Source organism: Ornithorhynchus anatinus, chromosome 13, assembly GCF_004115215.2.
Source record: "Ornithorhynchus anatinus isolate Pmale09 chromosome 13, mOrnAna1.pri.v4, whole genome shotgun sequence".
In the NCBI taxonomy this organism is placed as follows: Eukaryota; Metazoa; Chordata; class Mammalia; order Monotremata; family Ornithorhynchidae; genus Ornithorhynchus; species Ornithorhynchus anatinus.
The window spans coordinates 3,587,358-3,728,880 of record NC_041740.1 but is presented as its reverse complement, the minus strand read 5'-3'; the positions used below and the strand labels follow the sequence as shown (position 1 = coordinate 3,728,880).

Sequence of the window (141,523 nt, the reverse complement as noted above, 5' to 3'; positions counted from 1 at the left end):
GGGAAAAGATCATTTCAGTATCCTACTTTAAGGACAGCAACTTTATAAAGTGCTAGAGTGTTCATTTGCAGAACTGACCAACAGGGAGACGGATAGAGAGCTCCTCTCCCCACCCCTCACCCCCTTCACTCTCAACTTGGACACAGAGCAGTGAGGCAGGAGAAAATAGGGAAACAGCTGGGACTCACAGCTCCCTAGATTTCCTGCCATCTTTAAATTATATATCATAATTTACTTACATTAATGTCTACCCCTCCTTCTAGACTGTAAGCACATCATGGGCAGGGAACATGTCCGCTAATTCTGTTGTATTATACTCTTCCAAGCACTTGGTACAGTGTTTCTGCACTGTAGTGAGCACTCAGTAAATACCACCGATTGATTGGAACTCCCCATCAATCCAGCAGTGATGATGTCCAAGGCTGGAGCTCTCATTTCATTTTCCTTAATAATAATCATAATTAATAATTTTGTATTTTGTTAAGCACTGTACTGAGCACGGGGGCAGGCGCGAGATAATCTGATCGGCCACAGTCCCTGACCCACACCAACTCCCAGTCTAAGTAGGAGGGCGAGCGGGTGTTGAATTCCCATTTTACAGAGGTGGAAACTGAGGTGCCAAGCAGTGAAGTGTCTTGCCCAAGGCCATCTGACAGCCAAGTGGCAGTGCCAGGATTAGAATTCAGGTCCTCTGACTCTCAAGGCTGTGGGCTTTCTACTAGGGCATGGTGCTTCTCCAGTCACTACTGCCCCATTCCATACAGAAGCTTTGTGTGTATGTGTTCGTGTGTATTTGCACGCACGCGCGCACGCTTGGTGGATTGAAGGCACATCTCCTCCAGGAGGCCTTCCCTGACTAATCCCTCCTTTTCCTCTTCTCCCACTCCCTTCTGCATCGCCGTGACTTGCTCCCTTTATTCACGCCACCCGCCCCCCTCCCCCCGGCCCAACCCCACAGCACTTATGTCCATATCTGTCATTTATTTATATTAATGTCTGTCCCCCCGCTAGACTGTGAGCTTATTGCGGGTAGGGAACATGTCTTTTTATCATTACATTGTTCTCTCCCAAGCACTTAGTACACTGCTCTGCGCACAGTCAGCGCTTAGTAAATACGACTGACTCGTGAAGCGTCATTAGTGTGTCAGAATTGACCAGAATAATTTACCTTTCTGCAAGCAGCCCTGGAAACCAATTGGTTTCAAGTCTGGGGGTGTCCCAGTCCTCGTAGAAGAATGAGTCCTTCGGAAATCCTCACCTGTCCTGGGATCAGAGTTCCTGGCCAGCTCAGGAGCAGCCCGGTTGGACTGGGATGGGTACATTGTCTAGCTGTTGGACACCAGCATTTCAGAGCCCCAGACTGCAGAATGGCATTAGAGCAGGCCCCGGGGGACTCTAGTTATTTAAGGATTGGCAGGGGGAGGGCTGGGGGGACTTTTTCAGGGGGCAGGATCAATCAGTGCTATTGAACACTTATTATGTGCAGAGCACTGTACTAAGCACTTGGGAGAGTACAACAGAACTGGCAGACATGATCCCTGCCTATAAGGAGATCACAGTCTAGGGGGCAGACGGGCATTAGTATGAGTAAATAAGTATGGTCTTGATGAGTTCCCAGGGCCGCTCCAGTTATCGCCAGGAAGCCATAGAAGCCCTGGTTCCCATCCAGAAGCCGGTCCAAACTTCCCTCAGAGGCCCAGAACTCCGTGCAGCCCTGGCCAGACCCTTCCCAGGAGCCCTGGGTCCCACCCGAGCCCTCAGGGTGCCAGGGCCTTCTGAAGACCCGGTTGCAGAACCCCACGTAAATCTGGGTCACCCCCTCGCCCCGTCCCCTCCCTGGATGTTAGTGTGTTTCTTGGGACAAGGGATACATGTGGCCAGAGCATTGCCGAACCTTTGGGAAACCACTTCTGGAGAGTTCCAGGAAAGAACTACTGAACTTTGCCATCGGGGCTCTGCCGCAGTGGCCACCCATGACGGGGGAATCGTGTGGCTCTAGTGGATCAGGGACCTCCATTGCTGCGGTAGAAGTCTCACCTGTTTTAAACACGACTGCTCATCTTCAGAGAGAAGTGATTGACTTGGAAACAGACTGCCCTGACTATTGTTGTTAATGATATTTGTTAAGCGCTTTTTATGTACCAGGCACTGTTCTAAGCGCTAGTGCACATACAAGGTAATCAGATTGGACATAGTCCCTGCACCACATGGGGCTCAGAGTCTGAATCCCAATTTGACAGATGAGGGAACTGAGGGACAGAGAAGTGAATGACTAGCCCAAGGTCACGAAGCAGACAAGTGGTGGAGCCAGGATTAGAACCCAGGCCCTCCTAACTCCCAGGCCCGGGATCTATTCATTAGTCCACACTGCTTCCCGCTTCTTCCATGCTGCTTCTGGGGTGCCACAGATACCTGGCATGGCTAGCACACGTTGGGCAAAATTTACCATCATTGTGTTTAGGACCAATTGCTTGTGTAAAAACAGCATTTTGGGCGTTTGGATCCTCTTCCCATCCACAGAGAAACCGTTTCCGACCCATTTAAATCGGCATGGGTATTCTTTACTTCTTTTTTTTTTGTTCTTTTTTGCCACATCAAGGATGGTGATGCTCGGGAAAAATCTCTCAACTCCCACGCCGTCAAAGTGCGCTAACTGCTTTTAATGGTTTTTCCTCAGCCTCTTCGATGCTGTATATTCATTGATCAAAAATAAAATCCACAGATTGCCGGTTATCGACCCCGTCAGTGGGAATGCACTTTATATCCTTACCCACAAAAGAATCCTCAAGTTTCTCCAGCTTTTTGTAAGTAGTCCTGGGTGCTTCCACCTGACCCGCTTACGTTCGTTTCCCTTAATTTTACTTAGGCTCAATAGGAGCCCGTTGTCATGTACAAGACAAATGATTCCATTCTTAAAGGTGGTTTCCCAGTGTGCTTCTGGGATTCAGTATTTCGACCATTTTAAGTCCAAGTCCTAAGTGGATGAGTCCCTGTCTTGCCAGTTCTGGCAGTGGGGGAAGAAGAGCGAGATTGCATTTGAAACGTTTTTATGAGTTGCTGTTTTTTAATGGCATTTAAGTGCTTACTATGTGCCAGGCACTGTACTAAGTGCTGGGGTAGATCTAAACTGATCAGGTTGAACACAGTCCATGTCCCACATGGGGCTCACAGTCTTCATTCCTGTTAGAAAGATGAGGGAACTGAGGCACACAGAAGTGAAGTGACTTGTCCAAGGTCACATAGCAGACAAGTGGTGAAACTGGAATTAGAATCCAGGTGCTTCTGACCCCAGGTTTGTGCTCTGCCCACTAGGTCACACTGCTATTTGCTGAGAGCCTGTACTGAGGGCTTGGAAGGGTTCATTAGAGTGAGTAGAAATGATCCCTGCCTCTTAGGTGCTTCCAGTATTTTTAGAAATGAGCTCATCTTGGTCCCGGGGAAATGTGTCGTGTGCAGAATCACTCACTTCATCACGAACAGCACTCACTGGTGTTTTGTGGGTGGGGAGTGAGACTTTTCCTGAGACAGAGCTTTATGAGTTCCCTTGGAGTCGCTCGAACCACCTGGTCTCAGATGTGAGAATCTGAGACATTAGTTGGTTACGCCAACCCAGCAGCATTTGATAATCAGCAGAATCTCCGGTAACTATGTATAATCTCATATCGTGGTTTGAGGATATCAGGTTTGGCACAGACAGATGAATCAGATCAGAGAAACAGCATGGCTTTGTGAATAGAGCAAGGGCCAGGGAGTCAGAAAGACCTGGATTCTAATCCCGGCTCCGCCATTTGTCTGCTGTATGTGACCTTGGGCAAGTCATTTCACTTCTTAGGGCCTCATCTGTAAAATGGGAATTAAAACTCTGAGCCCCATGAGGGACAGGGACTGTCTCCAACCCGATTAGCTTGGATATACCCCAGCACTTAGTACAGTGATGGCACTTAACAAATACCATAAAAATAAAGAAGTCATTTAGAGCTTGTTCTAATGGATCAAACCGAATGGACTCTGTCAGATCTGCTATTCTCTAGCAGAGCCAGCCAGACGGCCTGACAGATCTCTCTGTTTCGTCCTCTAAATCTCTAGAATTCTCGTGCTTTGCATATTGATGAGCTTTTTGACTTGAACATTTTGTTTCTTCTAACTGTTCATCTTTTTCCGATGATTATAAAGCAACCACGGAGTTTGGGATCAACGATGCCCTTTCTGAAAGGTGTTGAAGCTTTCTTTTTCTGCCCTGTCCCACCGCCCAGTATGGCATTTCAGATGGCCCACTGGGGGAAAAGGGGGAATCAGTCTCTCACCCAAAATATATACCTGTAGCGTTTGGTTCAGGTGTTTTATTCCTGTTTTGCTAATGGTTAGAGCCAGAGATGAGATGATGGGAAGATTGGGTATCTTCAGGATAATCAAGCAATCAGGGGTATTTATCGAGCACTTACTGCGTTCACAGCGCTATACTGAGCACTTGGGAGAGGACATTATATCAGGCGGTCAGTCGGCCATATTTATTGAGCGCTTCCTGTGTGCAGAGCAATGTACTAAGCACTTGGCAGATCAACAACAGATCCACTGGGCCGACAGTAGTGGTGGGGTTGGAGAGAGACAGGCAGGTTTCGAAGAGTTAGGTCAGGGAGACCCTGTTTGGAGCTCTCAGCTCTGATAGGTGAGCGAGGCTGGGGTTATCCTTGGAGGTGAAGAGAGTTCCTCATCGGGGAAAGGAAGGGCAAGAGGCGTGAAACATTGGAGCAGAAGGATAAGCAGGATCGGAGGCAGACTGAACGTGGGAGGCGAATAACAGGATGAAGGCAAAAATACAGGAGGGATGCCAGCAGGTGGGTCAGGGAAGATGGTCACGATAAAAGGGACGTTAGGAAATGGGTAATGGGGAGGAGGGGTTCCGTACACGTCAGGTTTAATAAATAAGCTGCCACCGTGTCACCCCGACGGAGACGTGCGGAAGGCGGAAAGCGTAAAATGGTGGAACTACGGAGGACTCCCCGTTCTCTCCCCTCTTTTTCAAAGGCCAGGAAGAGTGTACTTCCTTTGTTAAAAAATGAAATAAACATTCCCCATGTACAGAAGTGATTAAGGAAGATGAATAGTACCGATTTATTAAATAACTTTGATTTCCTTATGCCTGCATCTCTCCAGTCTAGGCACGGGAAGACAGATGCCCGTCGGTTCTTTCCCACATCTGCCTTTATTGTTTTCTTGTGTCTAGGTGTCTGAAATGCCAAAGCCTGCCTTCATGAAGCAGAACCTGGACGAGCTTGGAATAGGAACGTATCACAACATTGCCTTCATCCATCCAGACACTCCTATCATTAAAGCCCTGAATATATTTGTAGAAAGACGGATATCAGCTTTGCCCGTGGTGGATGAGTCAGGTCAGTGGTCATCCGGTCCTATTGATTGAGCGCTTACCATGTGCAAAGCATGTACTAGACACTGAGGTAGATAGGACGTTGGACACAGTCCTTGCCCCACATGGGGCTCACAGTCTAAGTAGGCGGGAGTAAGATTTAATCCCCATTTTACAGTTGGGGAAAATGAGGCCCAAAGAAGTGAAGTGACTTGCCCAAGGTCCCCCAGCAAGCAAGTGACAAATTAGAACCCAGGTCCTCTGATCTCAGTCCTGGGCTCTTTCCACTAGGCCATGCTGCTGCTCTACCCTCCTTGCACTGTAGCCTCTGATGTTCTCTCTCGGTCCGCGTTCAACACTAAAAACCGTAAATCCTGCTGGGATTGTGATGAAAATGTACTTCCACTGTATTTAAGCCCTTTTACTAACGCTGTATTTCTCTTTCAGGAAAAGTTGTTGATATTTATTCCAAGTTTGATGTAATTGTAAGTATGTTTTTTAATATTTTGCAAATGCTATTCTCCACAGTGCACTGAAAGACCTGGCAGTTTCATCAACCTTCCCGTTTTCTGTAAAATCAGATCTTCTCTTATCGGACACCAATTGGACCCTCATCTCAAATTCCTGCAGTGAGAACAGATTGAGCATCTCTCGCTCCAAGGCTGCAGTGTCTTTCCCATCCTTCCTCCCCCACAGCCCCCTCACCCGCAGAAAGGAAGAGCGCACAGCTTCTATCTCTCAATTCGAGAGACCCTGTGTCTTTTTGAGGCAGCCTGGGGGTGGGACATTGTGCTCTGGTACAAACAGCTGGAACCGAGCCCTCACTTCCTCTTCTCCCTCTCCTTTCTGGGTCATCCTTCCACTTGATTTGCACCCTTTATTCACCCCTCCCTCATTCCCACAGCACTTCCATACCTATCCATAAGTTATTTATTTATATTAATGTCAGTCCCCTCCTCTAGATTGTAAGCTCATTGTGGGAAGGGAATGTGTCTACCAGCTCAGACTGTACTCTCCCAAGCGCTCAGTACAGTGCTCTGCACAATAAGGGCGCAATAATTACCATTGATAGGGAACGTGCTTCCGTCATTCTGAAATGCTCTCTTTTCAACACTCAGTCATACTTATTGGGAGTTTACTGTGTGCAGAGCACTGTACTAAGCACTTGGAAGAGTACAGTATGACAGAGTTGGTAGACACATTTCTTGCCCCCAAGAAGCGTACAGTCTAGAGGGGAGGACAGACATCAATATATACAAATAAATCACAGATATGGATATCAGTGTTGTGGCGTTGGCGGGAAGAGGTGAACCAAGGGAGCTAAAACAAGGGCGACACTGAAGGGAGTGGGAGAAGAGGAAATGAGCAAAAGAGCACCAACCCGAACAGTCCCCCGGCACCAATTGTCTCGACTCCGTCCTCATACCTCACTCTGCAAATTACAGAACAAAGCTTTTTTGATTTATTTTTCAATCATTTAGTGAATGGTATTTATTGAGCGCTTCCTGTGTGCAGAGCACTGTACTCAGTGCTTGGGAGAATGCTTATTGTTATATTTTACTCTCCCAAGCGCTGAGTACAGCTCTCTGCACCCAGTATGTGCTCAATAACTATGATTGAATATATGAGTACAATATAATAACATTCCCTGACAACAGCATACTTAAGGTCTAGAGGGTGATACATTCCCTACCCACAATAACCTTACGGTCCAGAGGATGATACCGTCTCCTTGTGTCCTTGGCTTTCAGAACCTCGCTGCTGAAAAAACGTATAATAACTTAGATATCACCGTGACACAAGCCCTCCAACACCGCTCCCAGTACTTCGAAGGTGTGGTGAAGTGCAGTAAGCTGGAAACACTGGAGACCATCGTGGACAGGATAGTCAAAGCCGAGGTGAGGCCCATGTGTTTTCTTCCCGCTCTGGGGCTTGGGGCATCTCAGGAGGCAGTGTGTCGGGGTCCCTCCTTTTGCAACCCCCATTCCGACATTGTGGATTACGGCCAGGGCTTAGGTAACGGAATACCTCTTGATATCCCTGTGGCAGCCCTTGTGGAAAATTTCAAGTTATTGGTATTATTATTATTTGTGTCAGTTAAGCGCTTACTGAACATCTTAAGCTCTGGGGTAGATACAAGATCAGCAGGGCGGATGTGGGGCCCATGGTCTAAGCAGGAGGGAGAACAGGCAGGTCCCAACCGATCTGAGTTCTAATCCCAACTCCACCACTTGTCTGCGATGCGACCTTGGACTAAATCATTCGATTTCTCCATGCCTCATCTGTAAAATGGGGATGAAGACTGAGCCCTATTTGGACAGGGACTGTGTCCAACTTGATTATCTTGTCTCTACCCCAGCACTTAGTACAGTGGCTGTCACAAAGCAAGTGCTTAATAAATATCCTTTTTGAGAAAAGGTATCTTTAAAATTATTATTATTATTATTATGGTACTTGTTAAGCGCTTACTAAGTTAAAGACGTTTATCAATCACAGAACAAACAGTACATATCAGACTAATAACATGACAGATGATCCAGTCGATCAATAGTATTTACTGGGTGCTTACTGTGTGCAGATTGATTTTTAGACTATTTTACCAAGTGCTTAGGAGAGGACAGTAGAGGTAGCAGATACTATCCTCACCCACAAGGAGCTTATGATCCAGTACATTTTTTATGGTATTTGTTAAGTTAATTTATCGTATGTGCCAGGCACCGTGTTAAGCACTGGGGTAGATATTAGGATAATCAGGTTGGGGGACAGTCCCTGCCTCACATGGGGCTCACAGTCATAATCCCCATTTTATTAATAATAATAATAATAATAATAATGGTACAGATGAGGGAACTGAAGATCAGAGAAGTTAAAGCGATTTGCCCAAGGTCACACAGCAGACAAGTGCCATGCTGGGATTAGAACCAGGGTCCTAAGGCTCCCAAGCCCGGGCTCTTTCCACTAGACCGCACTGCTTCTCATGTGGCCATTCTAGAATGGCAGCTGTCAAATCAGTTTAACCAGAAGTCTGTCCTGGTCCTCCAACTTCCCGCCGGCTCCCCCGATGGACCCCTTTTCCTGGGACGCCCACCATCTCCCACCACCGACTGCCAGCTGAGGGGCCGGGGGGCAGTCAATCAGTCGGTTGTATTGATTGAGCGTATACTGTGTGCAGAGCACTGTACTAAGAGCTTGGGAGAGTACAATAGAGCAGACACATTCCCTGCCTACAATGGGCTTGCAGTCTAGAGGGGGAGACAGTAATAGAAATCAATAAATTACAGATGTGTACATAAGTGCTGTGGGGCTGGGAGGGGGATGAATAAAGGGAGCTGGTCAGGATGACGCAGAAGGGAGTGGGAGAAGAGGAAAGGAGGGCTTAGTCAGGGAAGGTCTGTGGGAGGAGATGGGCCTTCAGTAAGGCTTTGAAGACGGGAAGAGTAACTGCCTGTCGGTTATGAGGAGGGAGAGTGTTCCAGGCCAGAGGCAGGATGTGGGTGAGAGGTCGGTGGCGAGATAGGACAGGCTCAGAGTCCCCTGTATCCTTCTGTCAGGGAAGAATTCCTTCCCCGAAAGAGCGAGGCTGTTTTCTGTCATGTTCAGATGTGCCTGTCAGGAAACAGAACAGTGACACTTTGAGAAACTTATTCTCTTTTTGAGGGGCCCTTTGGGGACAGGCCATCCCCCTTCAATGAGCCATTCCTGCTTGTTGCGGGCAGGAAATGTGTCTGCTTATTATTGTATTGACTCTTCCAAGTGCTTAGTACAATGCTCTGCACACAGTAAGTGCTCAGTAAATACGATTGAATGAATGAATGAGTGAGTGAATGAAAGCAGACCACCCTCCGGCAGGTTGGGTGGCAACCCCAGGGCTTCAGCGGCGTGGCTTAGGGGAAGGAGCCCGGGCTTGGGAGTCAGAGGTCGTAGGTTCCAATCCCGGTTCCACCACTTATCAGCTGTGTGACTTTGGGCAAGTCACTTCTCTGTGCCTCAGTAACCTCACCTGTAAAATGGGGATTAAGACTGTGAGCCCCAAATGGGACAACCAGATTACCGTGTATCTACGCCAGCCCTTAGAACAGTGCTTGGCACATAGTAAGCACTTAACAAATACCATTATTATTATTATTATTATTATTCTCCGATCGGCACCCCCTGCAGAGAGAAGCAGCATGGCTCAGTGGAAAGAGCCCGGGCTTGGGAGTCAGAGGTCATGGGTTCAAATCCCAGCCCTGCCACTTGTCAGCTGTGTGACTGTGGGCAAGTCACTTCACTTCTCTGTGCCTCAGTTACCTCATCTGTAAAATGGGGATTAACTGTGAGCCTCATGTGGAACAACCTGATTACCCTGTATCTACCTCAGCGCTTAGAACAGTGCTGTGCACATAGTAAGCACTTAACAATACCAACATTATTATTATTATCGGGGATTAGAACCCAGACCCCCTTGCTCCCAGGCCTGCCCTCTTTCCACTGGGCCACAGCTTCTTCTCAGCAGTGTCATAGTTTTTCACCAGGGCTCATTCCTCTGACTAGCCTCGAGGATCGTTTTGGAAAATCCCTTGAAGAAAATTTAAGATCATGGCATGGGGAATGGGGAAAAGGGGTCTGACCCAGAAGTACAAGAGGAGAGTCAAGCAGACTAAAACATCCTTTGTTTCGCACTTGCTCCATGGAGCCCGGGGCCCTTTTTCATAGCTGGGAAATGAGAACCACTGCTCTGTGGCAAGTTGGCTGGAAGGTCCAAAAATTGAATGCAAAAGACCCCAGGGTCTTGGATGCAAGGTGTAGGTAAAGAATCGAATCCGCACCACTACGTTAAATCAGAGGGGTTTGGAGGGGTTTGGGCTGAACTCCTAAAAGATCTTGGTTGTCCAGAATGAGAAAAGAGGACCGAGTGTTTCAAATGCGTGTTCTAGCAAACCAACCAAGAGCAGCATTGAACACATCGCCCCACACGGTCGCTAGAAAACGGGAAAAAAGTAAAAACAGAATCTCCCCCTTTTTCTTTCCATCTCTCTCCTGGATACCTCATTCGCATCAGGTGGGTATATGACTGTTCAAATACAAGAGAAGAGGAGCCCTAAGGTCCCTTGACTGGTATGTAGTTACCCCGGCCCTTGAGCAGTTTCCAATTCTGCGCCTCGATTTTTCCCCCGCCTCCCAAGTGGGGTTCCGCCCCTAGAGGAATCGGGAGGGTTTTTCAGGCAGGCTGATGGAGCATTTTCCATCTCTCTGCTCCTTGTTCCTCTTCTGGAAAAACCAACCTGAAAAAGCGGCTCGTTCCTGCTAAACTACTAAGAAAGTTAGCTCTCGAGAGGAAGTGCGGGCAGGGAATGTGTCCACCAACTCTGTTATATTTTTCTCTCCCAAGGGCTTAGTACAGTGCTCTATGCTCAATAAATACCATTGATTGATTGATTGATTGATTAAATAATGCAGGCTCTCACAGTTGTCTTTCTTTGTTCCCCGGGCGAAAGAGGTAGAGAAGCAGTGTGGCCTCATGGCATGGGAGTCAGAAGGACCTGGGTTCTAGTTTCACTTCCGCCACCTGTCTGCTGTGTGACCTGGGGCAAGTCACTTCACTCCTCTGTACCTCACTTTGCCTCACCTATAAAATGGGGATTAAGCCTGTGAGGCCTAAGTGGGAAAGGGACTGTGTCGAACCTGACTAACTTGTGTCTACCCTGGTGCTTACCCAAAACATAGTAAGTGCTTAATGAGTACCATTAAAAAAAAAGAAAAAGAAAGGTGGGACCAGGCACTTTGGAAGAGATTATGAGTGGTTTTAGCTTTTGAAATGCTGTGGAATCTCTAAGAAAATTGTGCATCGCCACTTAGTCAGTTATACCATCACAGTGAATGATATACCTCTTCTGATGAATGATCTTCTCTAGACTGTAAACTCATCAAGGGCGGGGAACATGTTGCTAATTCTGTTGTATTGTACTCTCCCAAGTGTTTAGTACAGTGCTCTGCGCACATAGTAAATGTGCAGTAGTACCACTGATTGATTTATCTGCTTGGCCAAATGCAGGCCACTCAAATTAAAGTGAAAACCCTAAACTTTTTCAGGACAGGGTGTCTTTGGGCAAAGGAACACCAACAGATCATGCCTTTCAGCCCATTATACTCGGGGATCCTTTTGAGCTCTTGTAAAGGAATTAGTTTCCCATCATCTGAAGAAGCAGTGTGGCCTAGTGGAAAGAGCCTGAGCCTGGGAGTCAGAGGGCCTGGGTTCTAATTCCGGCCCTGCCACGTGCCTGCTGGGTGACCTTGGGTGAATCACCTCACTTCTCTGCACCTCAGTTTCTTCATTGTAAAATGGGAATTAAACCCCATTCCCTCCTACCTAGTGGGTGAGCCCCAAGTGAGACAGGGACTGTGTCCAACCCGATAACCTTGTATCTACCCCAGTGTTTAGAACAGTGATTGGCACAGAGACAGCACTTAAATACCATGAAAAATCAAAAAAGAATCTGGGGAAATGCCTTTGACTCGCTGCTTCTCTCCCAAACCACTAGAGTATCTATCCCCTCTAGACTGTAAGCTCATTGTGGGCAGGGAACCTATCTACTGACTCTTGTTAGATCATACTCTCCCAAGCGCTCAGTACAGTGCCGAGCACACAGTAAGCACTCGGTAAATACCAACCGAAATGAGGAAACGCCTATCACACCCGACCAACTCCTCTGCTTGTTCACAGGTTCATCGGCTGGTAGTAGTGAGCGAAGCCGACAGCATCGTGGGTATCATCTCCCTCTCTGACATCTTACAAGCCCTGGTCCTCACGCCAGCAGGTAGGGATGTTGCCTTCTGACCTTTCCCCTGAAGGTTCCGGGTCCAGGCATGTGGGGAAAAAGCCCAGCCTAGTGACCTGTTTGTGGCGAACAGCCATTTCCAAAATCAAATCCACACCCAGCCGATGCTCCTGCGGCCTTTGATTCCACCACGGTTTCTTTAGTTTTCACCGTGAGGGGCTTACACCTGGCGGGCAGAGGAAGCAAAGGCTATTAACCGCTGACATTCTCCGGACGGATCAGAGTCTTCCTCCTGCGGTGCCAAAATCATCCAAAAATTGGGTGCCCATTTATAGTGTTTGTCCCAAGTTGGGGGGTGGCGAGGGAGCCGGCCATCGTGAAAGGGAGACCGAGCCGCTGCCCCACCACCGAGATGGCGGCCTGAGAGTCCGCCGGAGGAACTGGTCGCAGGGTTGGCGGTGTGGGCAGCGCCACCCTCACCCTTCGCCTTTGCCAGGGGTGTTCCTGCTGGGTAGTGAGTTCAATGAGCTGAGTAGGCAGGTTTTTCAGGGGGTCCCATTGTGAAGGGTGGGCAAGAATCCTAGGGCCAAAACCCGTTTGCAGCTGGAGCGACTGCAGCATAGTGCCAACATTGGGTCATAGCACCCTAGACTACTAGCAGCGTGGACTAGTGGCTAGAGCCCAGGCCGGGCTTCTAATCCCGGCTCTACCACTTGTCTGCTGGGTGACGTTGGGCAAGTCACCTCACTTCTCCATGCTTCATTCACCTCATCTGTAAAATGGGTTAAGACGGCGAGCTCCATGTAGGATGGGGACTGTGTCCAACCTGACAACTCTGTATCTACAGTACAGTGCCTGGCCCACAGTGAGCACTTAACAAATACCATAAAAACGCAATGTGGCCTAGTGGAAAGCGCACTGGCCTGGGAGTCTGAGGACTCCCAGCTCTACCACTCGTCTGCTGTGTGATCTCGGGCAGGTCACCTCCCTTCTCGGTGCCTGTTTCCTCATCTGTAAAACAGGGGTGAAGACTGTGAGCCCCCGGTGGGACAGGGACTGGGTTCAACGTGATCAGCTTGTATCTACCCAGTGCCTAGTGCGGTGCCTGGCACATGATGATAAGGAGTTTCTGTTTGGTGCCAAGATAGACAGATAACCTCTAGAGATTCTCAAGGAGTGGGGAGATGTGGACAGAACGCTGCAGAAAGCAGAAAACGTTGCAGAAGAATGATCCGGGCAGCAGAATGATGAGTGGAGTGGAAAGAGGCAGGAGGCAGGGAGGTCGTCAAGGAGGCTGATGGAGTAGTCAAGACGGGATAGGAGAGGTGCTTGGATCAATGTGGTAACAGTTTGGATGGAAAGGAAAGGGTGGATTTTAGCAGTGTTATGAAAGTGGAACGTCAGGATTTTATCAGTCAGTGGCATTTATTGAGCACTTACTGTGTGCAGAACACTGTACTAAGCACTTGCCATCCTGGGTAATGGGCTAGAGACACTCTTTGATCACAGTGTGTGCATTATAGTTGGGCTTTTTTTAAAAAAATAGCATTTATTAAAGCACTCACTATGTGCCAGGCACTGTACTAAGCACTGGGATGGATACAAGTTAATCCGGTTGGACACAGCCCTTGTCCCGTATTGGGCTTCCAGGCTTTTAGTACATTTTACAGATGAGGAACCTGGGACATGGAAAAGTGAAGTGACTTGGACATGGTCACACAGCAGGCAAATGGCAGAACTGGAATTAGAACCCAGGTCTCCTGGTTCCCAGCTCCTGGGCTCCATCCGCCAGCCCTCACTTCTTCTCATCCCCTCGATTGCAGTTATTTTCACATCTCCTATACCCTCATTCCTTTGTACTGGTTGTAATTTATTTTAATGTCTGCCTCCTCCTCCTCCTCCCCCACTAGATTGTCAGTTCCTTGCTCATTCATTCATTCAGTCGCTTCTATTAAGCGCTTACTGTGTGCAGAGCACAGTCCTGTGCGGTTGGGAGAATACAGTGTAACAATAAGCAGACACATTCCCCGCCCACAACACCGTGCTCTTCCCGAGTGCTTAGTACAGAGCTTTGCAGACAGTAGACGCTCAATAAATCTCGATTGTCAGGCTGTCTTTCCATTGCTTATAGCTGGACTTTCTCTCTCCACCCCCAAACAGGTGCCAAACAAAAGGAAGGTGAAGCCGAGTGACCGCTGTGAATGTAGGAACCTTTGTAGGAGAACTTGAACAAAGTTTCCGGGGTCAGGGTTTTGCCTCATGAACACCGACTGCGATAGAAAAGGGTGAAAACGGTTCCGAGAATGCGTATCGGGATTTAGTGATGAGTACCGAGCCTATTCCCCCCCAAGTGATAACTGCAAAAAAAAAAAAAAAGTCAAAAAAAAAAGCATGACCGAGAGCTTTCTTTGTTTAAAGATTCAGTCTTGCATTGAAAATGTTTTCCAACCTTTCCCCAGAAGACTTCACATGCTGTGTTCATGAAAGTGCAGTGTGTCCTGAAATTCTTTTCTTTTCTACGTGTGAGACAAACCGCCGATCGGGAAACAGGCAGAGGAGACGTAAGGTGAGCGGATGGCAGTTCCGTGTCCTAGTGCCTTATGTCTGAGCCCAACGACCCGTCTTCACCGTTGCCCGGCCCTTCTGGAGGAAAGATCCGGGTGAGAGACGCCGTCTTGGAAGGGGGGAGTCTTGAGCCCCGTTACCAGATCCGTTTCGGTCCTCGTTAGATGCGGCGTCAAAAGCCAGCATTTGAACACCCCGTAGATGACATTAAACCCGTGATGACCGTTTCGTGTTTCCGCGTGGCGTTCCGAACCCAGATGTAAAACAAGACCGGTTTTAAAAACAGCTTTATTTATTTTTACTTTCATGGCGATTTTTTACACATCTTTTGGTGGATAGTTAAACTTCACCATACCCATTAATAAACTGTTGATTGTTATACAAAAAAAACCAACCGGGCAGATTTCTCATTATTTAAATTGAATCCTGGATGGGGCCCAGGTTTCTAGGGTCACCTAGCATCTGAAGGCCTGCATTGAGACCGGTTACCAGGAGCTGAAGTGCCTAAGAGGAGTCCCTTTTTTCCAGTTTTTCGAAACGTACGATCATGATGTTTGAATGACTGCTGGGCCTTATTTTTTCATACGTTGTGGCATAAAAACAATATTCTTTTCCTAGAATTGCCAGGAGACAAAGTGCCTGGGGGTCAACACTCTGACACTAACTGGGTTTTTTTGTTTTGTGGGGGTTTTTTGCTTGGTTTTTCTCTGTTTGTTTTTGCGGACTGAAGAAATTCAAACCAAACCTTCTCCTCCCTTTTGGTCCTAACCCTTCTTCCAAACACTGTCACCTTGCGTGTATCAAGTAACATCCTACATGCACCTCTCCATTATCCTCGAGCAGAAATTGAGTATCTCTTTCTTCCCTCCTTCCCACCAGCTGCACCTTTTATTGACTCTTAATTCATAGTCTCTCTTTCATCCTCCATTATAAAACCGGAGCCTGCCAAATTAAAAACTGCCAAGCAGGTTTTCTCATGCTAAGGTGTCCGTCTTTTTCTTTCGTTGACAAGGGCCGTTGTGTTGGGGCCTTCTCTCTCGCGAAAAGAGTCAGAACCTCTAACCGCAGCGTGGCCCAGTGGAAAGAGGCCAGGCCTGGGAGACGGGGGGAGCTGGGTTTTAATCTCGGCTCTGTCACTCGTTTGCTTTTTGTGACCTTGGGCAAGTCACTTCACTTCACCTCCCTGGGCCTCAGTTACCTCATCTGCAAAATGGGGATTAAGCCGGTGAGCCCTGTGTCCAACCCGATTATCTTGTTTCTGCCCCAGCGCTTAGTACAGTACCTGGCGTTTCATTCAATCGTATTTAACGACCGCTTACTGTGTGCAGAGCACTGAACTAAGCGCATGTAGTAAGTGCTTAACAAATTACCATTCATTTCAAAAATAATTAAAAAAAATTAAAAGCACCTTCCCAAGCCTGAGGAAAAAAATTGACCCCACAGGCAGGACTTGTTCCGTTTGGAAAGTGGCAGACTTCTGCTTCCCAAGTGTGAGGGCCACAGATTGGTTTTGAGAGTGATAACTTCCGGACCTAAGAGGGAAGGCCATGGGAAAAAGGGGATTCATCTCTTTGCCCCATCATAACCGAGTTGTTGGCAGCCAAACCGGGATCGTGGGGTTCACGCCTGGGGAGCCCCTTCTCAGGATCATCCGTCTAAACTGTGTGTTGGGGTACAGAAAGCACATTCTTTGCTGGACACTCAATTAGAGGAGCTGCGTTCTAGATTAGAGTTGGGATTCTATTGGTCATCTCACCAGGAAAATGTAGTTTGATTTAATACTGGTTTAATCCTGGTTTAATTCTTTTGGTTCCACACTAACAAATCCCCTTCTGGGAGGCCCGAACTAGTTTTGAAGGGGTGTTTTCCATGGGCACATTGGGTTCACAGCCTCAAGGTGGCTGAAAGAATGAGTGTCCCCTCCTCTACCCACCACCAACTCTGGAACCGCAGTGAGGGTCTTAGCCAATGGGGAGCGGACGCTATTGGGAAATCAAATCACAGAGATCGAGTGATAAGGTGTTGGTCGAGATGATCGTATTCTGAGTTCTGCTGGCCGCTTCAGAAATGACACTGCCCGATACCCAGTTTCCTCTCGACCAGATAATCACTGAAAACATTAACTGGGCTTATCTGCTGATGTCCGGTGGGAAAAGAAGGATCCGTGCAGCCCGTCTGTTCCGTTCGTTATCGGCAGAGAATGAGGTCCAAAATGCAACTGTCAATGGTTTTGCAAGTACGAATGTCTCCCTCTAGGGTAACGTACAATGCCCCTGGGCCTCCCAGCTTACCTTGTTCCACTCTATCGGATGAGAGCGCGGGAACCGTGAGGTAGGTGGCCATTCATTCAGTCAGTCATTCATTCATTCATTCAATAGTATTTATTGAGCGCTTACTATGTGCAGAGCACTGTACTAAGCACTTGGAATGTACAATTAGGCAACAGAATGTACAATTTGACAACGCGGCAACAGACCGTGGGTCGGGTTGGTATATTTATCTCTATTAATGTCTAAACTGTGAGCTCCTTGTGGGCAAGGAACATGTCTACTAACTCCGTTATGTTGTAGTCCTTAATAATATTGGTATTTGTTAAGCGCTTACTATGTGCAGAGCACTGTTCTAAGCGCTGGGATTGATAGAGGGTAATCAGGTTGTCCCACGTGAGGGTCATAGTTAATCCCCATTTTACAGATGAGGTAACTGAGGCACAGAGAAGTTAAGTGACTTCCCCACGGTCACACAGCTGCCAAGTGGCAGAGCTGGGATTCGAACTCAGATCCCTGACTCCCAAGCCCCGGCTCTTTCCACTGAGCCACACTGTTTCTCATAAGTCCTTAGTGGATAGAACCCGGGCCTCAGAGTCAGAAGGACTTGGGTTCTAATCCCGGCTCCGCCACACGTCTGTTGTGTGACCTCGGGCAAGTCACTTCACTTCTCTGGGCCTTAGTTACCTCATCTGTACGGATTAAGAGCGCAAGCCCCTTGTGGGACAGAGATTGTGTCCAACCTGATTAACTTGTATCTACCCCAGCTCTTAGAACAGTGCTTAGCACATAGTAAGCACTCAATAAATACCATCGACCGATTAATCCCTTAGACGTTTGGGTCCTCAGACATGTGACCCAAAAACAACCCTTAACTCCCTTGCGGGACAGGCGGGCAAACTCTTCTTGAAACACTTCCATGCGTCAAGTGCAGTCGAAACAGAAACACCCAAGGGTTGGCATCACCTGTGGTCCCAGTCAGTCGGTCAATCGTATTTATTGAGCACTTACTCTGTGCAGAGCACTGGACTAGGCCTTTGGCAGAGTACAGTGTAACAATAAACAGACACATTCCCCATCCACAGTGAGTTTACGGTCTAGAGGTGGGGTGTGGGCATTTAAAAGCCAAAGAGGAAAATCACGGGCAAAAGAGGCCCTGATGCCACCAAATCTAAAATGACTCGGCAAAGAGTGGAGGCTGCTGTTCCTTTGGCGTGAAGCAGTGAAAGGACCCGGCACTCCCAGAAGCACTGCTCTCTGGCCAGTTGGTAAAAATCCTAAACTGCCTTTCACTCGGCGGACCATCCTGTGTGTTTTTTTCATTTCCTCCCTAATATCCCACTTCCCCTCCACATTTGAATCTGTCCGGGTGTGGGCAGGAAATGTGTCTGTTATATATTTGTACTCTCCCAAGCGCTTAGTACAGTGCTCTGCACATAGAACGCGCCCAATAGATACCATCGATTGACCGATTGTTCCCACCCAACTTTCGTCAGAAGCTTTCTACAGGCCTCTGGCCCTATGCCTTCAGGCCCGATTGTCCGATAACCCCGGATCCGTTTCTCTCATCCAGTCCCCCCGGTGACCCTCTGCCGACTGACTCCTATTCCCTTCGTGACACAGTGGTTCCCGTCGAGGAGGTCACCTTAATATGTGCCAAGCACTATACTAAGCAATGGGATAGATACAATATCAGAGAGACGGGGCACAGTCGCTGGCCCACATAGAGCTCACCATCAAAGGGGGAGGAAGAACAGGTGTTTACTTCCCATTTTACAAAGGAGGCAGCTGAGAAATGGATAAGTGACTTACCCAAGATCACACGGCAGGCAAGTGGTGAGCTGGGATTTACAATCCAGTTCTCCCAACTGACCATCCTGTGTCCTATCCAATAGGCCGTGCAGTCTTCCAAAGATACTAGGAAGCTTCCCATTCCTAATCCAGACAGGCCTCAAGCTCTCATTTATGCTTACGGGGCTCCTTTCGGCAAGCATCTATAGGTGTTTCACAGTCAGCTGTACACCTGTCAGTGAGGAAGGAAAGGAGAAGGAAAGTGGGGTCTAAATAATAATAGAGTTTTTGTTAAGCACCTGTGTGCACTAACCACTAGGGTAGATAAGCAGATTGGACCCATCCCTGTCCCAGCCCTTTTACAGATGAGGAAACGGAGGCATAGAGAAGCTAAGTGATTTGCCCGAGTTCACACAGCAGGCAGAAGGCCAAGGCAGGATTAGAACCCAGGTCCTCTGACTCTCAGACTCAAGCTCTTTCCACTAGGCCACATTGCTTCTAAATGATGCCAGAGCTTGACCCTTATAACCCCAGGCTTTAAGCATTTAACGGCTCCTCCTCCTTGAAGAAGCGAATGTCTTCTGCCTGGAACGCTACAAAAACTAAACTATGATCATTACGAAGGTACCAGTCCCTAAAGACTGCCAGGCTAAGGTGGGCTTTTTCTAATGCACTGCAGATTTGATTAGTGGTTTCTCGGGCTCGATGGGCTGAGATGGAGTGTGCTTTTGTGTGGTTTTAGTGGATGGGAGCGTAGCTCTTAGATGACAAAGGAATTCCGACAAGCTCAGTCCAGCCTCTCTGCATTTCCTAATCAGAGGAGCCATTCTGCTCTCTCACCCGATAGTCTTCCCGAACCTTTATTTCTGGACGGGTTATTTAAAAATCTCTACAGTTCATTAAAAATTCAGTCCACTCAGCCTTTCTGAGGGCAGCTTGATCCACTGTTGCCTTCCTTCTGCTAACGCACACTGGGTCTTTTGACAGAAATATTAACAGCTTCCTGCCTACTTCCTCAGCATTTTGGGCTCTGCTGGTTCTGATTCAATCTGGTGAAAGGCTAAATAAGGGAGCAGAAAATATTCTAATCCAGATCACCATTCTGAGGGGCAAATGTACCACACAAGGAGTTTGAAATAAACCCAAGTACTGTACTGGCTTGAATTCTAACCCTCTTTCTTAATAATAATAATAGTAATAATGATGATGATGATGGTATTTGTTAAGTGCTTACTATGTGCCAAGCACTGTTCTAAGCACTGGGGTAGATACAAGGTAATCAGGTTGTCCCACATGGGACTCATAGTTTTAATTCCCATTTTACAGATGAGGTAACTGAGACACAGGGAAGTTAAATGACTTGCCCAAGGTCACACAGCAGACAAGTGGCAGAGGCGGGATTAGAACCCACATCCTGTGACTCCCAAGCCCGTGCTCTTGCCACAAAGCCATTGGCCCCTATCAATAGAAGCTTCAACAGTGACTCTCCACTGGCCATTATTTTTTATGCACTTACTAAAGCACTTACTATGTGCCGGGCATTGTATTAAGCGCTGGGGTAGATCCAAGCTAAGCAGGTTGGACACAGTCCCTGTCCCAACATTTTACAGATGAGGGAACTGAGGCCTGGCGAAGTGAAGTGATTTGCCCAAGGACACAGAGCAAACAAGTAGTGGAGCGGGGATGAGAACTCAGGTCCTTCTGACTTCAATATAATGGGGGAGGCAGAAGACAATTTGATTAATAGACTTTGGCTGAGTGAAAAAAAGAAAACCAAATAATGGGCTTAGGTGAATAAATCACCAAAAGGTAACTGCTATGAGACAAATGTTGGGTTGGTGGTCGGGGGCAGGTAGCCTGGCTGAGAAGCCCAGGGGGAAATTCATCGGGGAAACAATCTTGCTGAGTAGCAGCCTGGCCTAATAACAATAATAATGTTGGTATTTGTTAAGCGCTTACTATGTGCAGTGCACTGTTCTAAGCGCTGGGGGAGATACAGGGTAATCAGGTTGTCCCACAGGAGGCTCACAGTCTTCATCCCCATTTTACAGATGAGGTAACTGAGGCACCGAGAAGTTAAGTGACTTGCCCACAGTCACACAGCTGACAAGTGGCAGAGCTGGGAGACGAACCCATGACCTCTGACTCCAAAGCCCGGGCTCTTTCCACTAAGCCAAGTGACCCAAGCGCTTAGCACAGTCCTCTGCACACAGTAAGTGCTCAATAAATCCGATTAGTTGATTTATAATAATAACTGTGCTACATGTATGGCGCTTACTATGTGCCAAGCACACTGTACTAAGCCCTGGGGTAGATACAAGGTAATCAGGTCCCACGTGGGGCTCACAGTCTAAATAGGAGGGAGAACAGTCCATCATATTTATGGAGCACTCATGGGGGGAAGGCACCGTACTAGGCACTCGGAAGATGCAACAGGACAATAAGACACTTTTCCTGACCAGAGACGGCTTCCACTCTAATGGGGGAGACGGACATAGAAATACCGATGTTTAGTATCCAACCCAATACTTCAGCTACTTCCACTTTTGTCAAAATGTTCTTTTCAAGTGGCCAAAATGGCCCCTGCCATCAATTCTCTGTGTCCTCGTTTGAGCACCGGAGTGGTTAATTCTGTCAATTTTTCTAGCTGGATGAGAAAATCGCCTATAATACCATGGGGCGGATATGTTTTATGGGGATTCATAAGCTATTTCATTGCCCAACAGAGGATCAAAGTTTAGTACCCAAATCTCTTGTTCGATTGTTTTTACTGCCCAATAAATTTTAGAGACAGTTATATGGTCTTTTGCCCAAGAGGTTTTCTTGAACTATGGACTCGGCAAACATTAGGCCCAATGCAAACCTTAAAAGTGGAATTCTTTGGGGAATTAATAACCAAAATGTCCTTTAAGTAATAAATAGGTGTAGTCTCTATATCTTGATCAAACCACATATGTGTGCTATAACATTAGCTATTGATAGATCTATATTCTGGACATTTCAATTTAGTCTGACTTCTCAAGTATTTCAGATGAGGGGCCTGGGGTCACTATCAAATCAGGAGGTATTAATATTTATTCATATTAGTGCCCTTCCCGGGTCAAAAACAGGTCGGCTAGCCTCTCACTAAATACTTTTAATTGAATGATTGATCTCAGGTGAATGAAGTGACCATCCTCTAAAGGAAAAGAGAAGTGTGTAAAACCAGGCGCCCCTTTCTCACACTTCGCTGCAAGTGACCCTCACAGTGCTCTTCTCCTCAAATGGGGAGAAACAGTGTGACGTAGGGGACCGAGCCCAGGCTAGAAGTCAGGAGGACCTGGGTTCTAATCCTGGCTCTGCCACTTGTCTGCCGCATGACTTTAGGCAAGCCATTTCACTTCTCTGTGCCTCAGTCCCTTCTTCTGGAAAATGGGGATTAAGGCTGTGAGCCCCTAGTGGGACATGGACTGTGTCCAACCTAAGAAGCATTTAGTACAGTGTTTGGCACATAGTAAATGCTTAAGAAATACCATAAAAAAATGGAAGCCCACCAGTGCTCTTTCCCCTAAAACAACCACCACCACCCCAGGAACTCCTTACCTCAGTTTGGGCCTACGATAGCAAAGATGCTGTCAGCAGAAGGAATTGGTTCTGTTGGAAGAAGGCGCTCCATCTGCAAGTACCAAAGTAAACAGTCAGTGGAAGACAGCCAATGAGAAGCAGTCAGTAAGTCATATTTACTGAGTGCTTAATGTGTGCAGAGCACTGTACTAAGCGTTTAGGAGAGTGGGCGGACATGTTCTCTGCGCACGCGTTCCCTAACCACAAGGAGTTTACAGTCCAGAGGGTATTCATTTTTCTTACTGACTTGCTCTCAGATTCCCACTAAGAGAAGAGTTTCTGCGTATTCTTTTAACGCGTGGGATACTTGTTAAGCACAATCTATGTGCCAAGCACTGTACTATTCATTCATTCATTCGTTCAGTCGTGTTTATTGAGCGCTTACTGTGTGCTTAGCACTGTACTAAGCGCTTGGAAAGTACAATTCAGCAATAAAGAGAGACGATCCCTGCCTACAACGGGCTTACAGTCTAGAAGGGGGGAGACAGACATCAAAACAAACAGGCATCAGTATCATCAATATAAACAAATAGAATTATGAGATATATACACATCAAAACAAGTAAACAGCTTAGTGGAAAGAGCACAGGCTTGGGAGTTAGAGGTCGTGGGTTCGAATCACAGCTCTGGCACTTGTCAACTGTGTGACTTTGGGCAAGTCGCTTAACTTCTCTGGCCCTCAGTAACCTCACCTGTATAATGGGGACTAAGACTGTGAGCCCCACGTGGGACAACCTGATAACCTTGTATCTCCCCCAGTGCTTAGAACAGTACTTGGCACACAATATGCGCTTAACAAATACCATCATTACTATTACTAAGCACTGGGGTCAATGAAAGATAATCAGGTCAGGCCCAGTCCCTGTCCCACCTGGGGCTCACAGTCCTAAGAAGCAGGGAGAATGGACATTTAATCTCCTTTTTACAGATGAAGAAATTGAGGCCCAGATCCAGGCCCGTGGACAGATGCCCATGAAGACCACTGGGTGGGGAAATGTTTCGTTGCCTCAGGGCTGCTTAATCCGATTCTAAGAAAACGGAAATGTGTTTGTGGACCAGTTCCACAAGTCTAGCTGCAAACGGAGCGTAAAGACTGAGGAGTATTTGTCCAGACTAGAAAAGGGGGAAACCAATGATTGGAAAGGACTGAATGCTAAGAAAGCTACCCTAGGGACGAAGGAACAACAGTCATTGCGAGGGGGAAACCGCTGAGGACCGGGGGTCTTTGCAGCTGAACTGTGAGACCCCCGGCATGATTGTGGAACAATATTCAACATGCATCGAAGTGATTTAGATGGGATATTTTAGAATTAGGTGTGGGGTGGAAAGCACGTGATTTTTAAACCCCCAGAACAGCTTTATATTTCAGAGACTTGGTGCGGACAGGGGTTCTGGTTATAAACAGTACTTAGCACTTCCCTTCTCTGGGTAAAATACTGTACTGGGTGTTGAGAGAAATAATAAGAATAATGGTACTTGTTAGACTGTAAGTTTCTTATGGGCAGGGAATGTTCCACTAATTCTGTTGTACTCTCCAAAGAGCTAAGTGCTCGGCACAGAGTATTAAGTGCTCAGTAAATACCATTGATGGCTCAGGGCTTTCTGTGTGCCAAATGCATTACTAAGCAACAGGGCAGATTCCAAATAATCAGGTTGGTTGCCATCCCTAAAACAGTATTCACGGTCCAAGTGGGAGAATGTTTTACAGATGAAGGAACTGAGGCTCAGAGAAGTGAGATGACTTGCCCAAGGTCACACAGCAAGCAAATCACTTTGTTTCCCTGTACCTCAATTCCCTCATCTGTAATATGGGGTTATCCCAGCTCTGCCACTTGGCAGCTCTGTGACTGTGGGCAAGTCACTTAACTTCTCTGTGCCTGTTACCTCATCTGTAAAATGGGGATTAAGACTGTGAGCCTCATGCGGGACAACCTGATTACCCTGTATACCCCAGCACTTTGAACAGTGCTCTGCACATAGTAAGCACTTAACAAATACCAACATTATTATTATTAAAGACTTTGAGCTCTTTGTGGTTCCTGAACTGTGTCCAACTTGAGTGCTTATTATAGTACATATCTGTAATTTATTTGTATATATAAATGTCTGACTACCCCTCTCGACTGCAGGCTTATTGTGGTGAGGGAATGTCGGGTATATTGTAATAATAAATTATGGTACTTGTTAAGCACTTACTGTGTGCCAAGTACTGTTCTAAGCAATGGAGTAGATACAAGGCAATGAGGTTGGCCACAGTCCCTGTCCCACATGGGGCCCCATTTTACAGTCGAGGTAACCGAAGCCCAGTGGAGTGAAGTGAAAAATGGGAGTTAAAAAATGTGAGCCCCACGTGGGACAATCTGATTATCCTGTATCTACCCCAGCACTTAGAACAGTGCTTGGCACATAGCGCTTAACAAATACCAAAATTATTATTATATATAATGATATGGTGTTGAGCGCTTACTATGGGCCAAGAGTAATAATACTGTTGGTAATTGCTAAGTGCTTCCTATGTGACGAGCACTGTTCTAAGCGCTGAGGTGGCTACAGGGTCATCAGATTGCCCCACATGAGGCTCACAGTCTTCATCTCCATTTGACAGATGAAGGAACTGAGGCACAGGAAAGTGAAGTGACTGGCCCACAGTCGGCAAGTGGCAGGGGCGGGTATGAGGAGAAAGTCGGGGGGAAACAGGCCAGAGGCAGAATGTGGGGAAGAGATGTAAAGAAGCAGCATGGCTCAGTGGACAGCGCCCAGGCTTGGGAGTCAGAGGTCATAATAATAATGTTGGTATTTGTTAGGCGCTTACTATGTGCAGAGCACTGTTATAAGCACTGGGGTAGACACAAGGGAATCAGGTTGTCCCACGTGGGGCTCACAGTCTTAATCCCCATTTTAGAGATGAGGTCACTGAGGCACAGAGAAGTGACTTGCCCAAAGTCACACAGCTGACAGGTGAGAGAGCTGGGATTCAAACCCATGATCTCTGACTCCAAAGCCCATGCTCTTTCCACTGAGCCACGCTGCTTCTCCAAGTTCAAATCCCAGCTCTGCCACTTGTCAGCTGTGTGACCGTGGGCAAGTCACTTCACTTCTCTGTGCCTCAGTGACCTCATCTGTCAAATGGGGATGAAGACTGTGAGCCTCACATGGGCCAAACTGATGACCTTGTATCTCCCCCAGCGCTTAGAACGGTGCTCTGCACATAGTAAGCGCTTAACAAATACCAACATTATTATTACTACTTCACTTCTCTGGGCCTGTTCCCTCATCTGTCAAATGGGGATGAAGACTATGAGCCTCACGTGGGCCAACCTGATGACCCTCTATCTCCCCCAGCGCTTAGAACGGTGCTCTGCACAGAGTAAGCACTTAAATACCAACATTCTTCTTCTTCTTCTTCTCTGGGCCTCAGTTCCCTCATCTGTCAAATGGGGGTGAAGACTGTGAGCCTCACATAATAATAATAATGTTGGTATTTGTTAAGCACTTACTATGTGCAGAGCACTGTTCTAAGCGCTGGGGTAAACACAGGGGAATCAGGTTGTCCCACGTGGGGCTCACAGTCTTAATCCCCATTTGACAGATGAGGGAACTGAGGCACAGAGAAGTTAAGTGACTTGCCCACAGTCACACAGCTGACAAGTGGCAGAGCTGGGATTCAAACTCATGAGCCCTGACTCCAAAGCCCGTGCTCTTTCCACTGCGCCATGCTGCTTCTCACGTGGGCCAACCTGATGACCCTCTATCACCCCAGCGCTTAGAATGGTGCTCTGCACAGAGTAAACGCTTACAAAATACCCACAGTATTATTATTACTTCACTTCTCTGGGCCTCAGTTCCCTCATCTGTCAAATGGGGATGAAGACTGTGAACCTCACGTGGGCCAACCTGATGACCCTGTATCTCTCCCAGCGCTTAGAACGGTGCTCTGCACAGAGTAAGCGCTTAAAAAATACCAACAGTATTATTATTTAAGAGATGGGCGTCGAAAGCGACAAGAAGGAGAGGATTCGGGGCCTTCCCGCCCTTGGGCCAACGTCTTCCAAAATGGCGGCGTCTCGTGCCTTTCAGGGGCTGCCCGGGCGCGAGACGACCAACGGCTCCCGCATTGCGCGCGCGCCCCGGCTTTCCCGCCCTTCGCCGGCCTTAGCCAATCACCGCGCGCCGCCTCCCCCCCGGCCCCGCCCCTTCCCCCTCAGGGCCTCGCCACCCCGCAGGCGCCCTTCCGCGCGGCCGCGGCCGGGAATTTATTTTTAGGTCGGAGGAGAACGGGCCAAATCACCTCCCCCCCCCGCCCCTTCTCCGACTCCCTTCGCCCAATGAGGGCGGGGGTTTCCGCCGCGTCATTGTCGGGGCCGCCCAATCGGCGCCCCGAAGGGAAGGAGCGTAATTAGGCGGCCGGGGGCGGGGAAGGGTAATGACGCAGCGACTTTTAGTCGTGACTTTTCCGGGAGGAAATTGAAGCGTTTAAAAAAAAAAAAAAAGGCCATTTGAATTGGAAAGAGGGTGGGGAAGGGGGGGAAAAAAAAACGGACAGGCGGGGAGCGGCGTCACGAGGGGGGAAGGGAGCGCGGGAGGGGGTCACGTGGAGGGGAGGGTCGGTGGCTCGCGGTCGGTTCCGGGCGGTTGGGCTCGGGGGGGGGAGGGGGACTGCGAGCGGGGGAGAGGACCAGCCCGCCGCCACCGCTCTGCATGTCGTTCTCCTGCCCCGCCGTCGTCGTCTCCAGCAGCAGCAGGAGAGGAGGAAGCGCCGCCGCGGCGGTTGATGCGGTTGGGGCCGGGGCTGTGGAGGGCTAGAAGATGCCGCAGTCCAAATCCCGGAAGATCGCGATCCTGGGCTACCGGTCTGTGGGTGAGTCCTGTTCCCGCTGCCCAAGAGGCCGGTCGCGGGGGTCGCCCTCGCCGGGGTGGGCCCCTCCATTTTGAGCGGGGGATGAGGGGTCGCTCCTGAGGCGATTTGGCCCCCCCCCCCAAGGCGCATGCGCCGTGGGGCCGCGGACCCCGCGCGCGCGACCGCGCGCGCGGGAGGGGCGGCTCCGGAGCGCCCCCCCTCGGCCAGGACGGGTGGCGACGGTTGGCAGGGCGCCCCCCCCACCCCGTGCCAGCCTGGCTCCCCAAAACCCACTCGTCCGGTTCCCCCCCCCCCCCTCCGGGTGACCTTGGCCAAGTCACTTCCCCGCTCTGGGCCTCGGTTTCCCTCCCCGCGAGCCCCACGCGGTGGCCCAAGCCCCATGGGGTTGGCTAATAACGATGGGATTTGCTAAGCGCTTACTATGTGCAGAGCACCGTTCTAAGCGCGGGGGGAGATACAGGGTCGTCGGGTTGTCCCACGTGGGGCTCACGGTTAATCCCCATTTGACAGATGAGGGAACTGAGGCCCAGAGAAGTGAAGTAATAATAATAATGTTGGTATTTGTTCAGCGGTTGCTATGGGCAGAGCACTGTTTTTAGCGTGGGGGGGATACGGGGTCATCGGGTTGTCCCACGTGGGGCTCACGGTTAATCCCCATTTGACAGATGAGGGAACTGAGGCCCAGAGAAGTGAAGTAATAATAATGTTGGTATTTGTTCAGCGCTTGCTATGGGCAGAGCACTGTTCTAAGCGCGGGGGGGGATACGGGGTCATCAGGTTGTCCCACGTGGGGCTCACTGTTAATCCCCATTTGACAGATGAGGGAACTGAGGTCCAGAGAAGTGAGGTAATAATAATGTTGGTATTTGTTCAGCGCTTGCTATGGGCAGAGCACTGTTCTAAGCGCTGGGGTAGATACGGGGTCATCAGGTTGTCCCACGTGAGGCTCACAGTTAATCCCCTTTTTTCAGATGAGGGAACTGAGGCCCAGTGAAGTGACTTGCCCATAGTCACACCGCTGATAAGTGGTCGAGTGGGGATTCGAACCCATGACCTCTGACTCCCAAGCCCGGGCTCTTGTCACTGAGCCACGCTGCTTCTCTTGGATCCACCCCCGCAGCGCGGTAAGGGCCCCCCCTCCCCCCCGCACAGAGTAAGGGCTAACAAGTGCCGTTAAATTAAACAGGAAAAGCGGGAGGGCCCCGGGGAGACAAGCCCGAAGGCCTGCAATTGTAGAATTTGGGTGGGAGGAGGGGACGGGCTCACCCCAGTTGTCAAGGACGCGACCCCGTTGTGGGGAGAAGCAGGGTCGTCTTATTGCTTTAAAAAAAAAACTCTTTTGGAGCAGGGAACATGTCCCTCAGCTCTGTCCTCTCCCCACATTTAGCCCAGCACACTGGAAGAGTTCAACCGGTATCACTGATTGATCAAGTGATAGAAAACCCCCTTCCCCTTGCCCCGGTCTTGTGGCCCGTTAGCACATTTCCAGGTTTGAACCCAAGGCCTTCCAAGCACCAGGTGGAAAAAGAGCATTGAGGCTTGAGAGCCCTTCTTGAGTCTGCCCCCAGCAGAGTGGATAAAACCCAGGGGCTGGCGGGTCTTAAACTAGAAGGTAATGATTCATTTTTTTTTTTTGCAATAATCCACTGAACGAAACTTCCCCGTCTTCCTGGAAGCAGTTTGGAAAGAACAGATTCTCGTCCTCGGAAACAGGTTATGAAATGACTTTAAAAATAGAGGCTGATGTGTGAATTCGGGGCTGGCTAACTGGCTGCCGTTTGCTGAAAAGAAGTATTTTGTGCGGAGTGTCGCTGTCCTTCCCATTATGTCTTGATAACAGGTCTAATGCAAATGTTATCAACCCCATTTTTCAAAAGGGGTACATGACACAAATCATGCCTTGTTTTCTCTCACCTTTGTGTTTTCACAAGACAGTCATCTCCTGGAAACACCTGGTCGCGTTAGGAAAAAAAAAAAAATTCACTCGAATCACAGTCTAGGGATTTGGGGCCTTTACAGTGATTAAGTGGCAGCAATCTCATTAGCACAGGAAATACTTAATTGTCCCAGTGCTTGCTGCATGCACTGCACAGAACTTGTTTCGGAAAGAACGTCTTTCATTTACGAATTAGTCTTCCCTCTCCTTCCTCGCTCTTCTCTCCCTGCCATCAGGACTTCTCGGCGGCTCCGCCCTGAGCCGAATCGCATTTATTGCTTTCTCTCTCATCCGTTTCCGTTAGGGTGCGGGGCCGAGAGAGATGGCGGCGGTTGTTCGGAGCAACGCAAGGTCGGGTGGGTCGTGGGGGTTGTGATGAGGGGAAGGGATCGGCCTGCCTTTTGGGGGGACCTCCAGAAATGGGGTGTCATCCAGTAACGAGCGACACCTCCCTCCCTCCCAGGGCCTCTGGGCTGGTTGGAGTACTCTCTCACGTTCCCTATTTCTCCGCACCTCCGGACTGCTATCCTGGGAAAGTTCCAGGGCAGTGGGAGATGGCCTCTTTCCGCCCATTCTCCATCCATCCTTTCTCCCTTCCCCATGAACTCATTGTGGGCCGGGAACACATCTACCAACTCTGTTGTATTGTCCTCTCCCATGCACTTAATCCAGTGATCGGCACCCGGTAAACGCTCAATAAATACTGTTGATTGTTTGATTGCTGGGTGGGGAGGAGCCTCTTTGTAATCGCATCTTGGTTTCCGGTCCCTTTCATTTGGGCATAAACTGGGTAGGAGGACAGATTTCCCAGGCCGGTCCTTGGAGGTCTGACCGTGAACACCTGACACATGTCCAACGAGGCCAGGGGCGGTTTATCGTTGACAAGCTCACTCGGAGGTGGTCCCGAACAGGAAAATCTCAGAGTTAATCAATCCAGTGGTATTTACTGAGCACTTGTTGCAGAGCGCTGGACTAAGTTCTTGAGAGAGGACAAACAGTAAAGTTGATAGACACAGTCCCTGCCCACAAGAAGCATGCCGACATGAAAATGAGTTCACTCATTTCTGCACTGTTGTATTGTGCTAGTTGGGGTATAAAGTTCTGGAAGCAAAGCCCGACAAAGGAGAACAGATAAACCTTTTCTTTCAGGTGTGTTTTCAGTTACATGGCTTCTGGCAGTTGTCTTGGGGTCCTCTTGCCTTTAGCTAATGTCCTTTTAACTTTAATTTGACTTTTAAAGCACTTCAAGCAATGGAACTGAAAGCCATGACTGACCAGCCTGGCACTAGGGTTCAAAAATTCTATCTTAATAAGTAGCTTGATTAAACTATGATTTACCAGCGACGCTTTTAACTGAACCACCCCTTTTTCCAAGACACTCTCCTGGCACCCGTAAAGTTGAGACTTCCAAGAACACATCACCCAAAAGTCACTCTGGCTTGAAAATTGCACTTTGTTTTAATTCCTTGGTCGTTGCCAAAATGTACCGGCCACCGTACGTTTCACTGTCTCCGAGGCAGCCAAGTAGTTCAAAAGTGATGGAGGGCCATCAGCTGGTTTTGGCGAGGGGAAAGGAGCTCAATGTAGTTCTTAATTAGCCTCCATTAGAGTGCCAGTTTAAAAAATCTCATGCCCCTTTCATCCAATATGGATTTCTGTCCGAGAGTCTGAGCCGTGAGACTTTTACGATTCAACACAGTCTTGGAGGAGAGCGATCCCTTTCGGCTGGACCGAGAGCCCCGTGGCAGGGCCTGAAAGAGTCCCACTTTGGTTTGACTGGGGGAAATCAGTCAGTCATTCGGTGGTATTTATTGAGCACTTAGTCTATGCAGAGCTTTTGGGAGAGGACAAGGCAACAATGAGCAGACGCATTTCCTTCCCACAATGAGCTTCCAGTCCAGAAAAAGACAGAAATGTGAAAAGTAGGGTTGATCTCTTGTGGTTTGCTAAAAGGCCAGCAGTGTCATCTTGTGTTGTTTTGTCAGTCATTCACTGTGGCTGCTCTTCCTATTGTTTTTTAGAGTGATTATAGGCAATCTCTTCAGAATATAAGAATATGTAGTTATTGATTAGGAATTTATATCCACTGGGCCATTAAAGAACATGTAGGCTTAGACTCCTGAATGTTTTTTGGGTGGGGTGGGAGTACCGATTTTCAATTTAGCTGGTAGAGTGGAGGAAGAATACGTTTGGTCTTGGATACTGTCTGGATGATGTTTCAAAGTGGATAGACTGACCTAAGTTGCAAATATCAGAAAATGACTTTTGTTTCTTTGCCTTTCACTGTCTTGCTGGGACACTCTGGACACTAGCCTAAATTTTAGCATGTCAGTGCGCTCTCCATTTTTAAAGGGGAGCATCGAACCTCGAGACCAAGGCCGTGCTGGCTGTGAAGAAAATAACTGAAGATACCTTATGTTTCCAAGCACGATGGTTTGAGAACAGACAGGGAGGTGGGTTGAGGCGAGAAAACACCTCAGCTCTCAGCTGCCGTTGGCCATACCGGCCCTAAACGGATTACTGATGACTGGCTCTTGTCTCTTTCCCACAGTCAATCTGTGGCACATACTGAACGCTTTACTGTGCACAGACCGAGGAGCGTGCAATCAAACGGGAACTCACGTAGGCACGACCCACCAAGTTATTTTTTCCCAGGTGTCCGTTGACTAGCCCAACTTGAGATGTTCAAATGCTTATCTCCCATCATATAGTGGTAAGATGAGAGAATGCTTTAAAGGTGCTCATTTGCTTCTGGGACCTTCAGTCTTCCTGTAACCCGGGGCTTCTGTTCCCAACAGAAAACCCGTGTCCCATTAAGTGAACCATGATTGCAAGCTCTCTGAGGGCAGGGATCGGGTCGATCACCTCTGGTGTTTGGTGCTGTTCCCAAGTGCTTCCCGCACGTGATAAGCCGTTGGTCGATCGGCGCCTCCCAACTTAGCAGTTGCTTCCGATGTGGCGGCGGGTTTTCTCCGGGGAAGGGACACATTGTCAGAAGTACGTTTCTCCAATCTCACCATAGCGCCTAGGGAAAATGTGCGCTATGGAGGAGCCGGCTATGTCTTCCAGAAGGTGTGAGTTGGGCTCTCATTTCTTTGGGCCACTTGCTGGCAGATCTTTGTGTGACAAGTGGATTTGTCTTTTTTTTTTTTTCCTTATGCTGTGTTCAGTCTTGCTGGGACACGCTGGTTACTATCCTAAATTTAAGCATGTTGTTGCACTGTGAGTCTTGAGGCGCATCAATCTATTTTCTCTTTTGAGTGCTTACTTTGTGCAGAGCACTGTACTAAGTGCTTGGAAGACTACCACAGAGTTGGTAGATGCGTTTCCCCGCCCACAACAAGCTAGCGGTCTAGAGGGGGAGAAGGACATAAATGTAAAGGAATTAAGACTTGGAGACCAAGGCCATGCTGGCTCTGAAGCAGGTGTAAAAGCTGCTTTTTTCAACTTGATTTAGAAAAGTTCTCCTTAGCAGTCGTTTTTGGGTTGGGATGCTATTTAAGGTGGTTGTCAGGGCATGCTTGGGAGAGCTGGGAATGGCGATGTATATAAGGTGTTTGGGGGAAATTGAATGGCCTTTTACTGCTCTCCTAGATTAATTTTCTAAATTAAATGAAGCAATCTTGTTAAATCTGGCTGGGTAAATCTTTTGGTTGAAGCAGATTTTTAAAGTGAAGGAGAGTGAAACACTCCATCACTGAAAGCGGGGTTCAGTTGTCCATAAGGGCCCAACGCAGTGAGCTCTGTCTCCTGATGAGCATTTCAATAAATAGAATCCCGGAAGAAGTCCTGCCCTTAAATCTCTTCCGTTCCTTCCCCAGATAAAAGTAGTAATCACAGTGGCATCTAAGTGCTTACTGTGTGGTGAGCACTCACTGAACACTGGGGTAGATAGAAGCCCATTGGGTCAGACGCAGTCCCTGCCCTCTGACGCTCCCAATCTAAGCAGGAGGGAGAACAGGTGTTGACCCCCCACCATTTTCCAGAAGAGGAAGCTGAGGCCCTGGGAAGTTGTGACTTGCCCAGGGTCACGCAGCAGGCAAATGGCAGAGCTGGACCCATTCATTCATCCAATAGTATTTATTGAGCGCTTACTATGTGCAGAGCACTGTACTAAGCGCTTGGAATGTACAAATTGGTAACAGAGACAGTCCCTGCCCTTTGACGGGCTTACAGACTCCTACCCCAAAAGGCTCTGTGTAGTCCAGGGACCCCGCTCCGGCCAGCAAATGGGGCTCAAGAGAACGGCCACTGGATGGGCGTGGGGGAAGGGGGAGAAGGGAGTTTGAGGGGGGTGGGACCTGGAGGCCCGCTGGCCGCAGAGTACCACAATCAATCTGGTATTTATTGAGCATTTACTGCGTGCAAAACACTGTACTAAACACTTGGGAAAGTGCATTCCAGCAGAGTCAGCGGACACATTCCTCGCTCAAGGCAGCGATCTCATTTGGTTTCACTGACCTGTGGCTGAATCTCAAATCTGTGCTCCCCCCACCCCACACACCACCCCCCATGCCCAAGTCTTTAGTTAGCTCAGTTGCAGAGGCTCTCCACTTTCAGTGCCCTTGGGGAAATTGTTTGGGGGCCATGTGGGGGTACAGAACTAGCCATTGGATAGCTCTGCCAGGAGACCACCCTGTGTGGAGTACTCGGGGGGCTGCTTCGCTCAGCGGCATAGTCCCAACTCTCAGCTGCTTGCTGTTTTTGACCCTCGGACGGTTAATGTTTCCAGAACTCCTGTCTCTGCCAGATCACCCCCGACAACCCTGGGCGGGAACTGGCGGTTGGTGAAGCCAAAAGAATTGGGTTTTCGAGTAAAATGGCCACCCAGCCCAAGAGTCCCCAGAATGAAGATCGTAACGACTGGCTCTTTTGGGGCTGTGTGTCCGGTGGCCCACTAGTAAAAACCCGCTGCCATGTAGGGCATTAGAATTTGAAATGGAAGCGGACGCCAGCGGGAGCGGGGAGCACTAGTGACCCACGTGATCAGCTGTACTGTACCAGCCAGCGCCAGCGGGGTGATCTGAGGACGCTCATGGAATTAACTCCTAAAACCCACAACCGTCTGTTTCATGTCAGTTTGTCTCAGCCGGGGCTCGAAACGACATTGGGCTTTCCTCTCAATTTTCGCGTTCTCGCTCATGCAGGCACAGCTGAGGCACGCACATCCTACGGACCCTGCCGTCACAACAGGGCTTTTGGTGGAACGGGATTGATTTGGCCTATAGCTCCTGGACCGTTGAGGATAATGATTTGGAACGTGAACTGGTGCTGTGGCACAGCAAGTGATGGTAGATGTAGGAGATGAGGGAATAAAATGTAGCTTCTGCCATGAATGATTTCTTAGTAAAAAAAAAAAAGTTAGTATTTTTCTTTGGCTTGTTCACATATTGTTAATCTGTCACTTTGCCACGATGTTGTCCTGGAGTTTCTTTGTTGTTTGTTTTTTCTTTAATCAGCTCTATTTTCTGGATTTCCTCTAAATGTGACTCTTATGTCCATATCCTTTTTTCACATATGGAAATTTGCGAGAAAAATCATCCAGAACCCTCAGCCAACTGATTGTGCCCCCCTGCCCTTTTGGGGTGTTTTTTGTTGGGGGGGGGTGGTTTGTTTATTTGGACCCATTATTCTGTAATAGATGAAATTCTAAATGCCAAGAATTCCTCATGGCAAACTCGAACTCTGGAACTTGTAGCAGAGCTATGTAGTCTCTCAGTGTGGATGGTCAGACCTTTTCAGCTTCTCAATGTGGGGGGAGGGCCTTTCTGGACAGATAGCACGCGTCCCTAACCAAGGCCTCTTCGTAGCCTTGAGCCCGCTGAGGCTAATTCACTTTCTCCCGTTGCTATGGAGAGATTGGTGTATGTGTGTAAGCGGGCGTGCGAGAGTGTCCCCATACCCAGGACTGATGGTGGCCTTGTGTGACCGGGCCGGGGAGAGGGGCAAGAGCAGCCGGGGTGTCGGGAGCTAGGGTTTAACGACAGCCGCCAGGGCTGCAGGGGTAGGGAGGAGGACCCAGCAGAGGTCCGTGCTCCGCTCTGGAGCTCTCAAAGCTACCCAGGAGAGGGACGGTGAATACGAGGACGGTGGTGATATCTATCGTGTACTTACTAGGCTACAAGTACTGTCCTAAGAGCTGGGCAGACACAAGATACTTAGGTCAGCACTCCCGGTCTAAGCAGGAGGGAGAACAGGTATCATACTCTCCCGAATGGTGAGCCTGATGGTGCTCTGCAAACAGTAACTGCCCACTAAATAGCACTGACTGATTGAATCGCCACGGTACAGGCCCAGAGAAGTGAAGTGACTCGCCCAAGATCCCACAGCAGGCAGGTGGCGGAGCTGGGATTAGAAACCGGGTCCCCTGACTCTTAGGCCCGGGATCTATCCGTTAGGCCACAGAGAGAGGGGATGGTCAGGGGTTTCCACCCCCGCTAACTAATCGGTATTCTTTGGTCGATTTAGCTCACGGAGGGGCGAGTGGGGAGAGTGACTAGTTTTTGTGTAGAAGGTGTTGTTGGCCCAGAGCCTAAAGTGGGCAATACTCTTAACATTAACATTCAGCGGAGGAGCAAGCCCGCTTCGGGGAGCGCCCCCTGTGGGAACCCTTTAGTTAGGGGGAGGAGCTGTCGTATGATTTCCGTGCTGCCCACCCAGGGAGCCACAAGTTGGCAAAAACGGCAGGTCCTCCTAATCACCCCGGAGCAGTTTTCAGAGACATCCTGTCCTGAGCACCCCTTCTCATTTGTCTTCCCCGGAGCTGACTTTGTTCACACAGCCTTCCCCTTCTTCCCTTCCCCCTTTCTCTCCCCACCCAGCCTCACTATTCCCAACACAACCCTGGGAACCGGGGGGCCGGAAGCTTGCCCCTTACGGTCGTTTCCCTGGAATCCAGAGCCTTTCCCGTGCCTCGCCACCGTCGGGCTCCCTCTGACTCCCAGGCCCGTGCTCTTTCCACCAGGCCACGCTGCTTCCTTTCCTGGAGTGATGGATTGATTTTTTCCAGAGAAGGAAACAGGTTCAGAGAGGTCAAGTGACTTGCTTACGGTCACACAACAGACCGGTGGCAGAGCCGAGGCCGGAACCCGGGGCTCTGGATGCCTGGCCCTGTGTCCTTTCACTACGTCCACCTCTGAAATCGGCCTTGACCCTTCCTCTCCAATTCCCTTGGTGCCTAGAGGTCCCTGGTGCGTGCAAATATTGATTCTAATGTGGGTTACGGGCGAGGTTAAAAGTCTGCGAATGAAGGTCATAAGGAAGCAGTGTGGCTCGGTGGAAAGAGCCTGGGCTTGGGAGTCAGAGGTTGTGGGTTCTAATCCCCCCCTCCGCCACTTGTCTACTGTGTGACTTTGGGCAAGGCACTTAACATCTCTGTGCCTCTATGACCTCATCTGTAAAGCGAGGACAAGACTGAACCTCATAAGAGTCAACCCGATTACCTTGTATCTAACCTGATTACCTTGTATCTACTCCAGTGCTTAGAACAGTGCTTGGCACATAGTAAGCGCCTAATAACTACCATTATTATTATGGGATGCACAGGGCTGTTTTTGTTTTTAGGGAAGTATGATCTGTAGCTGTCCCTCAAACTAAGCAGGGATGTTCAGTACCTACAAGCACCCAGTCAATCAGTCATGTTTATTGATCGCTGATTGTGTGCAGAGCAGGGTATTAACTATCATTTGGGCAGTCGCTGGCTAATCCGTCAGAATTGCCTCCAGTAGCTCCTACCGTCCCAGCCTATTACGCTTCCTTCTCTGAACCGTTTACTAAAACAGCGGGGCCCAAGTCAGTTCTGTGCAAGGGAAGTAGTTCAGTAGGAGGAACAGCGGGGCCTAGTGGAAGGAGCTTGGGCTTTGGAGTCAGAAGAACCTGGGTTCTAATCCTGGCTCCTCCACTTGTCTGCCGTGTGACTCTGGGCAAGTCACTTCACTTCTCTGTGCCTGCATTACCGTATCTGTAAAATGGGATTAAGATTGAGCCCCATGTAGGACCTGAACAGCATCCAACTTGATTAGTGTATATCTACCTCAGCGCTTAGTACACTGCCTGACACATAGTAAGTGCTTAACAAATACCATAAAAAATGTTCCTCACGATTTTGGGAAGGGAGAACAAAGAAAACACTTCTCAGCTGAAGTTGAGTAATGACTTCGACAAGTTGCAGAACGGATTTCTGCCCCGAGATGATAATTATGGAATCTGTTCAGTGCTTATTATGGGCCAAGCTCAGTACTAAGCGCTGGGGTAGCTACAAGCTCATCATCTGGAAAAGTTAAAAGTCCATATCTTTTGTATCGGTCAGCACTAAATCGTTCTCTCTCGTGGCCCTTAGTACCACACACTGCACACAATAAGCAGACAGTAAATCACCTTGTTGCAGTCACCTCATTTAGAAAGTCATTAAGGCCCTATATGCATCCCAGCATTCTTGGCGTTTTCAGTTTGACCGCTCTCACGGATGACTGTTCGGGCTCTTGTCACGTATATCCCCAAGGCCACATCATTCACCGTCTTATCCACGGGCAGGAAGGGGGTTCAGGCAACATTTGTGAGGCCACGTGTCCATCCAGCACGTCGCCTTTCGTCTCGAAAGTCGTCGCTGCTAGTCTTAGTGTTGTTGCACGCATGGGAGTGGTTGAGAAAGCGACATCCCTGTGACACTCTGCGCGTCTTTCAGTTGGCAGCTGAAACCCCAGCTGTGCTCCTTCCTCTTACAGCCGCCCCACATTCTCCCCTCCCCCGCCCCGAGGCGGCTCCCGTAGCCCGACTTCCAGGCGCGGCGGCGTATCCGCTGGAGCTTCCTGTCACGCCTCGTGGCTTCGAGTGGAGCTTCGGGGGTCCCGGGGAGGGCCTCAGAAAGCCGGCAGGCCAGCCTCTGGCACACACGAAGCCTGGGTGTCCGCCCGTCCCACAGCTCCGGGCAACGGTGACCCACGTGAGCTGGACCACACAGGCCTCCCTCTGGACCGCTTCGGCCTCGGCCTCTGCTGGCTCCCCGGGAGGCGAGATGGCAGGAAGTCCCCAGGGGCCCCAGGCATTTCTGGCAACCCAGCAGCTGTCTTGGTACCAATGTAACAGAGCAGGGAAATGCAGGCGCAGTTTCAATTTCGGTTTCACCCTGGCCACAACAGTCCTGCCTCCTGAGCTCTTCCTATTTTTTAGATCCTTAATGGGGTCACAAGTTGTCCAAGACCTTGCAGTTACCTTGGCCCAGATAGTTCCTTAGGCTGTGTTGTGTTTGTTTTTGATGGTATTAAGCGCTCACTGTGCGCCAGACACTGTCGTAAGCCCTAGGATAGATACACGGTAATCAGGTTGGACAAGGTCCCTGTCACACATGGGGCTCACAGTCTTTAGCCCCATTTTTCAGATGAGGGAACAGAGACACAGAGGGAGTGAAGTGACTTGCCCCACATCGCACAGCAGATAAGTGGCGAAGCTGGGACTAGAACCCTGGTCCTTCCGACTCTCTGACCAGGGCTCTCTCTGCTAGGCCATGCTGCTTCTTTTCCACCGTTCTATCGTGTGGTATAAAAATGGCCTTGGAAGCAGCTCGGCCTAGTGGATGGAACTCAGGCCTGGGAGTCAAAAGGACGTGGCTTCTACTCCTGGCTCTGCCCCTTGTCTGCTGGGGGACCCTGGGCAAGTGACTTCATTTCTATGGGCCTCAGTTCCCTCATCTGTCAAATGGGGATTATGATGGTGCAACTCTAAGGATTCTGCCTGGGCAGCAACCGTCTCTCCAGGAGGAAGAAATACAACTGGTAATGACCCGATAAATGGGCCTGTTTTTAATCTGCATAATAATTAGTCAGCCCCAATGCTGTGCAACTTTAGAAAAAGAGAGTATGCCTCATGGAGAATAATAATAATAATAATGTTGGTATTTGTTAAGCGCTTACTACGTGCAGAGCACTGTTCTAAGCGCTGGGGTAGATACAGGGGAATGAGGTTGTCCCACGTGAGGCTCACAGTCTTCATCCCCATTTTACAGATGAGGGAACTGAGGCACAGAGAAGTGAAGTGACTTGCCCACAGTCACACAGCTGACAAGGGGCAGAGTCGGCATTCGAACCCATGACCTCTGACTCCCAAGCCCGGGCTCTTCCCACTGAGCCACGCTGCTTCTCTAAGAATAACCATAAAGACCTCCAATCAATCAGCGGGATTTTTTTTTTTTAGTTGTTTTTGTTTTATTTTCCCCTCAGTTGCTTTCCTTGGTTAAGAAAAGTGGGGGAAGGCTTCCTGGAAAAAGGGACTTCTCTTGAGGGGAGATTTTTTTTCCGCGAGCAAATGGGCAGGGCATGCTTCATTTCCCATGAGGACGGGACTGCTGGTTGTGTTTAGGTTCAGCTACTTTGGCACACGTGGCTCAAGTTCACAGCCAGGGGCATCTCTGAACATCGATGATCTCGGGGTGTGTGAGGAGGGGTGGGTGCGTGCGTGCATGTGTGTGTGAACGCTTGTATTTGTACATTGTATGTAAGATCGGTAGCTTGAATCCCAACCAGGAATATGGACATGATGGCTCTGTACTCCAGACATTCTTCCTTCTGCTGGGGACCTAATTTTATCTTGTTTAGTCTGAGGACAGGTGGGAAATCTAGTGGGTGAGCATTTTTCTTTTTTTTTTTTTTTTACCAAATCCTATTTCAGGCAAGCAGACTGTGTCGCGAGCAGAAGCATTCAAGAAACGGAGACGTATCGGCAAAAAACGCTCCCAGCCTGGCAGAATTTTTCACCAGCCTTGCTCGCATGCCTCCTGCTCTTATGAATTTTCTAAGAGGAAGAAAACAGGAGCTTTAGCCTCCAGCCAGGGCCCGCAGGCCTGGACGTCCGAGGCCGTGCAGTGGCCCATCTAGAGATGGTAGTGGCCACTGGGCCGTTTCCTCAAGAACAGCGTGTTGCATTAACAGTTCAGAGAAAGCTTATGTAACTCGGTGGATTCGTGGTCATTTGTAATAACGGTGAAGCTGTCACACTCATCGGTGAGGAAAGCCACCCTGCCCTCCCCCGTCCCTTTTTGTGATTTTCCTTAAGCGCTTCTTATGTGCCAGGCACTGTACTAAGCTCTGGGATAGATACAAGCTAATTGGGTTGGACACAATCCATGCCCAACACTAGGCTCACAATCTTCATCCCCGTTTGACAGATGAAGGAACTGAGGTCCATTGAAGTGACTGGCCCAAAGTCTCGCAGCAGAGAAGTGATGGAGCTGAGTTAAAAACCCAGCTGCAGCCCAGGCTCTCTCCTCCCCGTTCTGAGCTCATTTTTCTTAGAGAGTGTTGTTTTAATGGGTGGGGTTGGTCCTTGAGAATACCAGTGGCCCCTGTGGATGTGAATGGCCAGATTTCTCGTAGCATTTCTTGGTTCTGCTAGTAGCCCTGAAGCAGAGATCTTTCAGGTTTTCTGCTTTACTTGGAATTGACGGGAGAAATCCATTAGATTGCTGAGCCAAGAAACTGAGCGCTTTTTTGTTTTTAAATGTTATTTAAGCATTTACTACAGGCCAGGCATTGTACTAATCACTGGGTTAGATCAAAGAGAAGCAGCACGACCTAATGGAGAAGGCCTGGGAGTCAGCAGGACCTGGTTCCTAATCCCAGCTTGTCTGCTCTATGTGACCTTGGGCAAGACACTTCACTTCCCTGTGCCTCAGTTTCCTCAACTGTGAAATGGGGGATTCAGTACATATTCTCCCTCCGAAGACTGAGAGCCCCAAGTGGGACAGGAACCACCTCTGACCTGATTAACTGGTATCTACCCCAGTGCCTAGAACAGTGCTTGACAGGTAGTAAGCGCTCAACGAATACTATAATGGTTATTATTCTTACTGCTACTAAGCCTCCCCCAGGAGCCCCAAACTGTCCTTTAACCCCTCCACTTTGGGGTGCCCCTACCAGCTCCCCTTGACCTCCGGAGGTGCCAGCTGGTCGGGCTGGACGTTTCTTTGACTTCATCTCTAGGGGTGAGAGTACTAAATAGGGGAGAGTTTTTCATTGAGCAGTTAATGTGGAAAATATTCAACAGGCTTAACTGTAAGATTCTTTACCTCCTAACACTAAGGACCCCTTCTCTGAACAAGTGACACTGTAATTCAGTGTAAATTCAGTTGTTTGTGCCTATGGGTACAGTCCAAAGGTTAACTGTAGTCTATCACTTCTTCGTTTAACTCAGAGTAGGCTAATTCCCAGGCGTAGAAATGCCGGTGACAGTCTTGGGAGGAAAAACTGGGTCAGAGGCCCAGGATAGTGTTTGTGCATGAACACATGGAAAATAATAATAATAATAATAATGATATTTGTTAGCACTTAACTACGTTCCAGGCACTGTACTAAGCGCTGGGGTGGCTATAAGCAAATCAGTTTGGATACAGTCCTTGTCCCATGTGGGGCTCACAATCTCAATCCCCATTTTACAGATGAGGTAACAGAGGCCCAGAGGAGTGAAGAGACTTGCCCAAGGTCACCCAGCAGACAAGTGGCCAGGCTGGGATTAGAACCCATGACCTTCTGACTACCAGGCCATGCTGCTTCTCCCCTCTCACTGCTATTCATTGGCCTCTTGTCGCTGGCCTCTTTTCCAGGGATTTTTACTGGCAAGCTGAGGGGCTCAGACGGCCAGTAGAATTGGGGTGTTTGGGGATTCGAGGCCTCATTTCACCCTTCCGCCAGCCCCGTGGCCACCATGGCACCATCTAAACACCGTCTCTACACGGAAGCCGAGGGCACAGGTGACGGGGAGTATGGCTCTGGCAGAGATCGAAGACATTTGGGGTTTTTTGGGGACTGAGCCGAGGCGGGCAGGGGGGAGATGAAGCCCAGAGGGACCGACTATCGTGTCTCCACATTCACGGCAACCTCAGCTTCTTTCCCCTTGGACCGTCAACTCCTTGCGGCCGGGAATTTCCATCTGTTTAGCCCTCCCCTGTATGTTTCCCAAGCACCTAGCACAGGGCCGTGCAGAGAGCGGGCACTCACTGAAGGTTGTGTCAATTGTCCGATTCAAGCCACCACTGCTCCCCCCCAAGCGTGGAAGACGAGCCCTCTTTCCCGCGGTTGACGCTGAATGAGCCCTTTGTCCCCAAAGCTGGGAATCTATCCCATCTGGGCGGTTGGCCCAATAGGGGTGCCCTCCGCCTCTGGGCGGCCTCATCGGCCCACGCCGAACGGGAAGCCCGGGCAGGGATCGGAAACGGGAGCGGGAGACGGCACTTCCTTGCAGAGCACGTCTTCTGCAGGATCTCGATTCGGGGCGAATCGAAGGCAGTCCCCACTTGCCACACAAATCCAAAAGTGACGAGCAAACAGATACTGGGAGATGCTCTATCTTGATCCCAGGCTCCGGGTCATTTTTCCTCTTTTTAATGGTTTTGTAAGCGCTATCTATATGCCAGGCACTACACTAAGCGCTGGGGTAGATCCAAGCTATTTAGGTTGGACACAGTCTACGTCCCACTTGGGGTTCACAGTCTTCCTCCCCATTTTGCAGATTCGTCAACAGAGGCCCAGAGAAATGAAGTGCTGTGAGCTTGTGATGGGCAGGGAATGTGTCTACCAACACTGTTTTATTGTACTCTCCCAAGCGCTTAGTACAGTGCTCTGCACGTGCAGTTGATTGATTGACTTGCCCAAGGTCACACAGCAGACAAGTGGCGGGGCAGGATTAGAACCAAGGTTCTTCTGATTCCCAGGCCCTGCGCTGTGTAACGAGCGTTGAGACAGCCGGCAGCCCCGACCCCCACCAGCTCACTAGCTCTCAGGAACCTGAGGCTCGTTTACATCAGCTCTTAGCCATGTCCTTACTTCACCTTTCTCCGGAGCTTGTTGAAATGTAACCCAGTGCAATTTTCAGATGCTGATAGTCTCCTCGAGCACTGACTCACTTTCCAGAGAGTCTAGCGGATTGCAGCGTAAGTGTTCTTTAAAACTGAATAAGGAGTAAAACTTGTAGTTGTTTTTTTTTTGGAACGGGGGGGCGGTTGTGAGTGCCGGATATACATAGGGAAATATGGAGAGCAAGCGGCAGCTTTTCTCAAGCCGGCAATGCCGAATTGGAGAAGCCACCAAGGAATGCCAGCCCTTTCTGCCAAAACGATGCAGCCAGAGGCTCTTAGCTCTGTCTAGCGAGCACCTCCCTCTCCCCTCCCCCCACCACACCCCCCCAACATATATGGGTGTGAATGCTTTAACTTGAAGGGAATGGCTTTGAAAGCACAGCTTTCGTAGCCAGAACCTTTTTTTAAAAAATGACTTTCTATGGATCCTTTTCAGGCCTCTTAGCAGTCTACTCCCTCCAGTGGGTGAGTTGGTCGCTGGATTCCGAGGGCCCACCCGGTGAAACGGGGTAATTGTTTCCAAAATGATGGCAAAGGTGGGCTGGTAAAGTTGTGAACAACACAGCTGTCGTCAGTGCCCACTTCTCCCACGTCGGAAGTGTTGACGTCAAGCAGTGGTCCATTTCTGCGGACCAAAGCTGCCACCATTCCAGCAGAACCGAATCAGCCCCTCGAAAATCCCAGCGCTTTATCGACTCTCGGCCCTTTTTGGACTTGAGTCTGATCTCTTTATAGGGTCACATATCTAAAGCACGTCTGCAAAGACTGAATGGGGAAGCAGCCTCTCTACTGTTCATTTTTTCTCCTCCTTTTTACAAATCAGTAGTATGTTCAGTCAGTCACTCGGTGGAACTTAAGTGCTTACCTTGTGCCAGACACTGTACCCAGCGCTGGGGGTAGGTTGAAGGTAATCAGATTGACTCCGACCCCTGTCCCACGTGGGAGCAGACATTTGGACATTTTAAGATGGAGTCAAGCTAGTTCCCCAGTAGGGCTCAGAAAAAAGAGCTTGTCCAGAGCTGGACTGGGGCCGGGAGGTGGGGTGGGGGAGCATGCATGCGTTTTTCTGCAATAGGTTTAATCTTTTGAACATGAGTGCTAATGCCTAAGGATTATCAGAAAGCAGATGTTCACTTTCTTCCCCTTAACTAGGAAGTGTTGCCCTTTTTGTCATCTGAAATGAGATGTATGGCCGTCTCGGTAGATTCTTGGGGGGCTTTGATAATTAAGTCCCCCGAGAGACGGATCTGTTCCTGAAGCATATCAAGGAAATGACAGGAAAGGGTTTCAAAACTTTGATCCCTCAAAGACCAAAGGGAATGTTTAATGTTCATCAGAGTGGCCAGCATGTTTACCAGGTGCCCTTCTTTGAGATGGAAACATTCTGGCCTTCTGGTGATCCTTAACCATGTAGCGTTAAAGCATAAAGGAGGATGGACGCAGCTTGGCCTAGTGGATGGAGCCCGGGGCTGGAAGTCAGAAGGACTCATCAAGGCTCCGCTACTGGTCTGCTGTGTGACCTTGGGCAAGTGACTTCACTTTCTGCGCCTCAATTCCTTCATCCGCAAAATGGGGATTAAGACTTCATGGGTTCTAATTCCGCTTCTGCCACTTGCCCGTGCTGAGTGACTTTGGGCAAGTCACGTAATGTCTCCGTGCCTTAGTTTTCTCATCTGTAAAATGAGGATAAAAATCCCTATTACCCACCCCCCAACCACACACACTCACTTTGAGGTCCTGATGAGTCAGGGATTATGTCCCACCTGGCAGTCTTGTATCTACCCCAGCACTGAGGACGGTGTTTGGCATAGAGTAAGGGCTTTAACAAATGCCTCCATGCCTCCTATTTTGTCTCCTCACCTTGCTCCTCCATCATCCCTTCCTCCCCCTCCCCCTCTATCTTCCATGGTTTGGCTCCCGCCCCTGCCCCCTGCCCCCCTTCTGTTTGCACTTTCTGCAGTCCTTGATGTTGTGTGGATAGAAGCAGCTGGATTTGGAGGTGGGGGTGGAGGCACACAAGTAGCAGGAAGCGGTGGTGGCGGGGGGGGGGGGGATCCACGGGAACCAGCTGTAGTACCAGCTTCTGGAAGTCTCTCTCCTCAAATGACTCACTCGCTGGACAGCACTCTGTCCGTCCCACATAGGGAGAGCCTGTGATGTCACAAGGTTTGGCCTCAGTGGAGTTTGGATGTTGTCACGCAGGATGCTCTGAGGTAAAAGCTTAAAGAAATTCGTCACCCAGTTCTTGGATGCTTCATCTGGAGGGAGATCCTAATTGAGGCCATTATTAGCAAGTAAACCAGTAGACTTGTGTCATATTGTGGGGTGTGGCGTTAAAAAATCTTTCCCTCCCCCGCCCAACTCCTCATAGTATAGCTATCCTGTTAAAGAAAAGGTCCTGGGGATCCCCAGGGAGGGCAAAGAGCAGCAGGAGTCTCAGTCCCTCAGATCTTGGAGCGGGGTTTTTAGCGTATTTGTTGAGGGCTTACCATGTACCAGGCACTGTACTACATGCTGGGGTAGATACAGGTTGATCAGGTTGGACAGAGTCCCTGTCTCATATGGGGCTCCCAGTCTTAATCCCCATTTTACAGATAAGGTAGCTAAGGCCCAGCAAACTACTTCAGCCAGTTTCAGCCAACTAGGCTGTATACCGGACCTTGAGGAAGCCACCTTGGGATTTGTGCCATGTGCTCACTAAATTGGAGGGAGTCGGATTTAATCCCCATTTTTACAGATGAAGTACCTGAGGCCCAGAGAAGTGAAATGTCTTGCCCAAAGTCACACAGCAGGCAAGAAGCAGAGCCAGAATTACAACCCAGGTCCTCTGACTCCCAGGCCCATGCCCGTTCCACTAAGCCCCGCTGCTTGTGTTTTTCCAAGAGAGTTAAAAACAAGTTTTAAAATCCCCAGAGTGTGAACGTTGACGAGATTTAGATGGAAAAGTTCACTTTTGTTTCAAGTAGTAATTACAGGGCCAAGCCTGGGTATCAGCATTCCCAGACAAACAGCAGCCCTACTGAAGAAAGCTTTACTGTACTTGGAGAAACGAAGCCTAAACAAAACGTTTTCACGAATGAGTTGTTCTCTGAATATGAATAGTCCGCTTTCTAGCGGCTCTGTCGTCCCCTTCTCTGGCTTCAGAGAATTTACTTAACGCAGCCCAGGAGTTTACTACTTTCTCTTCCTGCTTGAATGCGCGAAGTCTTTCCTCCTTCCCTAACGATTGTGTTCCCTTCCTTTCTAGGGAAATCCTCGTTGACGATTCAGTTTGTCGAAGGCCAGTTTGTGGACTCCTACGATCCAACCATAGAAAACAGTAAGTCGTGCTGGTTGTTGAAAGCGGCTCATCCAAAGTGCTTATCTCTAAACGGAGAAGCGTTTCTCCTTGTGCCGGAGCCTAAAAATAGCCATTGTGTCGAGAGGATGCTTTGACTGAATGGGGTATTCATTTAGACCCCCTGATTCTGTGCCTCTCCCTTTCTCTCTCTTGGTCTCTCTCTCTCAGACTCTGTCTCTCTTTGTCTTCCTCTCTGTTTCTATCTCCGGGTCTGGACCTTAAAACCACGTCAGCCCCGAGATCAGTGATGGAGAATGCTGCTCTTCACCTGGTCTCTCCTCCCTCCCCCCCCATCCCCCCACCCCCCCCCTCCCCCGAGGCTTGAAAGCCTTCTGGGCTGGGGCTGCATGTTGCACAAGGTGTGGGAGATAATGAAGGCCGATACTCTGTCTTGGCCCTCTCCCCACCTTCCCCTCCAAAACCCAGAAAACTCAGAGATGCCAAACTCGGAAGGTGAGAGGCAGTTGGAGGGATATTAATGTCCCGCCTGTTTCTTCCCCAAGCTAATCAGGTTGGACCCAGTCCATGTCCCACATGGGGCTCACAGTCTTAATCCCCATTTTACAGAAGAGGGAACTGAAGCCCAGAGAAGCAAAGTGACTTGCCCAAGGTCATACCGCAGAAAGCTGAAGGATTAGATTAGAACCTAGTTCCTTTGGATTCCCAGGTCCGGCCTCCACTAGGCCATGCTACTTCTCATTCAGAGATGCAGAGGAATACTCAGCAGTTAGCAGGGGTAGTGGGGTTAATAGGGAAGGTTGGGTAATCCGTGAAAGTCAGAATAGAACGCCTGGATTCCCTTTTGGCAAATGTGTCAAGCTGCATGGCGGAAAGTAAGGGACAGGTTTCCCAACGAGAAGCGGTGAGATGAAAAGTGGAAGGTGCTTAGGCGGGAATTTAGTTTCTTAGATGGAGCCTACGATAGTCATTTGTTTACTCAGTGACTAACCTGGATGCATTCACCAGGTGCCAGTTTAAAAAAAAAAAAAAGCTTGCTTAATGTTTTTAAAAACACTCGATCCTGAAGCAAAAAATTGTCTTTTTATTGTCCTTTAATTGGGTCGACCACAGGGGTTTGAGAGCACGTTTAGATATCATTGGCACATGATGAAAGTGAGCGGCATGTGCCTGGGGCCCAAGAGAACTCAGTGTGGGACAAGTAGAAATCAGGCAACGGACAGAAAACAGGCACAGCACAATTGTCCCTCTCTTTGGATTTCCCTTTTTATTTGGTGTAAGAAGAATATGAGATGGCTGGAAGCACAGCCTGATAAAATGTTGGGATAAGGGAAACTGTGTGGGGCCAGGGAGGGGAAATGTCTTCCTCGGTTGGTGTAGTGGTGATGATTGGTTTTATGGTTTTAAATTTTAAGACCCCTTACAGGGTTTATCAGGGCTGTTTGGAGGGAAAGGAGGCACATGTAGAGGCAAAACCCAAGTGGCCACGCTAGGTCAGTTTGGCAGGAACTTGAGCCAGAATGTCTCCAGGAAGGAGCAAACTGGCTGAGTGCCGGTGTTCTTCCCCTCCTCCTTCTATCTCTTGGTGGCTGTGACCCCAGAATAGAGCCCAAAACTTGGCCCCATAAACTGAAGATGGAAATAAAGTGAAATAGTCATTGGAAACTGGAGGAAGGGACCTGGAATTTGTGCCGTGCCCAGCCCAGCCCCCCTTCAGTCCTCCTTCAGGCCACCCGTGGTTCAGATTACCGGGGGCCCCCCAGCAGATTGGTGCCGTCGACTCGACATAAATTGCCCTGGATCTTGACTGTTTTTCAGTCCATTTACCATCTTGTAGCAAGAAGCATTTGCAGCTTTGAAGATTGACCGGAGAAGATAGTCTCCAATCTCTTCTTCCAACCACGAAAACTAAGCAGATCCAGTTGTTCATTCCGATATTCACTATCTTTTCTTTCCCCCCATGGTATTTAAACACTTATTATTACGATGGCATTTGTTAAGCGCTTGCTATGTGCAAAGCACTGTTCTGAGCGCTTTTTCTGTGTCAGTCACTGTATTAAGGGCTCGGGTAGATACAGCTAATGGGTTTGAACATGGTCCATGTCCAATATGGGGCTCACAGTCTTAATCCCCATTTTACAGGTGAGGGAACTGAGGCACAGTGACACACAGCAGACAAGTGGCAAAGGCCACTATCCAGCTGAAGGCTGTGAGATCTACCTTTATGGGTTTTTTTGTGTGTGGCCAGCTTCTTCGTTCTTTGAAGCAGCCACAAAGACTTCATTGGAAAAATGAATTAATATTCATGATTTGACACGCAGTTGGCTTTCTCAGGTAGGGAAGTCAGAACGTAACCATTAAAGGGCTCGGGTATTTCCCAGTTCTTAATACTTAGCCTCTACTGAGAATTTTTGAATTGTTACACAGAAAAGGATCATTTGGGAGTCTTTATTGCAGAAGAGAAGAATCCAGCTTTCATAGTAAAAATCTGTCCTTTAAGAAGCTTTATAATTGCATACATGTGGTACGCAGTTGAAAATTGAGTCAGATGGAGAGGTGGAATGGATGTGTAATTAGACGTCGCTAAAGGAAAATGATGGGTCAAAAGCAAGGGAAAGAAGGGAAAATGTTAGTTATGACAGGCACTGAGGTTAATTTATGTCTAAATTACATACTTTACCGTCTACTCAAAAGGTAAAGACTGTGGAGGCTTTATTTTACATCATTCCCCAGTTATGACACACCAATATGCTATTTGATCATATTCCCCCAACCCCCCCTTTACTTGTGTATTTCTACATAGCATTTGGCAGAACAGTATGACAATGGTCGAAGATTTGTCCAGAAAATCCCCCAGTTGCTAGTTGCGTGATTTTCTTTGGCCTTTTTCTGCTGAATTTGCAGTATTCAACCAATCAGTGGTATTTACTGAGTACATACTATGTGCAGAGCACTGTACCAAGTGCTTGGTAGAGTACAAGGCCTCAGAATTTACTTGTGAGACTATCCCAAGTAAGAAACTCAGAAGGACAAGGAGAATCAAAAACAGCAAGATCCATTGTGATCCAGTTTATGCTAAAATTTTGCTGCTCTTTCTTCCATCAGCCTCTTCCCCTACCTCGCCAACTGTCTTCTAACTCCACTTCTTCCCTCCTGTGTATCTCGGAGCCCTGCCAAAGTACTCTGCCGCTTGCCCTGATCATATCCCATCAGCAATTTTTAGGGCAGTGGTTTAAGCCCTGCTCAGTTCTAACTCACTGTGGGCAGCCAACGTAATTCCCAATTTGGTTATATTGCGCTCTCCCAAGCGCTTAGCACTCAGCACACAGTAAGCGCTCAGTAAATATCATTGAGTGGTTGATTCTGATTACTGGAGAAACTATGTGGATTCAATGGAAGAGGCGGCCTGTTTGAGCTGGGGGAGGGAGGTAGAGGCCTGGGGGACCAGGAGGTTGAGGGACGTGGAGATCAGTCCGTCCATCAGTCACATTATGGACCGCTTACTGTGCACAGAGCACTTTACTAAGCGCTTGCCGGAGTAGGATGTAACCGAGTTGGTGGTCATGTTCCTCGCCCACAGTGAACTTAAGGTCTAGCTTACACACGTGCAATATGTACTGAATGCTTACTATGTGTAGAGCACTTCCCAGTCGTGCCATCCAGGCCATTTTGAATAGGGAACAGTCAATCAATCAGTGGTATTTATGGAGTGCTTACTGTATGCAGGGCACTATACTAAGCACTCTGGAGAATACAATATAACAGAATTGGGAGACATGTTTCCTGCCCACAGTGAGCTTCCAGTCTAGATGGGGAGGCAGACATTAATATCAGTCAGTGGTATTTATTGAGCACTTATGTGCAGAGCACCGTACTGAACGCTTGGGAGAATACGATACAGCAGAATTAGCAGACCCGTTCCCTGCCCATAACGAGCTTACAGTCTAGAGGGACGTAAGATAGGGATTCAGATATGTACGGAAGTGCTGCGGGTCTCAGGCAAGGGTGGATAAAGGGAGCAAACCCAAGCACTAGGATGGCTCACAAGGTTGCGGGAGAAGAAGAAATGAGGTATTATTTGAGGAAGGCCTTTTGGAGGAGCTTTGGACAGGTCCTGGCTTCCAGAACCTGCCCAGGCTGTTAGCAGGTTCTCCTGGTCACCCAGAGAAAGGCTTGCAGGTTTTCCCTGAAGCACGGCTTCAGCCCATCCCTCTGCAGTACAGTTGACTGCTCGAGAAATCCAGGCCGCTTCCTGCAGACACTAGCACGATTCAAAATGGAGCACGAGAACCCAGCCAGCCTGTCTGCTTGGCTGAAAGAAGCAGGTGTTCCCCGACAGCTGAGACCACCTGCATTTTTAATGTTCTGCGCAAAGGTTCTCCCTTCCCCCTTCCAGCAGACCAGTTAAATGAATATGTCCTCCAATTTTTTTTTATGGTATTTGTTAGGCACATATTATGTGCCAGGCACTGTACCAAACACTAAGCGAATTAGGGTGGACTTAGTTCATGTCCCACATGGGGCTCCAAGTCTCAATCCCCCTTTTGCACATGAGGGAACCGAGGCCCAGAGAAGTGAAGTGCCTTGTCCAAAGTAACCCAGAAAACAAGTGGTGGAGCTTGGATTAGAACCCAGGTTCTTCTGACTCCCCAGCCTGTGCCGTAGCCGCTAGGCCATTCTGTTCCCTCCTGCCCAGACTGTGAGTCCCATGTGGGGCAGAGACTGTGTCCAACCTTGTATTTAAACCAGCGCTTAGAACAGTGCCTGGCACAAAGTTAAGCACTTAACAAATGCCGTAATAATACTGTAAGCCCATTATTGGGCAGGGATTGTCTTTATCTGTTGCCCAATTGTACATTCCAAGCGCTTAGTACAGTGCTCTGCACATAGTAAGTGCTCAATAAATATGATTGAATGAATCAGGTCCTTCCTAGGAAGACCACACAGCTTCTTCTGGAGCCCTTTAAAGTAGTTTAAAATAAACACAAACAAACCCAGCAATAGGACGATTCTGCTTTGAGGGAACAGAAACAGTGTAGCCTAATGGATAGAGCCTGGGAGTCAAAATGTCCCCTGTCTCCTCTGTGACCACGGGTAAATCACTTCACTTCTCTGGGCTTCAGTTCCCTCATCTGTAAAAGGGAGATTGACTGAGTCCCATATAGGACGAGGTCTGCGTCCAACCTGATTCTCCCCTATCAACCCCAGCATTTAGTACAGTGACTGATGACCTCAAGCTTAAAGGAATTGGTTAAGTGCTTACTATGCTTGAACGGGAAACAATCAATTAATCAATGGGATTTATGGAGCACTTACAGTGTACAGAGTACTGTGGTGAATGTTTGCGAGAGTAATAATAATAATTGTATTTGTTAAGCGTACGATATAACAAAGTTGGTAGACATGTTCCCTGCCTACAAGCATTGGCTACTTCTGTTTTGTTCTTAAACTGGGGGTTTTCCTGGTGGTGGTTTTTATTGAACACCTGCTGAATGCAAGGTCTGTAGTAAACTCTCCAATTGCAGCAGAAGACAAGTAATGTGGCCTAGTAGAAAGAGTTTGGGCCTGGGAGCCAGAGGACCTGGATTCTAATGTTGGCTCTATCATTTGCTTGCTTGTGTGATCTCGGGCAAGTCACTTAACTTTCTGTGACTCAGTTTCCTCAACTGTAAAATGGGGCTTAAATCCTAATCCCTTCTACTTAGACTGTGGGCCCCACGTGGGACAGAGACTCTGTCCAACCTGACAAACTTGCATCTACCCCAGCGCTTAGAAGAGTGCTTGACACACAGCGCTTAACAAATACCATTTAAAAAAAAAATCTCAAGTCCAAGGCACATTCCCTGCCCCTTCAGTCAATAAATAATTTGGTGGTGGATTTGACTCATCCATTCCCTCTGCTTCTGTGTCCATCTCTCTGCCTTTTGGAGAGACAGATATCCTGGCTAGAAACTGATTTTAAAAAAAGTAGAAGCGTGAAGCCAGTGGGATGAAAATGAGGCTTCACTCTGGACGCACAGTGAGAGCTCCAAAACCATTGATCTATAACCGAGAGCGGACAAGGAACTGGTAATAAGTGTGGTTCATTTTCTTGGATGTTCTACCGTTGTGTAAGAGACCCTCTCGTTTTTTGCCTCTCACTTTAAGGTGGTCATAGAGGGGCAGTTTCAAGGCTGGGTAGCAAGTTCTCAAACAGATGCCTAGTTCTCTGGTAATAAACAGAAATTGCTGGCTGACTCGGTTTAGCTGGTCCTCCCACAGTGTCTGAAGGGCTTAGTACTGGATCAAAGTAAGATTGGGTGGAAATTGTCTGATGCTTTTAATAGAAAATTTTGCTAACCTCAATGGGGTTTTGTTAGGTTCATAAAAATCTTGATTCGCTGCTGGTTTCAGTTGTGAAACTTGTTGGTTCTTACCAGTCTGTGCGCTTGAATTCATTAAAATCTTGTGTGGGATGCATTTTCATTTTTGAAGGTACATCTTGGCATGTGGGGGTGCTTAAACACATCAGTGCAGTCAGCTAAGGAATATTAAACCTGCAAGCAGCCACAGAAAAACCCAATAGATGGAGACTGCTATAATTATTTTCACCTGGCTCTGTCAGGGTCGTGAACGAAGTTGGGTGTGGACTTGAAAGCGGTGTATGTGAGAAGCAATGTGGCCTAGTGGAAAGAGCCTGGGCTGGGGACTCAGAAGGACATGGGTTCTAATCCTGGCTCCGCCACTTATCTGTTCTGTGACTTTGGGCAAGTCACTTCACTTCTTTGGGCCTCAGTTTCCTGTAAAATGGGAATTTAAGACTGCGAGCCCCAGTGAGACAAGGACTATGTTCAACCTGAATAGCTCATGTCTTCCTCAGCGCTTAGTATGGTGCCTGGCAACATGATAAGTACTTAGCAAATACCATTTAAAAGAAATAAAAAAGAAGTGTCACCTGGACTCATTCTTTTGAAGTGACGGTGCAGATTGGGATATTTTAGGTTGAGAGCCCTGTGTAGGACAGGGACTGTGTCCAACCCGATTATCCCAGATGTACCAAAACAAGTGACACAGTGCTTGGCATACTGCAAGCACTTCAAAAATATCATCATTATTGTTACTATTATTATTGTTAAACCCAGTTGAAGTTAGGCCAGCCTCACTATAGAGAAGTGCTGAGTAACAATGTTTATGTAAATGGCAGGCACTTTATCTCTCCCGGGGCATTTGCAAGATGAATCTGTGCCCCTTGATTCTATAGTGTAAACCATCTACTGTCAAAGTGTCTTCTTTTCCAATCATGTTTTTACCTTAACTGTCAACTGTGTACCTGACCTCTGCCTGAAGCATTTCCCCTCCAAAATGGTTACGATCATGGTGGTGGTGTTTTTGTTTTGTTCTTTAAACTCTCCCGATATAAAATGGTCAGAAGCCATAACATCGCTTAGTGATTTCCTTCCTTCTGACTGATCCGAACAATAAAGGTCAAGGAGGGAAAGGGCATCAGCTATCTTCTCTGTGTGAGTGACTCAAATAACAGGTTCGGGATCCAAAAACCTAGATTTAAAAAAAGGAAAGAATAACATCGCAACCCACAACCTTCCAGAGCATCTTGGAGAAACTAGAAATGATCCCTAGTTATTCTGTTCCCACAGTTGCCCCACCAGACACCAAACTGGAGTGGCCTGAGAAGGGGGTTCACATGAACCTCCCAGCTGCCCTAGCATTCTCTATGTGCTACTGTTTGATTCAGAACCAGGGTTGACCTGGACATTTAGCCACGGCTTTTGAAGATCAGGGCCAAAGGTCAGAGCAGTGGTTTTCAGGCCGGAACCGTGAACCTCTTCACCGCTGAGAGCAGGGAACGTGTCTGCCATCTCTGTTATATTGTCCTCTCCCAAGCACTTAGTACAGTGCTCTGCACACAGTAAGCGCTCAATAAATACCACTGATTGAATGCGTTTTGGACTTGAATGCGATCCCACCGGAGAGCGAGTGCCACTTTGTTTAGGTCCAGCTACTAGAATGGTCAATCCCAGGCAGCTCCTCGTTTCTTTCTCGTCTACTTCCCACCAATTAAGCCCCCAGCTCCCTCTCCCATCTGTGGCATCTGACCTGTGGCTTCTGGGCATTTGACATTCCCCCACCTTTAGCCTTACAGCATTCACGTACGTATTTATACGTTATCGAGTATAAATTGTGTCTAAATATTAATGTCTATCTCCCCCCCAGACTGAGACCTCATCGTGGGCGGTGAGTGGGTTTACCAGCTCTGTTGTATTGTCGCCTTCCAAGCGCTTAGTCCAGTGTTCTGCTCTGAGGATGCTGGCGGGGTTCAACGTGTGCTGTTAGTCCTGTGAGACTCTCTAAGCAAGTGAAAGCTAGCTCTCTAAGCTAGCTTTGGGAATTTCTCAATCAGTGCTATGATATTTATAGAGAGTTCTGTACGCTTGGGCAACTGTGATACAGTAGAGTAGGTAGACATGATCCCTGCTCACAAGGACTGTATGAGAAGTAGTTAAGCCTCCTTGGCTGGGTCTCTTGATGCTTAATAAATGTAATCAGTCATTAACTGGTATTTGAGCGCTTGCTGGGTGCAGAGCACTGTACTAAGTGCTTGGGAGAGGACAGTCCAACAAAGTTAGTAGAACTGTGCCTTGCCCACAAGAAGCTTTCAGTAATAGAGTGCGGTAATCCAACCTCTCTGGAGATGGAGCTGTAGCTGCGACTTTTCCGAATGTCTTGAAAATTTAGTTAGGGTTACTAGAAGTCAGAAATGATGTTTTTATTTTGTTTTTTGGTATCCATTAAGCGCTATGTGCCAGGCACTGTATTAGGGGCTGAAGTAGATCCAAGTTAATCAGGTTGGTCACAGTCCAACCAACCACAGTCTTGCCACAGTCTTAATCCCCATTTTAACGGAGGCCCAGAGAAGTGAAGTGACTTGCCCAAGGCCACATGGCAGACAAGTGGTGGATCCGGGATTAGAACCCAGATCCTTCAGACTTTGCGGCCTGGACTTTTTCCACTAGGCCATGCTGCTTCATTCTAATTCTGGAAATCTCTTTCCTGTTTCCCCAGGCAAGAAAGGATTTAGAGCCCCTGACTTCCATTCACGGTCCCCGCTTGTTCTTTTGTTTGACTTTTCCCTAGCCCTTGACTCTTCCGCAACAAGTCGGGAACTCTGTTTAACTCCGGTTGAGGAAAACAGACTAAATGAACTGATTTGTCTGCTCCTTGCTGTCTGGCCCTTTCTAAGTGGCTTCCCGCCAAGGAAGAAATGCTGTATGACCTCACTTGTAAGCAGTTCAGAGTCAAATTTTACAAATGATTAAATACTTCTCTCTCCACAAGGTCACGCAGCTTTTCAGATTAAGGGCCTTAAAACTCTCAGGCCATGGCCTTTCCACTAAGCCATGTTTTCTGTCCCATCCCAAAGTGCCCACACCCAAAAGGGTGCTTCCTTGGGCCATTTTTAGACCGGCAGGAGGTGGCATGTGGGTGCTGGCATGATTGGAAACGGGAGGAGTTGCAATCCCCCCGGCTCCTCCTTCCTGCCCCATCCCCCCCAAAAGTGAAAGTTGAAACTCTTCCCCTTCCTTAGTTAGATGGGACACCTCCCTCACCTCCCCCCCACCCCGGAACTTTTTTCCCTTCCATCCCCCTGGGTCTACATCTTGAAAGATTTGCAGGTCCCTTGTTTGCCCGTTCTGATCCTGGATTGCCCATTCCCTGGCTTAATGGGAGGGCTTTAGGCAAGTCATTTTACTGCTGTGTTACTTCACTAATAATATTCATAGCAATAATAGTAGTTAAGTGCTTACTATATGCTAAAAACAGGGGTAAATACAAGATGATCATGTTGGACACAATCACTGTGTGATTGTGATAATCACAGTTGTCTTTGGAGACCATAGGAGAACAGGTTTTAAATCCCCCTTTTCCGGATGAGCAAACAGGCCCGGAGAAGTGATTTGCCCAGGTTCACAGAGCAGACAAGCGGCAGAGCCGGGATTAGGACCCAGGTCCGCTGACTCTCTGCCCTAGGCTCTTATACCACTGGGCCCCGCTGCTTCAGTATATTGGACAGTATGGGACTGCTGAGGGGAAAAACCAGTTCTCCAAAGACAACAATCAAAATCTGAAGCAAATGAGTTGCTGTAAAATTGTATGTCACTAAAGAGCCTGAAGTGCAGAGCCCCTCTTTGCGGAGCATGGGAGTGGTTTCTCAGCTTTAGCAAGGAACGCGTTCAAATTGGACAGAACAAGAGCCTTCTCCTTTGCTTCTTACAGCACCTCGGAGCAGCAGGATCATCTTGGATCATATTTATAAATCCCTCTGCTTGCTTCAAAATAGACACAAGAGCTTATGTCATCACCAGGTTTCGGCTGGTGGTGGTGAAACTTTTACTTCAGCATCTTGGAGGGATGCGCTGGATTGTCTCCATTCAGAGAGGTCCTTTTTGGACAGTGATTCCTTTGAGTGGACTCACTGACACCTGAATCCTCCCATCTCTAAATGAAACTGCCTCCCCAGTTCCATAGCTTCTTTGGTTACCTGTTTGGGGTCGGGAAGAGATGTTTTGAATTCCTTGGAAACGTGGCACACTCACACAGAACTTCCAAGACCCACCTGTTCGTTGTTGAGAGCTTCATTTCAGCCCACGAAGGCAGGGATTTTCTTAACTTTAGTGCTAGACTGGAACTCTAGAGCTAGTTGGATACCTGTGTGTAGTGAGGTGGATTTATGTCCCTGAATGCCTGGGACCCAAGGTATGTTTGTACTTGCTAAATGAAACATACCTTTTTGAGAGAGAGAGAGAGAGAGAGAGAATGAATATGAATTCCCGAATTCATTGATTAAAGGGGCTGAGATGACTTGTCACTGCATATTCAGCAGAAATTACATAAATAATAGTCTGTGGACAGCTCTTTTCTGTGCCAAAACTAAAACATGCCAGGGAAAAGCTTTGAGGTTGGCTTTGGCTTGGAAGGACAAAACCCTTCATTATCTTACAGCGAATCAGGGCTCTACTCACAAAGCCCTCTCATTAACTGAAGTGCTAGGAATATTAGTTGGTTCAAAAGTATTAGAGTAGCTTTAATATTCATTTTCATCACCCAAACCCCAAGGGAATGGAAATTTAATGTTCAACTGAGTTAGAAAGATAGTCCTAAGAAGACTGTCTGTCAAAGTCCTTTCACTTGGAAAGTTCAGAAAAGAGATGGATCGTAAGATTTCTCTAAGGCGGAAATTTTTCCATTTGCTTTTGCTGGTGATAAAAAAAAAAAAAAATGTCACCACCGTGTACTGAGGCTACAAGTCAATTGCATCTTGGGTAAGTCACGTCACTTCTCTGGGCCTGTTTGCTCATCTGTAAAATGGGGGGTTAATACCTATTCCGAGAGTTTTTGGAACCACTCCTGATTCATACCATGTAAGGCTCCAGGAGAATGTACCCCGTGACACAGTCAGCTCAAGGCAACCACATTTTCAACCATTATTATAATCAGTGTATTTGTTAAGTACTTGCTATGTGCCAGGCACTGTCCCACATGAGGCTCAGAGTCTAATTACCCCCATTTTACAGTTGAGGAACTTGAGGGCCTAGGTTCACCCAGCAGGCAAATGGCGGGGCAGGGATTAGAACCCAGGTCCTCTCCCTCCCAGACTTGGGCTCTTTCCACAAGGCCTCGCTGCTTCACGAACAGAACCCGGTTGAATTGTGTTCACCCAGACATTGGAAATGAGTGAGCAGTCCTCACTTGGGTAGCAAAATGAATTCCAAGTTTGTGTTTGTACTGTCATTCGTAGGTACTTTGTTCTTCTCACTATAGACCAAGCATCATTTAAATGTTTTAATTTGATTTCCTCCCATTTTCTGTTTCAATGCCCAGTAATATGTCTTTCCTTTTTATTTTCTCCAGCATTTACAAAACTGATCACAGTAAATGGACAAGAATATCACCTTCAGCTAGTAGACACAGCTGGGCAAGTAAGTGTTCATCTACATTATTAATTTAAATAGTTTGTCATTGAAATGATCGTAAATTATGTATTTATAGTAACGTGTGTCTCCCCCTGTAGACTGTAAGCTCACTGTGGGCAGGGAACGTTAATTCTAATTCTCCTAATTCTGTAGCTTTGTATTCTCCCAGGAACTTACTTAGTATAGTGCTTTGCATATAATAGGCTCTTAATAATGCCACTGATTAATTGATTGAGATTTGCCACCACAGAAGGAGTTTGTTGTTTTGGGGAGGCATTGGTTTTCCGTAAAATTCACACTTTGGGGATGTGAGATTGAGGGGATTGTTTATAAACTGATGCTTTGCAGGACTTGTTTGAATGCAAGTATTGTTTTGAGTCTGAGAGAGACCTTGTTCGTAAAACCAATCAATCAGTGGCATTTACTGAGTGCTTACTGTGGGCCAGGTACTGTTCTAAGCACTTGGGAGAGCGGGGAATTGTGTTTTCAGTGGGGATCTTCGGAAAACAATCATTCTAGAAGTGTGGGGAATGACACGGAGGCACCTCGCTGGTGGTTTTAGGCTGTACAAAAGCTCCTCCGACCATTGGCAAATTAGAAAGTCTTGCAAAGAGCCTCTGACTGCTCGGAGACGGTAGCCAGTCGAGGCAGGGTTGAAAGTGTCTTGTTTCCCAATCAAGCAGTGGTGGTTTTTTTTGAGGGCAGAGCAGCTCCTTAGCACTTGGCAGAGCATAACAGAAGGAAGACACCCTCCTACCCCATGCCGTTCTTTCCCCTTGTTGAATGTAGTCCTCAGGAGAGTAATAGAGGTGTATAGTTGTCCAGTCCTGTAAAGTGAGTTCTGTAACAATAATAATTATTATTATTAGGGTGTTTAAGCGTTTACTGTGTGCCAAGCACTGGACTAAGCACTGGGGTAGTTCATCGAATTGGACCCAGTACTTGTCCAACATGGAACTTAGAATAATTAGGAGAGGAAACAGGGATTGAATCCTCATTTTACAGGTGAGGAAACAGCGGCCAAGAGAAATAAAATGAGACCCACAGTCTCGCAGTAGGCAAGTGGCAGAGCTGGGATTAGAACAGCTGACTCTCAAGCCCAGGTTCTTTCTACTAGACCCCGCAGCCCAGCTTGAGGATGGGAGTAGGAACTGGAAGCTAATGTCAGGATTCACTTCCAGTCCACCGAGAACACTCCTTTGGGTGGACAGACCTTGGGTATCCCCACGCATCCTCGAGACGGGTATCCCGGAGCTGCTCATGCACACCACGGGGCCCGCACAGACAGGAAGACACGTCAGTGGCTTGGAACTCATTTGCAGAGGCCAGTCCACAAAACGTCCGAGTTTCCTACTAGCAGAAGGCCAAGCTGCAGTCTTGATTCGTTCTTTCCAACGGCGGCGAGTCACGGCCCTGTCACAGAGAGCCCACCTGCCTTCGGAAGTCATCTGGACAGCTCTGGGATTGGTCTGGGACCAGACCGAATATTCAGAAGGCAAGAGCGGCTGCCGAGCAGTTAGGAGAGCTGAGGCCGGCAACCTCCGAGAAGGCCAGCTGGGAGGAGGCAAGAAGCGACCATTTTTGGAGCCCCAGAGGAACAATGGGGCAGGGCCGTGTTCGGGCAGAGACCCGGAGAAGCCTGGAGATAGGAAGCTCCTCGGGGGACAGGGATCACGGCAACCAGCTCTACCGGACTGTCCTCTCCCGAATGCTTACCACAGTGCTCTGCAGTCAGTTGATCAGTCGAGTCATATTTAGTGAGCACTTAGTACAACGCACTATACTAAGCACCTGTGCCCAGCAAGCACTTCAGTAAGCGCCATCAGTTGATGGGGTGATTGGTCAGAAGGGGGGGGGGGGGGGGGGCGGAGCAGATTTGAAAGTGATGGCAGGTGCAGAAGACGGCAGACCGCCTAGTAGGATCGGGGCCACTTGTGTCGCCAAGGAGGAATTGCATATCTGATGGTGATGGGTCTCTTCAGCCATACCCACGGGCATCGTCCTTTTTTTCCCCCTCAGGATAGTCGTAATAATAATAATAATGTTGGTATTTGTTAAGCGCTTACTATGTGCCGAGCACTGTTCTAAGCTCTGGGGTAGACACAGGGGAATCAGGTCGTCCCACGTGGGGCTCACAGTCTTAATCCCCATTTTACAGATGAGGGAACTGAGGCACAGAGAAGTTAAGTGACTTGCTCACAGTCACACAGCCGACAAGTGGCAGAGCTGGGATTCGAACTCATGAGCCCTGACTCCAAAGCCCGTGCTCTTTCCACTGAGCCACGCTGCTTCTCCAGTCGTAATTGGCTGGATTCCGGCTAGAAGAGTTTCCGTTGCCTAGTGGATAGAGCACAGACCTGCAGTGAGAAGGACCTGGGTTCTAATTCCAGCTCCGCCACTTGTCTGCCTGGTGACCTTAGAAAGTCACTAAACATCTCTGGGCCTCAGTTCCCTCATCTGTAAAATGGGAATTATGACTGAACATCACACCACCCCCCATGTGTCCAACCTGATTAGCTTGTATCTACCGCAGCGCTTAGGACAGTGTCCAGGAGACACTTACCAAGTAACACAATTATGAGTGCTTAGTGTACCATGCTTGGCATATAGTGAGTGTTTAACAAATACCATTTTTAAAAAAAAAAGGCAGTTGAGTTGAACGCTATTCTGCGATCCATATTCTCTAAGCACACTGGTAGAAATAACGGTAATAATTGTATTTGTTCAGCGCTCACTTAGGGCCAGATACAAGATAATAGGGTTGGACACAGTCCCTGTCCATCATGAGCCTTACCGTCTAATAGGGGAAGGAGAAAAGGAATTGCATCCCCATTTTACAGATGAGACCGAGGCCCAGAGATGTTTCGCGACCTGCTCCAAGGAACCACAGGAGACACGGGGAGGAGCCGGGAATCTAGAACTCCTGACTACCAGGTCCTTGGTCTTTCCACTAGGCCATGCCGAACAGTGGTTTGGGTGGATACACAGGGGCACTTTAAAGTGGGAGAAGAGGTTTAATAGGTGTTAAAGTTCCATCATTTAAATTACTCGTTAAGTGGGCCTCCTCCCCTCTCCGTTCCCCCTCAACCTGACTCGGCAGCCTCGGTGGGCGTCTGATGGGCAGGCCCGCTGCACGGTGGCGCTTTCACGGTTCTGGGGACCAGGCAGGTGTGGCTTTCCCCAAACCTCCGGGGCTGGTGGGTCAGCAGCGAAGCCTAACCAGATCTCCCTCTGTTGAGAGACCAGAATTCCTTGTCAAACCCACAGCCTCGTGTTCAAGAGACAGAAAATTAGGGCTCCAGATTCTCCTACTAGTATATGTTGTGGGTTTTCTCATCGCTGATTTCTTTCAATTATGAGCCACCCCTTGGGGGCCAGGAACTGTCTCTCTCCCCCCTTCTTTTTTCTTTTTTTTTTTTCATGGTATTTGTTAAGCACTTAACTATGTGCTGGGCACTGTACTGAGCACTGGGGTAAATATAGGTTAATCAGGTTGGACTCCATCCACGTCCCACATGGGGCTTACAGTCTTGATCCCCATTTTACAGATCAGGTAACAGGCCCAGAAAAGTGAATTGACTTGCCCGGGGCCACTCAGCAGACAGTGGCGGAGCCAGGAATAGAACCCAGTCCTTCTTGTCTGGTGTCGTGCACCAAGCGAGCACCTAAATCCTATTGCTGTTAGTTCTGAGTGGAGTTGTGGAGTCTTGTCTCATAACATGTTCCCTTCTGGGAGGAAGGAGTTCCCTGCCACAAACCCTATACTTGGATTGGAAAGCCTCCACAAGGAAACCTATTGTGAACCTTGTTGAATCATCAACCAGTACTCTGGGGTATCTCTGAGACTGCTTCCAGAAAGGAGTAAGAGTACAGGCCTGGGAATCGGAAGGACCTGCGCTCTCATCCCACCTTCACCACTTGTTTGCTCTATGACTTTGGGCAAATCACTTCAATCCTCTGGGCTTCAATTCTGTAAAATTGGGATTAAAACTGGGCACTCCAGGTGGGACAGGGACTATGTGAGGTTGCTCTTTATCAGTGCTTGTACAGTGGCTGGCACATAGTAAGTGCTTAGCAAATACCATTAAAAAGCTCAAGGGGTTGGGGTGTTAAGGTGACTGTTGGACCTGGCTCTCACTGTCTTCCTATGGGGTAATAATCTTTCCCTGCTGGCCAGATGTTAATTTGGTTAATGATTCCTGGACCCTATTAGTTTCCCCCTGGATTTTCTTGGAAAGTAATTGTTGCATAGCATTTAAGTGGGCACTGAAGCTTTGAAGTAACCACTTGTGTAACCCTGCCAAGAGGTTGGAGACACTGAACCAGCCCACAAACCTTTCCCCAATCCCATCCCTGTCGAAGCTCACTGTGCACCTAGAACATGAAAGCTTCCCAGGTAACAGCGACAACGAGGTGTCCAGAAATGACATGAAAGCTTTTGCCTCTTCTGTGCCCTCTTGGTCCAGTGGAAAGAGCATGGCTCTCAGAATCAGGGGATTGGCAAGTAGGACCAATCTGCCGGGGGATTCTGCTCGAAGAAGCATCCAGGGCGTTCAGTAAGTCGGGGGGACCAGCCCGGCAGAAATCCCGGAGAAAGAGCCGGCCTGCATGGGTAGAGGTCACAGCGTCCCAGCAAATTCAGCCACAAGATGAGCTTCAAGTGGAAAAGAGGCCTTTGGGCACTTGGCATCAGGAGACATCCCCTGCCCACGCTGCTCACACACACACCACCCACACACATAAGAGAGTGCAAGGGGCGCTGTGCAAATCACTACCACTCAAACCACTTCCTTCACACAGGGTCTCGGATCCGAGGCCGCTCATCTTCGGCAGGAGACTTCTTCCCTGTCCCCGGGAGACTTGGAATGCTGGCCTTAATGACCGGTCTTTCAGCTGTTCTGCCTTAGAGACACCTAGATTATTTAGTTGAGCCGGGTTAATCGTCGGAGGTGATGGGTTCATAATAGTGAAGCTTTCGAGACGCCCTCAAATGTATTGTGTTTCTCTTCCCTCCAGGATGAATACTCCATCTTTCCTCAGACGTACTCCATAGACATTAATGGTTACATTCTTGTGTACTCAGTTACATCCATCAAAAGGTAATCCCTCCATGTTCTCATGCTCAGATCTCTCCATTTCACACAGCTCATTTTCAGTCTCGAGGCTAAGACCGGCCTATAGATAACAGTGTAGACCCACCTAGTCATAAGTTAATTTTTTTGTCCCTCATGTAGGTGAGACTTGTCAAGGGAAAAAGAAAGTAGCTACTGCTGAGAGATTTTAATTAGAAGGGTGGGATTAGTACAAAGTCCTTTCTCATCACTTTTTTCATTCCTTCATGAAACAACAGAACTAAATACCGGTTGAGCACAATCTGTTAATCGGGAATTAAAACAGTGGGAATGTGAAAAATGATCTTGGGGGCTTTTGCACTGTTGAGGAAACTGGTGTTTTGGGGTGGTTTTTTTCTCGTAATCCAATATTGCTTCTCCAGTTGTAATTTTCACTTCTGGTTGTTTTCCTATTTTCTCCTTTTGAGTCTTGTAGGGATTTTTAAAACCAGGAATAGATATTCAGTGGGGCTAATTGGAAACCGACCTCTTTGAATGTAAACTTTTTAACAATAAGCCTTACCGACGTTCAGGGTATCAGGGTAGGTCAAGACCCAGGGATAACTCCAGCCAATATCTGAAAGTGTTTTCCGTTCGATCTGGAACGCGTATCAGAAGCTGCTGTCTACAGAGTTGATTAGGAACGTGTTAACCGCTACTAGCACATCGAGGTAGTTTCCGGCAGCTCGGGAAAACTGATGCTTTGTGACCAGCCACCTCATCTGTCCTGTTTGGTGTGGTGGCTGTGTCCTTCCGGTGAAAGTCATGTTTTACCCCCAGAATTCTTTGAAATCTGACCGTTTGGGATGTGTTATTGTTGAATGAAGTGTTTTTTGTTCCTTTCACAGGCCCCTTTGCCTCCCTTTTAGGCGGTTAAGTAAGGAATCGGCCGAATGAGATAGTGGAACCTAGTACTGGCGAGGCCCTCACCAATCCCGTCGCTCCTGGGCCATTCTTGCTGGCGGTTCCCAAATTCCCATATCCAAGGAGCCGGAGGCCCAGCATACTTTGTGAGGGCTCTCGTTTAGAGGGGCAGCGGAAACCCTGCCTGATCCACAGGATGGGATGCAAGGCTCAGCTTAGTACATCATGTGTCCATTTATTGAACGACTCGATGAACATGCTAAGTTTTAACTGGGAGTGATTGTCGAGGGCAGCCATTGCTCCCAGTGAGGTTTTAATCGCAAATGAAGAAAAGGTAAAAATTCACAGTGGATGATCTGAGAAACAGAGTAGCTGTATTTGAAAGTATGGATATTGCATTGCTGAAGCCTCTAAGGAGGCAGGAGAAGCAGGGTGGTTTAATCACTACGCAAGGATTGATGAGGGGACACCGTCTCCTTCGATGACTTGGGAAGGTGCCTAGGCCAAGTAGATTCCGTGTTGTTTCTCAGTCAGTGAAATGTGAATAATAGATTGAGCGGCTGTAGCGTCTTTTGTCTAAGTCGGAGAGCTTTATGGGCATTTCTCATTAAACTCAAAATACCTCTGAGAACGAGGGGAGGTGACAGGCAAAGTTTGCGTTGCTTTAAAAGAAAACGTGACCGGCCACATGTAATATGGCTTCACCCGGTGTGTTGGATGTTTGCAAGGTAGTTTTGAGGGAGAGTTGGAATAGCCATTAAAAAAAATAAAATCCTAAGTCGTAGTTTCTTCGTCATATCTGGCCCTAAGGGAGGGTGCTAGCCACTGTTGATGATTTTGGGAAATCAGCTGGCCGTCTCCCAAGGATTTTTTTCCAGCCCTCAAGTATTCAATACACCTCTAGAGATGCGCCTTCTCTTTGTCAGCAATATGACAAAACATCAAATTTTCATCTTCTAGCCTGGTGTTGAGGCAAGCTGACTAATGAGACCATAGTCATCCTTCTGATATCACCATAGATGCAAAGTTCTGGTGGTGACTGGGGGGTGGACGGGAGCAGTTCATTCTGGAACTTGCATTTGTTGACCCCAGCCAAAATCCCCAGAGAGCAGCTGAACAGAACTGTGCAGGCTGAACAGAAAGCCAGAGCACCCGGCAGCATTTCAGAGAGGCTGAGGACCCTTTAAAAGAACTCAGCAGTACCACCCACCTTCCTTGACTGTTGGCTGTTCACCAACCACCCCCTTCCCATCTATGGTGGTAGGGACTTTTATTACAGTTGTTCCCCAGACATTTGTACCTGTTGACATTATCCTAGTACAGGAGCTCACCTACCCGTCAGCTCTATTGTTCTTTATGTTCCGAGGCTTGCGGCCCTGTTTTTCCCAGCTTGCTCTCACGGGCCTTCTTCCATTCAGCCCCGCCCCCTGCAAAATACGGTATTTGTTCACGTGCTTTGAGGAGTATTGTTTCACATTATAATGAAACGGCAGCTCTGCGACTTGCACCCTCCCATCTGTTCCTCTTGTGATTCCTCTCCCTCCCTTGGTTGAGGCTTGAACAAGCAGCTAATCCCTGGTTTGGTCAAGGCCAGGAGACCACATTTCTTTGAAGTGCTACGCCAATTAGCTCTCTCCTGCCTGTTTCCCCTCAATGTGGACCAGTAGACAGTTCAGGGTTTCCTCTGGCCACAGCCAGCAGCTTGAAAGATGAGTCACGGTTTTTTCATTTTTCTTTTTTTTTTTTTTTTTGGTTGTGTTTTGTTTTCCGGTTTCGAAAAAATGTCAGGCTGCGATTAGGTGTAGTCTTTACAGGGAAGTACATTGTTTGAACCCTGAGAGGGGAGGCATGGGATGATTGCATCTTCCCTAGAATGTAAGTCCAGCATCACCTCTGGGGGTCTGAAGCCATGATGGTGGGGATGATTAAGGCCGGGTGGGCAGCAGGCTGGAAGTGGGGAAGGCTGGTGAATTTTTTTCCCCCAGTCTCATTCCTCTCACTCCTTCTCCTGTTAAGACTATTTTGGCTACACTCACACACTCTGGGGCCACAATGAAAGAGGGTTAAGATGGGACATTGGCTGGGACGGGGAAGCACCAATGAATCTATGTGACATACCCCCCGACCTGACCTTAACTGCTCTTTTAGTCTCACCAAGTGGTTGCTGTCTGAGCCAGGACCTCCTTACTATAACTTGTGTATGTGTGTGCTTGTGCGGGCCAGATATGGGTCACTAAACTTCAGGAGAATGTAAACTGTTCACTGCACGGGGTTGCCTTCCTGAAGAACATCAAGTTTAAGACAAAATCGTGCTGTGATGCTAAGACCGTATTTGACGCCGAGCTAATAAGCAAAACCATTTCTCCTGACATGGCATTCACACTTGATCCGCAGAGCTGCATGCTGTCAGAATGTTCCCCAGTGCCACATCCCCGCTAGCCAAAGCACGTAGGGAATGAACGAGGGCATAAGGGGACACCAGTACACGTGCACAAACCGAAAAGGGAATAGTGCCTCCGCTTCTATTCCCATTTCCTTTTTTCTCTCGGCATCACAACCACACATTTTCTGTGGGAGTCTTGGTGCCCCTCGATATCAAAATTTGGACTGGCTAATTTCCTGCTCTGATGAGAGTTCACAAATCGAGGCTATCAGGTGGGATTTTATTGTTTAAGGCTACACACGCCAAATGTCCGGAAAAGACAAGTCTGTGTCCTCAGGTGGAATTTTGCGGCGCTCAGTTAGATTCATGTCGACGAAAGGCATGACTTGTCTCCTAATGGGGTTGAAGTTAATGGCCCCTCTTATGGCAGCATGCATTTTTTTTTTTAATCACTTAAGAGTTATCTCGAAACTGTGAAATTCCTTGCTAACAGTTAATGCTGTGAAACGGAGGTGTGATTTCATCCTTTCTGTTTTGTAGCTTTGAAGTGATCAAAATTATCCACGGCAAGTTGTTGGATATGGTGGGAAAAGTCCAGTAAGTAAATCACCTTTTCATTTTCTCAATCCGCTTTCTTTTTCAATGGCACCGTTAACGCCGTAGGCCGTGGAAACACTGCTCTAACAAGGTTTTTTTTCTTTTTAATAGAATACCCATCATGTTGGTTGGAAATAAGAAGGACTTACACATGGAAAGGTATGCAAATATAATGTATAAAATGATTTGTGTTTTAGAGCTGATACAATTTCTTACATATCTGTACCCTGTCATCTTATAGCAAGAGTGCTTTTTTTCTTAAAATTAAAACGCTGTATCATTTCCTTTCGCATTTGGGACTGTGTTCAATTTCTGTCAAAATTATGGTGTAAGCTTGAAATTGCAAAAACATTGCTTAGTAATTATGAAAACTGTGCAAGCACAAATAGGAGATGTAGGGTGGGCTCACAGACTTAATTAAACATGTTTTTTCATTGGATCCTAACAAAAATGTGCTGTAATGGGTGAAAGTAACATTTCTTCCTGAAGGGAAAATTGCAAATACCAAGTGCTTAAGGGGTCAGGTCGTGTCAAATAATAAAATGTGTCAAACGTGAGAGCAACAAGGGAGGATGTGGGAGGGTGAGGCTCCAGGTTGATTTCTGTGACCTGGAGCCTGCTCGAACAATCATTCAGTGAGGCAATGCTATTTATTGAGCTCTTTCTGTATGCAAAGCACTCTACTAAGCTCTTGGGAGAGTAGAGTATAACAGAGTTGGAAGGCACGTACCCTGCCCATGACAAGCTTACAATCTAGAGGGGAATACAGACATGACTGTAAACAAATTGTTACAACTGTGTACATAAGGGCTGTGGGGTTGAGGGAGAGGTGAATAAATGGTGCAGATCCAAGGTCAAGAGCTACACAGAAGGGAGTGGGAGGAGAGGAAATGAGGGCTTAGTTGAGGAAAGCCTCTTGGAGGAGATGCATTTTTAATAAGCCTTGAAGGTGGGGAGTGTGATGGTCTGTTGGATATGAAGAAGAGGGCGTTCCAGGCAAAATGTGTGCAAGGAGTCGATGGTGAGAGAATCTTGCCATGCTAGGTGTGCTGGCTTTAACTCCCAAACCAGAAGTTGGGGAAATTTCACTGTATTATAGGGAGGGGCCCTTTCACGGTTCTTCGGGGGCCCCTCACACTGGCCTAGGGGTAGCTCCTTTTCCGGCGTCATAGAACTTCACCAACCCCAGAAGTATTTGACAAGGTAAGAAATGTTGAGCACAGACATTGCTCACAGCGCCGAGTGCAGTGCTCTGCATATGCCCTAAGTGCTCAATAAATACGAATGGTTGATTGATTTGGGGGGAAGTGGCAAAAACTGTACAGAGAGCTGGTTGGGCTGAAAAAGCCATTGTGGATGATGATGTCCCTTTTTCAAAGTAAGGTGCTCCTGCCGCTTTAATCACAGCTCTGATCATTCCTTTGCCACAGGGTGATCAGTTACGAAGAAGGGAAGGCCCTAGCAGAATCCTGGAATGCAGCATTTTTGGAATCTTCTGCAAAAGAAAATCAGGTAGGTCATTCCAACCCACAGGCAGGGTCACCTGCGCTGGAGTGCGTTTGGATGCCATGACAGAGAAAATATAGTCATGGCCAGGGGTTCTAATCCCGGCTCTGCCACGTGTGCTGTGTGACCTTATCAGAGTTACCTCAGTTAACTTATCTGAAAAATGTAAATTGAGACTGAGCCCCACGTGGACTGTTCAACCCGATTTGTTTGTATCCACCCCAGCGCTTAGTACAGTGCTTGGCACATAGTGAGCACTTATATTATCATTATTGTTATCGTTATTACAGTATTATTATTATTACCTTGAGCCTGCCTCCCCAGAGCCAAGACCCAGTTCCAGGGACTGACATCCTAGGGGCCCAAAGGCATTAGAGCTGAGCTTCAACAAAAAAGAGCACGAGAGGAACCTGACATGAAGTAAAGTGAACGTTTCATTTGCTCTGGGCCACGGTGTTTTGGTCTCGGGAAAGCCAAGGGACTCAACTGTTGTAGTTTTCTCATCTCTAAAGGACAACATCCGGGGAGGGTGTATAAATTCAGACTTGCCCTCTTTCGAAGATTTCACAGCTGGTGAAGTTTATACATATTGAGCACCCGTCGTACTAGTTCCGGTTAAACAGTACGAAGTACCGTGTCCTCGTTTGCTGTAGAACTTGAGAGGGTGTTTATGTTAATGTATACAATGTTTAAGAGTGTCTGGGATGTCCGAAACATTCCAGGAGTCGGCGGCCTTAGTCAACACTGCAGGTCAGAATAATTCTTCCGGGATTTCCAAAAGTGCGTCCAGATGGGGCTTTCGTGCAATTTGGAGGTTGTCCCTCCAGATGAGCCTCAAGTTTGATCTGAGGCTGATTTCAGATTTGGGCAGTACCCAGGCTTGCTCCGAAACTTCAACTGCCCAGGCGCTTGGGTTTTGTTGGTTTTGCCCCTCCATCAGTCACATTGGCTCTCAGACTCCCTTGCCAAGCCGGATGACCTCGTGACAGATTGAAAACATTTCCCGAATCCGCCTGCCATGATGAAGGGGGTGAGATGGTTCCCTGGGCTTGGACGGGGGGGTTCCAGTGAGCTCCACCTTGCCGGGGAGCTAACTTGAGGGGAGCTTGAAACCGGCACTCCAGCTCAGTGTGGAGAAGCTTGGGTGCGCTTTGGACTTGCGGTTTCTGGTGCAGCTGCCACCAGGCTGGCCAGGGAGTCTTTGAACGGCCACCCTCCCGTCTTCCTCGTACTGCCTTTGCCGCCCTAAAACCCAGAATCTGCTTGAAGTCCCCTGCTTGAGAGTCAGTGGGCCAGGGAAGGGGGTCCGGATTGAGAGTAGAAGAATGGGTCCTGCCACCTGTCTCTGTGGGTGTCTGCCAGGGAGACGAGCCAGGCCCATGGCAGGCTTCCTGAGACAGACCTGAGGAGAGTCTAGCTGCATGGCTTAGTGGAAAGAGCCCGGGCCTGGGAGTCAGAGGATCTGGATTCTAATCCCAGCCCCACCACTCGCCTGCCATGTGAACTTCAGTGTGTCACTGCTCTTCTCTGAGCCTCAGTTTCCTCCTCTGTAGAACGGGGATTCAATTTGTGTTCTCTCTCCTACTTAGACTGTGGGACAGGGATCGTGTCCGGCCTGATGATCTTGGATCTACCCCAGAACGTAGTACAGTGCTTGGCCTCTGGGAACTTAATAAATGCCCCCAATTATTATGACAAGTATGTGCTCCCAAAGCCTGGATCTCGTCTTCACTGGCACAGCCCCACCGTACATGACGTGGGTGCCTCCTGTGCGGTTACCCACGGCAAAGCCCGGGCCCAGACTGGCATCTTCTGCAGATTTTCCTTTTTGATTTTCCTTCAAAAATTTCCTCTTGATGCTGGCAGGAGCTGGCCCTAGATGTCTCCTTTTCAAAAGAAGCCTTTAAAGGCCTTCCTTACAAGATGACCCATATATAAAGAGTAGGGTAATTATGAGAGGTAATTATGGTTTTGGAAAAGGGTGGTCTTTAAAAAAAGGGGGGAGGGGAAAAAAGTGGTCACAACCACACTTTGTAGAAAACAGCCCAAAGCCTTTATGATTGCAGTTTAAGAGCTCGGCCCACTTCACTTTGGTAGCAGTTAAGCGCTTAGTGTGTGCCAAGCACTATACTAAGCTCTGGGGTGAGATGCAAGATACTCAGGGAGGACACAGTCCTCGTCTCCCATGGGGCTCACAGGCTAACTTCAGCCTGACAAAATGTATTGTTTGACTCTACTGGCAACATTTCAGTGTTCATATAGTGCTTATTGTTCTAGGAAGTGCCTCTGCAGTTTGTATTTATATTTTAAATGCTCCCGAATTCTTTCATTATACTTCCTGGCATGCCTTAAGCATATGTTGGTTTTATATGCACGTCTTCCCCCAGCCAGAAACCGAGGGAACTAAGGATGCAATTAGGGGTTGAGTGCCTATCAAGTCAGTCCTGGGTGGGGAGAGGAAGATGAAGTGCTTGGTATTTTTAAAGCCCTTTGATGTGTTTCCAAAAGTTTTTGATGTCGTGAGTTGTAAAATTCCACTGGTGCAATCACTGCCAAACTTGGGCCTTCTGTATAGCCGGTTTACATTACACTCCATCGTAACTCGGGGTGTGTAATCTGAAATGTATCTCGGCGTTTTCGCTCCTCACGCAGAGATTTTGTCTACCTATCCGCAAAGACCATTCAAGCGCTTCAGTATGCATTTGATGAGCTATGGGATGCTAAGGAACAGAACTCAGGAAGTGCTTTAGGCTTCTTTCTAAAAGCGCTTAGTGCTCTGCACACACTAGGTGCTCAGTAAATGCGAATGAATGAATGAATTAAAGCCAACTCTGCGGCCCAGCCCAGAGCGGACAAAATCCCATCGCTTTCACTGTCTTAATCCCTATTTGACAAATGAGGGATCTGAGGCCCAGAGAAGTGAGGTAAATTGCCAGCAGGCAAGTGGCGGAGCAGGGATTAGAACCCAGCTCCTTCTGACTTCCAGGTCTGGGCTCTTTCTACTAGGCCACAGCGCTCCTCTGTTCCACTTCTGATTGTTACCTCGGGCTCCTCTGATCGTGGCTAAAAGAATTTAATAAGAGGCCATCAGGTGGACTCTCCCATCCGTAATTCAGTCGGAAATTAAAATGGAGTTGGCATTTGATCCGACAGGTTGCTCTACCCAGTCAACTGTGAACAGGTGATCCCTCAGCCTTAATGAGGCTCAGGTGGAGGAGGGGTGAGGGAAACCAAGTCAAGGCCTCCACTCAGCGATGTTACAAAGTGAAGGTGCCATCAGTCGGCCTAGGCCCTGGAAGCCAACACCGAGTTTTTTAGGATTCATGGCGCTTTGCCTACCCGATCAATCAATGGTATTTATTGAGCGCTTACCGTGTGTAGAGCACTCTGCTAAGCCTCTTGAGGAAGTACAGTAGAACAGTGTTAGTAGACACGTTCCCTGCCCACAACTTGCTTACAATTTAGAGGGAGACCCCAACAATAATTTATAACATTTACAACATAGTTTTATATATTTACCCCCGCCCATTCCCCAAGGGGTGAAGCAAAGGTGCCCAAGACTTCCGGTTTTACCAAATAGCTTTTTACATCGCATGACCGAAGGAGACACCGGTCCTATTCTAGCCAATTCCAAGAAAACCCTACTCACGATCCGAGACCCTTTTCCCCGCTGTCTGGGATTAAATCCTGGCCCAAAACTCTGCTCTCCGGGCCGGGGTGTCCAGCCGAGAAAGCGTGAGGAAAATCAAGCAGAAGGCTTCAAAGCTACAGGGTGGCAGAAGGGCCCAGCGTTGTATATGTCCAGGCGAGAGCACCGTTAGATTTTGGAGCTTTACCAGAGAGATTCACATGGATCATAGACTGGAAACTCATTAAGGGCAGGGATCAACCGTGTCTGCTAATTATATTGTCTCCTCCCAAGCGTTTAATTCAGTGCTGTGCACATAGTAAGCACTCCATAAAGACCATGAATTGCTTGATCGGTTGACCATGAAATGAAGGTGTAATCCCCATCAGAATCCAGACAAGCTGTAAGCGAGCACTGAAGTGAGGAGGCAGTCTGCCCCAGCCTGGGGAGGAAAGCTGAGTGGACTGCTCCCAAGCAACCAAGTGGATATAGGATAGAGTACAGCCCTGGGAGTCAGAAGGACCAGGGTTCTAATCCCAGCTCCGCCACTTCTTTGCTGTGTGTGACTTTGGGCCAGTCACTTCACTTCCCTGTGCCTCAGTTTCCTCCTCTGTAAAATAGGGATTAAGACTGTGCATTCTACGCGTGGCAGAGACTGTCCAACCTGATCACCTTGTATCTACCCGAGAGCTTAGAACAGTGCCTGGCCCGTAGTAAGCACTTAACAAATACCATTTTTTAAAAAAGGTACACTTTCAGATAGTGCAGTGTGGCTGTGATTTGCTGGAGGGCAACAGAGGTAGGGAAGCCCACCTGCCAACCAGCAGCCCAACGCAGCCTAGAGGGTGGAGCCTGGACCTGTAAGTCAAAAGACCTGCTGTGTGACCTTAGGCGAGTCACTTCTCTCTCCTCTAGACCCACGTGGGACTCGGGATTATGTCCAACCTCATTAACTCGTGTCTACCCCCAGTGCTTAGCTAAGCACTTGGCAAATAGAAAGTGCTTAACAAATATTATTTTAGAAAAGCTCCATCAGGCAGACTCAATCAGAGGCTGAATTTAAAAAAAAGAAAAAAGTCAGTTGCCATTAACCCAAAAGAATGAAGAACTGGTGTTCTACGGACAGATGCTCATAAGGAGCAGTTACTGAAGTAATGGCAGCTTGGAATGCAAATGACAATGATTGTATGTTGGAGGCCGTACTGGCTTGGGCCACAACGACGAGGCTTTCTGCAATATGAAACTGCCGGTGAGAATCGATGCTTAGTATGAGAGTTAACTGCTTTGTGTATCTAAATTCATTGAGGGTTGTCTAAAGATTTTAAAACACATTCTCCCACCATGATTTCTCAAGCGAAACTTCCTTTCCCTTTTTTTTAAGAAAGGAAGTCTGTGTTTTATGCACTGTAAGTCCATTTTCATTGCAGACTTGTTCCCCAGGTGATAATTAAATGTGGGAAATAGAAAAATCTGTGCTAGCTGCCCCGTGATCTTATCTCTGCAGGAAGCAACCTTGCTTGGCAAGCCTGTTAGATAATCTCAGGCCAATTAAATCCTGATACCCATTGGTTTGGCTTGCAAGAGAAAATGGGTCATTGTAACTAATCTGTGGAGAACACTGACTTTCTCAAAGACCTCCCTATTTGTTACTGAGCCCCGCAGACTCCATTTGGTCCTAAATATACAGATTGCACTTGAATGCTCTGAAACTGCTTGATTCCAGTGGAAGGCCAGCTGAGCAACGGGTTTGCTGAACTAGGGCAGATACGTAGGCGAATTTTGAAAATTTGTCGTCTGTAACGATCCCCGCTTTGAAAGAGCATTCAGTTGAGTGAGGGAGACCAGCAACACCTAAGGGTATACAGAATGCAAGTGACAACCTTGATAATGGCCAACCGTCAAGAAAACAGTGAAACCTAAGTCACACCTAAATCGGTTTATTGAAAATGGAACATCAAAGCACCCAGGATTTCCCAGTCAGATGAGCGCCCTGTTAAATGTTTTAAAAATCACACCATCCGAGCCCACATGAGTCTTGATTTTTCCATTCCTTTGCATTTTGTGTTACTGTGGTTTTTACTATCTGTATTAACCAGCCGGAGCCCTTTAGGATGAGAAGAAGAGTTTTGGGGAGCAGGTGGATCTAGGACAAACTCTGAAGGAAGGACAAGGGGCAGCTTGGTGGTAGTTCTAGGCCTGAGGAAGAGCGAGAGAGGAAATGGAGAGTCTGGGCCTCATAGACTTACTCCCCATTTTACTGATGAGGTAACCGAGGCCCAGAGAGGCAAAGTGATTTGCCAGGATCCCACAGCAGACTCCAAAGCCCGGGCTGTTTTCACTAAGCCAGACTACTTCTCTTTGGATTTGTACTTTGTGGGTTTATCTTTGGGGAGCATCTCATTAACTTGGTTTATCGATTCTCACCTAGCAGCTGGAAGTCTTCACCCTCTTCCAAAATTGTGCTGGTTTCTATGGAGCGCAGTTGGGCAACAGTGCTTAGTTCAGTGGCTGGCGCATAGTAAGCGCTTAACAGATACCATTTAAAATCAGAAAGGCACTCAGCAAAAATTCTGGTTGTAGTGTTGAAGCATAAAGGCCTGCCAGCGAAATCACCACTTTGAACTCATCATTCTGTACAGAGATATTGAGCAGCCTGCGATTCAGACAGTTTCCCACAAAGGATGTTCATGGATAAAATTAGCGACCAAGTGGCCCAAATACCTGGGCCCTCTGCATTTTTGTTGCAGCTCCTGACATTCTGTGTTTGACACTTTAGCTTAAAAAAAGGCGTGAGCTCAATGAAGCCCAGTAAGGTTGGGGTTGAGACATTGGAGTGCATCTCAGAAGATTTTGCAGAAAAGGGGAAATGGCTGTCTTTCTGAGATAAACTGAAGTTAGGGAAGGAGTGTGGAAGTTAGTGAAAGGAGCCAGGCCGAGGGGTCAGAGGACCTGGCTTCTGATCCTGACTCTGCCACTTGTCTGCTGAGATACTTTGGGCAAGTCACTTCATTCTCTGGGCCTCAGTTCCTTCAGCTGTAAAATGGGGATTAAGACTGGGAGCCCCACATAGAATGTGGACTGTATCCAATCTGATTAGCTTGTATCTATATATTCATGCACTTAGTATAGTGCCTGGCACATAGTAAGCACTTGACAAATACCATTTAAATAAAAAAAAAATACAGACCTGCCTGGAGCCTGGGACAGATATCCTTTGGAAAGGGATGGCAGGGGGGCCTTCCACCATGTTACGTGGTTGTAGCCCAGTTGGGCTGGGTCCCAGGTACCTGGTAATTCTAAGAAAAGACTCCAAGCTGGAAATATTGGAAACAAGCCCTAACATTCACTAAGACCATGGGCAAGTGAAACTGGAAGGAAACCTAAGCTGTAATGAATGGCCTCATTACTCCATTTGCTTCATCCGTCAAAGAGCTCATAAGCCACTCAGGTAAGAGAGCAGAGTTTCAGCCCAGCTGAAGACCATCTCCTCGTACAGAAGAGTGAGAGGGGTCTGTGTTTCTTTGATTCTGAAGATTTCATTGCCCAGGAAATATCGGCAGGGTTTCTCCCAGGGAGGTGTTTGTGCTCTGGATTTTGGTGAGGAGAAACAGCGTGGTCTGAAGGATAGAGCACGGGCCTGGGAGTCAGAAGGACCTGAGTTCTAATACTGGCTCTGCCACTTGTCTGCTGTGTGTGACCTTGGGCAAGTCACTTAACTTCCCTGAGCCTCAGTTCTCTCATCTGTAAAATGGGAATTAAGACCGGGAGCCAAGTGGAGTGGGGCCGGCATCGGAGCAAAAAATATTTAAGTCTTTGCTTTTTTCTTTAAACATTGTCCACAGCTGGTAACTTTTCTCCTCGTAAAAGTTCAGTTAAGAAAAATACTTTATCTGGGAAGCCCCTCTTGAGTCTCCCATCAGTTTTAGCCTGAAATGCCAAGAATCCAGTAGGCTAGAGGGAAAATCAGGAGGATGCTAGAGTCCTGTCAGAGTCCTAATCTTGGGCAGAACTCTGGCACAGCCGGCAGGTTGTCAGGTGACTCCAGGCTGCATTGTTGGGTGGGCATGGAGCAATCTGGTATTTATTGAGTACATCCTGCAAGCAAGAGACCTGGTGCATTGTTGGGAAGGGGCAAGTTCTTTCATCCCCAAGATGCAGATTTTTGAAAGGTGGGGTAGGGAGGGAGGCGTCTTGGTTTCAGAGCAAAATGTCATGTCAACAAATCACATAGTTTCTGATTGTGTGTTTTGCCTAAAAAGCTGATGGTTTGAGCTGCTGCTTTTCCCTCTCTTTTCCAGACAGCTGTTGATGTGTTCAGGAGGATAATTTTGGAGGCAGAAAAAATCGACGGGTCAGCTTCACAAGGGAAGTCTTCATGCTCAGTAATGTAATTCCACCGCAAAACCTGAGGACACTGGGAATCTAGTCTAACTGAAGAAGCAAATGACCCCATTATCCTTTAAGATAAACTATGCTTCTTTTCTTCTGTTAACCTGAAAGAGATCAGTTTGGGTCAGAGCCCCCCTCTCTTTTTTTTTTTTTTTTCTCCTTCCTTCCCTCCCCCTTCAGATTATGTTAAACTCTGACTTCTGTCCAAATGGCTTCACTTCCATTTTCAAATTTTAAGCAATCATATTTTCAATTTATATATTGTATTTCTTAATATTATGACCAATAATTTTACTGGCATTAATTTTTCAGTGTAGTTGGTTAAAATAATGTAATCATCCAAATGAGACATATTGTTACACTACTCTTAACTAGGCTTGAATATCAGTGTTTCTTTCATTGTGTTAAATGTATACTTGTAAATAAAATAGCTGCAAACCTTAGTACTTTGTCCTGATTCATGTGGCTTTAAAAAAAAATTCTGTCAAGATCTTGTGACTTTTCCTACCCTTCATAAAATAGTCTCTTCTGAAGAATAGCAGAGGCAGATATTTGTTAGTCATCATTATCAGTGGTTTTTATTGAGCCCTTACTGTGTGCAGAGCACTGTATTAAGCGCTTGGGAGAGGACAGTATTGCAGAGTTAGTAGATATGTTACCCGCCTCGCAGTCCCAGACACTTTGGGCACACAGATTGGCTGTCCTTTGTTGTGTGGTGTTGGTGAAGGTTTGCTGTTTTCTCTCTCTCTCCTCCTCCCTTCTCATTCCTTCCAGAAGGTTTGCTCAAAAAGAGCTTCTCCCCTCTTGATATCAGAGGCGAATGTAATGGAAACTTTTTTTTTACGATATTTGTTAAGCGTTTACTATGTCCCAGGCACTCTACTAAGCGCCGGGGTAGATTCAAGCTAATCAGGCTGGGCACAGTCCTTGTTCCACATGGGGCTCACAGTCTTTTAATCCCCATTTCACAGAAGAGGTAGCCAAGGCCCAGAGGAGCGAAGCGCCTTGCCCAAGGTCACACAGAAGGTAAGTGGTGGAGCTGAGGTTAGACCCAGGTCCTTCTGACTCCCAGGCCCATGTTCTATCCATTAGGCTGCGCTGCTTCTCTGACCCATCATCTGTCCACCTTGGAAGAAAGATGTCTGAGGGGAAGAGGACAAGGAGAAGCAACTCGGAGTGAAACGACAGGTGAGCGCTTCAATTCCTCAAATCAATCGATACTGTTCATGGAGCACTTCCTGGGTGCAGAACACTGTCCTAAGCGCCTGGCAGAGCCCGATGCCACAGAGTTAGTAGCCACGCCCCTCCCTACAAGAAGCTTACTATCCAGTTGTTTCCAGATTTTCTTCCCTGGAAACCTCTCAAAACCCGAAGAGCAGTTAACGGCTGGCTTCCGAACAGAAGAGAATACAATTTCACTTCACCAGCTTTTGCGTAGAGAGAGGCTTTAAATGGGAAGAGCCAACTTCTGCCCAGGTTTCTGCACCCGGGTTTTCTACCTTGCGGTGGGATTTACAGTAGGGTGAGAGAGCAGGAAGGCACAAGTGGTGCCTGGTGTGGGCTGTAACCTTGGAACGGATTTTTTTAGTCCTCAGCAAGTGGAAGTTTGTTAGAGGAGGGGTGTCAGTTAACCTACTCCCTTTGTTTGAGAGACTAGAAGCAAGGAAATCTAGGAAGAGACTTCCAGTAATCCAGCCAAATGGATTTTAGGGTTTGAACCATAATAGTGGTTGTAAAGCTGGAGAGGAAGGGGCCAATGTGTGAAATATTAAGGAAATCATGGGTTCATTGCAGTGCTGCCTGTGGAGTCAGATTCTCCCATCTCTAAATTCCTCACTGGAAGGGGAAAAGGAATATATGCTTTCTGAGCCAATGGAGTAATATTTAGATTCTGTTACCTACCAACCTGCTGTGATTGGGAAGATCTGTTTTTGTTTTTTTACCCCCTATGGTATTGAAGTGCATACTATGTGTCCAGCGCTGTACTAAGCACTGGGGTAGATACAGGGTAATCAAGTTGGGCAGTCCACATCCCACACAGTTTTAATCCCCATTTGATAGATGAGATAACTGAGTCACAGAGAAGTGATTTGCCCAAGGTGTCACAGCAGTCGAGGGGCGGAACCAGTATTAGAACCCGGGTCCTTCAGACTCCCAGGCCTGTGCTCTATCCACTGCGCCTCCCTTGGTTGGAAGGCCGGGGAAACAGCAGAGGGGTGCTACAGGGCTCAGCTAGCGATACCTCGGAAGAGGTGATTCTCTCCTTACCCCCCAACCCCACCCCCGACCAGGTTCTCCCCTTCCGGCCGTGAAGATGCTGACCTAAATTCCACCAGTCACATGATCTCCGACAGCAGGAATGAGCAGAAGGGATAAACTCCATTTTATTATAGGTGTGTGGGTGGTGTTTGGAGCTAGTTCTAAATCACCTGATGAAAAGAGGATTCAAAAACACAGCTGGTCTCCAGAATGAAAATTACAGCTTCACTGTCTGGGTTCAGGTTTGTGGGGATTGGGTAGTTTTAGGTCTCTGGTGGAGAGGGAGGCTTTCTGGGCCCATGGGCAAAGTGGTGGCAAGGTTGTCACAATCCTTCCAGCTCCTGGAGTGAGCTGAGGGTGGGGAGAGGCCGGAATATTAATGGTGGCCTTTGCTAAGCACTTAATATGTGCTAAATGCTGGGATAGATTCCGGATAATCAGCGGAATAGTTCCTATCCTACATGGGCCTCACAGTCTAAGTATATTAATTGTGGCACTCGTTAAGCACTTACTGTGTGCCAGACACTACTATGTGCTCTGAGAGCGGGGGGAGACGTGTAGATACACAAGCAAATCGGGTTGGACTCAGTCCATGTCCTACATTGGGCTCGCAGACTTAATCCCCCTTTTATAGATGAGGTAATTGAGGCCCAGAGGAGTGAAGTGACTTGGCCAGGTTCCCACAGCGCTCAAGGGCAGGGCCAGGATTAAAACCCAGGGCCTTTTGACACTCAGGCTCTATCTACTAGGCCGTGTTTGGAATCCCCTTTTTACGGATGAAGAAAACTATGTGCCTAACGTCACACAGCAGGCTTACCTATACCCAGGACTCATCCCGACCACTGAGTCTGCAGCATCCTCATTGCCTCAAGGGTGAGGCCTGGAAGAGCTAAAATCGTGGCAACTTGGGGACCTCTTAGCACGCACCCTAATACTCAGGAAGCAACTGAGTACAAGGCTGAAATACGGTGGGCTGGGAGAGCCCAGGTGAGGCCCCCCAGGTTCTGTTACTGAGATTGCTGTCCCAGTACCACTTGCGAAGGGGTCTTCATACCCTGTTTTGTAGGTACCAGCTGTTGTACATCCCCTTTCTTTACTCCTAATTTTTTATGGTATTTATTAAGCACTTACTATGTGCCAGACACTGTTCTAAGCTCTGGGATAGAAACAAGTCCATCTCCCCCATAGGTTGGGTGCCCGTGGCGCAGTGGAAAGAGCACAGGCTTTGGAGTCAGGGCTCATGAGTTCAAATCCCAGCTCTGCCACTTGTCAGCTGTGTGACTGTGGGCAAGTCACTTAACTTCTCTGTGCCTCAGTTCCCTCATCTGTAAAATGGGGATTAAGATTGTGAGCCCCACGTGGGACAACCTGATTCCCCTCTGTTTACCCCAACGCTTAGAACAGTGCTCTGCACATAGTAAGCGCTTAACAAATACCAACATTATTACCAGCTCTCTTTTATGTCCCTTTTCCTTCCTCTTCTCTGTGAATTCTCCTCCATGACCTGTCAGCTCCTGCTCCTTTTTTTTAGTGGTATTTAAGTGCTTTGCATTGGGGGGGTAGAGCACTGGGATAGATAAAAGCTAATCAGTTTGGACACAGTCCATGTCCACGTGGGGCTCGCAATCCCCATTTTACGGTTGAGGTAACTGAGGCCCAGGGGAGTGAAGTAACCTGCCCGAGGTCAGACAGCAGACAAGTGGTGGATCCTGGATTAGAACGCATGTCCTTTCGACTCCCAGGACCTGCTCTGCTTCTGTTAGGCCACTCTGCTTTTCTTGAGGGCAAGGATCATGTCTACTATCTCTGTTGGACTCTTCAAGTGCTCAGTACGGTGCTCGATATGAGTAGACTAAGCTTCTTGAAGGGAGGGATTATGTCTACTAACTTGTATTCTCCTAAGTGCTTTGAGTGTCTGCTGTGTATCCAGCACTGTACTGTAGTTATTATTGATGACCCAGGCAGGCATTGTTTATGTTTTTCTGTTCTCCCTGACCCTGGTGTAAACTAGGCAAGCAGTTATTCGGCCATGACTGGCAAAAGGGCACTTCTCAATTGAGTTTTCCTCTTTCAAGGCTCATTTGCGAACCAGTTTCTCTCCTCCCTCGCCGGAGCTTCCTACTGGACTTAGAGCAGCTTGTGCAGTGGCTGGGGGGGTGTCTACACTGCCGTCTGTTGAAGGGGTTGGTGCGAGGGAGGTCCGTAGCTGAGAAGGAGAACTGGGAGGGACTGATTAGTGCTTGGATGCAGGATGGGGGTGGGGGCTGAATGGCAAGGGTTGGGGCGAATGGTGGGCACGGAAAAAGCAGGGGCAGCAGGGCAAAGACACCCTGAGCTCTGCCCTGGAGGAGGCTTCACCTCTGAGGAGCAGCGGGGGCCTAGTAGGGTCAGAGGCCCTGGATTCTAATTCCGCCTCCACCGCTTCCCTGCTGTGCGCCTCTGGGCAAGTCACTTCACATCTCTGTGCTTCAGTCTCCTGTAAAATGGGGATTCAGCCGTGTGAGGCAGAGCCTGCGTCCACCCTGATTATCATCAGTCGTTCATTCAATCGTATTTATTGAGCCCTTACTGTGTGCAGAGCCCTGTACAAAGCCAATCAATCAGTGGTATCTGAGCTCTTATTCTGTACAGAGCATCAGACTAAGCGCGTCGGGCAAGTACAACAGTTATCTTGTATCTACCCCAGCGCTCGGCACGTAGTAAACGTTTAACCAGTACGGCAATCGTAGTGTTTGTTCAGTGCTTACTGTGTACCCGGCACTGTACTAACCACTGGGAGGATACAAGCCAATAGGGTTGGACACGATCCCTGTCCCACATGGGGCTCAATCTTAATCCCCATTTTACAGATGAGGTAACTGAGGCTCAGGGAAGGGAAGTGGCTTGCCCAAGGTCATCCACAGTTGATGATGATAGTAATAATAATAATGCTCGGTAGCCCAGGAGCCTGACAGTCTCCACACAGTTTACCGAGTGTGCTTGGAGGTGTGTGGTGAGGGAGTGGGATGACTTTGGGGGGCGTCAGCTGGAGGGGGAAGGACCACACTGCAGATACTCCGGGTCACGCCCTCTCTCCTGGCATCGCTCAAGCCTCTGAGTATGTCGGCCGCTGCCATGGTTTCCTCACCCACCCCGGCAGCCGCCGCCCCCACCTCATCTGTCAGCCCGCCATCACCCCACCGGCTCCGGCCTCCTCCCGTTCCATCCACCTACCCCAGAGAACCCTCTCGGGACCACCTTGCCTTGCCTCCAGACGATCAGCTTCCCATCCCGGCTACTCGGATCCCGGGAGACGCAGCTCACCACAGGTTCGCCCAAAGGAGAGATCCGGAGAGCGGCAGAGCGGCACGGCCCCATTGCGCAGATGGAGAAGCTGAGGTTGTGGGTGCCGTGGACCGGGGCCGGGGACTCTTGGGTCCCAGGACACCGCCCGGTGAATCGTGGCCTTCGTCCAGGATCTTTAAGGGTCCAGGGTGGGGTTGGACTCTAGTTTTCCACCTCATCGCCCCTGCAGTCGATCCATTCAACAATAGTATTTATTGAGCTCGTACTATGTGCGGAGCTTTGTACTAAGCGCTTGGAAGAGGACGGCCTTCTAGACTGTAAGCTCGCTATGGGCCGGGAAAGTGTTTATTGTCATATTGTGCTCTCCCAAGTGCTTAGTAATAATGTTGGTATTTGTTAAGCGCTTACTATGTGCCGAGCACTGTTCTAAGTGCTGGGGTAGACATAGGGGAATCAGGTTGTCCCACGTGGGGCTCACAGTCTTAATACCCATTTTACAGATGAGGGAACTGAGGCCCAGAGAAGTTAAGTGACTTGCCCACAGTCACACAGCCGACAAGTGGCAGAGCTGGGATTCGAACTCATGAGCCCTGACTCCAAAGCCCGTGCTCTTTCCACTGAGCCACGCTGCTTCTCTAGTACAATGCTGTGCACACAGTAAGCACTCAGTAACTGAATGAATGCCAACTCTGTAGTCCAAAGTGCTTAGTATGGTATTCTGCATGCAGTAAAAGGTCAAATACGATTGATTCTGTTTTCCATCCTTTCCTTTCCTCTCCCCCGGCTGCCTCGGTCTCCCTCAATTGCCATGAGAGGCGACAGCCACGAGGGGTCAGAATGTGCCATCTGACTTTGGCTTCCTCCCTCACCCACAGTCGCCCATTCAGCGATTCCCTCCCACAACCGGGAGGTCCATCCCCTAAATGATGTGTGTTTAGAACTGGGGGTGCGGGAAACCCCTTTCTCCCTTATGCCGGGCAGGTGACAGTGAGCCGATTCCCCTTCCTGTGGGGGACACGGATCTTGGGGCCCAAATCTGGCCACCAGGGAGGGGGCATGGAGGAGGATGGGGGGTAAAGAGAAACCTTCGCCCAGATCACAAGTGCCCAAAATTCTGACCTGAAGTGAGAACTGGCCGAATTCAGTTTGAGGATAAGAAACGGTTCCGGGGTGACCCTTTTTGCCTGCCCTGATCCCCTCCTAGGGGTTACTTTGCTCCCCAGAAATCACCCTCTGTACCACCCTCTAGACTCATCATGGGCAGGGAACGTGTTTTCTAATTCTGTTCTATTGTACTTTCCCAAGTGTTTAGTACAGTGCTCTGCACACAAGAAGCTCTCAATAAATATAATTGATTGGTTACTCCACTACCCCAAAAGTCCTTATGTGGCACGCCCTCTCCCCGTCTACCCTCCAATACCAGAAGAAGCCTGCCCAGCTTCCACCTCCCCCAATCTCCAACCACCTCTCCAAAAAGCCCCTCACCCTCAGGATGGCACTGCTCTAGGCATTCAGGGTAAAACCTGGGAAGCAGCATGGCATAGTGGAAAGAAACCGGGCCTGAGAGTGTGTGACCTGGGGTAAGTCACTTCACCTCTCCGTGCCTCAGTTCCCTCATCTATAAAATGGGGATTCAGTGCCTGATCTCCCTCTTGCTTAGACTGTGAACTCCATGTAGGACAGAGCTCAGCTCTGCTCTGATTGTATTGTATCCATTCTAGCTCTTAGCACACTGCTTGGCACATAGTAAGTGCTTAATAAATACCATTTAGTTGTAGAAGTGGTGAGTGATTGCTCTCTCATTAATTCTTTTTTTTCCTTTCAGCACTGCCTGGCACAATTGCTGATTTGATTGCCCCTGAGGCCTGCTGAACTGCAGAACAGCAAACCTTGAGTAAACTGGGCAATCCTATGGGTTTTCAGATTCAGAAATTTCTCTGTCTCTGTCTCTATTTCTCTCTCTCTCTCTCTCTCTTTTCCCCCCTCCCCCCTCCCCCTGCCCAACCCCCACTCCTTAGGTAAATGACAGATACGTACGTAAGTGCAATGGGGCTGGGAGGGAGGATGAATAAAAGGAGCAAGTTCGGGCAACGCAGAAGGGAGTGGGAGAAAAGGAAATGAGGGTTTGGTCAGGGAAGGCCTCTTAGAGGAGGTGTGCCTTCAATAAGGCTTTGAAGACAGGAAGAGTGATCGTCCGTCATCCCAACACATCACCTTCTACGAGGGCAAGTATTTCACAGGGCGGCAGCTGGAGGTGGGAGGGGACTGCGACAATTTCCAGGACTGGGGCTTCATGAACCGGGTCAATTGGATGGGTGTGGGGAGTGGTGCCTGGATCTGCTTCGACCACCCGGACTCCCAGGGGCGGCAGTTCGTCCTGGAGTGCGGAGAGTGCCCCCACTTCTCCTGCTGGAACGGCCCCAACGACCACATGGACTCCTGCTGGCCCGTGGAAATGGTGAGGGCCCAGGCTGGGTGGGACTTCTGGCGCAGGGGAATGCCTGCTTTAGAGAGCTGAGAGGCTCAGAGAAGCAGCACAGCCTAGTGGAAAGATCCCGGACCTGGGAGGCAGAAGGACCTGAGTTTGAATCCCATCTCTGACGTTTATATGCTGTGTGATGATGGGAAAGTCACTTTCTTTTTTTTTGGATGATATTTGTTAAGCACTGACTCTATGCTAGACACTGTAACTTCTCTATGCCTCAGTTTCTTCATCTGAAAAATGGGGATTAAATCCTATTCCCTCCCATTTAGACTGTGAGTCCCATGAGGGACAGGGACTATGTCCAACCTGATAATCTTGTATCTACCCCAGTTTTTAGAACAGTGCCTAGAAGATAGTAAGTGCTTAACCAGTACTGTAATTATTATTTTTATTATTGCCTGCCAAGTGACCTTGGGCAAGGCACTTGACTTCCTCTCTGCCTCAGATGCCTAGTAAGTAAAATGGGGAGTAAGACTGTGGGCCCCATGTGGAATATAGTATCTGACCCAATGATCTTGTATCGACCTCAGTGCTTAGTACAGTGCCTGGCACAGAGTAAATGCTTAACAAATACTAAAAAAACAAAATATTGGGGGCTCAGCAGGAGGTTATGAAGCCGTGAAGTCCCGAACAGGCTCCTTGGCAGGACTAGGCTCTGACCGGGCCTCAGCCGCTGGGTTTCCTCCAGCCCAAAGGTCACCAAGACTTCCCAGTATCTCAGCAGTCCTGCCGCCATGCTGGGCGGGATTGAGATTTCGGCACCACAGCACGCAGAAGGCTATTTATATGAAAAATAGACACGGCTGGGGTCCTGCAAGCACTGTTTTTTCAGAAAACATTTTCTGGCCCAGCTGTGTCCCAGGTGCACATGAGACTGGAGGACGGGTGGTGTCTCCAGAAGGAGTTGATGCCAACACTGTCCCCCCCACCTGAGAGATGCCCTCACCGGGGAACCAATGGCCTCTGGAAGCTCCCCAAGAGTGGGCGTCCTGGGGGGAGGTGGGGCAGGACCCGTCGCTGGTTACTGGAAGCAGCTTGACTTGGTTAGAGTCCAGGCCTGGGAATCAGAAGGACCTGGGTTCTCATCCTGGCCCCATCACACATCATCTGTGTGACCATGGGCAACTCCCTTCACTTCTCTGTGCCTCAGTTATCTCATCTGTCAAATAGAGATGAAGGCTGTGAGCCCCATCTGGGACAAGGACTGAGTTCAACCTGATTAGGTTGCATCTACCCTGGCACTTAGGGCAGTGCTTAGCACATAGTAAGTGATTAACAAGTCTATAATATTATTACTTAATAACTGTGTTTTTTGTTCAGTGCTTTCTATGAGCCCAGAGCTTCAGGAGATATAATTTGATTAGGTTGGACACAATACATCTCACATAGGGCTCACAGTCCGAGATCGGGGGAGAACAGGCACTGAATCCCCATTTTACAGATGAGGAAACGGAGGCACAGAGGAATTAAGTGACTTGCCCCGGGTCAGAGAGCAGGCAAGGGGTGGAACCAGAGTTTGAACCCAGGTTGCCTGACTTCCAGGCCCGGTCTCTTTTCACCAGGACAGATGCTTCTCTGCCTACTAGGCAAAAAGTAAAAGGAATCCTCAGAACTCTGGGTTTTTCCCTTTCCTGTCAGGCTGTTTTGTGCCAGGGCCTATCTCCTGCTCCCTGTCAGCTTTCAAAATCGGCAAGGGTGGAGGGTGAGGGACCCAAGAAGGGAGTTAAAGGTGAGAGTGAGTTTTGGAGGGGAAGTGGGATCTGTCTCTCTTGGGCCTTTAAAGCCCGGCTTAGCCTTAGAAACTTTGTTCTGGCCCTACCCTCTCTTTCTCTCCTGGTGCCCTCTGCCCATCAGCACAGCGACCACTACTGCCTGGAGATCTTTGAGGGCTGCAACTTCATGGGCCAGAGCCTGGAGTTCACCGAGGACTGCCTCCTCCTCCAGGGCCGCGGCTGGACCAAGACCTGCATCCAGGCCATCTAAGTGTACGGGGACGGAGCGTGAGTGCTGGGGTGGAGGGGAGGGGGACACGCATACCCCAGCAATGTTATTTACTGTCAAGTCAGAGTAGTGAACCCCTCCTCCCCAAAGCAGGAGTCAGGGAAAGGCCCACACAGCATCCCTGAGGGAAGAGAATCTTCAGCTCTCGGATGGGGGGTAGGGGCTGCACGTTGGGGCTTGTGTTAGATCAGATGTACCCCCCCACTCCCTCCAGCTGCAAAGTGGTGGCTTCTGGCAGTCCGAGGGTCTGGGGGGGTTAAAGTGAGAACCCTCCTCCCTCTTCCCCCCCCCCCCGCCATCATCTCCCTCCCCGACCCTCCTCCCCCACCTCCTCTCCCTTTCCCTCCCCTCATTGGAACTATGTCTCCCTGCTGTTCAGCCCCGCCTCGCAGAGTTGGGGAAGTCTTTCTCCACAACCCTGCCCAGCCTCCCCTCCTCAGACATGCCTGCCTCTCCCCAGCCCACCAGGCCTGGCTGGCAGGGATGGAACCCCCGCCCCCTCAGCCATCACCACACACAGGGCACTGGGGTGTGCAGGAATCAGCTGTGGGGGTTTCCTGCAGGAACTCAACCTCAAGCTGGGCCTGGGTCCAGGTGGAGCACTGAGCTCTGGCACAGGCAGCTTAGATTCTCTCCATGGGGCCATCATCCTCCCCGCTTCCTCTTCTCTATCTACTCCCCCACTTCTCTTCTCTCCTTCCGCTCCTCAATCAGTCAATCAATCATATTTACTGTGTGCAGAGCACCGTACTAAGTGGACTGGACTGGGCTGGGCCTCCCCTGATCCAATCAGCACTGCTGCTTCTTGGCAATGGGGAAGGAGAGGAATGGTAAACCTGAGCCCTCTTCTGAAACTCTGGCTTCTTGCTCGTCACCCCCCATCTGCCCGACCTGGTTTTGGAAACCTCAACCCCTGCATCCCCTTAAGTGATGACTCTGGCAAGCTGTCATTTCTTCCTGCTCATTTATTCCCAAGAAGAGGTGGTCCCCTCCTCCTCTAGAAGGGAGACATCTAAACTACAAAAGCTGGCCCTGACCACCCTGGGCCAGGAGCCAATCAATCGAGTATTGAGTGCTTATTGTGTGCAGGACACCATGCTAAACCCATGGGAGAGAGCAGTGAAGTAAGGAAGGAGCGCGTCCATGGGAAGGGGAGCCCAGCAAGTCACTAGGAGGATGCAGGAAAAGCTTTAGGGCCATGGGTGGACGGACAGCAGGGATTGCTGGTGGAGGAAGACAGTGGCTGACCGGAAATTGGGCTGGCCCGAACCAGCGTCCACCCAGGGTAAGGGGCCCAAGGGAACCCCCAAGCTGTGGCCTCCCCAACCCTGCCCATCGCCCATTCTGTTCCAGATGGGTGCTGTATGAGGAATCCAACTATCGCAGGCATATGTACATGGTGGAGAGAGGCCCCTACCCCAGCCTGAACCAGTGGCTAGCCCATGAAGCCAGCATCCAGGCCCTCCGCTGGGTGGTCAACTCCCTCTGACCTAGGCCCCCGCCGCCCCTCTGGGGAATAAACACGTCCACTCCCATCAGAGGCTTTCCCTGATTTTTTTTTTTCTCCTCTTCCACTAGTGCTGGATTTAATCCTTTCTGGTGTGTTCCAACCCAATCGGAGGTGTCTCTCCAACACGGGTGTCTCCCCATGGCTGGAGATATTGCAGAGACCAACCAGTCAGTCTTTGTGTCAGTCAATCAGCAGTATTGTTAAGGCTCTATTGAGTGCAGAGCAGCGTGTTATTCAAAGCACTTGGGAGGGTTTGAAGGAAAGAAAACCAGGCATTCCCTGCCCTCGAAGGCTTGCAAAAATAATAATAATTATGGTATTTAAGCGCTTACTATGTGCCAAGCACTGTTCTAAGCACTGGGTTAGAATCAAGGTAAGCAGGTTGTCCCAAATGGGTCTCCCAGTCTTAATCCCCCTTTTACAGATGAAGTAACTGAGGCCCAGAGAAGTTAAGTGGCTTGCCCAAGGTCACACAGCAGACAAGTGGCAGAGCCGGGATTAGATTCCATGACCTTTGACTCCCAAGAAAGAGCCCATGCTCTTTCCACTAAGCCACACTGCTTCTCAATCTAATGGGGCAACTAGGTAGGCACAGTTTTCAGATAACTTCCTGAACTGTAAAGCTACTTGTGGACAAGGAACGTATATAGCAACTCCATCATATTGTAGTCTCCCAAGCGATTAATATGGTGCCCTGTACACAGTAAGCGCTCAGTAAATAGCATTGATTGGTGGTGTCCGACCAGAGCCCTGCACAGGTAGCAGTCACCCTGAGCTGTGATTGGCTGGGTCTGGGAGAGACCATTTGGCCCTGGGGTCAATGGTACTTCCCCCCATTATGGTGGATCAGGGTCTTGGTGGGGAGGGGGCAGAGAGAGAGAGAACGTGTGCGTGTGCATGTTTGTTTTTTCCCTGTGGAGTCTCTGGCTCAACAGCATCATACCCTCTTCCCCATAGGAAGTGAGGTTAGAGTTCCTTCCAGCCCCCAGTTGGACCCAGAACAAATTCGAATGCAGGTCCCAGCCCTCAAACTTGCTACCAGACAGCGCTCTACCTCCATATGGACAATGTGTTTTCCATCTGACCAGACATTTGAGGACCACCACTCCCAGAGCATATCCCTGACTCCTCCCCAAACGTCCACCATATGTCCAGAAATGACCCCCCTGCCGCCCAGCCCCATCCAGTTTCTCCACCCGCCCTGGATAGCTGTTTCCCCCTAGCTCTCTCTGGTTCATCAACTGGGTTGGTGCGTGGCCATGTTGACAGCTTGGTAGCTGTTAAATGGGTTCCACCCTCCCCCTCACTGGGGCTGGGCACCACCCACATCAGGCACTGGGCACAGGTCCAGTCCTCTCTGAGGCTCCCTCGCCACCCCCGGAGGTGGGGTGCACTGTGTTACTCCAGCGAGGAAGTCTTGGCTCTCATATTCATCTTGACTTTTCCAGATTCTGACACACCCTTGGAGCCACACAGTGACTGCTCATTCTAAGGCCAGCTTGAAATCCTGTTTGCGGAATATCCACTTGGTGGATTATCTGTGGTAGATACATATATATATATATATTTAATTTTTAAGGGTCTCCCCCCAGCGAAAGTCCCCTCCTCCTTCCACACCAGGCACCCTGAATCTATTAAAATGGCTCTCCAGTACTGCTGAGTCCCTTCTACCTTCCAGACAGGGACTACCCAGAGGGGCCCAACCACATTTCCATTTTCATTTATCTGTTGCTTTGTGTTACCCAGGTCATAGCTCCTCTAGTGCAGATCATTGAGAGTTCACTCTAGTCGTTTCAGAGCAGGAAGCTTCCTGCCCCAAGATTCATTTGTTTTAGAGAAAATAAGAAATGAAGCTTGTTTACTGGATGGGGTCCAGCTGCAAGAACCCCACAGATTCTTCTCTTTCATTATTCCTTCATTCAATTTTGTTTCTCAAAGGCTTAACAGCTCCCTGGAAAAAAGAGCTTTGATGGTTTCACTGAAGTTCTCCCCAGCCGCTTAGGTCAGAGTCTTGAGTATTCATTCGTCCATTCATTCACTCATATTTATTGAACACTTAATTTTTCATGAATATTCATGTTGGACTGAGTTGACCTCCATCTTGGAATCCAATTGACAATAGTATTTGCTCTGGAAGAAAAGGCAGATGAACTTCCACTGGACTCTAAGTTTTTAGGGGACAGAAGGAGGGTTTGTATAGAGTCCAGCAAGTCGGTGGGTGGAGGGACACAGCATTGAAATATACTTCATCTTGGACCCAAACATGATCCAAATATTCTGCTGAGAGCCAACTAATTATCTCGGAATTTTCTGCACATGCAGCCCCTCTTCCTCTTCCCCTTCCAATCTCCCCTCCCTCCTCCCCTCTCTCCACTTTCCTTCCCTCTCTCCCTTTCTCTCTTTTCCCCGCTCCACCCCTGACCTCCCATCATCCTTTGCAGTTGGGCAGCAGCGACAGCAGGACAATGCATTTTTCCTCAAGTGTTGACATGGTCACGCCATGGCTTTTGAGGCCCCGTCTGACCACAGCAAAAATGTTCTTTTGATACCCCAGATGTTTCTCCTTGCTGCATTTCTGTGGGATGGGGAGGAGGAGGAGGAGGTCAGAGGCGCCTGGAGGGATGTTTTGACCAAGCTAAGGGTGAGTCCTGGGTCAGCGGGAAGTTGGTTACAGATCGCACTTAAGGGCCAGACTGCTGGGATTCAGACCGCCCCATCCTGCTGTCCTGGGAGACTTGACCCTCACAGTCCTCGGACAAACCTGGATAGAAAGTTATGGAGTCTCCAGGGGTCAGGATCAGGGTCCGGAAGCTCAGCTTCCACGTTCCAGCTATTAACAGGCCGTTGGTCCTGCTGCGTTCCTGAGGCTTGCCCAGTCTGGTCCTGGTCCAACTGGGGGCCAGGGCAGAACCGGGATCGGAACCCCGGTCTTCCGACCCCCGACCACGCTTTTTCCAATTGGCTGGGCCGCTCCTGTGGACTCTAATCCCAGCTCTGCCACTTGCCTGCCCTGGGACCTTGGACGGGTGAATTAATGCATGAGTATAGATCAATCAGTGATATTTATTGAGTTCTTACTGTGTACAGAGCACTGTACTAAATGCTTGGGGGAATAGAATAGAATAGACAGGCATCCCAGCCCTCAGGGAGCTTACAGACTATAGGTGAAACGAACATTAAAATAAATTACAGCTGGTTAGGTACCTAAGTGCTTCGGAGTGGGATGTAATCAAAATGCTTAAAGGTTAAAGGCACAGGGGTATAGGCAACCCAGAAAGGAGGGTGAATAAGGAGAAGTGACACAAAAGGGAGGGCAAATGGGGGGAGATGAGGGCATAAGCAGAGAAGGTCTTGTGGAGGAGGTTTGATTTCAGGAGGGTTTTGAAGGTGGAGAGTGCAATGGACGTCAGATATAAAGGGGAAGGGAGTTCAGGCCAAAAGGAGAATGCGGGCAAGTGACTGGTGGTATGATGGTGCAGAGAGTAGTTGGTGTTAGAGAAGCAAAGTATGTGGCCTGGGTCATTCTAGGAGAGGAGTGAGGTGAAGTAGGAGGGAGAGAGCTGATTGAGGGCCTTGGTGGCGAGTTTCTGTTTGATGCAGAGGTGGATGGACGACCACTGGAGAGTCTTGAGAAGATGGGAGATGTGAACCTATATTCACCAGTGCTTTGAATGGTTGGAAATTCACAAGTGCATTGTTAATGATAATAATAGTAATAATTATTATTGTTAAGTTCTTACTAAGTAGTAAGCTTTGGGCAGATTCCAGATAATCAGCTCAGACACAGTCCTGTCCCACATGGGGCTCATGGTCTAAAGGGAAGAGAGAAACAGTATTTCACCCCCATCTTACAGATGAGAGAGCTAAGGCCCAGAGAAGTGAAGTGACTTACCCAAAGTCACACAGTAGGTAAGCAGTGGAGTCGGAATGAGAACCCAGTTCTCTAGTTCATTTTTTCACTAAGCCACAGTGCTCCTGGTTTTTTGGTTTGTTTTTTTGTTTTTTTAATGGTATTTGTTAAGCTTTTACACTGTGCCAGGCACTGTACTAAGCACTGGGGTAAATACAAGGTAAACAGGATGGACACAGTGTATGTCCCACTTGGAGTTCACAGTCTTAAATTCATTTTACAGATGAGGTAACCGGGGGCACAGAGAAGTGAAAGGATTTGCCAAGCAGTGGTGGGACTGGGTTTAGGGCTCCTGACTCTCAGGCCCGGGCTCTTTCCGCTAGGCCACACATGCTTCTTCTGGTATAGAAAGGCCGAAGTGGCCATTTTGCGGGGGGCAGGATGGTAATAGAGCCTGAGGAGGAGAAGAGTTAATTGGAAAGCCCTCCGGGGTGAAAAATGACTCGTCCGGTCTATATACTCAGAAGATGTGTGAGGGGGTTGGAGGGCAGGAAAGGTATTTTCAGCCCGCGATCTTTTTCTCCGAGACCTCCCAGTCCCCCCACCCTAGGTCTCTGGTCTGAGTAACTGAGAAGCCTCAGTCACCCCGGGCTTTTACTCTGTGATTCGGCCAGCCTTCAGGCCCCAGGCTGAGGGAACTCAGCTCAACTCCTAAGGCAACTCCAGAGCCAGCCAGGGTGGTGGCTGAGGTTCCCTCCAGCTGGCCCTGAGGGCCTCGGAATTCACCGCTTCGAATCCAACTTTCACTTAACCCGAGGGTGCTGTCGAACCAGAGCCGCTGCTTCCAAATCCTGAGAAGAGGAAGTCCCTGGAAGAAAGTTCCAGTTACCCAGTTCCAATGTTTTTAAACCATGGGAAGCAGTGGGCCTAGTGGGATGAGCCCAAGCCTGGGACTCAGAAGACCCGGGTTCTAATTTTGACTCTGCCACTTGCCTGCTGTGTGATCTTGGGCAGGTCACTTAATTGCTTTGTGCCTCAGTTCCCTCATCCGTAAAATGGGGGTTAAATCCTGTGGGCCCCATATGGGACAGGGACTGTATCCAACCCGAATATCTTGTATGGTTCTTGTTCATTGCTTACTATCTACCCTAGCTCTTAATACAGTGCTTGACACATAGAAGGCGCTTAACGAATGTCATGATTATTATTATTTTTATTCTCCCAAGCACTTAATGCTAATGTGTATACAATAAGCATTCACCAAATACCACTGATTGAAGGTCTAATACTGACTCCAGAGTGAAGTTTACAGGGGCAAGTGGCGAGAGAGAAGGCTGACCACGAGTGACGTATCTTGCATAAGCCTTCATGTTCTTGCATTGCTGGAATGCTGCTGGAAGCAGTTTGGCCAAGTGGATAGAGCAAGGCCTGGGAGTCAGAAGATTTGGGTTCTAATCCAGGCCCCACCTCTTTTCTGCTGCAGCAGCTTGGTCAAGTCATTTCACTTCTCTGTGCCTCAGTTCCCTCATCTGGAAAAGTGGCGATGAAAGACCGTGAGCCCCATGTGAGTCATGGACTGTGTCCAACCTGATTACCTTGTATCTACCCCGGTGCTTAGTACAGTGCCTGGCACATAGTAAGCACTTAACAAGTACTGTTTTTTAAAATGTGGGGTGGTGGGGGCTGGCCCGAATGGGAGATCAGACGGCTTGCCGGTTGTGTGACAATTGGAGGTCAGACTTGAATGAGGGCCCCCTGCATTCCAATTGGCTGAAGCAAAGGGGGTTTTTCCAACTCCTTTTCAGCCTTTTTATCGGGAGGGATCAAGGGGGGTTTTCCAACTCCCCTCAGCCTTTTATCGGGGGATCAAGGCAGTGGAGGGCCTGGCCCCGATTCCGTGTGGAATGATGCTAAGCTAAGTATTCAAGGATTAATAACCGTGACGGGGGATTGGAGTGAGAGCCAAAGTCCACAGTCAGTGAGTGACGGTGCCTTTGCAGTGAGCAGCTGGAAAAAAAACCTCTGGAATAAATGGAAACAGATGGTGGTGGGCCGGTCAAGGGGTCATCTCTCCCAAAAGCACCATGGGGTTCCTCCCAGCTTGCCTTGCTGACTAAGTTGGGACAGGAAAATCCCCCAGTGAGAAATGGATGCATTCGAAATCCTGGGTCGTCCCCGCTGAGCACCAAAGATAGTCTAACAGGGAGCGAGGAAGCCCAATCTGTCCGTCGCTTGTATGTATTGAGTGCCTTCTCTTGCAGAGTGCTCTAGAGGACTTGAACCTTGTCTTTGGGAAACTTAGAATTCATTCACTTGTATTTTTTGAGCGCTTACTGTCTGCAGAGCGCTGTACTAAGCACTTGGAATCTGAGAGGAAAGAGACACGAAATAGAGTGGAAGGCAGCAAGGGGAATAGTGGAAAGAGCATGGAGCTGGGGAGTCGAGACCTGAGCTCTAATCCTGGTTCTGCTACCTGCCTGCTGTGTAACCTTAAGAAAATCACTGAACATCTCTGTACCTCAGCTTCCTCATCTGTAAAATGAGGATAAGATGCTTGTTCTCCTTCCCTCTTAAGTGGTGAGTCCCAGGTGGGATGGAGATTGGGTCCAACTGTTTGCCTTGCATCTCCCCCAGCGCTAAACACGGCTTTTGGCCCATGGTACGTGATGAATACTAAAGCAGAGAAGCCGTGTGGCTCAGTGAATAGAGCCCAGGCAGGGAGCTGGAAGGACCTGTGTTCTAATCCCAGCTCTGCCACTTGTCTGCTGTGTGACCTAGGACAAGTCACTTCTCTGTGCCTCAGTTCTCTTATCTGTAAAATGGTGAAGACTGTGAGCTTCATGTGGGACAGGAACTGTGTCCAGCCTGATTAGAACAGTGCCTGAGCCAGAGTAAGCACTTAACAAATGCCATCATATTATAAATTATTTGTAAAAGTATTGTTATTAGTTTACAGGTAGAAGAAGAGAAAGGACACATGGCCACGTAGAGGAGGGAATTCCGATCCTTCTTTCAAAGGAAAGGTGAAATGCGCCAGGAAGACACTTGAACAATCCCGATGTTGCCCGAGAAATAGGTAAGTGGAAGTAATAGGAGCAATAGTTTTTATTAAACACTTACTCTGTTCAGAGCACCGTGCTCACTGGGGGAAAAATATGGCCTCTCCCTGGTGAGGCTCACAGTGTGAAAGAGGAAGGAGGAGGAGGGTTTTAAGGAAGGAAGTGCCCCCTCCCACCCTTGGGCCAATCACTGAAGGGCATGCCCACTGCCACCCTGCTGCCTGCCTCAGTCTCCCTGCTCAGTTTGAGTCTGAGAATCAACTTCTGGTCCACCATGATCCTGCTCTGGGGAGGTAAGACTTGGGCGTCTAGACTGTAAACTCGTTGTGGGCAAAATAACGTGGGACTACTTATGTATGTATCAGCGCTTAGTATAGTGCCTGGCACGTAGTAAGTGCTTAACAAATACCATTATGATTATGATGATGGTGATTATTGCCTAGCCCAAACACTTAGCACAGTGCTCTGCACACAGGAAGCGCTCAAGAAGTACCAATGATGAATTGATTGACCCCTGTGTCTGATTAATGCTTATGGGCTTTCAGCCAATGAATCACAGGCATGGGAAAATGAAGGGCAATCAATGAACAATCATACTTATTGAACACTCACTGAGTACAGAGCACTCTACTAAGCACTTGGGAGACCCCAATGTAAAAGACTTGGTGGGGAAATCAGCCGTATCTATAGAGCTCTTATAGTGCGCAGAGCACTATACTCAGTGTTTGGGACAGGACAATATAACAGAGTGGGGAGACACATTCCCTGCCCACAAGAAGCTTATGGTCCAGAGGGAAGGAAGGCTACATCATGAGGAGCTCACTCCCCGAGGCAGAGGTTGGACCATATGACCTTCCCGGGTCCACGCATGGTCCCAGGGGCTCCAGCAGCCTGCGGGCAGAGATTTTGGCCCAAGAATTGTAAACGGACCTGGGTGAGTCATGCCAATAGCCCCTCGCCCACTTACCCTGGGTGAATTGCAAGGAATTCCGGTTGGGTCCCTGGGGCGAGGAGGGCCGAGACCATCGGCCAGTGGGGGTGGTTACTAAGAACGAGGAAGGCGGAGGGGGTGGGAGGCTGGGAGACAGAGGGGGGCTGGCTAAGAAGCAGCAATCACTCTTTCCGGGAGGGAAGAATGAGGAAAATCCTTGGCGTTTCTCTGGAGTTGCCAGGAAGGGCCTTTGGGGAGGTAAAGAGGAAATTCCAGGAGGGGGGATGGTCTCCAGGCCGTTTGACCCCGCCTGCCTCTGATCACGATTGGGGAGGGCCCGAGAGGGCAGGGGGGAGGCAGCCCGGTCTCCAGAGGACACGGCCCAGACTCGGGCCTGCCCGGAGCTCCCAGCCAGGGGAGGGTGACCCCTGCCCTGGCCAGAGGCTGCCGGAGTCCCTTTAGCGTCGCCGGGCCTTGGAAGTGCACCAGTTTTCAGCCCTGCGGAGGCCAAGACTCAGCAGCTGCTGCTGCCACCACCGCCATGTCACAGGAGATTTGCTTGTCTGTGGGCTGTGTGTGTGGAGGCGGGGGGTGGGGGTCTTCCTGGGTTTGGCGGGGGTGGGTGGGGCGGTCCTTCTCTCTGTCCTTCCTAGGATCACCCTTGCCCGCCGGCAGGAACAAACACCCGCTCTCCTGATGTCCTAATACCGGTCGGACTGGACGGTGAGATGGGCAGAGAGGCTGCGGTCACTCCTGGGGGAGAAGTGTCTCCTTTGGGGCCACCGTTCCGCTGACTTGGCAGACCTTGATTGCTTGGCTTATTTTACGGGATCCGAAGGCAGCCCCAGAGGTACAGAGGTGAGGCTAGGAATAATTGTAACTGGATTTTATTAAGTGCTGGCTAGGTGCCGAGCCCTCTGCTCAGCGCTGGGGGAGACACGAGAGAATCAGGTCAAGCTCAGTCCCTGTTCCACATGTCCCTCATGGAGCGCACAGTCTTCAGGGGAAGGGGAACAGGGATTGAATCCCCACTGTATTGATGAGAAAACTGAGGCACAGAGAAATTAAGTGACTTGTGGCCGGAGTCCAGCTGCCGCAGTTGGACAGAGCAACCCGAACTGCGGCTTCAGTGAGAAACAAGCATCACCCGGCCGGGAGTGATGATGATGATGATGGTATTTGTTAAGCGCTCACTATGTGCCGAGCACTGTTTTAAGTGCTGGGGTAGATACAAGGTAGTCAGGTTGTCCCACGTGGGGCTCACAGTCTCAATCCCCCTTTTTACAGATGAGGTAACTGAGGCCCAGAGCAGTTAAGTGACTTGCCCAAAGTCACACGGCAGACGAGTGGCGGAGTCGGGAATTAGAACTTATTCCCAAGCCCGGGGAGTGGGGCTTGGCATTCCCAGGGGGGCAAGCGGGGCAGATGGGATGCAGGGAGGTGGGGGGGGGGGGAGGAGGAGGGGAGATGCACGGGGGAAAGAGGAGGGGGAGGAACACTGAAGGGGGAGAAGTGAGGAGGGGGAAAGAGCTCTGTAGGAGAAGGGAGGAGAGGGAGAAGGAGAAGAGAGAAGCAGCGTGGCTTAGGGGAAAGAGCACAGGCTTGGGAGGCAGAGGTCGTGGGTTCTAATTCCGGCTCCACCGCTTGTCTGCTGTGTGACTTTGGGGAAGTCACTTAACTTCTCTGTGCCTCAGCTGCCTCGTCTGTAAAATGGAGATTAAGACTGTGAACCCCACTGGGACAACCTGATTACCTTGGATGTCCCCCAGCGCTTAAAACGGTGCTCGGTACTTAGTAAGCGTTTAAGAAACACTATAATAATAATTATTATTAGAAGAGGGGCTGTGGGAGAAGGGAGGGGAGGGAGAAGGAGGTGGAGTCGGAGGGTCCCAGGAAGAGAAGGGCTGGGGGCAGGGGGCTCGAGGTGCGGGCTCTTTAAATTGGCTTATCTGAGCCTCAGTCGCCTCATCTGGAAAATGGGAATTAAGACCGTGAGCCTTACGTGGGGACAACCCGATAACCTCGTATCTACCCCAGCGCTGAGAACAGTGCTCGGCACATAGTAAAAGCGCTTAGCAAATACCAACATTATCAAAGAGAAAGAAAGGGGAGAAGGGGCGGGGGAGGGGGATCAACCCCCCTCCCCTCCCCTCCCCTCCCCTCCCCTCCCCTCCCCTCCCATGGGCCACCCCCAGACCTCCGCGATGACTGGCGGAGCTCGGCTGGGGCGAGGGGAGGAGCTGCCAGCCTCCAGCCCCCTCCCCATCTCCTGCCGCCCCGTCCCGGGCCCGGGGTGGAGGGGCTCCGCAGGGGAGGGGGGCGGCTCTGGGCCTTGGATCCCTTTGGGCTTCTCTCTGGAGCCCCATTGAGGACTGGCCCGTCCCCGCCTGCAGCCCGGGACCCCCTCCGGCCCCCAACCCCCCCCCCACACCCCGCTCTGCCCCCCACCAAAGCCATTTTCGCGCTGCCGAGGACCAGCTCCCAGAGCTCTCCCCAGCCCCCTCCCCAGCCCCCTCCCCAGCCCCCTCCCCAGCCCCCCGTGGCCTGGGCGGGGCTGGAGGAGGAAAACCTTCCCACCTCCTCCCAGCTCCCGCCCCCGGGGAGAGGAGGGGCCGGGGGCCGCCCCGGACACACACACTGGAGGGGGGCTTTGTCGTCGGGCTCCGCTCCGAGTCGAGGGAGGTAGGACAGGACAGGACGGACAGGGACGGCCGAGGCCCCGACGACAGACACTTTTTCCAAGCCAGGGATGGGGGTCCGGACCTGGACTTGCTACCGTCCTTGGCGGAGGTGGGGAGGGCCGGCCCGGCTTCTGGAGGTCCCCGGGGCCGTGGGGGCCGCTTTCCCATCATCTCGGCTCCGCCTCCCCCGTTCCCCCCGGTAGGACCCCCCAGGGAGGGACGGGCAGCCCGGGCCGAGCGCCAGGGTGGAGGGTCAGGCCCGCTGCCCATTCAGGGCACCCTCAGAGTGGGGGTCGAGCCCCTGAGCCAGCCTCCCTCCCGGGTGTGTGCCCTCCTTCTCTGTGTGTGCCCTCCTTCTCTGTGTGTGCCCTCCTTCTCTGTGTGTGCCCACCTCCTCTGGGTGTGTGCCCACCTCCTCTGGGTGTGTGCCCTCCTCCTCTGGGTGTGTGCCCTCCTTCTCTGTGTGTGCCCTCCTCCTCTGTGTGTGCCCTCCCCCTCCGTGTGTGTGCCCTCCTCCAGGGTGTGTGCCCTCCCGTGTGTGTGCCCGCCTCCTCTGTGTGCGCCCTCCCCGTCTGTGTGTGTGCCCTCGCCCCCAGCCCCCTCTCCCCGGGACCAGGCGCCGGCCGGCAGCATGGGCAGCGGCCGCTCCGCCCTGAGGGTCTGTGCCGACCACCACGGGGGCATCAACTGGCTGAGCCTGAGCCCGGACGGGCAGCACCTGCTGACGGGGAGCGAGGATGGCACTGCCCGACTGTGGGGCACCGCGGACGGAAGGTGCCGGGGACACTTCCGAGGTAGGGGGCCCGGGGGGTCCGGGGGGCGGGGGCAGGAGAATAGGAGGATGGGGGGAGGGACCCGGCGGGGACCCCGGTCTCTCCCCTCCCCCGGTCCCGGGTTCCAGCTTCCAGGTCAAGACCGGGCTTTGACCTCCGCCCGCCACTTCCACTCACCCTGCCATCCCCACCGGCCTCTGCCCGAGCCGGAGATTCCCCCTTTTGTATGGTGTTTGTTAAGCGCTTACTATATGCCAAGCACTAGAAACAATCTAATCAGGTTGGACCCAGTGACTGCCCCACATGGGGCTCACACTTTGCATCCCCATTTTACAGATGAAATCACCGAGGCATAGAGAAGTTAAGCAACTTGCCCAAGATCATGCAGCAGATGTGCGGCGGGGTCGGCATTAGAACCCAGGCCTTTCTGACTCCCAGGCCAGGGCTGTATCCACTAAGCCACACTGCTTCTAGGGGGATGGAGTCAGAGTCGGAAGACCTGGGTTCTAATCCTGCCTCCAGGACTTGCTTGTTGTGGGACCTTGTGCATGTCACTTAACTTCTCTGTGCCCCAGTTACCTCATCTGTAAAATGGGGATTAAGGCTGTGAGCCCCATGCGGGACAGGGACTGTGTCCATCCCAATTAGCTTATCTACCCCAGCGCTTAGTACAGTGCCTGGCACATAAAGCTTAACAAATATCACCCCTCCCCCCCCAAAAAAGTCACTTCGCTTTTCTGTGCTTCAGTTCCCTCATCTGTAAAATGGGGATGATGGCTCTGAGCCCCATGTGAGACATGGACCGTGTTCAACCTGATTAGCTAGCATGCACTTAGTTATGTGCCTGACACATAGTAAGTGTTTAACAAATACCATAAAAAAATGAGTTAAACGATTTGCCCAAGGTTGCAAAGCAGACAGCTGGCAGAGTTGGGATTAGAATCCAGGTCCCCCGACTACCAGGCTCTTGCTCTTTCGTTAAGACCATGCTGCTGCTTGATATCCCCGGCCTTTGGCTCACTCTCCCCAGTGTGCTTTCATTCATTCATTCGTATTTATTGAGCACTTACTGTGTGCCGAGCACTGTACCAAGCACTTGGAAAGTACAATTCAGCAATAGAGACAAGCCCTGCCCACACCGGGCTCACGATCTAGAAGAGAGGAGACTCAAACTCTTCCTGACTGAGGAAATGCAGCCCCTTCTGGGGTGGGACACAGCAGCGCTCTGAGGGTGCACAGCAATGGGACTCAGCCATTTTGGACAAGCAAAGGGAAGAGCCCCTCGAATTTTGCTGAGGGGGGCGGGAGAGGAATCTGTTGGGCTTGATAAAGAGTAACTGCAAAATCCTCCTCTCTAAACTGGCACCTAATCAATCTATAGTATTTACCAAGCACTTACTCCATTCAGAGCACTGTACTAAATGCTTGGATGAGTATGTTGGGGGCCCAAGGACCAGTCCGGTACCACAAAACCCCGAGGGGTGCAGGGCTCGTTTCTCCCGGGTGCACAAAAGCGGGGCCTGGAATGCCCGGATGCTGGGGTTCTTCCGGGGGATGTTCAGATATCTGCAAAATGGGGATAGAGACTGTGTCCAATCCAACACCCCAGTGCTTAGAACAGTGGTTGGCACATAGTAAGTGCTTAACGAATACCATTATTATTATCATTATTATTATTATTATTATTATTATAGTGACCATTGGCTGTGCATCCCACTATGAGCTTCCCATGGCTTCGAGTCAGCCTGGCTCCACTTTTGCCTGTGCCACAGTGGTCCGGACCATCAGCCCCAGGGTACCAGGCCAGCGGGTGGGAATTGGGGGCCACCTACAACTTGAATGACTAGGCCAAAGTGTCAGTGGACACCTGGGGATGGTGGGGGGAGAGCCACAGTCGGGAGGGAGAAGTCGCCAGCCTTCGGGCGGCCACTGAGTCACGAGCTCTCCCTCTCTAAACTGTAAACTCGTGGGAAGGGACCGTTTCTGTTGATTATTACATTGGACCTTCCCAAGTACTTAGTACAGTGCTCTGAACAAGGTAAGTGCTCAATAAATGCGATCGACTGACTGACCAACTGACTCTTCCGACAGCTTTCCATCGGCTCACCTCTATTTCACCCTGCGTTCCTTGCATTTCTCCGCTTCCTCCCAGTGCCTTCCTTGGCATCCCAGGACCCCCAGAGTGGCTGTGGGGGAGAGGGGGAGGGGGAGGTGTCGGGTGGAATCCAGCTGCAGAACCAGTCTTGACGATCTCAAAGCAATCTGCAGTTGCCCGGGGTAGTGAAGAGTGAAATCCCTGGTTTAATGCAAAGGAATCCATAGTTCACTTTCTTTCAGCAGTCGATGTCCTGATCACTGCCTTATAATGATCTAAACTAATTTCACTTTTCTAATAATCCAGTAATTGCGTTTTTCCAATGCCCTAATCGAGCTGATCTTTAGGGAAAAAATGCAGGGGTGATAGCTCAACCACATTCTGTCACAGTTTAATCCAGAGTGCTATTAGCCAGCCAGCGCTCAAATCCCCTGCGTGCTTTAAGGGGAGTCGAATCTAGAGGTTGAGGTAATCTCCACAGTGTGGTTTTCTAGTTGGTTTTCGCTCTTTCCTGGCCAGAGCAGCCCTGGAATTCCATCTGGAGGATTTTCTTTCAGGGTCCTGGAGAACCTGCAAAAACATGCTGCGAGTTTTTCTGAGGAGGGATGGTGGGGGATCTAGATCGGAGGGGGTTTCCTGACTAATAGCAGGCAAGCAAGCGGGGCCTAAGTGGAAAGAACACGAGCCTGGAAGTCAGAGAACCGGGGTTCTAATCCCAGCTGTGCGAATTTGGGTGAGTCACTTCACTTCACTCTGCCTTAGTTTCTTCATCCGAGAAGTGGGGATTCAATATCTGGTCTCCTTCCTACTTAAACTGTGAGTCCCATAAGCGACAGGGACTGTTCAAGGGGATCAACTTGTAGTGCTTAGGATAGTGCTTAGCATATAGTAACTGCTAAACAAACATAATAATAATAATAATAATGTTGGTATTTGTTAAGCGCTTACTATGTGCAGAGCACTGTTCTAAGCGCTGGGGTAGACACAGGGGAATCAGGTTGTCCCACGTGGGGCTCACAGTCTTAATCCCCATTTTACAGATGAGGGAACTGAGGCACCGAGAAGTTAAGTGACTTGCCCACAGTCACACAGCTGACAAGTGGCAGAGCTGGGATTCGAACTCATGAGCCCTGACTCCAAAGCCCGTGCTCTTTCCACTGCGCCACGCTGCTTCTCTGATTACTATTATTATTATTAGTGCTCTGACTTGGCCTTACCCAACCTACCAGGTTCGTCCTCATTTAATAAGTGCTCAAAATCTGGCTCCAAAATATTTCTCTTTCATTTCTTCCTTCCTTAAGGTTTTCCTCCTTCCCTTCCCACCTCTCCCTTCACCCTGCCTTCCTCCCCCTCTTCCTCACCCCTTCCCCCACCTAGAAAAACAACAGGGTGTCACTGTCTCACTTTTAATCATTGTGGTATTTGTAAAGCTGTTATCATGTGCCAAGCACTGAACTAAGCACTGGGGTAGATGCAAGAGAATCAGGGCAAACAGTCCCTGCCCCACATGGGGTTCAGAGGCCATAAGATCCCTATTTTACTGATGTCCAGGTCCAGGAAAGTAAAGTGACTTGCCCAGGATCACCCAACAGGCAAGTGGCAGAGTTGAGATTAGAACCCAGGTCCAGCCCATGCTCTGTCCACTTGGCCATGCTGCATTTTCCTTCTCAACATCCTCATCAGAAGTATTTATTGAGCGCTTACTGTGTGCAAAGCACCCTCTCACCTGCTCTGCCCCGCCGCCGGCCCAGGTCACGAGAGTTACATCACCTTCTGCCATCTTGAGAACGAGGCGGCCTACACCTGCAGTGCCGACCACACCATTCGCAAGTGGGACGTGCTGACCGGGGAGTGCTTGGCCATCTACAGAGGGCACACGTCCATCGTGAATAGGTGAGGATTGGCCTCCGTGGTCTGGGGGTCGGCCGGTGCCGTCCTTGCAACCGCAGGGGCTAGTGAATTGGGGGGGACTTGTGCCTTTTGGTCTCACGTGCCTCACGGACAGACTGGGTTAATCTGGCAACAAGGCTGTATTCCAGACTGGGCAGTGGGTGGGAATGAAGATCCCAGCACTCCTGCTTGGGGGGTGGTGGGGCAGAATTCCTGAGACAATCAATAATTTTTTAAATTTTATTTTCAATGGTATTTAAGTGCTCACTATGTGCTAGGCACTGCTCTAAGTACCGGGGTAGATAATAGCTAACCAAGTACCACGTGGGGCTAACAGTCTTAATCCTCATTTTTGCAGATGAGGTAACTGAGGTCCCCAGAAGTGAAGTGACTTACCCAGGGTCACACAGCAGACAAGTGACGGAGCAGGGATTAGAACCCAGCTCCTCTGACTCCCGGGTCCGTACTCTTTCCACTGGGCCACACTGCTTCCCAAGGAAGATACGATGAATGAGTATCAGGTCAACACTAGGGTTAGAGCGTGTATATCAGTCATTGCTTTTAGACTGTAAGCCCGTCAAACGGCAGGGACTGTCTCTATCTGTTGCCGACTTGTTCATCCCAAGTGCTTAGTACAGTGCTCTGCACATAGTAAGCGCTCAATAAATACTATTGAATGAAATACTATTGAATGAAAGTTGGACTCTGAAAACCCGGCTACAGGCCCAGATTCCAGGAGAAAAACCAAACGTCTCCTACATCCAGGGACAAACTGCTCCCCACTGAGGGGGAAAATGAGGAAGAGATTGAGCCTGAGAACAAGGTACCAACTCTGTTATACTGTCCTCTCCCACATGCTTAGTACAGTGCTCTTCACATAGCAAGCGTTCAGTAAATACCACTGATTTGTATTCAGAAAGCAAAATGACTACTTAATTTAGGGAGCCAGAGGGATCTGCGTTCTAATCCCGTAGGACATTGACTGATTAACCTGAAGCTACACCAGCACTGAGTACAGTGCCTGGTACATAATAAGCGCTCAACAAAGACCATAAAAGAAAAATCTAGAGTCGACGACGGAGCTTCCCTTGGGGAAACACGTATGACTCTCAGTCCTGATACAGCAGGACTGAGAACCTGAATGGAGGAATTGAGTGTAGTGCTTGTGGCCTGGTGCAGAGCTTTTCCCAGAGCCACCAGTGCTCTGTCCAGTGCTCTGTCCACCGAGCCCGGGCCCGATGACCGGCCGCAGAGATCCAGAACATCCACGTTGGTGGGGAGGGATCGTCGTCGAGGGTTGTCGGTATCCAGAGGCCCCAGAAGTTGACTCGGTAGCCCATCAAAGAACCCTCCGTCGGCCCCCCGCTTCCAGAATGGGCCCCGGGGGCTACTCATTTGCGGTCGTGTAATGGCCACACTCCCTTCCAACCAAGACGTTTTCCCCAAATTGGCCACTTCTCTCCCCACCGCCCAGCATTGGGAGGAAAAGAGTTGGCCCGGCCCGCCAGGGGCACACAGAGCAGGGGAGCACACGGGCCATGGGGGTACCGGCAAGACCAAGCGGAAAGAGTACGGAGCTGGGAGTCAGGGACTCGGGTTCTAATCCTGGCGCTGCCTCTGGCCTGCTGGATGACCTCGGGCAAGATGCTTAACTTCTCTGGACCTCCTTTTCCTCACCTGTAAAAGGCGAAGAAGATACCCGCCCCTACCCCTGCTACTCTGGGAACCCCACGTGGGACAGGGCGGCACCCGACCTGATTATCTCGCGCCTACCCCGGGATGCCCGGCTCGGGGAGGAAGAGGTGGCGGGAGGCTCTGGATTAGCTGGCCCCGCCTGTCCGGACACAGTACTTGTCACCCACAGGATCCTAGTGGCCGAAGACTTCCTGTTCAGCGGCTCCTACGACCGGACAGCGCGCTGCTGGAGCGTGGACGGGGAGCGGCAGGTCCAGGAGTTCTGGGGCCATCACAACTGCATCCTCACCCTGGCTCACTGCCCCCCCAGGGAGGTCGCGGCCGCGGGGCCCGGGGAGGGGCCGGACCGGGGCCTCCTGGTGACGGGCAGCTCGGACTGTACGGCCAAGGTGTGGGGCGTGTCCAGCGGCTGCTGTCTGCGGACCCTGCGGGGTCACACCGGGGCGGTGCTGTGCCTGCTGCTGGACGCGGCCCGCGGGGAGCTGTTCACCGGCAGCACGGACGCCACCGTCCGCGCCTGGAGCCTGACCACCGGCCAGATGCTCAGAGTGCTCCGAGACCACCGGGGCGCCGTCATCTGCCTGGAGGTCAGAGGGTGGCTCGGCTCCTCCCCAGGAGGATGGGGAGGGGACCACAGTGCGGGGCGGGAGAAGGGGACCACTTTCCTCTGCGGGCCGGAGACGGGCACGGCCGTGGCCTGGCGGAGAGTTCGGAGCTGGGAGCTGGGAACTCGGGTTCAAATTCGGGCGCTGCCTCTAGCCCGCTGGGTGACCTCGGGCAAGTTACTTCACCTCTCTGGGCCTCCGTTTCCTCATCCGTAAAATGAGAAGAGTCCCCCCCCGCCCTTAGACTGGGAACCCTCATGTGGGACGGGGCTGTGCCCGACCTGATTGTCTCCCGCCTACCCCGGGGACTGGCACCAGAGGTGCTCAATCGATACCTGATGCCAGCAATGGGGATCTGCTCCGTGGGGGTCGGGGCTGCACCTGCCAAAGATGAACAAGTAACCCAGTCGGGTCGGATTCTCCAGCCTGGTTCTGCCCTGTCCTGCCGGACTCTGGCACCGGTCCAGGCCAGCCCCCATCCCCCCGTTCTCTCAGAGGAGACAGGAGGGAGTGGGGGGTTGTCCCATGGGCCGCAGGGGGTTGCATCCATCTCCCTCCCTCCCACCCCCAATCCTCCATCCTCCTCAGATTGACAGGTGATGGGCAGGAGTGGCGGCCTCGTTCTCCTTTGGACGGGGCAACAGTCACACTTCCTGGAAGGGGGCTCAGCCAGGAATTGGAGCCGGCCGATCCTCTTTCTCCTCCCTTCTCTTCCTCCTCCTCTCTCCTCTCTGCTTCCTCCCTCACCTCTAGCTGGAGAACGGGCTCTTGTTCTCGGGAAGCACTGACCGGACGGTGAGGTGCTGGCAGGCGGACACCGGCGAGGGCATCCGCACCTACAGGGCCCACAAGCACAGTGTCAGCGCTCTCAAGTGCCACGCTGGCACACGTAAGTGAACGCTCCGTCCCGTCTCTCTCGCTCTCTCCTCCCTGGCCCCCAAGCTTCCCCGGTGATTAGGACATTCATTCATTCAATAGTATTTATTGAGCGCTTACTATATGCAGAGCACTGTACTAAGCACTTGGAATGTACAATTCGGCAACAGATAGAGACTATCCCTGCCCATTGATGGGTTTACAGATGTCAAACGGCTGTGGTCACCCAATGCACTGAAATGGAAATGGGAAATAATTCTGTTTTTCAGAGTGCCAGTTGGTCAGCGCGTTGTGTATGTGTGTCTCTGTGTGTTTTGGGTCCTGTGTGCACACACGTGTGTGGGAATGTTCTGCGTGCTGCCTCGCCACGGGGAGTGGATTTTTCTCTTTCCGTTTGACATTGCTTGAAAGTCAAAAAGCCAATCCCCACATCCTGACATCCTCCAGAAAGGAAAGTTGTGGCACCAGGGGCCGATGGGGTGGAGGGGCGAGGGTTAGGGACCCTTTAGGTGTGGCAGACCCAGAGGGCAACTTGGACTCCTTTGTTTTGGAGATTTTGAGCTTCCCTGCTTACCCACTTCCTCATCTGTCCACCCGCCTGCCCATCTTCTTGTGGCCCTCTCCTCACTCCCTGCATCTGTGTGTATGTGTGGCGGGGGGTGGAGGGTCAGGGGGAAGAAGTGTGAGGCCCAGCCAGGGGGTGGGACCAGAGCCCCAGCCGCCCCCAGCAGCTCCAGGCTGCCCCCCTCGCTGGCCCTGAACCACTGTTTTGACCTCCAGTGTTCACAGGGAGCGGGGACGCTTGCGCCAGGGCCTTCAGCACGGAGTCCGGGGCTCTGCGGAGGGCCTTCCGGGGACACTTGTTCATCATCAACTGCATCCAGGTAAGCCTGGCCTGGGGGGCCGAGACCTGTGGAACTCCCGGGGCGATCAGGACACTCTTTCATCCTCCGCTGGCCAGATAAGACCTGGCCTGGGGGGCTGAGACCTCCCTGGGCTCCCTGGGGTATTGGGCCCGGCGTCCTCCCTCCTTCGGTGCCTCCCTGCCTCCGGGAGGGCCGGGGCAGGGAGTGAAAGGGCGGGCCCTGCGTTCCAGATTCACAACGGCGTCCTATATACGGCCTCCCACGACGGCACGCTGCGCAGCTGGGACATCCGCGGGGTCTGCGAGCCGAGGGACCGGGGCTCCCCGAGACGTGGCCTCCCCCGTCTCTTCCGCAACAGGGTCGGCTGCCTGGCCCCGAGCCCCGCGGGCCGGGCCGGCGAACCCGCGTGACCGGTGGGGACGGGCGGGCGGACGGAACCGATGGCGGACGCGGGCCAAGAGATGCGGAGTCCGGCTCTGTCGGCTTCAGGCCCGCCCCCCAACTCACAGCCTTGGGCCAAGCCCTGGGTTTCCAGGTTTGTTGCAGACGTTGGTATTTCTAAATAGTTTTTTAGAACCCCTCCCTAACGCCCGACCCCCCATCGCCCCGATGCCCACCGGGTAGCCGGGCCGGGGTGGAGAGACTGGTGTTTGGGGGGTGCCCAGAGATGTTCCGCAGCCACTGGGGTTGGCCCCGTCGAGAGGGTGAAGCGAGGGGGCTGCCCTCCCTCCATCACGTTGCCCGGCGGGCCCGTCTCCAGGGAAGAGACGGGGTGACCGGCGGTGCGAATGGGGGACACCGAGGCTGCAGGGTGAAGGAACGTGCAGCGGACGGCCGGGCCAGGCTGACCAAGCTGGGGGCGGCGCCCTCTGCTGGACAGCCGGGGGGCACGGCTGTGCCGCCCGCTCCGACACAGGCACGGGAAAAGCTTCCAAGGAAAAGCAGGTCTGGATCCCACCGTGCCAAAGCATCTCCCACCTCTACTCTCCTCGGATTGGGGCTCGTTGCTGCGGGCCCAGGCCCGATGCACACGGCTGCCCTGACGGTGCTCCTTCCCGGGGTCCAGATGGGGGTAAGGTGCTCGCCCTCGGGGATTGATGGGAGAGTCTGTGCCAGACCCGTCCCGCCCCCTCCCCGGCAGACGGGCCCGAGGGGAGTAAAGGTGCCCATCCAAATGGTGCTGGCCCTGTTTCTGGGGTGGGATCAAAGATCAGTGCGTCCACCAGGCTCCAATGGGTGCTCAACCCCAGAGAGAGGACCCTCGTTGCAGCCCCGCGCGCTATAAAGACGGGAAACATTCGCTGATGGGTATTGCATTTATTGCAACGTTTTTTAAAAGAACTTCCCATCCCGGTGGGGAGCAAAGACGGTGATCCCAGGGTAGCCCCGTGCCCACCCACCGGAACCGACGCTCTCCCTCTGGCAGCAGGGGACAGAGGCTCATAGAGGTCAAACCCCTTGCTCCCAATGGCACAGCTCATCCCGGGGTGGGGGAAACCTGTCTGTCGCCTCTGCTACCTTCTGCCCCTCGTGTTGGATTTAAAGAAAAACGGGGGCAGATCAAGCACGTCGGCCCAAGAGGCTCCTAATGACTCTAATACCGCACCGAGGAGGATGCGGGGTGTTATGTTTTCGGCTACGCCGCCGGGGGAAGGAGGGTGCACTTCCACTCCCACCGTGACCGCGCATCTTTAGAAGTGTACTGGTTTCGACGCTACGTTAAAGAAAAAAATCCGTCAGCATATCTAAACCTGCTAGAGAGCCCTCGACTAGAAGTGGCATTAAATAGAACAGTGTCGATTTCAGTTAAAAATAGACTCGTTTTTCTTTTGACTCAATCCCTGAAAGTGTGAGAAGAGGTGAGGTCGGACATTTCTGCTCTAGCTTTTCCCAGAGGAGGTAAAAGGGGAACCCGAAGCTGAAGGCATCGTGACTGTAGCTCGGTGCTGGTGGCCACTGGCGATTCTAATGAACGAACGGGCCCGCGGACAGGAGACAAGGCCAGTGGAAATGTGGGTGTCACTGGAGGGTGGGAGAGAGGGTGGGCTGGGAGAAGTGGCAGCCCACAGCAGAGGAAGAGCAGCAGGCAAAGAAATAAATTGGGGGCTGAGGAGTAGAGAGGGGGAATATGTAAGCAAAGATGCCTTTCCCTGCCTCAGGGGGACCCTGTATCCCCCCCTCACTGACTCCCCACCTTCTTCTGAAGAAACGGGGGGGGGGGGGGGGGTAGATGCCCCCGGCTTGTCTCCCGGCAGACGCGGCCAGGCCCCGGGAGCCAGAGAAACGACCGTGCGGAAGAGCCGTGCGCGGGATGTCATCTGCGAGGCGGGGGCCGGTTCTGCGGCTAGTCCTTGCGGGGAGGGGCCTTGGCCATGTCGACGTAGGACAAGTACTCGGCCATGATCTCCGCCTCGTCTTCCAGTGTCAAGTCCAGGTAGTCCTCCTCGTGCTCCGGGATGTCGCCCAGTATCTCCTGCACGGCCTCCGTCTCCATGTCGTCGTCCGTGGAGGCGCTCGAGGTGCCTGGAACGGAGGGAGGGAGTGCTATGGGAACGGCTCTTCTCCACACCTGCCCCGGGGGAGGTGCCCGCCCGTGACCTCACCAGCCGAGTCGGAAGGAGACTCCGTGGAGGGCGTCGAGGGCGTGGAGGGCGGGCGCAGGTCGGGGGGGGAGCCCCCCTCCGTTGAGGGCGAGGGTCTGAGCAGCGAGCTGCACGTTGCCTCGGAACACCTTCAGCGCCTCCTCCACCATCTTCGCGTCGAAGCCCATGTACACCAACTGGGGCACAAAGCGGGGCGGCGGGGAGGGGAGGACCGTCAAGACTCGGGCCCGCCACCCTCTCGCGGTGTCCCACCTCCCGCCCCGATCCCGCGGCCCCACCGGGGCGTGTGGCCGGCGCTCACCTTCTCGATACTGTCCGGGTCCACGCTGTCCTGTGTCCGGCTGGTCTGCGGCTCGGCCGCGTCCACCCACCACGACTGAGGGTCACTCAGCAGGATCTGGGAGGGGGCGGGCGTCACGCCGCGCTGAGGTACGGGCCGGGGCCGCACCGCCAGCGACGACGGGGGGCCACAGGCAGCACACGGGGCTCAGTCGCACCGTCACGGGCCGGGTTTGCGTCCCGTTGAGGCGGGATGGGGGGGTGGGGGGTGGCCATCCACATCGGGCCCACCCAACACTGGCTTCTCGCACCCTCCTCAAAGGCATAGTTGCACTTTGCGATTTCCCCCACCTCACCCAGCCCCACCTCTGTTCTTCCCCGGCTTCTGTGCTGCTCCATGTTCTAAGTCAATGGCTTCCACATCCTGGGGCCCCTGGGCGAGGCTTCAGAAGGGCCAGGAGGCCGGAGCCGGCACCGCCACTGGTGTGGGCTCATGTGGGCTTCCTTTAGTTAAAAATTGCCAGCCCTTTCCCCCGAGCAAAGCCTTACGCTGGCCCCATGGCTAGACACAAGGTAATCGGCCCTTGGAGCTTGGCATCTGCCGCTTCCAACCACGTGGGTACCTGCCCTTCTATCAACCTTAGCTTTGGTATCTACCTGTGCTTTTCTTTCCAGTCTGTAATGCGGACTTGATCGTGGCTTCCATCGAACTCTCAACTGGATCCTGGCTGGACTGTCTAAGCCTGCACCTTCCTCGGACTAGTGAGAGTCACCCCTTCTGTGCTCACAGCCATCTTAGACTGGGGTCTTTCAGCATCTTCACCCACCTTTGTCTATTGCTGAACTGCACTTTCCAAGCGCTTAGTAAGGTGCTCTGCACTGGGTAAGCGCTCAGTAAATACAACTGAATGAATAAATCCCGTGTAGCAAAAGCCCCGGTGACCCTTTGGGGACAGGAAGCAGCCGCCCCGCCTACCTTCAGGGCTTCGTCCAGGTTTCCCTTGGTCCGGCGGAGGACTTCTCTGGCCGCACGGGCCGAGTACCCCATTCCTTTCAGGGTGTTGATGCTTTCCAGCCGCTTCCTCCTCTTCTCTTTCTCCTCTCTTTTGATTTGGGCCATTTCCTAGAGGAGCACAGGTAGGGGTCACCGTATGGGCGGCGGGGAATCCAACAGAAGTCAACCAGCCCGCCTGCTGCGAGCCTCCCTTAGCATTTGCAGATGGGGTCTTCGTCCCCCCGAGCCTAAGGAAAACAGTCATCCATTACAGGTGTAGCAGCGTGGTGGATGGAACCCGGCCCTGGGAGACACGGGGACCTGGGTTCTAATCCCGGGTTCCGCCTCTTGTCTGCTGCGGGAACTTGGGAAAGTCACTTCACTCCCCTGGGCCTTAGTTCCCTCATCTGGTAAAAGGGGGTGAAGACCGTGAGCCCCAGGTGGGACAGGGACGGTGTCCAACCTGATTAGCTTGGATGGATCTACGCCAGTGCTTAGAACGGTGCTTGGCACCCTAGGACCACCATTACTACTAGGTGTCCGATGCCTCCCTCACTCCCTCCACCCCAGTCCGGGCCCAGTTTCTTTACTTCTCTTTACTTGGTGCCAAGCAATAACGGTCAAGAAGTCAAGGCCTCTGGTCAGGAACCACTCTTCTCCCCGCCCTGAGGCTGAGGTGGCCCCGATCAGCCCCTCTTCCTTCAGAGGTGCCAGAGTTCTTTCTGGTGTGGCCCACGGGAGGATTGGGGTGGAAGAGTGATGGCATCACAGCTCCACTAGCTAATTGGGTCACCGACTGTTCAAAGACTAAGACTCAGCAGAGTACTCAAGGAGTAGAGTGGCCGCGGTGATACGTGGCGGCTGGCCGTCGGACTCCAGCGCGCCCTTCGGCATAGCTTCTGTGAGGGTTGGAAACGGAAACCGTTCTCGGAGGCATTATGGGATAGGACGACGGGGACGGGATCCCGAAAAATGGGAGACTCGCTTCCAAAACCGCTCCCTCTTGGAGACGACGATCTCAACTCTCCCTCTCCTTGGCCGAGGCGCTGGCTGCGCTACCCCAGGTGGGTCTGCTAGCCCCAGGGGGCCCGGAAACAAACCGGCATCTGCGGGGAGGGCCCGGGGGTCAGGTACCTCTCTCCGGTTGGTGATGTGGTTGGCAGCGTGGTCCACGTTGCCCTCGCAGGCCCGCAGGCCCAGCCGGGCCTCCTGTGCGGTGAAGCCCAGCTGCAGCAGGCTCTCCACTTTGTTGGGGTCGATGGACAGCTCCTCGTACAGGTGCTTCGCCTGCCGGCGGGGAAGGAAGAGAAGAGGGGCAAGTGACGATCAGACAGGGAACGACACGCGGACGGCCTGCCCGCTGCCCTGGGGCTAGGGACTCCCAGATCCCCACCCCAGCAGGGGCCCAGGTGAGAAGATCTGTGACTCCATCACACTTCATGGATGGAGACTACAGACTAATCAGTTAAGCGACCGACTAGAACGACACGTAGGACAGTGGGAGGGGGCGGTTTTTGTGTGTGCCGGAGAGGTAGAGTATTTGAGTGTTCAGGGGGTGAAGGTTCAAGTGCATAGGTGACCCAAGGAGAAGAGTTTAGTCAGGGAAGGCTTCCCGGAAGAGATGCTATTTTAGCAGGGCTTCGAAAATGGGCAGAGGGCTGACCTGTCAGATGGGAAAGGAGCAGGAGGGCATGAGCGGTGACTATGTGGAGAGGGGCAGTAAAGGTATTGATCGAGCACCCACTCGGTGTACCCCACTCTCCTAAGCGCCGGGGACGTACAGAAGTGAGTGTCAGGTTCCCTGCGCATCAGGAGCTTGTAAATGGCGGAGGGAAGAGGCTGTGGAATCAAGGGGCAGGATCCCAGCAAAATCAGCCCCTCTAGACTGAGCTCCTGGAGTACAGGGAACATGTCTGCCTGGATTGTCCTCTCCCAAGCGCTTCGTGCCATGCTCTGCACACAGTAGGGGCTGAGTAAAGACCCTGATTGAATAGTAATGATGGTATTTGTTAAGCGATTACTTTGTGCCAAGCACTGTGCGCTGGATGACTGCCCCCAGTCTAGAAATTTCCCACTGCACTCAGCCCTAGGGCCCTCGTTGTCCTTACCCTGTTCAGATACTCGGAGGCCTCTTTCTCCTTCCCACTGTGGAAGTTTCTTATTCCTTGGAGCAGGTAGAGTCTGAGAAATAGAACCTTCTCCCGGCCGTAACTCCCCTATAGAGGGGGTTGGAGAGAAGACGCCCAACGCAGTCAGATGGCTGGTTGGGGGCTACCTCCACCCTGCCACCTGCCTGCCCACAAGCCCCCATACTTTTGGGAGCAGCTGAAAAGCGGACTTGGAAAACGGGCGGATTCCCTGCGGCCCGGGAGCAAGCAGCCCTCTCTCTCGGTTGGGACAAGCTGCACGGTTGGTGGAAAGGATGTGTGGCAGTTAGGATGAAGGATGTGTCCCCCAAGGTCTAGGGGCAGCTGTGGGACATTACTGAGCTGATGGGTTTGGGAAGGGGACACCCCCAGACTGGCCTTACTGGGGTTGACTCATCAGGGGTGCCCCCCGGGACTAGCCGGTGCCTCGGACCCAGGCACTACCGGCCTGGGCATGCTCCTGCCCAGCGCACAAGGAAGCACAGAGTTCCAGTCTCTCTCGGTGGCGAGGTTCACCTCAGGAGTGGCTCGAGCCAGTACCTTTCGCGGAGGAGCCCGGGAGCCCCGGCCGGGGTTCGGGGGAAGGAGGCAGCCGCTCCAGCCCCAGCGGGTCCAGAAGGGGCTCCTCGGGTCCGCCCCGGCCATCCCAGAAGGACTGAGCACCCCCGACGGAGAACCACCAAGACGGGCGGGTCCCGACGCTAAGTGGGGCACCCACCCATGGACAGAGGTCCCTTGGTGCTAGCGGTCCGAGCCTCCGGCCCCCCTACTTTAATGTGGACGAGTCTCTCGTGGTGTTCGCCGTAGCAGTTCTTGAAGCAGTTGAGGGCCATGTTCAGCTTCCTCTCGGCATCATCGAGGCACTCCAGCTGGCCCAGGCGGAAGTAACACCACACCGTGTCCAGCTGCAGCACGGCGTAGTTGTCCACCGTGTCCAGCAACTCCCTACAGCACTCGCTGCCGGACCAGATGCACACAGACCCGCCCGCCTCAGCCCGACGCCCAGGGGCCGACCAGGTGCCTCCTTCCCTCCCGCCCGGGTCGAAGCGGCGTGGCTTAGTGGGTAGGGTCTGCTGTGGGACCTGGGGCAAGTCACTCTGCTTCTCTGGGCCTCAGTGACCTCATCTGGAAAATGGGGATTCATGCTGTGAACCCCATGTGGGACGGGGGGCTGTGTCCAACCTGGTTAGCTTAGATGTTGGTATTTGTTAAGCGCTTACTATGTGCAGAGCACTGTTCTAAGCGCTGGGGTAGACACAGGGGAATCAGGTTGTCCCTCGTGGGGCTCACAGTCTTAATCCCCATTTTACAGATGAGGTAACTGAGGCACAGAGAAGTTAAGTGACTTGCCCACAGTCACACAGCTGACAAGTGGCAGAGCCAGGATTCGAACCCATGATCTCTGACTCCAAAGCCCATGCTCTTTCCACTCAGCCACGGGATCTAGCCCAGCGCTTAATACAGTGCCTTGCACAGAGTAAGCCCTTCCATACCATTTAAAAAAAACCCAAACACCGCAGTGCTGAGCATTCTCTACCTGCTAAGTGCCGGGCTAAATACAAAGTCCCAAGATGGTGAGCACCAAGTGGGATGGCCGTAGCGCCCGATCCATCCGACTCCACGTGGACAGATGAAGAAACTGAGTCTCCAGTGGTTAAGTGACTTTGCCAAGGGCACTGAACCCCAGGCCTCCCGCCACCCAGTCCCAGGATCTTTCCACTAGATGACACTATCATTTTTGGTGCCTATCTCATTTGGTGCCAGATGGTAACCTCCATGAGGAGAAGAGATTGTATCCGCTATCTCTACTGAACTCTGCCGAACATTTAATGCTGTTCTCTAGCCTCAGGAGAAGCTATTGTGTGACGGATGGGTGAAGGGCCTCTGGCCACCGGAGAAGGACTAGAAAGGGATGCCACCTGACTACCCAAACCCACGGTGAGGGGAGCTGGTGTCTCCCACCCTGCACTCGTGTTTCTGGCTCACGATGGAAGCCAGCTGGCCCTTGTCGGCCGAGGCAGTCATTTTGGCCTTCTTGAGACAGATCGGGAGTGACTTCCCTACCCACTTGAACACAACACACTGGCCCCGGCAGTCCTCCCTAACCTCGGCAGCGGAACCCGGGAAACACGGCAGATTTGCCACCCTTTCCTGCCAAATCCAGGACACCCGGGGCCCGGGAACCCCAAGAGAGTCTCACCAGAAGTGTTTGTCTGCGTCCAGGAGGAAGGGCAGGGCCATAACATACTCTTTTCTCTTCAGGAAAGCTCTGCCCTTTTCATGATATCCCATGGCTAACATCAGGGCCTGGAAAGAGATGGATTACTCAAAGTGGCTTTGACTGATGGACAGTGCAAGCACATTCCCACCTCTAGATCGACGCTCGGGTTCATCACAGTTCCTGAAAAACAGCACCAGCCTATAAGCAAAAAGGCCTAAAGCGAAAGAAAACACAAAAGAACCCATGTCTCAGGTTTTAAAACACTGAAGTATTTCGAGTGATCCAAATTTTGCTACCGTTTGGAAACTCAGCGGCACCCTGAATTTAGATCATGTGAGTAATGGTCAGTCAAGTGTATTTACTGAGTGCTTACTGTGTGCAGAGGACTGTACTAAGCACCTGGGAGAGTACAACACAGTAACAGAACAGACACATTCCCCGGCCGCCACGAATGTCTCAGGCAGCCAAAATCCTAGTGATATCATTTGAATGAGTAGAAGTGATTTGTCCCTTAATTTCTGTTTGACCAAATGTCTTGACTTGTGCCACCCTTCATATTTCACATAATACTGTGGCCAGCAATTGCATCCATTTCCTGGGGATTATGTTTTGCAATTTCTATTCTGAACCATCCAGATTTTCTTTCTGGCATCTCTTCGGTGACTTATGTACGCTCCCAGGCCAACTTTAAACTCTTTGTCTATGGGAAAGAGAAAAACTTAACAAATCAATCATCTCCACAATAAGCTCTATTGTGTCACAAACTATTTTTAACATAGTACCATTCATCAAATTCCAGTCTTGCCAGCCATCCTCTAACCAAGAGAAAGACTAAAAGGTATTCAGAAGAGATTGAAGCTATGGCTATCAATCAATCCATCGTATTTATTGAGCACTTGTGTGTTCAGAGCACTGAACTGAGCACTTGGGAGAGTACAATCTAACAAGCTGGCAATCAGGCTCATCCCCCGACAACAACGAGCTTACAGTCTAGAGGGAGATGAGGATTTAGCATGTCCCTTTCAAACTTGGGGTAACAAGCCACCCATGTTTCTTCCTTTATAAAGGCAACTATGCTTAGAACTGAAGTTTTAAGCCCACTTGTTCATGCAGTAAAGACGGCCTCAATAAGCTCGGAGCCCTCCCTCGTCGGGACCACATTTCCTCCTCTGTCCCGGAAAATGGGGCGGGAGCTTCCGGCCCAAAGGCGCCGAAGGATAGATAACTGTGCCTCAGTTCCCCAATTTGTAAAATGGGGATTAAGACTCCAAGTGGAACAAGAACCGTGTCCAACCTGATTAGCTTGTATCTACGCCAGCGTTTAGAACAGTGCCTGACACTCAGTAAGTGCTTAACGAATGCCACAAAAATAAATAAATAATCGAGGTGCCCAGGAGAAGACCATCCGGGTTCCGCATACCTTCTTTTCTGCAGGGGGGATCTTGATGGACCTGCCCGTTTGGTTGGCGATTTCCAAGTACGGCATGGTGTCCGGATCCACGGTCTCAGCTGCAACGGGACAAAAGAAACCCTCGTCCATCCATGGCCAGCCCAGCACCGACGGGGACTTCGGAAACAGATGGAGTTCAGGGTTTGAATTTTCTCCCTCCTGCTTAGACTGGGAGCCCCACGTGGGACAGGAACTGTGTCCAACTCCATTATCTAATATCCACCAGTGTTTAGACCAGTGTTTGGCACAAGGTAAGCAGTTCACAAGTACTGTTACAAAAGAAACCAACAAAAACAACAAAAAAGCCAAGGCTGTCAATTGCTCTTTTCACCTTGACTTCCTCACCCCGTTGCTTGCCCATGATGCTGATGTAGCAAGGGCAGGGGGATAGGTGGAAGGGAGAAGGAAGCAAAGGAGCAGTATGGCCTATTGGATAGAGCATGGGCCTGGGACGCTTTGCTGTGTGACCTTGGGCAAGCCACTTAACCTCTCTGGGCCTCGGTTACCTCATCTGTAAAAACAAGGACTAAATATCTGTTCTCCTTCTCCCAGAGGTAGTGAGTTCCGTGTGGAAGAGAGATTGGATCTGATCGGATTGGACTGTTGCAACTGTATTGAGGAGTTGTGTGACCTGGTAGAAAGAGCATGGGCCTAGGAGTCAGAAGGCCTGGGCTCGAATCCCCATTTTTTTGGTTTTCTTTTTATGGTGTTTGTTAAATGTTTACTATATGCCAGGTACAGTACCAGGCGCTGGCACAGATACAAGCTAGTCAGGTAGGACAGAGTCCCTGCCCCACGTGGGTCTGTCTTAATCCTCGTTTTACAGATGAGGTAATGGAGGCCCAGAGAAGTCAAGTGACTTGTCCAAATTCACAAGGCAGACAAGTGGCAGAGCCGGGATTACAGCCCAAGTCTACCTGACTCCCAGGCCCAGGCTCCACCCACGAGGCCACACTGCAAGATGAAGTCTGGTTAAGAGGACTAGGGTAAGTGTCCACCCCAGCTTCTGGGGAACCTGGGCTAGAGCCGGAGGAGAGAGAAGTGGGGAGAAGCAGCATCAGGCTAATGGGTGGCCAGAGTGGGGGTAAGATGGTCGTCCCTCCGGACAGGCCATTTTCTCCCGGAAGCCTCCTGGACTTCAGCTAAGCCCCATATACACTCCCTCTCTCCATTTTCTCTCCCATCTCAAAACACTCTCCTTCCTCTGCCTTCCTAGGGCTAACCAGTTACGTCAAGAGCAGAGGGCAGAGATGAGGATTGGACTCTATGGACACAGAAAGACACTAAAGAATCTCCGTGGTGACAATCCTTGTGTCCTGATTCAGACTCATGTCCACCTCTGAAGACAATGCTTCCCCAAGTCATGAAAATTACAAGCTCTAACCTGATTTGAAGAGGAGGCTTCCTCCCCCAATTTGCTGCTCCCCTTCTGCCCTGCCCAGGGACTGTACTTTCCTCCGTTTGGATTTCTGAAGGTGGGACAGGTGGGTGGGACTACCTCTCTGGGCCAGGATTTCGAGCCCTCGTTTGGTTCTCTGCATCCTTTTCTCCTTTTGGTCCAGTTCCTTCTGCTCCTGTTCTTCTTCCTGAAGATGTTTTTTGGCCTCCTCTTCAGACTGCTTCAGCTCCAGCACCATGGCTTTGACGTTGTGCGTAATGCCCTGCTCCTCCAGGGTCTTCCCTGCAAAGAGGCAGGGGTGGTGATGCAAGGCGGGAGGACAGGGGAGGCCCCAGGCTCTGACCGCCCGGGATGATGGCCTCTGGCTGGGGGAGGGGGCTGGGGTTATCGAGCCACTGGGTCAGGGACACTGCTAGAATCGAATGAGTCGGCCTCGGGCCAGGCTGTTTCCGAGGTTGTGGTGCCCGGGACCACGGTTCGTCTAGTCGCAGTAAATGATCGGGCCTGGGAAAGGTCTGATTTTTCCATCATCTTCAGTGGCCTCGGCCCTCATAATTGATTTGAATTTCCTCTGGGTGTAACCCAGATACAAACGTGCTCGAGGATGGCTTTTCTGATGCATGGCTGAAAGTAATCTCCCCTCCGGGTCCGCTGCCAGCCCCACGTGGGGGCAGAGGTCAGAGAGTAGCCATCTCGGGAGCTTGCCCCCACCTCTAACACCCTGAGGGCAATTGATGGGGGTTTGCGGGGATGGGGAGGAAGACCCGGTGCCACGCTGGGCATTGCCGGCATTTTAATTTTCGATGGTCATCACTGGGAAGTGAGGTTGCCACTGCTGTTTGACTTTAGGTTTGGGGATTCTGCTGGAGGGGTTTTTAAACAGGACACTGAACGGACCTGCAGCCTTGGGTTTTGAGGGCTTCTAAACTGAATGGGTTCCCTTTTGCATATTTTCCTTTTCACTGGAAAACTAGAGTGGATGGACCTTACCCTGGCAGCTCCAAGACACATACCCAGTTGAAGCTGCTTCTTATTTATAACGACTTTGATGTAGTTTTCTTGAAATCCATAGGCCTGGGCTATTCTGTTAAAAAAAAAAAAAAAAAAGACTGAATAACGTGGAACACATACAGGGAAAAATAAATCTTTCCGCTCATCACCAAATACAACTTACCGACGTTAAGAACTCCACACTCCCTGCCCACGGAGCTAAGCGTTTATAGCCTAAAATCTTCCTGGATTTCCACACCCCCTCTGTTCCCCACAGCGTGAGTTTTCACACGGTGTTTTGAACAGGACACCGCGAGTCAGCCAAGAGAAAGCTTGCGTGGACTAGAGCAGAACGCGGGGTTCCTCATAGGGATATGTCTCACGACTGGGCAATTTACAGCTCGCCCCTCGCGCAGTGATCTGCATTCCCCTTGGGGCGGGGCGCCCCGCTCCTCACTGCTGGTGGTTCGGATGTACAGGAACGCGGACTGGGGGTCCATACCCACCCTGCCAGACGGGGAGACCTCTGGCCCAACAGCTGACTCGCTGCTTATTCTCCAGGCCCCGGGAGTCGTTGAACCAAAGCAGCTTCCTCCCGTCCTTTGGCCAGGTGGAGTCGCTGGCTGGCAAGCGGGGAAAACCCAAGCGGGCGTAACCGATAGAATGTTTCCTTCCACAGGCCCCCTAAGGACTTTAATCTTTTAAGAAACCTCGTCGACCTCCCAGTGGGCTTAGATGGGTGGACATATAGTGTTCTTATTTGACAGAGGGGAAGCTGAGGCCCAGAGCGATTAAAGTGGGTCTCCTGGCCGAGCCAGGAAGGGACCCCATGCCCCAGCCTGGGGTTGGGAGGATAGGGGGTAGCAGGGCTGCCTCTGTCCCAGATGGCGGGGGGGACTTGGGAGGACGGAGGGCCGCCGGACTTACTGAGCTCTCAACTCCTTGCCGGTAATTTGCAGTTTGGTTTCCAGCAGGCTTTTTTTATCCTAGGAGAAGGAGAGAGAAGTGGAGCTTTTCTGGCTAAGCATCAAGGCATCCAAACCCATCTCCTGTCCAAAAAACTTAACAGCTTCAAGGCCAGCTGTGGAAGTGAGTGTAACTGGACCTCAAAGAGCCAGGACATTGTCCTTGTTACGATTGGATCCCGGTGGGGGACGGTAAAGAGGGGCGTTCACCACACACACACAGTGGACTCCACCACCATCCGACAGGGATCTGGACAACTCAAGCTCGACCTTCAGGATCACCTGGGTCGTGGTCAGCTCAGGGTCCACCCAGTCCCTCCCCGGTCGGGGCGGCAGTGGCATTATGGCTGCAGCTTTGGGCAGGGGATATCACTCAAGGCCCCAGATCTTTGTTTTCTGGTTGCCGGGCTGGGAAAACAGGGACCTCTGCCCTTCAGGGCTCTCCCCCATGCCCCTCCTCCCTTCCCAAACCATTTTCCTAGGATTCCTTGCCAATTTTGGGTGTTTGTTACAGAGCACAACCGGGCTCATGCCAAAACCAGCCTCTAGGGTCAATCTGTCAGGGACCGGTCGGACAAGTTTGCTACTCGGGCACAGAACATCTACGCCGAACCGGCCCACTCCAGACAGTGTTTAGAAGAGCGCTCTACACACTGCAGGTACTCAGTAAATAGTGTTGGCAGATCGATCCTTCCCAAAGCACCTTTTGGCCACCGCCCAAGCTGTGGACCCAGCAAGTAGAGATGATCGACTCAATGCGATGAAGCTGAGTGGCTTGCTCAAGAGTCTGGACCTGGGTTCTAATCCCAGCTCTGCCAGTTGTCTGCTGCATGACCTTGGGCAAGTCACTGAACTTCTCTGTGCCTCATCTGTAAAATGGGGATTAAGACTGGGAACCCCATGCAGGACAGGACTGTGTCCAACCTGATTAGTTTCTATCTCCCTCAGCACTTAGTACAGTTGCCTGGTGCACAGTAAGCGCTTAACAAATACCCTAAAAATTAAAAAAAGATGAACTTACTTTTCGGTGTTTGGGGGGCAAAAACACCTCGATGGTGGCAATCCCTGTGGCTTTATATGCTTCATTGCCCGACCCCCTCTCGATGGCTTTACAACGGATTTCTTCTATTAACTTTTCTATTTCATTTTCGCAACAGTCCAACTTGTCTGAGTATTTCTTGGCAAGCTCCTAGCGGGAAACAAAACAGAGAGCGGATCAAGGTGAAGTACTTTACTGAGCTTCAGGGCTGCTGTGCTGTAACCAGAGTTTTCCCGTCCAGGAGCCGGGACTGTAGGTCATCAGGTGCCACACACCAGCACAATTCCTCATCCAGCCTGGGGCTCCACAGCTTGAAGAGTGCAGAGAAGACCGGGGGGGGGCTTGAAAAGCAGCGGGGTTGAAGGGGAAGAGCATGGCCCTGGGTCAGGGTGCCATGGGACCTTGGTTCTAAGCCCTGCTCCATCACTGGGGCAGGTCACTAACATCTCTGAGCCTCAGTTGCCTCACCCAAAAAATGGGAACTCAAGACTGGTTCTCCATCCTCCTTAGACTGGAGCCGGGTATAGGACGGGGACTGCGTCTGATCTGATTGCATTTACCCCAGTGCTCAGCACAGGTGTGCGCACTTACATCCCACAGTTATCATCAGAAATGACAGAGGCCACTATGCAGCAGGAGCTGGAGTTTGCCTGGGGGGAAAGAAGGTAAGAGCACCTCAACTCTCTTCAGGATCTGAAGGGTGATTATTTTAAGGATTGGTGAAGCATTGTTCCCCATCACCGCCAGGGAGAAATCCAGAGGAAACGGGACATCATTTATGGCAGGACCAATCGAGTTGACCCCACAAAAGGACATACTTCCCAAAAGGTGAGAGTTGTTTGATCTCGGAGTGGACTTTTGAGTTGGGGAGGGAGTGGCAACCATCTCTCTAGGGTGGATAAAGGCAGAGAGATGGTCCGAAAGACCAAAAAGACTCACCGTCACCACCACCAATAAGCAGCCCCTGAGCCAGGCACCCCACAAAACCCCTCCGGCCCCATAGTTCCAGAAAGAAGCAAAATAGATGTGACAAGCACAAATATTTCAGATTCACTTTTTTTTTTTTATAATATATATGTAATACAGGTTTTGCTGTTACAGGAGACGGGAAGGAACAAGGACTGGCTTTAACTGAACACCTGTTGAGAACAATGCACTGTGCTAAGCACTGGAGAAGTACAGGAAAGCAACGGGAAAGGGGAGGAGGATGACAGAGAGAGGTGAGTCCTGCCCATGTCCCCATCCTCGTTGGGGACAAGAGGTCCCTAGATTCTTTTCTGTGGCGTAATTTAAGCCAAAGTATACTTTAATAACATGCTTATTTCCCTCGGCCTCTATGTTTAATAAACGAGCGGGGGAGGAAGCCCGGGACAGAGAGTGGGAGAGAGCAAGCTTGGTAGTCCACATGACGCTGACTGGAGAAGAAGAATTTTAATATTACCAAAGCATTTGGCAGAATGACAACTTTTGAAAATGACCACAGCTGAGACTGTTTTTAATAATTTGCAAAGAAATAAGAGCTCTGTCAACAGCAGTCATAAATCCAGATAAAAAACTGGGTGATGAATACCTTCAAAACCGAACCTGCTTCTTTATTTTCATTGGTGTACGGAGGCTTCCAGAGTTGAATTTTGTCTTCTCTTAAGAAGTTGGTAAGTTTTGCTTGAAGGTATTTCTTTTGTGCCATCCTTTAAAGCAACCACACACAAGAGCCTTCGTTTTAAAAAGCAGACTCAACCTGGGCAACACACGGTTGCTTTCCTGAAGCTTTAAAGTTATATGAAGTCAATTAACACCCATGCCTGCTCTCCTTAAAGAAAGCAAAACTGCACAGAAAACTGCATGACGCTTAGCTCGCTCCACAAAATACCTTATTCCTCAACTTTCCCCCCCTTGCCAGCCACCCCTGGGTGATCACCTGGTTCCTTCAGCACCTAGTTTTTTTGTGTTTTAAAATGGTATTTGTTAAGTGCTTACTATGTGCCAGGCACCGTACTAAGCACCGGGGAAGATACAAGACAGTTTGGACACAGTCCCTGCTCTACATAGTGTTAATCCCCATTTTACAGGTGAGGGAACTGAGGCACAGAGAAGAGAAATGACTTGCCCAAGATCACGCATCAGACAAGTTGGGGGGAGCTGGTATTAGACCCCAAGTCCTCTGACTTCCAGGCCTGGGCTCTCTCCATCAAGCCACGCTGCTTCTCCAAGTCCTTTCCTGTCAGGTTTGCATCTGGGGACACCTCACAGAGGAAGGGGCCAAAGCAGCCTTGGGACAAAGTCTCTCGGAAGTCGTTAGGGTCACTGTGCGGTATGTTGTTCCTGGGTGGCAGCAGAAGCTGAGGGTGGGATGTGTTTGGGTCGGGGCTGGGACCAGCGAGAGGGTGGAGGAGAGTCATACTGGTGGGATTCATTAAGTGCCCACTGAATGAAGTATTCTGATACTAATAAAGGTATTCAGTAAGCGCTTACTAGGTCCCAATCACTGTACTAAGTCCTGGGGTAGATACTAGTGGGGTAGGACACGGTCCCTGCCCCACACAGGGTTCCCCACCCAAGTAAGAGGGAGAACGGGTATTAAATACCCATTTTACAGATGAGAACGTGGAGACACAGGGAAGTGAAATGACTTGCCCAGGGTCACCCAGGAGGGAAGTGGCTGGGCAGGAATTGAAACCTAGGTCTCTCAACTCCCAGTCTGGGCTCCCTCCACTAGATAGCAATGCTTCTCTGAGGCTCTACTGCCCCATCAGAGATGAGGGACCACTAAGTTCCCAACAAATTTAGCATATTTTTCCACAGATTGAAGAGTTCGGGCCCCACAATAAAACAAGGAAGGGAAAAACCTCTCGGCAGAATGACCCCCTTCTCCTCCGATCTGGTGGTCTTAGATCTACCCCGCTGCTAACTCAGAATAAGCACTTAACATATACTACAGTGAGTATAGATATTATTGCACAAAGTCAAAAATGAAGCATGTCTTATTGCCACCGGCTGGATATTAGACGGCGGGTGATGGTGGCGCTTTCAACTTCTCAACTACGACTTAATAGATTCACCTCGCGGGGATTTCCCAAAGCTCCGTTACTGTCCTTGAGACATATTTTCCGGGAAAGTTTCCACAGATCTAGAGAGTAAAGAGAAATCATCTTTCAACATACAAGTAATAATAATCATAATAATGACGATGGTATTTCTTAAGCACTCCCTATGTGCCAAGCACTGTTTTGAATGCTGGGGTAAACACAAGGTAATCAGGTTGTCCCACATGGGGCTCACAGTCTTAATCCCCCTTTTAATAATAATAACGATGGCATTTGTTAAGCACTTACTACGTGCCAAGCACTGTTCTAAGCACTGGGGTAGACACAAGGTAATCAGGTTGTCCCACTTGGGGCTCACACTCTTAATCCCCCTTTTAATAATAATAACGATGGCATTTGTTAAGCGCTTACTATGTGCCAAGCACTGTTCTAAGCGCTAAGGATACAAGATGATCTGGTTGTCCCACGTGGGGCTCACAGTCTTAATCCCCACTTGTCAGCTGTGTGACTGTGGGCAAGTCACTTAACTTCTCTGTGCCTCAGTTACCTCATCTGTAAAATGGGGATTAAGACTGTGAGCCCCACGTGGGACAACCTGATTCCTCTGTGTCTACCCCAGCGCTTAGAACAGTGCTCTGCACATAGTAAGCGCTTAACAAATACCAACATTATTATTAATCCCCCTTTTAAAACAATAATGATGGCATTTAAGTGCTATGTGCCAAGCACTGTTCTACGCAATGGGGTAGACACAAGGTAATCAAGTTGTCTCACGTGGGACTCACAGTCTTAACTCCCTTTTTAATAATAATAATGATGGCATTTAAGCACTATGTGCCAAGCACTGTTCTAAGCGCCGCGAGGGATACAAGATGATCTAAGCACTATGTGCCAAGCACTGTTCTAAGCGTTGAGAGGGATACAAAATGATCAAAGCACTACGTGCCAAGCACTGTTCTAAGCGGCGCGAGGGATACAAGATGATCAAAGCACTATGTGCCAAGCACTGTTCTAAGTGCTGAGAGGGATACAAGATGATCTAAGCACTATGTGCCAAGCACTATTCTAAGCGGCGCGAGGGATACAAGATGATCAAAGCACTATGTGCCAAGCACTGTTCTAAGCACTGAGAGGGATACAAGATGATCTAAGCACTATGTGCCAAGCACTGTTCTAAGCGCCGAGAGGGATACAAGATGATCTAAGTACTATGTGCCAAGCACTGTTCTAAGCGCTGAGAGGGATACAAGACGATCTAAGCACTATGTGCCAAGGGATACAAGATGATCTAAGTACTATGTGCCAAGCACTGTTCTAAGCACCGCGAGGGATACAAGATGATCAAAGCACTATGTGCCAAGCACTGTTCTAAGCACCGAGAGGGATACAAGATGATCTAAGTACTATGTGCCAAGCACTGTTCTAAGCGCTGAGAGGGATACAAGATGATCTAAGCACTATGTGCCAAGGGACACAAGATGATCAAAGCACTATGTGCCAAGCACTGTTCTAAGCGCTGAGAGGGATACAAGATGATCTAAGTACTATGTGCCAAGCACTGTTCTAAGCACCGAGAGGGATACAAGATGATCTAAGCACTATGTGCCAAGCACTGTTCTAAGCGCCGAGAGGGATACAAGATGATCTAAGCACTATGTGCCAAGGGACACAAGATGATCAAAGCACTATGTGCCAAGCACTGTTCTAAGTGCTGAGAGGGATACAAGATGATCTAAGCACTATGTGCCAAGCACTATTCTAAGCGCCGAGAGAGATACAAGATGATCAAAGCACTATGTACCAAGCACTGTTCTAAGCGCTGAGAGGGATACACGATGATCTAAGCACTATGTGCCAAGCACTGTTCTAAGCGCTGTGAGGGATACAAGATGATGAAAGCACAGTGTGCCAAGCACTGTTCAAAGCGCTGCAAGGGATACAATAATAATGATCGCATTTGTTAAGCGCTTACTCTGTGCAAAGCATTGTTCTAAGCGCTGGGAAGGATACAAGGCGATGAGGTTGTCCCACGTGGGGCTCACAGCTTTCATCCCCATTTTCCAGATGAGGGAACCGAGGCCCAGAGAAGCGACTTGCCCAAAGTCACCCAGCTGACAAGTGATTTGAACCCATGCCCTCTGCCTCCCCAGCCCATGCTCTTGCCACAAGATGATCCCACGTGGGGCTCCCGGTCTCCATCCCCCTTTTACAGATGAGCTCACCGAGGCCCGGAGGAGTGACTTGCCCCAGGTGACGCAGCAGAGCAGCGAAGGGGGTCGGGATTAGAACCCACGACCTCGGGACCAACCGGCCTGGGCTCCTTCGACGGAGACACGGTGTTGCTCACAGGGGAGGGGCAGAGGAAAAGGGTCACGGGTGATGCCAACCGGAAGTCAACGCTTCCAACGGCAGGGCCGGAGGACCGGACCTCAGGCCTCAGGCCTCGGGCCCGGCGGCCTTTTCCCCCCTCCCCGATGGGCGGCCAGGGGAAAAGGGCCGGGCTGGTCCCCCCCTCGCCGCCACCGCCGCCGCCATCATCCCCGTCGGGCTGGGGACGGGGGGCACGGAGAGGAAGCGCGGCCCCCTCAGCCCTCGTCGTGCCGGTCGGCCGCCCCCCTCGGCCGCCCTCACCTGCGCTGAGGCGCCGCGGCCGGCGCTCTGGGAAAGTCCCCGGATGTAAGGGAGGGCGGGGGGGGGGGGGGGAACCCGGGGAGAACCGCGCCTTCCGGGCGAAAGGCGCACGCGCGCGCGCGCGCGCGGGGGAGTCACGTGCCCCCCTCCCTCGCGGCCGCGCTCGCGGAGGGGTGGCCGCCACGTGACGCGTCCCTCGCGGCCCGGAGGCGGGGCCCGGCGCACGTGACTGCTTCCCTCGCCGCCGGGCCGGGGCTCCACGTGGTTGGCATTCATTCATTCGTTCATAATATCATTCATTCATTCAATAATAATAATAATGTAGGTATTTGTTAAGCGCTTACTATGTGCAGAGCACTGTTCTAAGCGCTGGCGGAGACACAGGGCCATCAGGTTGTCCCACGTGAGGCTCCCAGTCTACATCCCCATTTTACAGATGAGGGAACTGAGGCACAGAGGAGTGAAGTGACTTGCCCACAGTCACACAGCTGACAAGTGGCAGAGCAGGCATTCATTCATTCAATAACAATAATAATAATAATGTTGGCATTTGTTAAGCGCTTACTATGTACAGAGCACTGTTCTAAGTGCTGGGGGAGATACAGGGTCATCAGGTTGTCCCACAGGACGCTCACCGTCTTCATCCCCATTTTACAGATGAGGTAACTGAGGCACCGAGAAGTGAAGTGACTTGCCCACAGTCACACAGCTGACAAGTGGCAGAGCAGGCATTCCTTCATTCATTCATTCATTCAATAATAATAATAATAATAATGATATTTGTTAAGCACTTACTATGTGCAGAGCACTGTTCTAAGCCCTAGGGGAGATACAGAGGAATGAGGTTGTCCCATGCGAGGCTCACCATCTTCATCCCCATTTTCCAGATGAGGGAACTGAGGCCCAGAGAAGTGAAGTGACTTGCCCACAGTCACACAGCTGACAAGTGGCAGAGCTGGGATTCAAAGCCATGACCTCTGGCCCCCAAGCCCGGGCTCCTTCCACTGAGTCATGCTGCTTCCCATTCATTCATTCAATAGTATTTATTGAGCACTTACTATGTGCAGAGCACTTTACTAAGCGCTTGGAATGGACAAATCGGTAATAGATAGAGACTAGTCCCTGCCCTTTGACGGGCTTATAGTCTAATCGGAGGAGACAGACGGGCAAGAACAATAGCAATAAATAGATTCAAGGGGATGAACATCTCATTAAAACAATAGCAAATAAATAGAATCAAGGTGATGTACACCTCATTAACAAAATAAATAGGGTATCCTCGGAAAATGGCCTGACGGTGGCAGAGTGAAGATGGGCGATCCCGATCAGAGGGTTTGATTAGAGAAGCAGAGTGGCTCAGTGGAAAGAGCCCGGGCTTGGGAGTCAGAGGTCATGGGTTCGAATCCCAGATCTGCCACTTGGCAGCTGGGTGACTGTGGGCGGATCACAACCTCTCTGGGCCTCAGTTACCTTATCTGTAAAATGGGGATTAACTGTAAGCCTCACGTGGGACAACCTGATTACCCTGTATCTACCCCAGTGCTTAGAACAGTGCTCTGCACATAGTAAGCACTAAACAAATACCAACATTATTATTATTATTATTACCCCAGGTGGTGATATAGATAGAAAGACTCAGAGACAGGAGTCAGGAGAGCACAGAAAGGAGGAAAGTGGCTACACGTCCATCCATCCCAGTGGGATACGAGTGGCGTGTAGTCCCGAGCCTCCCCCAGAACATTGCCTTTATTGAAGCAGACGGCCAATTAGTGAGGAAGGGAGGAATAGAGGAGTCGGCCATCAGTTCCTGGGTTCAGTTCCTATTTTCCAGAGATAAGAAGGTGTGCGGTGGACAACTAGCAGCTGCAGTCAGGGGTTAACGACATGAAGTGATCAGGGATTCTTGACGTGGGAGTGAGAAGAATGTTGTGGTTATCTTTCTTGACTGGAGGGTTGACAATTTCACAAACTGGAGGGGATCCTGAAACAAAACTGGAGGGGATCATAAAATGGAAGGAAGTCCTGGACTCACTAAAATGGAGTCACTCTTGCCCTCTCATTTCTGCTCCATAGGCCTGGCTGCCAGTTGGTCAGTTTTTGTGGACAACAAGAGCAACCCGTAGGGTAATGATGGCAGTTTGCGACGCGCTCCTTCCAGCACGGGGTGGTCTTTGGGACACAGCCCCGTCCCCCATGGGGCTCATCGTCTGAGGAGGAGGGAGAAGCGATAAAGCAATCAATCAACAACGAGGGTATTTGTTAAGCGCTTACTAGGGGCCAAAGCACTCTTCTAAGCGCTCACCACTTTACAGCTGAGAAGCAGTTGGGAAGCAGCGTGGCTTCGTGGAAAGATGATGGGATTTGTTAAGCGCTTACTATGTGCAAAGCACTGTCCCAAGGTCCAAACTTGGCAGTCAGAGGATGTGGGCTCTAATCCCAGTCCCTCCATGTGTCTCCTGTGTAATCTTAACTTTGCTGGGCCTCGGTTACCTCATCTGTAAAATGTGAGACTGAGCCCCACGTGGGACAACCTGATTACCTTTTATCTACCCCAGCGCTTAGAACAGTGCTCTGCACATAGTAAGCGCTTTAAAACTATAATTATTATTATTAACTGAGGCTCAAAGATTTAGTCGGTCGGTAAATCATATTTATTGAGGGCTTACTGTGTACAGAGCATTGTACTCTGCTCTTTGGAGGGGACAGTAAACAGACACATTCCCTCCCCAAAAGGAGTTTACAATCTTGAATGGAAAGGGAGACAGACATTCATACAAATAAATAAATGACAGTTACCTAAATAAGTGCTGAGGGGCTGGGAGGGGGGTGAATAAAGGGAGTAAGGGTGATGCAGAAGGGAGGGGGAGAAGAGGAATGGAGGGCTTAATCAGGAAAGGTCTCTCAGAAGAGATATGCCTTCACTAAAACTAAGAGAAGGTTGGCATTAGAGGAGCCAAGTGTGCGGGTTGGAATAGGAGAGTAGCGAGGTGAGATAGGAGAGGGCAAGATGATTGCCTTATTTAAAGCCAGTGGTCAATTTCTGTTTGATGCGGAGGTCAGTAAGTGATCTGCCCAAAGTGACACAACAGAGAAGTGGTGGAACCCAGATTTCATCATCAAGAAGGTAATAATATATTAATAATGGTGATGATAGTAACAACTGTGATATTTGTTCAGTGCTCAGTATAGGCCAAGCACTGTACAAAACACTGGGGTAGAAACAAGAAATCAGGTCTGACACAGTAATTTTGATTGATGTCAAGTGGAAGGCAGTAGGTTGCAAGGGGCCAGATGTGAGGTAAGATTCTCAGACATCAAAGTTGGGAGTCACTAGCAGTTGTTTGTTGGTGGTCAGAGTAGTTAAAAATGCCTCTCTCACTTCTACTTACAGTGCTCTCTGTTCCTAGCCTAGGTGCCAGCTCTTCTGGCCCCTTTTTTGTCTGTTGATTTTTTATTGAGCACACGGAATATAATCATTCCTACAGCACTGAAGCAATACTCAGCCCCAGCCAGCCAATAAATCAATCCATCAATGGTATTTATTGTGTGCAGAGCACTGTAGTAAGAGCTTGGGAGAGTACAATATGACAGAGTTGGTAGACACTGATTTCCTTACATCTTCTCCAGCACTCACTAGAGTGCTTGGCACACATTAAGCACTTAAATATTATTATTATTATTATTTACATTCCCTAGCCACTACAAACTTATAGTCTAGAAGGGGAGATAGACATTGATATAAATAAATTATGAATATGGACATAAAGTGCTGTGGGGTGAGCACTAAGTGTGCCCAAAGGGATAGATCCAAATGCATAGATGATGCAGAACAGAAAGTTGGAAGATATGTTCCTTGCCTACAAGGAGCTTTACACTCTAAAGGGCGAAACAGATGTAAATTACAATTATCTTCACAGTGCTGGGGGCTTAATCAATCAAGTGCTTAATCTGTCATTCAGTGGTATTTATTGAGCACTTCTGTGTGCAGAGCACTGTACTAAGTACTTGGGTGACTCCAATAGAGTTGGTAGACCACATTCCAAAAGGTTACAGTCTACAGGGGAGACAGACATTGAAATAAATTACTGCTTTATACATAAATGCTGTGGGGCTGTGAATATCAAGTGCTTAAAGGTTATGGAGCCAGGTGCACAGGTGATGGAGAAGGGAGAGAGGGAAATGAGAGCTTAGCTGGGAAAGGCCTCTTGGAGATGTGATTTTAATGAGGCTTTGAATGTGGAGAGGGGGTTGTCTGCCGTACATGAAGGGGGAGGGAGTTCTAGGCCAGAAGGGAGGATATGGGAAGGAGTCAGTGGCGAGATCGACGAGATCGAGGTTCAGTGAGTAGTCGGCATTAAAGAAGTAAAGTGTGCGGGCTCGGTTGGAGTAGGGAATCAGGGAGCTACAGTAAAAGGGGGCAAGGTGATTGAGTGCTTTAAAACCTACTGTAAGGAGTTTCTGTTTGATGAGGAGGTGGATGAGCAACCACGAGAGGTTTTTGAGAAGTGGGAAAATGTGGACTGAACGTTTTTGTAGAAAAATGATTCAGCGGCCGAGTTAAAGTACTGATTGGCGTGGGGAGAGACGGGAGACTGGGAGGTCAGCGAGGAAGCCGATGCAGTAGTCAAGATGGGATATGTGTACTTGGATCAGCATAGCAGCAGTTTGGATCAAGAGGAAAGGGTTGCATTTTAGTGATCCGAAGGTAGATTTGGTGACAGATTAAATTTGTGGGTTGTGTGAGATTGAACCTTCTTGTGGTCAGGGAACGTGACAACCAATTCTATTGTATTGTATCCTCCCAAGCGATTAGTACAGTGCTCTGCACACAGTATGGGCTCAGTAAATACCACTGATTGATGGTATGAGAGAAATGAGTTGAGAATGGATGGAGTCAGATGGGCCGAGCACCTGATCTAGAGTGAGTTGAAAAGGAATTCTTGCAAGCAGGGAGCAGAGGACAGTCTATGGGAAGCAGCATGGCCTAGTGGAAGAGCACGGGTCTGGGAGCCAGTGGATCTGGGTTCTAAGCCCAGCTTTGCCAATTGTTTGCTGTGTGACCTTGTCCAAGTCACGCGATCGCTCACCGGTAGTAGCATTTTCCTTAAGCCCAAAGGACAGATGATAGAGACCCCCATAACTGTACATCTACTCACACCTTGTGATTATCACATTATTCCCCCTTAATGATTCAAAAACACCAATGTCTTTTTCCAAAGGCCCAAGCCCTAATCAGAATATCTTTGAGGGTTTAGTCGTGATTCTCACTCTCTCTTTCCTTTACCCCTCCTTTGTGGAGAGCTGCTATTGTGCCTTTTTTTATTTTATTTTTTTTCTTCTGAGGCTTTCTAATACTGAACCATGGCTTGAGAGATCATTTAGCTTTGGAAGGTCAAATCCAGCCCTGGCCTAATCACCCTCCTACTCTAGGAAGTAGGTGTTTTCAGCGTGAAATCATTTAAAATCTCATTAAGAGTGCTCCATTACAGTCTGGTCCCTAATCCATTCTTTCCCCTTCTCCCCCACCAGTGTTACCGGAATATGGCCAGGAAAGAGGTAGCTTTTTTTCATCTTTAATCGTTTCTCAAAGACGTTCCGATTTTCCAGGCTTTTTCCTCAACAACCCCCTATTGATCTCAATTGAATTCCCTTGTGAGGCGATTGCATTCATGCACTTCCGGCCCAACTTGCCATAAAAACAAGCTACCATCAGCTTGCATTTGTTGACTTTCCCAGTCCCTCTGCTGGGCCCTATCTTATAGCATTGTTAATTAGGCAATTGTCTCCCAACAACTGTCTGCCTAATCTTTCCTCCTCCCCCTTGTTTCAGTTGCAAGGGGCCATTACCCTCATACATGCTTTAATTGCGTCTCTGGTGGATTAATAGACTTTATGCCGGCTTCCTTGTTTGCTTCCCTAAAGTGAATTGCTCCCTCAAAGTCGGCTGTGAATTTGGAGTCTTGCGCTGGAGATAATTAAACATTAAGGCAGCTGCCGTGGACAGAGGCGACCAGCTTCATCTGCCTGCCTCCAGCCTTCAGGGAGCAGGGTTTTTAAGGAGCTCCTTTTTTTACTGGTATTTGTTATGTGCTTACTAGGTGCCAGGCACTGTACTAAGCGCTGGGGTAGCTAAAAGCTAACCGGGTGGCTCACAGTCCCTTTCCCACATGGAGCCCATAGTCTTAATCCCTCTTGCACAGGTGAGGGAACCGAGGCCTATGGTAGTGAAGTGACATGCCCAAGGTCACACAGCAGACAAGTGGAGAAGCCAGCATTAGAACCCAGGTCCTCCTGACTCCCGGTCCCAGATTCTATCCACTAGGCCAAGCTGCTTTTCTAAATAATGGAGACACAAACTCACAGAAATGCATGGAAAGGTTCTTGCCACAATAGCACTTTAGAAGCTTGCGCTATGCTTAAATTCATTTCTTCTTCTTCTTATTATTTCATTTAAGCATTTACTATTCGCCAAGCATTATACTAAGCACTGGGGTTCATACTAGATAAACAGGTCACACCTGGGTGCCACAGTCTAAAGAGGAAGGGAGAATGGGTATTGAACTCCCATTTTGCAGATGAGGAAACTAAGTCACAAAGAAGTGATTAGCTGGGATTAGGACCCCAGGATTTAGTACAGGGCCTGGCACATAGTAAGCACTCAAAAAATAGCATTTAAAAAATACAATTATTTTTACAGACCATCAAGTGGGCCAAGATGGGAGCCACTAGCTACAGTTGGGAGTTCATCTGAACTGGAAAGAGTGTGACCCTCAGAGTCAGAGGACCTGGGTTCTAATCCCAGTTCTGCCACTTGTCTGCTTTGTGACCTTGTGCAAGTCACTTCACTTCTCTGGGCCTCGGTTTCCTCACCTGTAAAAATGGGGATGAAGACTGTGAGCGCCATGTGGGACAGGAACTATGTCCAACCAGAGTAGCTTACATAATAATAATAATGTCAGTATTTAAGTGCTTACTATATGCAGAGCACTGTTCTAAGCGCTGGGGTGGATACAGAGTAATCAGGTTGTCCCACGTGAGGCTCACAGTCTTAATCCTCATTTTACAGATGAGGTCACTGAGGCACAGAGAAGTTACATGACTTGCCCATGGTCACACTGCTGACAAGTGGCAGAGCTGGAATTCGAACCCATGACCTCTGACTCCTAAACCCGGGGTCTTTCCCCTGAGCCACGCAGCTTCACTACTCCAGCTCTTAGTAGTATGCCTGGCATGTAGGAAGCGCTAAGCAAATTCCACAAATTATTATTATTATTGTTATTGTTACTGAGTAGTTCCTCAGAGAGTAGAATAGCTAGGCCTCTGGTCTGGAAGCAGTGTGATCTTAGGGCTCTCTCTGGTGGTGAGAATAATAATAATAACTGTGGTATTTGTTAGGCACTGTACTGAGCGCTGGGGTCGATACAAGCAAATCGAGTCGTACACAGTGTCTGTCCCACACCGGGCTCACAGCCCCAATCCCCATTTTACAGATGAGGTAACTGAGGCACAGAGAAGTGAAGCGACTCACCTGAGGTCACACAGCAGACAAGTGGCAGAGCCAGGATTAGGGCCCACGAAGAGCCTGGCTCTCCTGGATGGCAGCAAAGAGTCTTTTGGGCAGTCAGGACTTCTTTTTCCTGTCCCAGCTAGGACCAGAAACTACAGGCCTGTAGGAAAGTTGTTGAATGGTGGTCAGCGTGGTCATCTATCTTGCAGGGATCAGACTTTCCTCCCACTGGGACCTCCTCCAGGGGTGAGGCCTAATGATGGAGGCGGAGCTTGCTCCAGGGGGTGGGATCTCCTTCAGGGGTGGGGTCTGCCCAAGAGGGAAGCCAATGGCAAGAAATGTGTTCATTCATTCAATCGTATTTATTAAGACTTACTGTGTGCAGAGCACTGTACTAAGCACTTGGGAAAGTATAGTCCAACAGTAACCAGTGACATTCCCTGCCCACAGCGAGCTCACAGTCTAGAGGGGAGGAGACAGACATCAATACAAATAAAGTGACAGATATAGATACATAAGTGTTGTTAAGGAAGAAGGCAGGAGTGAAATCAATTTATTGAGTCCTTACTGTGTGCAGAGCATTGTACTAAGCGCTTGGGAGAGTACAGAACAACAGAGTTGGCAAACCTGTTCCCTGCCCATAAGGAGCTTACATTCTAGAGCGGGAGACTGACGTTAATATCTTTGAGTAAATTTTGGATATGGACAGGAGTGCTGTGGGGTTGAGGGAGGGGTTAAAAAAAGGGCGCAAATCCAAGTGCGAGGGCTATGCAGAAGGGAGTGAGAGGAAGGAATTTCTATTTGAAAAATGTGTGTCATTTTCACATTAGACTGTAAAGCTCCTTAAGGCCAGGGAACGTGTGCCCGTCTTCTGTTACATTTTCCCTACCCCTCAGTACTGTGCTCAGTACAGAATAGGCACTCAGTAAATGCCATTGATTAATCAAGGTATTTATTGAGCGCTTACTGAGTGCAGAGCACTGTCTGAGTGCTTGGGAAAGTACAAGAAAATAGAATTGGCAGGTGCTATCCCTGCTCCCAAGGAGCTTAATGTCTACAGGGGGAGATATCAAAATAAATGATGGGATTTGTTAAGCACTTACTATGTGTCAATCACCGTTCTAAATGCCAGGGTAGATACAACCTAATCAGGTTGGAGAGAGCACGGCCCTGAGAGTCAGAAGGATCTGGGTTCTAATCCCAGTTCTGCCAAAAATCTGCTCTGCGACCTTGAGCAAGTCAAGTTTACTTCTCTGTGCCTCAGTTACCTCATCTGTAAAATGGGAATTAAGACTGTGAGCCCAGTGTGGGACAGGGACTGTGTTCAACCCAATTACCTAACAACTACCCCAGCACTTAGTACAGTGCATGGCACATAGTAAGCACATAAATATCACAATTATTATCACTGATTGTCTGAACCTCAGTTCAGATTGTTGGTCACTGGGAAAACTGAGGCCAAATCATGGGTTTTGTAATCAATCTGTCAATCAATGGTATTTATTGAGCATTTAAAGAGAATTATCCAGAGATAATGGTAATAGTAATAATAACTATTAGGGTACCTGTTAAGTGCTTACTATGTGCCAAACTTACTATGTGCCAATCACTGTACTAAAAAATAATCGGTTGAAACACATTCCCTGTCCCTGTCCACATGGGACTCATAGTCAAAGTAGGAGGGAGTAGGATTTAATCCCTTTTTACATATGAGGAAACTGAGGCATAGAGAAATTAAGTAACTTGCCCAAGATCATACAGAAGCAGTCAGAGTTAGAACCCAGGTCCTCTGACTCCCCGGCCCAGTTCTTACCACTAGACCACATTGCTTTGGACTCTTGATCGACAGGTCCACCACAATATTATGAAACTTTTTGGTTTGATCCCAAAGCCAAAAGTCCATTTTCTTACCTTACCTTACCTTACCTTACCAGAAGCAGCGTGGCTCAGTGGAAAGAGCACGGGCTTTGGAGTCAGGGCTCATGAGTTCGAATCCCAGCTCTGCCACTTGTCGGCTGTGTGACTGTGGGCAAGTCACTTAACTTCTCTGTGCCTCAGTTCCCTCATCTGTAAAATGGGGATTAAGACTGTGAGCCCCACGTGGGACAACCTGATTCCCCTATGTCTACCCCAGTGCTTAGAACAGTGCTCGGCACATAGTAAGCGCTTAACAAATACCAACATTATTATTATTATTATTACCTTGAGCTGGAGGAAACAAATTAGTAACCATTCAAGTGCTTTATTTTTCCACCACTACGATGTTTATTCAGATAAAGAGTCGAAGTCTCGGGCTTTCAGAATGTTTTCTTGATTTGCTTGAGACCAAAAAAAATGTGACACCCTCTTTCATGAATTATTCATGAAATGATTTTAATGAATTAGACTGAGGGGTGTTTTTTTTTTTGTCTTCTAGGATGCTTAGGCTCAACTCTCCAAACACGACCTCCCGGATTTGTTTATATTATTAATCCAGATGGGCAGGAAAGAAGTCTCATCCTTAGCAATTTTCTGAAGAACAGTCTTACTGTTCCTAGAGATCCGGATCATAATCACAGGAGGACAGAATACCTTATCAAAGGGAAGGTGGGGGAGGAAAGGGGAGAGGAAGAGGGAGAGACAGAGAAACAGGAAGAGACATAGAGAAAGCCTTCAGGGGAGAATAAGCTGGAGAGAAATGGAGGCTGGATGATATGTTATTCTCATTGTGGACAGGGAATGTGTCTTTTATATTGTTGTCTTATATTTTCCCAAGTTCTTAATACAGTTTTCTGCTCACAGTAAGCATTCAATACATATGATTGATTGATTGATACAGGAAGGTGAGTCACTTCAGGGGTCCTTGTGGGCAGATGGAAAGAGAGTGGTACCTGCGCTGAGAAAACCCAAGCTCTAGTCCCAACCCTGCCCCTGGCCTGCTGTGTGACTTTGGACAATTCACTTACCCCCTCTGAGCCTCAGTTTCCTCATCTGTAAAACAGAGATAAGACTCCTGCCTCTTAGTGCCTGTGAAGTATTAATAATAATAATGGTATTGTTAAGCGCTTACTTTGTGTCAAGCGCTGGAGTAGATACAAGATAATCAGGGTGAACACAGTCCCTGTTCTTCATGGGGCTCACAGTTTTAATCCCCATTTTACAGCTGAGGTAACTGAGGCCCAGAGAAGTAAAGTGACATGCCCACCGTCAAACAGCAAGTAAGTGGCAGAGCCGCAATGAGAGCCCAGGTCCTTCTGACTCCCAGGCCCAGAATTTACAACTTAACGCTGACACAGGTGCCTCGGTGTGGCCCTGCAAGTGAGGAGAACCGGCAGTAGTTTCCTGGGAAGCAGCGTGGCTCAGTGGAAAGAGCCCGGGCTTGGGAGTCAGAGGTCATGGGTTCGAATCCCGGCTCTGCCATTTGTCAGCTGTGTGACTGTGGGCGAGTCACTTTGCTTCTCTGGGCCTCCGTGACCTCATCTGTAAAATGGGGATTAAGACCGTGAGCCTCACGTGGGGCAGCCTGATGACCCTGTATCTATCCCAGCGCTTAGAACAGTACTCTGCACATAGTTAACAAATACCAACATTATTATGATTCTAATCCTAGGTTCCAGGGTGCTTCAGAAGTACATTCTCAGACAGAGCTCCCCCAGCTCTTCTGGGAGCTTGGGGGGGGGGATCCGGTGGCTTAGCTTTGCCCCGGGGAGAGTAGGGGGGCTTCCCTCCGCTCATTTCAAGCGCTTAGTACAGTGCTGTGCACATAGTAGGCGCTCAATAAATACTATTGAATGAAATTTGGCTTTCAGCGAGTGACCAGGAGGCCCAGGGGAGGCTGGCAGCAGGAGCTGCGTTTCCAGATACTCCCGCCAGGGGGAGACGTGGTCCCGCCGGCGCTCCCTGCTGAACGCCTCCGGCCTCCCTCCCCCCTTTAATGGGATTTGGTAAGCACTTATTATGTGATAGGAACCGTATTAAGCGCTGGGGCAGATAATAATAAGAATAATAATGGCATTTGTTAAGCGCCTACTGTGTGCAAAGCACTATTCTAAGCGCTGGAGAGCATACGAGGCGATCAGGTTGTCCCCCACGAGTCTCACAGTCTTCATCCCCAGTTTTTAATAATAATAATGTTGGTATTTGTTAAACGCTTACCATGTGCAGAGCACTGTTCTGAGCGCTGGGGTAGATACAGGGTAATCAGGTTGTCCCATGTGAGGCTCACAGTTAATCCCCATTTTACAGGTAACTGAGAAGTGAAGTGACCCACCCAAAGTCACATAGCTGACAAGCGGCGGAGCCAGGATCTGAACCCTTGACCTCTGACTCCCCAAGCCATGCTCTTTCCACTGAGTCACGCTGCTTCTCTCCTAGCGAATCCGGTTGGACACAGTCCCCGGCCCGTTTGGGGCTCACAGACTTAATCCCTGTTTCACAGATGAGGGAACTGAGGCCCAGAGAAGCGACGTGTCTTGCCAAAAGTCACACAGCAAACAAGTGGCAGGCATGGGATCAGAACCCAGGTCCTTCTGACTTTTTTTCCTAACGGTGTTTGTTAAGCGCTTACTATGGGCCAGGCACTGTACTAAGGGCCTGGGTAGATAGAAGCTTAGCAGGTTGGACATAGTCCATGTCCCACATAGGCCTCACAGTCTAAGGAGGAGTCCCCATTTTACAGATGAGGAGCCTGAGGCCCAGAGAAATGAAGCGACTTGCCCAAGATCACTCAGAAGACAAACAGAGAGGAGGGATAAGAACCCAGGTCCTCTGACTCCCAGCCCCAGGTTCTTTCCACGGGGCCACACTGCTTCCCCAATTCTCGGCTTTGGGATTCAAAGGATGAGAGAGTTCTATCGCTAAAATGTATGCGGCAGGTTCCCCGGGTCTCGGTAGTGTTTCTGGAAAAGTTCATAACAGGAAAGCTGACGGATCTTGCCAGGTTGCAAATGTCTGATAAAGCCGGTTTGAATTGACCTTGAATTATTAGCTATAGACAAAGAAAACATTATACAAGATCCCATGATGCCTTTGGCCGGGATTCAGTAGGAATTAAACTCTCAATGGCTAAAAAGCTGTGTGGGTAGTGACCTGAGCTATTGATATAACTATTCCTCCACTGTCACAAGCTAACAGAGATTCCGATACCAGGAAAGCAAACAGACTACCTGGCCAATTTCCTTAAAATACTGCTTGAGCTGCCAGTAATAATAGTAATAGCGATGATGACGATGATGATAATGTGAGGAAGCAGCATGGCCTAGCGGAAAGAGCAAGGACCTGGATTCTAATCCCGGCTCGGCAAGTTGCTTGCCGTGTGACCTTGGGCAAATCACGTAATGACTCTCTGTCTCAGTTACCTCATCTGTATAATGGGGATTAAATCCTCCTCCCTCCAGTTTTGACTGAGCCCCGGGTGGGACAGGGCCTGTATCCAACCTGATAAACTTGTATCTGCCACAGCACTAAGAACAGTGCTTGCCATATAGTGTTTAACAAATGCCATAGAAAGACTATAACAATATTAGTGGTATTTACCAAGTACTTACTATGTGCCCAGAACTGGATTAAGCTGGATAGGTACAACACAGTAAAAAACAAAACCAGATACAGTCCCTGTCCTACATGGAAAAGGGCAGGTATCTGATCCTAGAGGAGGAGCGTGGCACAGTGGAAAGAGCACGGGCTTTGGAGTCAGGGCTCATGAGTTCAAATCCCAGCTCTGCCACTTGTCAGCTGTGTGACTGTGGGCAAGTCACTTAACTTCTCTGTGCCTCAGTTCCCTCATCTGTAAAATGGGGATTAAGACTGTGAGCCCCACGTGGGACAACCTGATTCCCCTGTGTTTACCCCAGCGCTTAGAACAGTGCTCTGCACATAGTAAGCGCTTAACAAATACCAACATTATTATTATTATCCTCTTACCCCCATTTTACAGGTGAGGAAACTGAGGCCCAGAAAAGATAAGCGACTTGCCCAAGGTCACACAGCAGGTAAGTGGCTTCAACTCCTGTCAATTCTTCCCTCCCCTGACCGCTAACTTTCCACAGCTTGGAATCTTCCTGCTTCTTTTTCTGATTCGGAGCTGAATCTGCTGGGTGTCCCAACCTTCTCAGGTGCTGGAGACCTCACCCAGCAGGGGAGAGGGATGGACCCACCCCTCCAGGGCCTCGGCCAGTCCCCAGCCCGGATCTTCTAGTTGTCCCAGGGCCAGTGGGCCTACGGAGCCCTTCCCCTCTGGTCAGGATAACTGTTCAAGGAGGAGGATGGGGAGACCATTCCCTTGGTCACCCCATCTAATTTAGTCTCCCGCTACCCCCTCAGCACTGCCTCTCCCCTCACCAACCCACCAAAATCCAAGGCGCTTTGCTCCAATCTCCCATTGAAGGGCAATCGAATCGTTGGGTGGAAACACCAGACCCCAGTAACAGTAATAATGGTATTTATTAAGCATTTCTGTGTGCACGGCTCTGCCCTCTGCACTAGAAAACAGAACAAAGGTGAGAATTAGACATGGTCTCTGGCCCTGGGGGGCTTACGACCTAAGAATAAAAATGGGGAGAGGGGACTGGAGACAGACACAGAAGGAGAGATGAAATAATAAAGACACTGAAAAAAACATAGGGTAAGGACAAATACACAAAATAAAATAAGAACAGGAGGGATGGGGGTGGAGAATCTTGGCA

At 49.9% G+C, this 141,523-nt stretch overlaps 5 protein-coding genes and 1 long non-coding RNA gene across 17 annotated transcripts in view; 5 read left to right on the top strand and 1 right to left on the bottom strand.

Moving 5' to 3' along the window:
* The window catches only part of PRKAG2 (protein kinase AMP-activated non-catalytic subunit gamma 2), a 173,426-nt gene extending 157,759 nt beyond the window's left edge, over positions 1 to 15,667 (top strand). For all 12 annotated transcript variants that reach the window (XM_029078158.2, XM_029078157.2, XM_007667869.3 and 9 more), the window contains 6 exons: positions 2,678 to 2,804; positions 5,225 to 5,390; positions 5,813 to 5,850; positions 7,117 to 7,263; positions 12,069 to 12,162; positions 14,284 to 15,667. In XM_029078158.2, the coding sequence (XP_028933991.1) occupies positions 2,678 to 2,804; positions 5,225 to 5,390; positions 5,813 to 5,850; positions 7,117 to 7,263; positions 12,069 to 12,162; positions 14,284 to 14,315 (604 nt within the window). In that variant the 3' untranslated portion in view covers positions 14,316 to 15,667. The remainder of the gene's footprint in view (positions 1 to 2,677; positions 2,805 to 5,224; positions 5,391 to 5,812; positions 5,851 to 7,116; positions 7,264 to 12,068; positions 12,163 to 14,283) is intronic.
* Positions 15,668 to 26,984: 11,317 nt separating this feature from the next.
* Positions 26,985 to 77,174, top strand: RHEB (Ras homolog, mTORC1 binding). The gene is made up of 8 exons (XM_029077823.1): positions 26,985 to 27,207; positions 46,234 to 46,305; positions 58,192 to 58,259; positions 63,270 to 63,352; positions 67,152 to 67,208; positions 67,320 to 67,367; positions 68,639 to 68,720; positions 76,641 to 77,174. The coding sequence occupies exons 1-8, from the start codon at positions 27,156 to 27,158 to the stop codon at positions 76,731 to 76,733; spliced, it is 555 nt and encodes a 184-aa protein (XP_028933656.1). The 5' UTR covers positions 26,985 to 27,155; the 3' UTR covers positions 76,734 to 77,174.
* LOC120638765 lies at positions 34,673 to 40,080 on the top strand. Its single transcript, XR_005660693.1, has 2 exons — positions 34,673 to 34,870; positions 39,806 to 40,080. It is a non-coding gene; the product is annotated as an uncharacterized LOC120638765 (long non-coding RNA).
* Positions 77,175 to 84,297: 7,123 nt separating the features above from the next.
* On the top strand, positions 84,298 to 88,250 carry CRYGN (crystallin gamma N). Its single transcript, XM_029078112.1, is given in 4 exon segments — positions 84,298 to 84,308; positions 84,457 to 84,733; positions 86,615 to 86,760; positions 88,115 to 88,250. Coding segments are annotated over 4 exon segments (570 nt in total).
* Positions 88,251 to 99,332: 11,082 nt separating this feature from the next.
* Positions 99,333 to 109,492, top strand: WDR86 (WD repeat domain 86). The gene is made up of 6 exons (XM_029078456.2): positions 99,333 to 99,586; positions 103,412 to 103,553; positions 105,415 to 105,832; positions 106,604 to 106,739; positions 107,507 to 107,610; positions 107,823 to 109,492. The coding sequence occupies exons 1-6, from the start codon at positions 99,424 to 99,426 to the stop codon at positions 108,000 to 108,002; spliced, it is 1,143 nt and encodes a 380-aa protein (XP_028934289.1). The 5' UTR covers positions 99,333 to 99,423; the 3' UTR covers positions 108,003 to 109,492.
* A 207-nt stretch (positions 109,493 to 109,699) lies between these two features.
* Positions 109,700 to 127,436, bottom strand: NUB1 (negative regulator of ubiquitin like proteins 1). Its single transcript, XM_029078454.2, is given in 17 exon segments — positions 109,700 to 110,115; positions 110,196 to 110,254; positions 110,256 to 110,371; positions 110,497 to 110,592; positions 111,451 to 111,597; positions 112,603 to 112,755; positions 113,577 to 113,684; positions 114,386 to 114,572; positions 115,816 to 115,922; positions 117,257 to 117,345; positions 118,785 to 118,967; positions 119,699 to 119,769; positions 120,603 to 120,661; positions 121,662 to 121,829; positions 123,250 to 123,367; positions 124,739 to 124,806; positions 127,355 to 127,436. Coding segments are annotated over 15 exon segments (1,839 nt in total). The 5' UTR covers position 123,367; positions 124,739 to 124,806; positions 127,355 to 127,436; the 3' UTR covers positions 109,700 to 109,936.
* Positions 127,437 to 141,523: the final 14,087 nt, after the last annotated feature.

Coding starts and splice junctions, on each gene's coding strand:
- RHEB (XM_029077823.1), top strand. CDS start 27,156: ATGCCGCAGTCCAAATCCCGGAAGATCGCGATCCTGGGCTACCGGTCT. Junction 27,208..46,233: donor CCTGGGCTACCGGTCTGTGG/GTGAGTCCTGTT, acceptor CTTCCTTTCTAG/GGAAATCCTCGTTGACGATT. Junction 67,209..67,319: donor GATATGGTGGGAAAAGTCCA/GTAAGTAAATCA, acceptor TCTTTTTAATAG/AATACCCATCATGTTGGTTG.
- WDR86 (XM_029078456.2), top strand. CDS start 99,424: ATGGGCAGCGGCCGCTCCGCCCTGAGGGTCTGTGCCGACCACCACGGG. Junction 99,587..103,411: donor GTGCCGGGGACACTTCCGAG/GTAGGGGGCCCG, acceptor CCGCCGGCCCAG/GTCACGAGAGTTACATCACC. Junction 103,554..105,414: donor CACACGTCCATCGTGAATAG/GTGAGGATTGGC, acceptor TGTCACCCACAG/GATCCTAGTGGCCGAAGACT.